Below are 144,179 nucleotides of genomic sequence, written 5' to 3' on the forward strand. Positions count from 1 at the left end.
AACAGGCCACTGAACTGGAGTGCACCAAACTTTAACCACTGGGCCATCAGGGCTGGCTCTCTTATAAGATAATTAATGCATTTCAATTCAATGCCAAATTAGAAATATTTTTATTTGCTTAGCTTTTAGTGTTTATTTTTTTCTAAGGAGGAAAAACATCATATAACCCCAAATGTAAAACAAATATCAATGAATCCATTCTGATACAAGCAAATGATTGAGTAAATAAAAGGGAGACAAGAGACAAGTTTCCCAGGCAGAATAATCTCAAATAATTTATATAGTTTTTTTAATATGCAAAGAGGTGGAGCATAATTCTTTACTCCTTAGGTGTGGGCTGAGCATTTTGACTTCCTTCCAAAAAGTACAATATGAAAAGGAGGTAAAAAGAATAACTATACAGTAAAGAAATCTATCAAACGCTATCATCCAGGTTATCAAGGTTAATATCAACAGTGATAAATCATGTTGATAGTACTTATCCTTGATATGATGGGATGAAAATGACACTTTACCTCTGTTATCTTCATTCCCAAAATACATTACCCCAATCTAATCATGGGGAAAACATCAGACAGTTCCCAATTGAGTAACATTCTGCAAAATACCTGACCAGTACCCCTCAGCACTGTCAAAGTCATCAAAAACAGGGCAAGAATGAGAAACTACCACAGCCAAAGGAACTTATGGAGACATGACCTACTAAATGTAATGGGGTATTCTCGGTGGAATCTTGGGACAGAAATAGGGCATCAAGTAAAAAGTAGGGAAATGTGAACAACTGTGAACTTTAGTTAATGACAATGTGTTAATTTTGGTTCATTAACGTAACAAATGTGCTGTAATAATGTAAGGTGTTAGTAATGGGTGGAACTGGTTGTGGGTATATGAGAATTCTCCCTACTATCTTTGCAATTCTTTCTGTAAACCTAAAGCTATTCTAAAATAAAATTTACTTTAAATATCAGTGTAAAAAGATTGGAAAATGCAAAATATATGAAGAGGAAAACTGAAATCACCTTTTCCACCATTCCTACATAAATACCTTTAATAGTTTTAGCATATTCTATTCTCTCTCTCTCCTCCTTTTCTCCTTCCCTTCTTTCCTCTCTCCTCCTTATCCTTGTATTTCTATCTCCATCTTTTTTAATGTTTATAGCATACTTTTCTTTCTCTCTCTCACATTCGCTGACTCTCTTTGGGTAAATATATGTGAGATTTGACCAGGATCTCAAAATAAAATAGATGTGAAATTTGAACTGACTCTTGAAAGTCTCAAGCTAAATCAAGAACATAGAAGGATTGGAGGGTAGGCAGAAAAATTAGTGAGGAGATGTCCTTGGAGAGAGCTGTTTCTACACAGGGAGTCGTCAGTCCACCCCACCCCAGACCTTGGATAACCTTTACTTGAAGCTGTGGAGTCACAGGCGGTACTCATAGGACCACTCAGGAGATTTAAAATGTGTTGCTGCATTCAAGAAGCCTTGAGGACCAGTAACTGATTTGTATCCAAGAATGCCAATGTAGTCTATGAGAACAAAGTAGTAGGGGCTACACTGAGATGGTCCTGAACTCTCAGACTTCAATAAAGTGAGGGGAATGAGATAGTTTTCCCATTAACTTGATGTAAACCATGCAAGACCAAGAGACAGTATTGGATTATCCTAGATCTTGGCCAACAAAGCTGTCTGGAATGGCAGAGGAGCCCCAGCTGCAAGAAGTTGGATATGGCCAATAGACTTCTGAGGGGCTAGGAAATAAACTATAAGCAACTATTTGGAATAAGGAAGCATCTACCTAGGTCAAGGGAATTGATGGAGAGAGGTGCTCGTTGATGGTGATTCATATGGATGCAGATCCAATAACGTCTGCCAACATCTCAGTTCACAAACCCATCCAGCCTACTCAGGATGCCTCTGTGTCTGTTATGGACTTGATATTTGTGTCCCCCAAAATTCATATATTTAAGCCCTAACCTCCAGTGTAACTGTATTTGCAAGTGGGCCTTTGGGAGGTAATTAGGTTTAGATTAGGTCGTGAGGGTGGAACACTCGTGATGGTCTTAGTGCCCTTATAAAAAGAGGAAGAGAGATCTCCCTCACATACCACCAAGGAAAGGCCATGTGAGCACACAGCAAAAAGGCAGCTGTCTGCAAGCCAGGAAGAGAGCCCTTACCAAGAATCTGCCAGCACCTTGATCTTGGACTTCTCAGTCTCCAGAAAACTGAAGCCCACTTTCTTTTTCCTTATGCAATGAGCAAGTTACCTGTAGTGGAGCTGTGTGGGATTAGGTGACACTCCTTCCTTTGCCAAGGGTTCTCTTTACGTAAGTTGTCTTACATGGGGCTTTTGCTTTGGCTGGAGGAACAAAGATTGTTTTTCCACTTTTTTTTTTTTTTAGAAAGAGATGCCAAGGCAGTGGAAGAGATGGAGAGAGTAGAAGCAATGGGGTGATGTTTGCTGCCCACTAACCCCCTTGGGTCATATGAGAGCGTCTGGGCAAGAGAGGAGTTAGGATGTTAGCGTGATGGAGCCCCTGTCATGTGGGACCTGGTGACAGTCTAGGAACTGGCACGGCCTCTTGGGGCTCAGTTGCCAGAGAGTTGAGGAGAGAATCATACCCCTCCCTTCCTAAAAATACCTCGCTCTGACCTCTGGGGACATCCTCAGCTTTGGCTTAACTGAATGCCTGTATTGTCACAGGCGTGCTGAGGTTCCTTCAAGCAGCTGTGAAATACTGGATTTGACAATGGAGAGCTGAGCAACAAGCAGCAGATGCTATATAGTAGTTTGCTGGCTGTGGCTAAGCTGGGAGAGCAAACTCTGAGCATGTTTTATGGGCGCTCTTTAAAGATCCCTGGAAATGGTATGGGGAGACACTTTGCTGGGCAAAGGAGTAGGGTACTTTGGAAGTACTGACTGGGGACAATATCAAGGTGGGAACCTACTTTCGTTTCTGCCTCATGTGTCCATGTAGAGTGACCTCTAAATCCAGAATGATCATATCCCAACACACTTAACTTAGTTGCTCTTACAAAGATCCTGTTTCCAAATAAGGTCACATTCACAGGGACCAGGGACTGGGACTTGGACATATGTTTTGAGGCGGACACTATCCAACCTGCTACCCTGTCCTACAGATGTGTCCCTTCAGTTGAGAATCACTAGCTTTTCTGCTCATCTCAACCAAGCAAGACAATTTTGTCCAGCTATATTTTCTATAGTTTGTATTATCAAAACTTTAGCGTTTTTTATTTTCTAGAAAAAATCATATTTACTTGAATTTCATTTTTCAAATATATTCTCTCTTTACCCACCTCTCATCCCTATGAGGTAGGAATCCCCAGAACGCCTGCCAGTTAGTGTGTTGCACTGATACTTACCAAGAAAGACAGCCTCAGGCCATTCACTACCCGGGCCACGACTGAACTATTTCCCTTTATTCCTGGGCACCAAGCAGACTACATTTTCCACTCTCCTTTGCACTTTGGTGTGGTCATGTAACTGAATTCTGCCCAAAGGAATGTGAGCAGAAATGTTGCTCATCACTTCAGCCAACCCATCAAACCCTCTCATGAGATCACACATTCACTGCTCCCCCGACGCTCCCTAACTCACCTCCGTCTGGATATCTCCATTCGGGGAAAGCTTGGAAGCCATGTGTTGATCATGGCCAATATTCCATCAGTCTGAGTCCTTGAATGATTAAGTAAATAGAGCTCCCCAACACTGATCAGGAATGGAGTAAGAAATACAATTCCCTTCCACTCAGTATTACGTCACTGAGATTTTGAGAATTCTGTATCAGAGGAGTAAACATCCTCTTAATTAATACAAGCAGCTAGGGTGATGAGTAATCTGTTCAATTATTAGGATTGAAATCCAGACACACAGAATGGCAGGGGGATATTACATGAAGAATGAAAGGGTAAAAATGCACATTTCAAAGTAACCCATTAGGCCCTAATGAAAGAGCCCCTATGTCTGCCTTCTGCTTCCTCTCCTGTCCTTCACACCTTACTCACTCTGTTCCCACACACTAGTCTCTTTCCTGGACTTGAACACAAAAACACACTGCAGGGCCTTTCTCTACCTGGTTTACTCTTCCTTTGATTCTTTGCAATTAGCTTCTTCTCATTATTCAGCCTTAGGTTAAACATCATCTTCCCGAAGAAGCCTTTCTAGAAGCCCCTATTTAAACTACACATAAGTAACCTCTCTCATGCCCCCAGCCCAATCATTCTCTATCACATTACTCTGTTGTTGTTCCTATAACCCTTTGAAATGATCATTTTAATCTTTTTGCCTGTTTATTTATCTCTCCTTCAGACACTGGAAGTTCCATTAGACTAGGGACCTTATTTGTCTTGGTCACTATTCTGTCCCCAGAGCCTAGAACAATGCCAGTCAACACTGAGTATGCTCAGTGATAGTTGTTGAATGAATGAATGAGAGAAAAGAGGGAAAGAAAGAGAGAAATGGTAGAACACCCGAGAAGATCATTGTTACTTACTGACAATAAACTTTCGCTAGTTAAGTCCTGAGTCTTTGTTCTGTAAAAGGACCTAATATGATCTATACCATACTGTACTGTACTATACTCTTAGAGAATAAGATACTTTCAAATTACTTCCTGTCTTTTTCAATGTACTTCGCATAGTAACTGGCACATTTTACAAAGAAGAGAATATGTAATTCAGATCAAAGATATCAGAAAATGTTTTAGAGAAAAAGATTTCAGTCTGAGGACAGATAATTAGATGTTTTTGGTTACAGCAACATAATGGGACTTAGTGAAAGACCATCAGGGCTCAGTGACACTTCACAGGAGGGCCAGGCTTAGGAAAGAGTCAGGAGTCAAAAGCAGGTTCAAAGGGTCCAGAACAGAAGGCAATAACCATCCTATGGCAGGAATGGTCTAGCCAGGACACCCTCCCATCCTAGATGTTGTTACTGCCGTCCTGACACGGCCGAGCACGTCATTGCTCAGATTAGCATTGTTCAGACCAGCATTGTTAGATTCTACCTCCCGCCATGGTGAATGAATTCGGATCTTCTTTTTTGTTTTGGTGCCATTTGCTCATGTTTCAAAGAACTAAATGGGAACATCTAATTGGCAAAGTCATGTGACCACTCCTTAGCTTCTACCCCATAAGCTCCTGTGTCAGGAGGGGAAGGAGTACCCCAAAAGAGAGATGCATTCCAGAAACCTGTACTTGCCGAGGCACCAAGGCACCAGCCTGCATGTTGAGGAGTTGGATGTTCTCAAACGAGGTCAAAGTGAGGAGGGATAGAGAGTTTTGAGGACACCAGGGAAGGCTGTGATCCAGTAAGAAAGAGCCTTGTGTGCCAGGCTCAGAAATTTGGGCTTTATCCAGGAGATAATGTGCGTATTATTTCTCTAACCAGGCCATAAGTTCCTTGGAGGTTTAGAGGATAAAATGTTTCTCTCTCCACCCCACTCCTACCCCATACTGCCAAGAGGATAACATGTTGACATGAATTTATAATAAAGGAATATAAATAAAAAGTCAAAGAGCAGGGCAACGTTAGACATTTAGAAAGAGGTTTATTTTTCTCCATCCTCTCCCTCTGACCCTTTCAGGACCCTGGAAACACCTCTTTCACTTCTTCTCCCCTTCCCTAGGAGGTACGCACGGTAATGGAGGAAACAGTACTTAAATTTGGAGTCAGTTAGATGTAGTTGCCAATGCTCCACTGCTCACCAGCTATGTGACCATGGGCAAGTCCTTAACCTGTGCGATGTTCAGTTTCCTTGTTCACAAACTGGCCTTATAGTAACATCTCACTATTGTGAACAGTTTAACCTAATAGGGCAGTTCCTCTCTTTCTCCTCTGCCTGCCTCATACTGAGGCACCAAATCCAGTCCCAAGCACCCAGCAGTTCTCCATTGCTCCAGGATTCATTTCTCACCTTCTCCCCTCCCCATGCCCAGCCTCACGTTCTTGCCCACCAGATGCATCTTAAAAGAGGTAACTTGTGATGCAACAAATGAAACTTGAATGGTGCAATTACAGGCAGTTAGAGAGTAATCTTTGTTAGGGCATCCCTAGGGGCATTTCCATAACATAAATTAGAGATCCCTTTTGCATACAACACATCTGCCAGGTATTAAGAGTTTTCAGCTGTAATGTATAAAATCAATAAACCATTAGGACTTAGAATAGTGCAGGAAGCCAGAACATAATCTCCAGAGCCTATTGACCTCCTTGGAAATACTGGCTTTACCACTTACCTGCTGTGTGACCTCAGGCAAGTTACTAAAACTGTCTGTGCCTCAGTTTCCTCACCAGAAAAAGAGGGCAAATAACGTCTATTGTATGAGGTTGTTAAAAAGATTCAATAAGTTCATATCCATAAAGCCCTGAGAGCAGTGCCGGGGTTGGAATTGAAATCAGTTGAATAAAATGGTTAAGAGGAAGATCCCTGTATATAAAGAAAATAATACACAGGCTTGTACTATTAATCTTCTTTTATTCAAAACAGCTAAACCTACAGTGTGAGCAGACTTGCAAATTCTGACTCAGAGATACATACCTCACGCTCCTACCAAAGGAAGGTTAGTCACACCAAGATTTCTGAAGTGTGACACATACTAGGCACTCATTCACGCCTTGAGAAGAAAATAGATGACCCAAGCCAGACACAGATGTCTTTAGCCTCTTTCGCTCTCTTTTACACACACACAGAAACACACACATCTTTCTTTCTGTCTTTCTCTTACACTAGCTCTATATCTTGTTGTCTCAAGGACTATTAATTTTCAAACAAGTTAAATGTAAACAATTATAAAAACTAACTAGAAATTAATTAAAAACTATAGTATGGCATAGTACAGTATAGTAGTTATGAGCATGAGCTCTGAGCCGTACTTCATTTCTTTAACTGTTTTACAGATGGGCAGATTGAGACGAGGAGCTGTAAAGATATCTGCGTGAGATGATTGGGGAGCGGAGCTACTTTCATTGCGTATCAAGAGACTTACATGCTTCCTTGCCTCACCACCGCGATCCTCCCAAAATGGCATTATGCCCATTTCACAAACGAGGAAGCTGGGATCCGACGAGAGTTGGAAGCTTGAGCAAGATTATAAAGCCAGTAAGTCACAGAGCTATGATTTAAATTCCAGTTTGCCCACCCAAAATGCCATGTTTCTTTCTTGGTTTCTCAACTTTCATCACTTGGCAGTAGTTAGATGGAACTATATGAAATTATAGGAATTTATAGGTCAAAAATGGTCACATTCAGGAATTTCATATAATTCCATGTGTACTTAGAGATGTGCTGTGTAGAAATCATCACAACCCTTTCCTACCACTCCTGCTTCCCTCTCTTTTCCTTTGCTTTCTCAGATTCACAGCCTCACATGAGATAGGTGTTGTCACTGACTTGAATGAAACACCACTGGGAAGAATTTTGGAGGAATATAAGATATATTCTCTGCTCTCAGGTGACTACAGTCTAGTTGGGGAGATAAGACAGTCGCCGAAGAAACCATCAGAAAGCAAAACAATGGAGGAGAGATTTGTCTGTCCATCAATCAATGTATATTTCATTATGTCAAGGCCTGAGCTTGCCTCTGGTGGCTGCAGTGATGAGAAAGAGACTTGGTTCCTGTCCTCATGCGGCAATGGAGGAGAGATCAGTGAGCAACCAAATAATCACAGATGTAAAATATGCTTGGAGTGCCCAGAGTTCTTTTCTCTTCTGGTTATACTCCCTTCCTGAACAAGTCCTGGTCCTTCTGACCCTGCTCATGGTCCCTCTGAGGGGACTTCTCTGACCTCAGTGGCGTGGATGTCAGTCAGTTAACTTGGCAAGCAGCCTGTTTTCATTTTACAGACTCTCATTTCTTAGCCTTTGAAGATGACTTTTCTGGCAGTTCAGGATTACAGCCATCCCTTAATGTAAAACAAATATGTAATTAAGCAGAGTAGGCTCATTTTCTCTGTGAGTGACGGCTTGAAACTACAAATAAGTGTCTAACTTGGGGGAACTAAATAAAGAATGTGATTAAAAACTTTCTCCTTAAAACACGAAATTACAAACCACAGCAGGCTCAGTTACAAGTATGCTCATGATTTGGGAAGAATGAAACGTATTCTTGATGCTTCTTATGCTACTGTGAGAAACTTAGAGCCACTGGGTGGAGTACACGAAAAAGGATTTAATTAGGTGGACAAAACCACATATGTAATTGAAGTAGTGAAACTCTTTAATTGCATTTTCTTTGTACTCTTGGTTGAAATTGTAACCAAATTAGACACTTTGAAAATAGGCTGTTTTCATAAACATATTTTATATAAGGCCTGACCAATTTTAGTATACGTAATCATATGTTTTCACTAACTTGAAGCTCCCGTATTTCAATCAAGTTTGGTTTTCTATTTAATCCAAGTTTTAAGGACTCCTTTTGAATTTAAGTAGCGTGCATAATGTATTTTAGGGATATGAAAATTAATAAAGAGAAACTTTACTAAAATGGAGTTGGGAGACTTGAATGGGGAGTTTTTACTCCCCATTGTACCATGTGATGTCAACTACAGGAAGAATTGTGTCCCAACAGAAGAAGTCAACAGGAATGAATCACCAATTACAGACCCTAAAAGGAAAAGATGCACATTACATCTCCTACAAGATATCAAATACCCCAGCAACTCAGCTAATGAGAAACTGTCACTCTTGCTTTCCACCAATGGACTTTTGTCCAAAACAACCCCTCTCAACTTCTTCCTTTTTCTCTGTAAAATAACGTTTCTCTTTTTTGCTTGCTGGACTTGCCTAGGGCTTTCGCTATAGCTTGTTTGTTCTGATTTGTAATTCCTTTGGTATTTCTGAATAAACCCTTCTTGCTGGTAAAATGACTGGCTGTTTTATTTTTAAGGTCGACAGGAAACATGAATTAGCCAAGAGTATATTTGAATCCAAGCATTAAATCATCTTTAATGGAAACCTACTATTTTTCAGAGGCTTTTATTTCATTGCCACAGCACTAAAGATCATTTTAATGCTATGTAATGGAGTACTTTAATCAATATGTGAGTCCATTGGGTCTTAAGTTCCTCCACTGCTTCTAGCCATAGTTGTATTGACATTTTTATGCACTATGCACTTGATTTCATAGTCCAGAAATTTCTGGGTTTTCCTCGTAGATTACCAGAAGTATTCGACTGAGAAAAATAAACCGTTTCCTGAAAATTAAAGGAATGAATATACTATTAACAATAAAAGGTCCAAGCTTCTCCAAAATCCTACCACTTAAAATCAACTCAACAGTAATAATAACAAACGCAATAAAATGAAAATGGCTTCCCGTGGTTTAATATCTGAACAAGTGAAAACGAGATATTAATATGTATTTCACCAAATAACCCTGTGAATTTTCTCCATTTTGTAAATAAGGAAACTGAAGCTCAGAGAGATTAAGAGTCTCACCAAATATCACACAGTTAAGAACTGAGAGAGCTAAGATTTGAAATCAGTTCCATCAAAACCCAAAACCAACACACTTATCCACAAACAATATTGCCTGATGGGAAGGAAGAAAATCAACTATGAGGCTTCATAGGAATCAGAGAGGCTGTACAGTGATAGCAGTAGGAAATTACCCATTGTGGCTTCCTTCCAGATGAAATCATTTTCAATAACTGATGAGCAAGACATTTCAAAAGAAGAAATAACAGTAATTTAGGTGTGTGTTATAAAAATATTGGACAAAATCGGAGCTGATTTTAGTTTCCACCTTGAAAAGCTATGTGGTAATTAAGACCATGAACTGTGGAGTCAGGCTGTTCTGGATCCAAGCTCTTGCGCTGTGTGTTAACAGCTGTGCAATTCTGAGCAGTTAACCTCTTTTAGCCTCAGTTTACTAAATGATTTTTTAGAATAGGAATACAGTAATTCTGTCTTAGCCTGAATTTCCACTAAAAGCAGAGCCTGACATAAGACTTATGTGCAGGAGAATTATTTTGGGAAATGATCCTAAGGAAGAGGAGTTGAGGGGTGGTGGGGGTGTTGGGAAGAAAAGCCAGTCCAAGGGCAGATGGGGGTCGGTCCCTCCAGTGAACCTTGAAGAGCTGTGTTTATTGAATGCACCTCAGAATTGCCCCTCCAAGGAATGGAGAAGAGGAATACTTATCTATCGTCCCCTATTGGTCAGAGTTGCCTCATGTTGTGCTAACTTCCTCCAACTCAAAGGTTTGCACATATGTTAGAGTGGCACAGGGGACACACATAAGAAACCCACTTCATGGTGGTGGAGAAACCCCAGGGCAGAAAGCATGGGATACTCAGAAGAGCTGAGGCAAGGTCCTGTCAAATCATCCTTGTGTGCATCTAGTTGCCACAGTAAAGACTGGAATAAAAAGGTGAACCAAAAAACTAGTGATAGAATATCAGTGATGGCCAGGGGCCAGTGGACAGGATGCGGGGATTGGCTACAAATGCATGGAGTGGTTTTGGGAAATATTCTGTATTGTGAATGTGGTATTGGTTACATAATTGTAGTCATGTCACAAAATTTATCTAACTGCACACTTAAAATTGGTGAATTTAATTATTAATGTAATTATAATTATTAACATAAATTATACCTCAATAAAATTGGTTTTAAAAGAAGGATGAGCCAGGAAGCTGTGCACACATACCAGAGGTGTCTGATCATAAGGACCCACCTCATATCATCATGAGGAGTCACTGTAGTAACACATGCAAAGCACATAATGCATATTTTAATAATAGCAGCTATACCAATAATTATAATCACTATAAGATATAGTTACAATATAAATACAATATTATAATAGTAGCAATTATTAATCACTAACTTGAGATAATACTGGTGACTTTGAAATAGATAGAAGAGTCGGGACAAGTGTGCCTGATCCAGAATGCTCTGATGTTAACATGCATGCTCTTTCTTCCACATCACACTTCCTGGAAAGTGCGAGAGTCAGAATTATGCATGGAGGCTCAGCATGGCACGGGTCCTGCCAATCATTGCGAAGATTTGGAAAGAGGCTCTGGATGTAATGACTGATACAGGGGCAGTGAAGGATAACCTTGAAGGGGAACAGCTTTTCTCGGTGACATGAGAAGGTTCCAAGAAAGCTTTGATGGTAAAGAAAATGTAGAGCCAGTGGGTATAGACTCTTTATTGGAAAACTTTATCTGTAAACGATGAAAGGGAAATATAGTAATATAGGTATATCCACTCAAGGCCCAAGATCCAGATTCTTATTTGATGCACCCAGTGTAGACCATATGGGTTCATTTTCTTTTAATCCCCTGTTTATGTGTATGCCAAAGAGAAACAACAATCCTAAGCATCTGCCATTTAAACAAGAGGATGTGATTGCTTTATACTGAAAGCCACTTATCCTTACAGGAATATGTAGCATAAAGCACAGAGAGGTCTGAGCTTGCCTCTTCTGTCATTTGCTGCCCCCACTTGCCAAAGGTCCAGCATCTGTCTTCAAAGAGAAGCCAAGAGATTGGTGCTCAGATGGAAAGACAAAGTCCTGATTTACTGTCTCTCTCTCTGCTGATTCCACTAGTTTCTTTAGATCATTTTTATAATTTCTTCAGAATTAGAAAATTATTTCTCAGAATGGCACTTGGCGCTCTCAGAGCCACAGGCCACTGTAAGTGTGTAATCCAATTATTCCTCCAGCTGCTAGAAAGCAAAGGGCCTTGGAGGAGTCGGCTCCCGACTTAGGGAAGAGGAAATTGGATGATAGACCTTGGTCATACCCTTCATTCAACACATATTTATTGAGAACCTTTCTGTGTCAGGCACCAACCTACATGCCACAGATACAAGTGAAGAGAACCAGCAAAACCTCAGCCTCTATGGAGCTTATACACAAATAATTATGCAGGAGCAAATAGATATTCAAAGTCAGAAAGAGATAACAGCTATGGAGAAAAATCATGCCAGCTAAGAGGAGAAGGATGTGAGATGGTTGTCTTAGAGTGCTCAGCAAAGCTCTTTCCAAGAAAGTGACATTTGCATAGAAAACTGAATAGTATAAGAGAAGGAACCATCAAGCATCTGTGTGAAGATCTTCGTGGGAACAGCAAGTGCAAAGTGCTTGGGAAAAGGTTGGGAAAGTGCTTATGGTGTTTGAGGAACAGCAACAAGACAGTGTGGCTGGAACGTGACAAGAGAGGTGGGAAATTATTAATAGAGATTTAGCCAGGCCCAGATCATGCACATATAGTGTTGCAGTCGTGCTGACAGGAAAGGGGTTTAGGGCTCCCCTAGAGGTAAAACGGCAAGCAGGACAGTGCCCTTTGTAACATCAGTTGCTGTTGTAAGCAGGCCTGGGAGAGAATAACACATCCTTGTTCTTTGTCTTTTGCTGAGACAGTGACATCTCTTTAGTCTGGGAATCAGTGCCATTTTTCTAGTTACAAGGCAGAATAGATGCACCATCCTAGGCAATATATATGCGTATATATATATATATACGCATATATATTATATATAATGGCAAATATCAAGCACACATGTGAGTGCTATGTATTAAACTGGCTGGCTGATGACCACGCTGGTTTCAGAGGCCAGCCTGTAAAGGGAGCTTTTTCTAGGAGAGGGAAGAATGCAAGAGGGTGGGCAGCAATGAAAGTGCTAGTAAACAGGACTAGGGCTTAAAAAAGTCAGGATTCAAAGAGAGAAATTTTGCAAATAAAGAGACTTCGCCCTGCCTCTGAAACCAGGGGGTACTGAATGAGGAATCTGTATGGAGTCAGAAAGAGCCTACAAATTCCAGAGAAACAGTTAAAGCAGCGTTTTGAGGAGAAAACAATCCCCACACCTAGTGATCCTACTTACTGGTAAATTGATAACCTTCCTTCTGCCAGTCAATAAAACTTTCTCATGTTTGTTACATTTCTATTGTTTCCAAAGCCCTTTCATGAGTGTGATTTGTTTGACTTTCTTATCAACTTTGGGAAGTGGGCGGAATGGCTAACAGCCTTAATAGTCACAGATGGAGGACCTGGAGCTCAAAGAAGCAAAGTCATCTGTTCCCGGTCACTGTGCTGTTTGGCTCATTAAGGGACAGAGACAGAGATAGAATGCAGGTCTTTTGACTCCTGATTCAAAGCTCCATACATTAGAGCACACTATTTTACCTGGATGGTAGTGATGTTGAAAATATATGGATAAATGAAATTTTTAGTGGCTTAAAAAAATAATGAATGCCTGGTCGCCCAAAAGGAGGAAGAAATACATTCTAGGAGTTAAAGTCTTGATATGTGGAGAGATTGAGAAAGTAGATTAATCCAGATCACAGAACCGAGGGGCCATATCCTAGCTTTAAACACCAGGGGGGAGAAGGATGCATTAGATGACCTCCTGGAGCCTTTTCTGGCCTCCAGAGTTGAGGTCATGAACTTCCCCTCTTCAGAGTTAAATCCATCTATTCAGTCAGGCTGCCAGAATAAGAAATATTCCCATGCAGGTGTCCCTCACATGTACACATTTACCTTTCATACAGCTCAGGCTTTCTCACATTGTATACAGACCCCCCTAAAGGGCTTTTCCCATAGCAAATTCACACTTTTACTTCTCTGTTGGCAAGCAAGTATCTTGAGCTTCCAGTTGACAGTTTACTTTCCTAAGTATCACCATTTATATCTTTACGGCTGTGTTTCTATTATCATTTGAATACTTTTGTATACCATCCTTAGTATAGGACACAAAGGGCATTTTTTTTTTAAAAAAGGCACTATTAGCTGATTGTAATAGCATTGAAACACAGGCTGAAATCATTTTGAGAGCTAGAAAAGACAACTTTTGGACCCCAATCCAATACTTAACTGTGTGGTCAATTACATTAAGGGAACAGGTATTCATGATTCAGAACATCCTTCTGGAAATGTTATGGTTTAAGATTGTGTCTAAAGAGGCAGGGCGTAGCGATGGAGGAAATGGACAGATCCTAAAATTATGAATGGATAAGCAACATAAAATTTGTTAGTGATAAGAATACAGAGAAAATTTCTCCAGATCTAAAGAGGTGTGGATAAGATAGAGACCTTCACCAAAAGAACACAAGGAGCTTTCAACTTTTTGTTAACAAAGTTTACTGGAAGTTGATAAAATATCAACTAATTCAGCATTCAAATATTCCATTTAATTTCGTGCAAAATGTGAACATTGAATGTCATCTTACAGTGCTACTTAGAACATGGTGCAGAATCAAGAAATGTAAAACGCATAATTTATAAAATTATAGAAAAATAATTTTATTGTGTTTATTTTTATTTATTCTATGTAAAGCAAAGACTGTTCTCGTCTGTTAAATTACAATATCCACAGCACCTAGCAGAGTACCTGGTATACAGGAAGAACATGAAACAAATCACGTTGTAAACATTTTATTAGAATCAAACAATGATTAATAATCAAGAGGTAAAAACAAATACTTGTAATGCAAGCAGCAATTTATTATAATTATGTGCAAGTCTATTGCTTGACTTACATGTTGATGCAAATAATCCATAGTCAATCTACAAATCAAAATTGAGATGAGTTTATTCTGAGCCACATTTGAGAACTATAGCTCGGGACCTTCTTTCCCCAAGGAAGGAAGGGCATCGAAGAAGTGAGGTGTACAGAGTGGTTATATAGCATCTTGGAACAAAGTGCATACATCAAACATGACAGGACTATCTCTTTTACTGCTGTCACCAGATGCTTAACTGGCACAGCAGGTCGGTGGTCAGCAGGTCAGTGGTCACAAGGTGAGCACAGCAGGTCAGTAATTAATCTTTAGTTTCCAGGAAGAGATGCTTATCCTTAAAGAAATGCCAATATGGGGGGAGCTACATCTCCATCTTTAAGGGCATCATTCTTGTCTTTGGGATATAGAAAATGTTTAAAGCAGACGTACAGTGCATGCTTAACAGGCCACGTCAGGCACTTTTGGAAAAACAAGGTCAGGCCGAATTAGTTTTAAACCAAATGGCTTCCTCATATATTCCAATATATCCTATTGCTTTTCATTTCTTTGTCACATGTATACTGGCATTTCAAACATAATTCCAAATGCATCAAGTAAGGAATTACCTAATTTCAAATCACTTGACCAGAACTGATGTATTCCCAGAGGTTTTAATAGGGAACAGATAGCAAGGTACAGAAATAAAACGTGATTTCTAGTTCCACAGTTAACCATGACCTTCCCCTAAACACTTCTCTCTAGGCCTGTTTCTTCACCTATAAAAGATAATTCTCAGTTCTAAAATGTCAACAGAAAGGGGAAAAAATAGAGTAGCTTAGAACTGAAGAAAGGTCAAGTGTTCCTTGGTCATCTCCTCCTTGTCATTCCCATCCCTGTCCCAAGCTCCCTCCCTCCTCAGCATCTCAAGGCCCTCAGCTCAGATCTGCACCTCACCCTTAGCTCATCATCGGTCATCCATATTTCTCCCCATTAGACAGTAATTCTTCTTATCTCTCAATTATCAGGGAGCTGGCAGTGGACAGGGTCTCAACAACACAGAACCAATTCAGAGGAGCCTGTGAAGAATGGGACCATTCACGCTGCTTGAGGTTGAAGCGCCGGAGTCGCTAAGGACATTGGAGGTGGACCAGGGCTCAGCGTACATGGGTTAGTTCTGAGAGCAGCTAAATTGTTAGCACATTATGCCAGGATGCTACACCTGCTCTTCGAAACACCCCTACGAGGTTGGAACTGCTATCGTTCTCATTTAAAGATGAGAAAACTGAAGCTTATAGAATCTTGCCCAACGCCATCCAACTTTTAAGGGGTAAGATTAAATTCAAATTCAGGCCAAAATATATGACTTTCCCCCAACTGTATTAAACAAAGATCCAGTTCGGCGTCCAGAAACCAGGAGAAAAATCAAAATCCACTCGCCCGACGCGGGAGGAAAGGAGGGGGCTGCTAGAATCTTGGAGGCGCGGGTCTTAAGGGGCGGGGCGGGGTGTTCCTTAAGGAAACGGGGCTTTTTCCCACCCGACAAAAAATAACTTCCCAAGTGGGAGGGGGTTCCCTGCGAGTGCCACCCTGCGAAGGCGCAAGGCTGGGCAGATGGAGGAGGATCAGGCCAACTGGCTGAGGGCGCAGCTGGCCCGGCGGCGGGGATCGGAGGAGGAGGGTTCGGAGACAGGGGAGGCGGCAGCCGCGGGGTACCAGGAGTCCGGGACGGGGGCCGACCCGGGGGAATGGGACCAGCGAGGCTTGTTGACAATGGAGCCGACCGGCCAAGAGAGCCGGGGGGCGGCGAGCCCCGAGTGGGGACGGGAGAAGACAGGCTCCGAGGAGGGAGGCGAGGGGACCGGCCCCCAGGAGGCGGCGGAGCCGGGGCCGAGCGGCTCGGGCGGGCCGGGGGGCGGGGAGATGGCTGCCCCCGAGGTCGAGAGGAGGAGGGAGGGGCGGGGAGAGGCGCGGGAGAGCGGGAGTGGAAAGGAGGCGGAGAGGCCGGGAGGCCGGCCGCCCCGCACGTTCCGGGAGAGGTACTGGGAGGGGTCCCGGGCGCGCTACCGGGAGAGGACGGAGAGGAAGTGGACGCCGGGCACCAAGTGGAAGTACCGGCTGGAGAGGAAGCCCCAGGGGCTGAGGAAGCCGAGTGCGGTGGACAACGGGGAGCGCGACGTCCTCCCGGAGGAGACAAAGGAGACCTTGGTGGGCTGGGTCCCGGACCAGGAACCCCGGCAGCCCACGATCCGATTCACTCTCTGCCCCCGATCTCGCCGCCAGTCGCAGTGGTCCTCTCCCTGCCGCCCCTCGGGCAGTGTCATCAACGAGCTGGCGAAGATGGGAGACCCAGACGTCCTGGAAATGGTGCAGGAGAAAGGTGGGAGCCGGCGGAAGGGCGCAGGGGCAGATCGGGCTCCGCGCGGACCCCGCCACCATGCGCGCAGCGACCCCGGGGGACGTTGGCGGCTCCGCGGCCTGGATCCCGGGGACGTTCGCGGAACGGCGCGCCTTGCGCGAGACGGGGACTGCGAGAGGAACGGCCCCTGCCCGGGGCGGGGGTGGCGCCCCGCGATTTCCCCTGCTTCTCCCGCAAGCTTGGGACCTGTGTCCCGTGACCCCCGGGGTGCCGAGACCACCCTCGTTGCTCCCCTGGCCGCGGGGCGGTGAGGTGATGCAGGCAGGCGAGGCGAGCGCGCCGAGCGTGGGAGCTGAGGGGCCCGGGCCTCTGACCCCGGGCGCCGGGAAGAAAGGATCCCCACCGAGAGCCGCAGCCGTGGGTGCATGACAGCGGCCCCGTGTGTGCGGAGCCGGCCCTCGCTTGAGTCCTTTTGCCTCTCTTTATTTGCTGATTACCGCTCACGCTTTGAGACCCTTCTTAATTACAGGAGGGGCAGAATCTAAGGTGGATCACCTTGGGATCCTTAGGCGCTTGGGAACGCTGCTGTTTTACCAACGTTCAGTGCATCTTTATTTCCAGTGAGAAATATTTGCTTATTATTTGCGAAGGCCTTTGTACGGATTTATATTCGCTGGCTCTGTTTCAGTGCACACATTTTCCTAAAAATGCACATATTTTTCTGAGTCTATCTCCGGGACCCTCAAATGACACCCAGTTACCTCATTGACACTGGTTTTTATGTCTTGTTTAGTATTAGATCTACACATGGAAACAGTTTTTCTAAGTGATGAAAGATCTAAGCAGTTTTACTATTCAGTCTTCAAACGCCCCAAGAAATACAATGCGTCATTGGATCCTCCTTCCCTTTCTTAACAGCTCTGTTGAGATATACTTTACATGCCGTAGATGTCACCCATTTCAAGTGTACAATTCAATGGTTTTTAGTATATTCACAGAGTTTTGCAATCCTCACCATAATCTAAATTTAGAATATTTTCATCATACCAAATAGAAACTTCTTAGCCATCACTTCCCATTGCCTACCCCCAGCTCCAGGCAGCCACTCATCTATTCACCGTCTCTCTAGATTTACCTGGTCTGTACACTTCATGTAAATAGACCAGCAGAATGTGATCTTTTGTAACTGGCTTCTTTGCTTTAGCATAATATTTTTAAAGTTCATCCGTATTGTAGCTTGTATTGGTTCGTCATTTCTTTTTATTGCCCAGTAACATTCCGTTGTATAGATATGCCACACTTGATCCATTCATCAGTTGGTGGGCATTTGAGTTGTTTCCACTTTTTCTGCTACTATGAATAATGCTGCCATGAACATTCATGTACGAGTTTTTGTATGAACGTATGTTTTCATTTTTCTTGGGTGTATACCTAGGAGTAGAGTGGCTGGATCATGTGAAGCTCTATATTGAACATTTTGAGGAACTGGCAAACTGTTTCTAAGTGTCTGCACCATTTTATATTCCTAGCAGCAATGCATAAGGGTTTCAATTTCTCCGCATCCTCACTAACACTTGTTATTGTCTGTCTTTTATTTATAGCCATCCTAGTGGTTGTGAAGTGGATCTCAATGTGGTTTTGGTTTGCATTTTCCCAATGACTAATGTGCCAAGTATCTTTTCCTATGCTTGTGGCCATTCACATATCTTCTTTGGAGAAATGTCTTTTTAAATCCTTTGCCCATTTGAAAAATTGAATCGTTTGTCTTTTTATTACTGCATTGTACAAGTTCTTTATGTATTCTGTATATGTGATTTGCAAATATTTTCTCCCATTCTGTCAGTTGTCTTTGCAGGTTCTTGATGGTGTCACTTGAAGGAACTCCCCTCTTGTTAAAATCAAAAAATATTTTAAAGATAGAGGGAAATATAACTAATGAAAACTTTAACTAATGGCTCTGCTAAACAATACAATAACTTTAGTTGTTAGGGAAAATGATTCGTATTGAGTGGTGCAAAAGAAGTTAAATGACTTTCAGGTGTATAAAGTTGGAATCCCCTTTCTATACTTATTTAATAGTTTCCTCCTTTGCTGAGAATTACTTTCTGTTGTAGTTTCAGTAATCCAAAGGTCGAAATAGATTTTTTTTTTCCTTTAAAGCATTCACTAATTCCTTATGATTAGGTCTTCTGAAGTAAAGTTATGAGAAGGTACAGAAATACATTCTTCACTGAGGGAAGAGTGGAGGAAAAAAATGTGGAGCATGTAACTTTCTATGTATAATGAAGGAAAAACTATCAGTATGGCGTTACAGAGATTGCCCATTACTTTCTTTCAGGTGTTAGAAAAGTATGATCTAAGTTCACATCAGCATGATTTTACTTCCTAGAATGTGTACTGCAATTAGTCTTACTTCAGCATGAGCTGATCCAGCAGCTTGGGGCCATCCCAGGAAGGTTTTAGAATTTTTCCCAAGATGATTTCAGTTTTCCTTTTTCTTGGCAAAGGCCTTTGTAATTTATTGATATTCCCCCTTGTTGTGATTGCAGATTTTGCCACTGATATTGGTGGAGATAGGAGAAAAAGATATTGATGTGGAATACCTTATATATCATGAGCGGGTCTAGTAACCGCATCCTGCCCGTATTCTTGCTTCCCGTTTTCTTCATAGGTCCAGAACCCAAGCAGCAGAGGAATGTGGCACTGGCGTGAGCAGAGCCTAAGCAGCAGGGTGATCCAGGCCATTCAGATGACTCGTATTTTTCTAAATGTTTCTGTTATTTTGCTAGGCTGGTTTTATTGCCTATTATTGAGAGCTGTGTTATTACTAGGGTTATATAAAAACGGCATTGAATGAAGATGTATTTTGTTTTTGTTTTTAAATTATTTATTTATTTATTTATTTTGAGGAAGATTAGCCCTGAGTTAACATCTGCCTCCAATCCTCCTCTTTTTGCTGAGGTAGACTGGCCCTGAGCTAACATCCGTGCCCATCTTCCTCTCCTTTATATGTGGGACGCCTGCCACAGCATGGCTTGATGAGCAGTGCATAGGTCCACGCCTAAGATCCGAACCAGCCAATGCCGGGCCACCAAGGCAGAACGTGGGCAATCAACCGCTGCGCCACTCGGCAGGTCCCTGAAAATATATTTTTTAACAGTGACAATCGAATGAATTTTTCAAAGCCCAGTTCTAAAAATATGTTTCTTCCTGGAGTTTAATGACACGGTTATGAAAACAAAAGTGCTGATTGAAGAAGCCTGAAAAAGGCTGGGTTCCACCACATGAATTTTTAGGAGCTACTTTCATTTCTGTGTTTTAAAATATAAATGGATTTCTTAAAGTAAATTTACTGATATCGGTAAGCCTACATGTTGTATATGATGTATTTCCGAAATTGCCTTTAAAGAGTAAATATGAGAAAGTTAAACAATTGATTTACATGTGATAAGATTTCTTCCCAGAGAGAGAATGTGAACATTTTGCCTTTTTGACATAGTAGTTAATGAGATATTTCTGGGTTTCGTTATGTTTTCTCTGAGGTTATTTTCTTCACAATTGAACATATTAAGCAATCAGTGATCTCCAATTAGCTATTTTCCCCACTATCTAATAATTTTTAAAATGAAATTCTCAGGGCAAAGTGTAAAAGAAAATTTAAATAGCTATGTAAACAAAGACTGTAGTAAAATGCCAGTGTCGCTGAAATCGAACTATTGACTGGTTGATGTTGTAGGGAAGTTATGATTTGAAATATTCACCTTTGGCTGATTAATGATTCATTCAGCTTCGGAAAAGACAGTTTTACAGTTGAATGTAAAGTTGCTTGCATCTTTCCATCTACATTAAGCATTGTATTTAACCAAACCACCTGTCCTTTAGTAAGGGGATATTTCATCGCATGTATTTATTTTATGCTGCTGGAGGGAGTGTAAAGTGAGATGACCATTTGGTAAATGCAAGGGCTATTTTTGGCTTCTGCATTTGCTGGGGTGTGTGTTCTTAGTAATGTGCTCTCAAAGCTCAGTCTTTGGCCTGGTTTTACTTTTATCTCATATTTTGTGTTTCTCCAAGTGATTGGCATTAACCCCGTCATATCTGGTTTCTAGCCCATAGGAAGACTATAGTCATGTCCGTTGATTTTAGAGGAAGTTGGAGGAATGACAAGCAGCTGACTTAGAGGTGTTGGCTTCAGCTCCTGCCTCTTCAGCCAGGTCTCTGTTTTGACAGAAGTTTGGTGATTAGGCATAATTGTCGCAGCTTTTTAGACTCACTGAGTGTGAAAGTGTGTCTTCGTCTATGGCATGTGTGAACATCTGTGTGTGTGCAAGCCAGAGGGAGCTAGTGAGCATTGTGTGTGAGAGGGAGCATAGTGTGAGAGGAAACACATCTATCCTCTTTAATCTTTCTGCTTTTCAGAAAAGGATAGAGTTTATACAAAGTGTGCTCCCCTATGGAGCGAGGTGTAATTGGCCGAGGTTCCCAGAGAGGGAGCAGGTAGGAGGCCAACCCGGGGAGCAGGTGAGGAGGTTTCAGGCCAGGCCTGAGAGGACGATGTCAAAACTGACAAAATGTGAAAAATCAGCAAGCGTTAACCAAAGAAGAGAACAGTTGTTACTTCTGGGGAAAGGAAGCAGCAGGTTGAATGAGGGTGTTAAGAGAGAACTAGTAGCCGTAGGAGATAATCTGGAGGAACCCTAGCGTCCCTTTAACACTTTCTCAAACGAACACATTGCATCAAGTCCTGGTCCCGGTTTGAAAATGCTTTTTCAACTAGTTGTTTTGTGTTAAAAGGAGCAAAAATAGTTATAGGAGGGAGGAGTTAGTACTTGCAGTTTTTCAACTTTCTCTTCTAAAAAATAGAATTATGAATACTCTTTGAACCCTAGCTTAGGGCTTGCACTTGTCTGCTCTGTGCTTGGGACTGTATTTAGTTCTTCTGCGTAATCGTGACTGTTTTTGTCCTCGAGAAAACAAAAGCCTCCATGAGTCAGTGCTCCAGGGGAATACTTGGTGAAGCAAGACATGTATTTCTTAGCAGCCCATTCTTTACTCAGTATATGAGTTTGTTAGCTTGGTCTCCTTTTCATTCAAAAATCCAATGAGACGTGGTCAAGACATTGCGGAGTTTGGCGCTGTGCATCTAGACAGTATTTATGGGTAGAACCCTATGAAGCTTTAGATTTTTCAAATAATTTTTACTTACATTTTTAATCTTTTAGATGAGAAAACCTGCACTCAGGAAAGTTAGTAATAGAGCTATAGTTAGTTAAAGTTTGTTAGTTTTCATACTTGATTTACAATAACTATTAACTTTTTAATGACAGATCCTGCATCAAGGAGATCTCGGTACAAAAAAGAATTTTGTCTTTATTCTGACACTCTAAAACTTATCCCAAAGAATTTAAGACAGTTTTGAAAATTAATGAAAGAATAAAACATATCCTAATAATAATATCAACAAGAATAACCAACGTTCATTGACTTCCTATGTGCCAATGACTTCGTGAAGCAATTTACATGCGTTATCTCATTTAATGCTTACACAAACCTCGTGAGATAGACCTCAGTACCATTTATATGATATTTGATAGCTTTGAATCTGTGTCTTATTCTTAAGTGGCAAGGAAGGCTAGGAAATGTGGCTTTTGTTTTTTGGGTGTTTTTTGTTAGAGCATATTGCTGCATCACATAATTCGGGTTTTGTTAGTAAAGAAGAAGGCAGACAAAGGATATTTGTGGGCGGCCCGCAGCTCCTGCTATATTAATTGCCCACCATTAATAATCTGCCCCATTTCATTAAATGGAATCTTCTTGAATTGCTCAATCCTAGGGTTGCTTCCGTCCTCTTTGCCCCTCAACTTGGACATCTGAAATTTGACAGCAGTTTGTTTCAAATTTTTACTCAATATCTGTAATCCGTTTACGTGTCTTCACATGCACCACCCCACTCCTGTGCAGACTGCTGGCATCTCCTGCGCTTCAGTGCGACAGCCTCATAATTTGTCTCCTTCCTCCGTGCTTGATTTCTTTTAACCCCTTCTCCACTCAGCAACTAGTGCTTTTTATAAACTGTAAATGTAAATACTATTTAAAAGCTTTTTTATAGCATATTGCTTCATTTGGAGAAAAATCCACGTGTACCGGGTCCTCCACAAACTGTCCCCGCACCATGCCTGTCCAGCATCTTCTCCTGCCCCTCTGCCATTTACCTATTTATCTCTAGCCTCACCTTCACTTCTTTGAACACCTCACATTGTTCCTGCCTTCCAGCCTGTATGTGTTCTCAAATGGCTTGCATCCTCTCGACCTTCAGATATCAGTATAAATATACTCCCTCAGATTTTCAGAGTTTCTCATATCTAAACTACAGCTCCTCCCCCCCACTCCCATTTCTCAACTCTGTCTGTTTTATAGCTTTTATCACAATTTTTGGTCTGTTTCCTCCACAGTACTGTAGATTTCTTGACAATAGAGAATCAACAAATGTTAGCCATGATCACCATCGTTATCATTATTATATTGATGGTCATTGTCAAGAACTGTGATAGGTTTGAGATTTTACTGAACTTGGAAGTTAGCAGGTAATCCGTCACAGTTTCGTGGATACTGGTAGAAGACATGAGATAGGTATGGATATTGGATCAGAGATAAAGGACAATTTATTACTCACAGTATTAACTGTAACCAGAGTAGCCGCATTTTGTGCCACTTTCCCAAGCCCAGGTTGCCACAGATTAACACAAAGAGGGCCAGATAATACCTGCATGTGTGATGGGTTGCAACACAGGAGAGCAGTTTAAGCTTAGGGAACTTTAGTCTTTTGTGTTGGTCAGTAATTATTCGCTCCCTTTGCTCTGGAGGGAGACACTGCTCCCATCTTCCAAGACTGTAAGCAAACCTACCTTTTGCTCCAGAAAGAGACACTGTCTCCATCTTCCAAGGCTTTTCACTCAACCAAGATCCTTGAAAAGATAATCCAGAACAAAGAGCGGTCAGTGTGTTACTTGCAAGATGCACAGAAACACGAGAGAGCCAAGGAGAATTGTCTCCCAACAATAAATGCCCTTAAGTATTCATCCATAAGTAGCATACTTTGGCTTTCCATAATTAACTTTATATAATTGAAATATTACAGTTTCTGCCTTTTTTTGCTAAACAGTTTTGGAGATTTATCCATGTTTTTGCACACTATTGGAAAATTCATTAGATTTTGTTGCTAAATATAATATGTGGTATGATTATACCACATTGTGAATATCCATTCTACTGTTTCTTGATATTTGAGATGATTTTGGTTTCCTAGTTATTCCCAATAGTACTTTGTGAACATTCTTATACATTCGCATGTGCACGTATTTCGATTCAGTTTATACTTAAAATAGCACTTTTCAAACTTTTAACTCTCAGGACCCCTTTATACTCTTAACAGTTACTAGGAACTTAAAAGAGCTTTTGTTTATGTGAGTTATATCTACTGTTATTTACCAAGGATAGCCACTTTTGCCACTTTAACATAATGCTGGAAGGTCTAGCCAGATGAGTTAAGCACATGAAAAGAAATAAAAAGAATCCAAATTGGAAAGGAAGAATTAAAATTATCTCTGTTCGAAGATGATATGATCTTATATGTAGAAAACCCTAAAAATTCCACCAAAAACCAGTTAGAACCTATAAATGCATTCAGCAAAGTAGCAGAATACGAAGTCACCACAAAAATCAGTTGCGTTTTTGTAGACTAACAATGAATAATCTGAAAAGGAAATTAAGAAGACTATTCAATTTACAGTAGCATCAAAAAGAATAAAATACTTAAGAATTAACTTAACCAAGGAGGTGAAAGACTTGTACAAATAAAACTAAAGACATTGTTGGAAGAAATTTAAAAAGGTATAAATAAATGCAAAAACATCCTAAGTTAGTAAATTGGAAGACTTTACATTGGTAAGCTATCAATACTCCCCAAAGTGATGTACAGATGCAGTGCCATTCTCATCAAAATTCCGATGATGTCTTTTGAGGAAATAGAAAAACCCATCCTAATCATACATATGGCTTTTCATGGGACCTCAAATAGCCAGTTAATCTTGAAAGAGAACAAAGCTGGAGGACTCACACTTCCTGATTTCAAAACTTGCCACAAAGCTCCAGTAATCAAAACAGTATTGCTGGCATAAAGACAGACTTAGAGATCAATGGAATAGAATAGAGAACCCAGAAATAAACTCTGACATACATAGTCAAATGATTTCTTTACAAGGGTGCCAAGACCATTCAGTGGGGAAAGAACAGTCTTTTCCACAAATAGTGCTGGGAAAATTGGATATTCACATGCAAAAGAATGCAGTTGGACCGTTACCTAACACTACATACAAAAATTAACTCAAAATGGATCACAGACCTAACCGTAACACCTGAAACGATAAACCTCTTAGAAGGAAACAGGGAAAGCTTTCACAGCGTTGGATCTGGCGCTGGTTTCTTGGCTATGACACCAAAGACACAGGCAAGAAAAAAGAAATAGACAAATGTACCTATGAATATTTAAAAAAATTTGCATCAAAAGATACTATAAACAGTATAAAGGCAGCCTACAGAATGGGAGAAAATAATTGCAAGTCATATATCTGATCCATAATATATGGAGAAGTCCTAAAACTCAACAATAAAACAAACAATCTGATTCAAAAATGGGCAAAGGGCTTCAATAGACATTTCTGCAAAGAAGGTGTAAAAATGGCCAATAAGAACATGAAAACATGCTGAACATCATAACCATTAGGGAAATGAAAACACTACAATGAGATGTCACTCAAATCCGTTAGGATGGCTACTATGAAAAAAACAAAAAGTAAGAGTTGGGGAGGATGTGGAATAACTGGAAACCTCGTGCACTGTTGGTGAATGTAAAATGGGACAGCTGCTGTGGAAAACAGTTTGCTGGTTCCTCAAAAAACTATAAATAGAATTCTCATATGATCCAGCAATTCCACTTCTGGATATATACCCAAACTAATTGAAAGGAGGATCTTAAAGAGATATTTGTACACCCATGTTGATAGCAGCATTATTCACAAGAGCTAAAATGTGGAAGCAACACAAATGTTCATGAACGGATGAATAGATAAGCAAAATGTGGTATACACATACAATTTAATATTATTCAGCCTTAAAAAGGAAGGAAATTCTAACCTATGTTACAACATGATGAACCTTGAGGACATTATTCTATGTGAAATAAGGCGCTCACACAATGGCAAACACCGTGTGATTCCACGTATGTGGGGAATTTAGAAGAGTCAAAATCATAGAAACAGGAAGTAGAATCGTGGTTGCCTTGGGCTGGAGTGAGAAGTTGTTAATGGGTATAGAGTTTCAATTTTACAAGATGAAAATAGTTCTGGAGGTGGATGGTGGTGATGTTGGTTCCACACTGTGAACGTGTGTAATGCCATTGAACTGTACACTTAAAAATGGTTAAAATGGTAGCTCTTATCACAATGAAAAAAACTGGGAAAGAACAAAAAAAGCTGTACAAATGGTAGGTTTGTATTTTCTGTATTTTCGGAATATATACTAACACTTCTTAAAATTACAGTTACTGTGTAGATGGGCCGTAAGCGGTAGCAATATTTTATTCCATTTCCATTGCGATTTTCTCCAAAATTTTTTATATGGAAAGTTTTTGACTTGAGAAATTTTTCTCAATGTTTTTCCAAGTTGGAATCACTAGAGAATAGGAATCTGAATTCCATACTGAACATTGTTTTGGTGTCAGAAACTTATTTGAAGATGTCTTCCAGTCCAAATGATTCAACACATAACATCCTGAAGATGTCTGTGCATCAGGAAGGTAATCCGGCTGATTTAGAAATGGTGGTGCTGTGTTAGGGCTTTACTTGCAACCGGTTTGGTTCAGTTCCTGGAAAACATGCAGATAGAATATTAAATGCCACAGAATGAGAACTGAGAGATGGCGACGGACGTCCCTACTGGATGTTTAACGCCCAGCAGTTTTGTAGCTGTGGGTTAACAGCTACATTTATCAGGGTTAAGTTGATTTCTTAATGGGTGAGGTTATATTCTACACATCAGTATTTGATGCTCTCCCCTCGATTCTAGACGGTTTTTGGTGCTGACTTCCTTTGAAGGCTGTTTCGAACAGCTTAGCTCCAGGAAGATCTTGGACAATTTCTTCCAGCATTTTTTTCTTTGAACTTTTTTGTTTGATTTTTGAGTTCTTGTTTTCTCTTTATACAGACTGTTAAAATATTCTGATTAGCTGGCCGTTTTGACACGTTCTTTTTTTCTTTCTTATTTAATTTAGGGAGAAGAACCAGTAGAGACCCAGACTATGCTTCCCATATAAATGATGAGGTAAGTTAAATTGTATGTATTAGCTTCCTGTGAGTCAGAACGAAAAATCAACACAAGGTTAGAAATGTCCTTCATACGAATACTTAGGTCTTTGTCCTTCAGTTACTTAGGACTCACACTACATTGTCTCTATTTTGTCTTCTAACCTGTTCACTTATCAGTAAGCAAAGCAAATTCCATGTTTCATGTAGATTTAATATTGGATCTCTCTAGATGTTAAAAAGGGAGCAAACAGAAGTTTGGATTTGTTTTAAGGCTTCCTGTGAAATAAACCCAGCTCTACCGAGACTTGGTAGGCAAGATAATAATATTTGGCTTAACACTTTGCTGGAGTATAATGCAGTGATGGCATTTATCATATAGTTATTAGTGTGTGATTAATGCTTATCGATGACTGTGCAGGAGTTCAAGAGAGTCAACCCAAACTAAGGAAACATATTAAATAAAAGAGTAAATCAAATTAAATATAAGTTGTAAATATACAAAATTGTCTTAATCAAAAATCTTATTTTACTTACATAAACTTGCAAAAAGATACCAACAATTCAGATTTCTTATATACGGCATCGAAGTATTCTAACAGTATTTCAGATAAAATAATCTTCCCTAGTTCTCTAGTTGACCCAGAGCAACACTCTTGGAGATAAATATATATCCTTGAACTGGGTTGTGGGTGTCTAGCCAGGTAGAAAAAGTTTCTTTAAAAATAGCTTGTTAAGAATGACTGAAATTCCCATCCTGGGGAAACACAACCTACTAGAAAAGGTTGGCTGTGTGCTAGTTAGCTGGATAAACTGGCTGGATAAGCTGGTTGGCTCAAGATTCCCAGAAGTTCTGGGATTCCTTTAAAAACTCAGTGACCAAAATGCCGAGTGCAACAGAGTATGAGCAGTGAAGGGACTATTAAAATCATTTAGTGCAGTGATTTTTACAGTGTAATTTGTAGACCACCTGAATAAGAATTATATGAAGAATTTCTTAAAAATGCAGACTCTTGAGCCCAACCTCAGACAATCAGTATTCTTGGAAATAAGGTAAGGAATCATGACTTTTAAAAAGCACCCTAGGTGATTCTTAGACATTTAAAGTTTGAAAACCAGTGTCATAAAACAGGGTGTCCACAAGGAAAGTGACGTAATTGTGGCACAGAGAAATGTGTATTGAGTAAGTGAGTCAAGACAGTTATCTAGAAGATAAAGAACATGCAAAGTCAAAGTCTTCATGTCTTTGGAGCAGATTGAGGAAAGATTTACCTTGTGAGATTGATCCAGTTTAAATGATAAGAAATATATTGTCATTTTCATTTTGGTCATATTAACATAATAATAATATACTCCTCAGAGATCTTTATAGGTATTGCTCAAGTTATTTTCAATTACAGTTCATATTGTTTGCTTTGTGTGTATCCTTCATATTTCTATATATTCCAGACTTAAACTTCTATAACAGAAAAACCACTTCATCCAGTCATATTTATGCAGTTCCCCATCCCTTTGCACATTTCAAGAGTAATGGATATTGCTTCCTTGCTTTCAACCTCAGATAGGTCTTCATTTGAAACAATTTTGCTCAGATTTCTTAAGCTTTACATTTGCCTTGCCAAACTGAGAAGTCTTATTTAATTAAATTTAAACCATAGTATTTTAGAAATATCATATGTCATAATTTTTAGTAGTTTTTTTTAGTGTTACTTTTATAGGAAGGCCACAAGTGAAAGGGGAATGGATTCAATCCTAGGAGAAGAGCACTGCCATGCCAAGCTCCCTTGTAGACTTGATCTGTAGTTTGTATAGCATACCTTTTTTTGGTGTGGAAGATTGGCCCTGAGGTTACGTCTGTGCCAATCTTCCTCTATTTTGTATGTAGGTCACCACCACAGCATGGCTTGATGAGCACTGTGTCGGTTTGTGCCTGGGATCCGAACCTGCAAACCCTGGGCCAGCAAAGCAGAGTGCACAAACTCAACAACTTCACCACTGGGCTGGCCCCAATATATATAGCTTACCTTTTCAATATAAAGTACTTTGGAGTAAAAACAGCACCTCCCTGAAACAAAAATGAAGAATGGCTGATAAAGTTTAGAGTGATTAAATGGATATATTATTGAATTAAACAGTTCAAAAGTGACTCTAGCTTTTGCTTCCAGAAAGATCAAGCAGGCAAAATTTTCCCTATTCCTTCTGCTAAGTACAACCAAACATCCTGAACATTATATATAAAACACACATAAGAAGACTATGAAAGTTAGAGGGAAGAAGGCAGAATGGCTAGCAACCTCGGGATTCAAAGAATAAGACTGAAGTTAGTTCCCTGGGTTTTCTCTTTCCTGCATATATTGCAGACCGGGTGCTGGAGAAGCCGGCAATGCAGGAATGCTAACTGATCCAGACAGATAAAGCATCAAGAAAAGCCTACTCTCTTTAGCCAATGGACCAGGAAAAGGGTGACCCAGGAATACAGGAAACTTTGGATCAATAACTGTTTTTTGTAGCCAAATACCACAGAAAAAAATTATGGTCCTACCACCATCCCTTCCAAAAGAGCTTAAGTGGGGAGAATAGACTTTCACCCTCACCTGATGGTAAGAGGGTGCCCAATCTCTCTGTACAGTTGGTGTCAGAGAAGGCTGAGTGGCAGCCAGGACGTTCATACCCACGGGGTGATCTTGTGCTCCTCTCACACACCCCTCTGCGTGGTGTCACTGGAAACCAGGTAGGCAGCTTGCACTTCCACTCTCATCAGCAGTAGCAAGGTGCTCAACTCTTTTCTATTGGGTTGGTGTCAGAGGTGGCCGGTAGAGAGCCAGGAGTTTCACCACTGTCTAGAGGTAGAGGAGCCACCCCCACACCACTCCCTGCCATGGTGACATCAGAGGCCATGAGGGGAGACTAAGGGGGCACCTTGCCCTTTCAAGCCAGGTTGGGATCTTTGAAGGACTAATGATAACCTTGGACTCCCACTCCCACCTATCAGTAACGAGAAACCCTTTCACCACCCCACCACCTCCTCATGGCCACAGAGGCTGAGTGAGGACTTCTGCCCCCATCAGACAGTGAGGCATCACCCACTTACCCCACCGGAGTGGTGTCAGGAGACGTGCTAAAACAGAAGACTTCAGTAAAATCTAGAGTTTCATAATGTAATCCTCCCAAAGTTCAGATTTCTTTAGAAAGTCATATCTAATACCAAGAACCAGAAGGATATCAATCTGAATGAGAAGAGACAATCGATAGATACCGATGCTGAGGTGACACAGATATTAGAATTATCTGATAAGAATTTTAAAGCAGCTATCATAAAAATGCTTCAGTGAACAATTGTGTACTTTCTTGAAACAAATAAAATATTAGAAAATCTCAGCAAAAAAAGAGAAGTTTCAAAGAAGAACATAATGGAAATTTTAGAACTGAAAAATAGAATAACTGAAATAAAAAACTAGATAGCAGAGTGGAAGGGATAGAAGAAAGAACCACTGAATGTAAATAGGATAGAAATTACCCAATCTGAACAGTAGAGCGAAAGAAACTGAAAAAACAAATGAAAAGAGACCCAGGGACCTGTGGGACTATTATAAAAGATCTGGCATTTGTGTTATTGTAGTCCTAGGAGAAGAGAGTGGGCCGAAAAGATATTTGAAGAAATAACAGCTGGAAATATCTCAATTTGTCAAAATACATAAACCTGCAGATTCGAGAACCACAAGATAAACCCAAAGAGATTCACACCAATCAAACTAAAACTAGTTCAGAAGACTAAAGACAAGAAAAAAAATCTCAAACATAGTGAGAGAGAAACAACACCTTAACTGTAGGGGAAAAGTAATTAAAATGACAGATTTCTCATCAGAAACCATGGAGGCTGAAAGAAGTGGCACAGATTTTTTCAAGTGCTCAAAAAAATGCCAGTCCAGGATTCTACAGCCAGTGAAAATATTCTTCAGGAATGACCAGAAAATCAAGACATTCTCAAATGAGGGAAGACTAAAATTTTTCACCAGCAAGTCTATCCTAAAAGATTGGCCAAAGGAAGTCCTTTACCAGAAAGAAAATGGCATAAGAAGGAATTTTGTAACATGGGGAGGAGGGAAAAATCAACAGAAAGAGTGAAAATATGATTAAATACAATAGACTTTCTCCTCTTGAGTTTTCAAAATTATATTTGACAGTTGAAGTAAAAATTTTAACAGTGTCTGATGTGGTTCTCAATGTATGTAGGGAAACATTTAAGACAATTACAAACAAAGAAGATTTGGGGATGTAAAAGGAGGTGAGGGTTCTATACTTCACTTGACAGATAAAACTTGTACACTGTGGCTGCGATAATATATATAATGTAATATCAAAAGCAGCCATTTGAAAAACTGTACAAAGAGATACACTCAAAAACTGTTTAGGTAAATTAACATGGAGTCATGAAAAATAATATTCCAATAACCCACAGAAAGTTGTGAAAAATAAAAGAGAAACATAAAGCAGAGGGAACAAATAGAAAGCAAAAAACAAATGGAAGAATTAATCCCTGATACGTCAATAATTACATGAAATGTAAGTGTTCTAAACACAGCTATTGAAAGACAAAGATTTGCAAAGTGGATTAAAAAGACACATGAAAGAGGATTAAAAAATATACATTATGGCTGAAAATATATGCAAACATTAAAAAGAAAGCAGGAGTGCTATATTAATATCATGTAAAGTACACTATTGAGCAAAGAAAATTACCATGGACTTAGTGGGACATTGTATAATGATAAAAAGAGTCTATCCAACAATAAGACATAGCAGAAATAAAGTTGCATGCACCAAATAATACCATCACAATATGTGAAGCAGAAACTGATAGAAATAAGTAATATACAAATCTATAATTATAACTGAAGACTTCACCTCTTAACAATAGATGGAACAACTAAATAGAAAACCAGCAAGGAGAGAGATGAAATCAACACATCAACCTACAGGATATAGTCGACATTTACAGACTGCTTCACCTAACAACAGAATAATGCACATCCATTTCAAGTGCTGACAGAACAAAAGCCAAGACAGACCACATATTGGGCCATAAAACAAGCCTCTACACATTTAAAATAATTTAAATCATATAGAGTATGTTCACTGACCACAATGAAATCAAACTAGAAATCAGTAACAGAAAGATAACAGGAACATCTCCAGCAATTGGAAACTAAACGACAAACTTCTAAATAATCCGAGGGTCAAAGAAAGTCTCAAGGAAAAACCAAAACCAAAACAAAAAGCGTTGAACTGAATAAAAGTGAAAATGTGACATATTAATTTTGGAGGGAGGTAGCCAAAGAAATGCTCAGGGAAATTTATAGCACTGAATATTAATGTTAGTTAGGAGGAAGAGTCTCAAATCAATAATAAACTTCCATCTCAAGATATAAGAGCAAAATAAACCTGGAGAAAACACAAGGAAGGAAATAGTAAACATAAGAGCAGAAATCAATGAATTGAAAACAGAAAAATATTAGAGAAAATCATTGAAACAAAAAGCTGGTTCTTTGAATAGGTAATGAAATTGACAAACCTCTAGCTAGATGGACAAAAAGAGGATATAGAGATGGAAAAAGAGAGAGAGGGAAAGAGAGAGACACACATATAACCAATATCAGAAATAAAATAAGGCATATCACTATAAATTCTGTAGATATAAAAAAGATAATAACAGAATACTAAGAATAACTTTACGTATACATTTGACAAATGAAATGGACAAATTCCTGAAAAAACGCAAACTGGCACAACTCATTCAATATGAAATCAATAATTTGAATAGTCCTATAATTACTAAGGAAATTGAATGTGTAATTTAAAAATTTCCCCAAAAGAAATCTCTCGGCCCAAATGGTTTCACTGGAGATTTCTACCAAGAGGTTAAAGAATAATTAACACCAATTTTATATAGTCTGTTTCAAGAAATAGGAGGGGATTGAACACTTCCCAATGCATTTTAGAAGCTTGCATTACTTTGATACTAAACTTAACAAAAACAATACAAAAAAAATAAAATTGCAGCCTAGTATCCTTCATGATCATGGACGTGAAAATGCTTAGTAAAATATAGCAAATAGTATATGAAAGTAATTGAGTCCCGTGGCGAAGTGGAGTTTGTTCCAATGCTGGAAGACACGTTTATTGTTCAAAACTCAGTTGATGCACCTGGTCATGTTAAAAGGCTAAAGAATCAAAATCACATGATTTTGTCTCTTTTTCTTTCAGAAAAAAATCTAAATTCAATGCCTATATGCATATACAAACTCTAAGAAAACTAGGACTAGAGAGGAACTTCTGACCTGATAAAGAATATCTACAGAATACCTACAATAGCATCATATTTAATAGTAACAGACTGACAGCTTTCCTCCTGTGATCAGGAGCATGGCACAGATGTCTTCACTCACCACTCCTTTAAATGTAGTACTGAAAATTCTTGCAATAAGGAAAGAAAATAAAGTAAAAGCCATGTAGATCAGAAAGGAATAAATAAAACTCTCCCTATCTGCAGATGACATGACAGTCTAAATAGAAAATCCCAAGAAATCTATTTAAAAAAAAAAACCCCTCCTAGAACTAAGTGAGTTTCATACAGAAATTAATTGGATTGCTATATACCAGTAATGAATACGTGGAAACCCAAATTGCTGTATAGGTTGGTGCAATTCCTATCAAAATCTCAGCAAGACTTTTTGTAGATAGAGATAAGGGAGTTCTAAAATTCATATGGAAATGCAAAGGAAGTAGAAGAGATAAAAGAATTTTGAAAAAAGTAGAATAAAGTGGGAGGAATCACTTTACCCAATTTGCAGACTTATTTTCTAGCTGCAGTCTAATCAAGACTTTGTGGTGTTTGCAGAGAGAGGCACATAGATTGATGAATCAGAATAGAGACTGCAGAAATAGTCCCATACAAATACAGCCAAATTTTTTTTGGACAAATGTGCAAAAGCAATTCCATGGAGGAAGGATAGTCTTTTCGACAAATGGTACTGGCACATTTGGATATCCAAATCCATAGGCAAAATTATGAACTTCGACCTAAACTTCACACCTTGTACAAAAGTTAATTCAACATTGATCATAGATTTAAATGTAAACCATAAAACTATAAAACTTTTTGAGCAAAAAATAGGAGAAAATCTTTGGAAACTAGATCTTGGTGGAAAATTCTTATACATGACACAAAAGGTATGATCCATAAAAGAAAAGATTGATAAATCAGCCTTTATCAAATTTAAGAACTTTTGTTCTGTGAAAGATTCTATTAAGAGGAACAGACAAGCTTCGGACTGGGAGGAAATATTTGCACATCACATATCTGACAAAGGACTAGTCTCTATGGTAGATAAAGAAATGGCAAAACCTAATATTAAAAAACAGCCAACCCAGGGGCCGGCCCCGTGGGCAAGTGGTTAAGTTTGCGGGCTCCGCTGCGGCAGCCCGGGGTTTTGCTGGTTCAGATCCTGGGTGCGGACGTGACACTGCTCCTCAGGCCACGTTGAGGCGGCGTCCACATAGCACAACCAGGAGGACCTACAACTAGAATATACAACTATGTACCGGGGGGATTTGGGGAGGTAAAGCAGAAAAAAAAAAAAAAAAAAAAGATTAGCAACAGTTGTTAGCTTAGGTGTCAGTCTTTAGAAAAATAAAAAAAATGAAAAACAGCCAACCCAAATAGGCAAAATACATACTGAGATATTTCCCTAATGATGATATATGGATGGCAAATAAATACAGTCATTTGCTGCATAATGATGTTTCAGTCAACAATGGACCGCATGTATGATGGTGGTCCCAGAAGATTAGTACCATGTAGCCTTGATATGTAACAGGCTATACCATCTAGGTTTGTGTGAGTAATGTAGGGAAGGAAAAAAGTTTCCTTTACCCTCCTAGGGTCTCCTGGCTGGTCTAAGAATTAAATTGACATGAGACAGATTAACAGGAGGAAAACACACAGAAGTTTAAAACATGTATACATGGGTGAAACCCAGGAAAACGTTTCACTGGAATGGCGAAAACTCTCACCGTAGATACCATCCTCAGCTACAGACAAAAGAAGATGTTGGAGCTAGGGAATGTCTGGGACTTCAAAGAGAAGGAAGGCAATTCATTGGTAGGCGAAAAGGAGCAAATGTTTGAAAACAAGTATTTGGCCAACCAGAAACAGAAGAACACAGAGGGGAGCCCAACAAACAGGCTTTTCCAGGTTCTTCCCTGCCTACCGCTAATTCATATCATGCTAAGGTGATAGCTCACTTCCTGAGTCAAGTTCTTTTAATCTGGATTGTTTTAGGCAGTTAATGGGAGGTAACAAGAAAAACTTTCAGAGTCTTTGATTTCTTAAAAATAATCAGCCTAAAATAATCCTCATGTTAAAGAGACACATTTTGGGGTGGCAAATTTTGTTCCCCTTCAGTACATTCTCTGATGTTCACTCAGTGACAAAATTGCCTAACAAAGCATTTCTCAGAATGTTTTCCCTTCGATAAGTGACACATGACTGTACATAAAAAGATGTTCAGTATCACTGGCCATTAGAAAATTGCAAATAAGACCACAGTAAGATATCACTATTCTCCTGTTAGAACCACTAACATGGAAAATAGTGACTATACCAAATACTGGTGAGGATGCAGAGAAACTGGGTCTCTCATACAGTGCTGGTGGGAATGTAAAATGGTACAGTTTCTTTAAAAACTAAACATATACATACCATGTGACTTAGTTATCACACTCTTGGGCATTTAGCCCACAGAAGTGAAAACTTATATTCACACAAAAACCTGTGCTTAGCAGCTTTATTTGTAGGAGCCAAGAATGGGAACAACCCAGATGTCATACAGTAGGTGACTGGATAAATAAACTGGCACAGCCTCACCGTGGAATACTACCCACCAATAAAAAGTAACAAACTACTGATATGCACAACTTGGATTGACCTCCAGGACATTGTACTGAGTGGAAAAACAAAATCTCAAAAGACCACATGCTGTATGATTCTATTTTCAGTGAAATGACAATATTACAGAGATGAAAAACAAATTAGTGGTTGCTAGGGGTTATGCGTGTTGAGGAGGAGGAAAGTAGACATAATGTTAAAGGGTCGCCTGAGGGAGATCTTTGCGGATGGAACAGCTCCCTAGCTTAATTGGGCTGGTTCTTCCTCGAATGTGCACGTGATACAATGGCATAGAATGACACACACGCATTGTACTCGTATCGGTTTCCTGGTTTTGACATGCTGCTATAGTTATGTAGGGTGTAACCATTCAGAGAAACTGGTTGGAGGGGTACATGGGATCTCTTTGTACTATCTTTGCAAATTCCTGTGAATTTATAATTATTTTAAAACGAAAAGTAAAAAAAAATAAATTGGATACAACTTATTTAACTTTCCTCAACGCCGTCTTGATTTTCTTTTACTGACGCTCAAATGCTGTAAAAACACAAACTCTACACTGCAGTCAATTTTTCAAAAAAGGCGTTGATAACAGAAAATTCATTCACGCTTTGGATTGAGGCAGAGATGACTAGAATAGTTTGATTTGGCCCATTAGCAAATTTATAGTTATGATGAATGTTTGGGCCTTTTACAAGATGGAAGAATGTGTAGAAATTCCAGGCTCATTACTTAAAAATTGGTTTATACTTTCAAAGTATCTTATGTGAATTACAAATTTATGATATAATAAATATATTAAACTTATGATCACTAGAAATTAAGCAAAAATTAATTTTAAAAAGCCGACATTTATTGAGAGCTTCTCATGCGTTTATCTTATTTAATGTCACTGTACAGGAATTGTGACATAGAGAAGTTAACTTGCTTGAGATTACATATATGGAGTAATTCGTTTTGCATAATCAAAGAAGAAGGTTATGAGGAGCCTATAAACTGAGAATATATAAATTGGTTTATTGTTATACCTATAATGTCTTGGTCCTGGGGTTCTGAACCCAGACACTCTTATTCTGGAGCATGCTCTCTTAAGCACTCTACAGTATTATTTCTTTAAGAATGCTGTTCTAAGAACCCTGCCTACGAGTATTTTCTTCTGAATTTCAGTCTCCAGATCATTGCTACTTATGTTTAGAATATTCAAGGTGGCTACTCAGTTTCTATGATGATTTATAGATCTTCTGAATATTGCCATGTTTTCTTGCTAGTGAGAGTTTATATCATTCGTTCATTTCATTCCGTTTTGTACCGCTTCATTCAATTCCTTAATGCTTGGGGTCAGGGAAAGAGGCACCTGAGATCTAAAAGCCAGGACCCCTGGAGAGGGGCGTGTAGAATTGGGAACAGCGCAGATGCTCCTTTTGCCTGAGATTAAGGTCAGTGAGAAATGAGATGTGGCAAGTACTCAACAGAAAGCATGAAGAAACCTGTGTTATTTCATTTTACATTTTGCAAACTGAAGATATAACCACAGTTTTTGACTAGAAAGTCACAGCAAACTCAGTTTTCCTAAAGCGAGAGATTGTAAAGTGACTAGCCTGGTTGCTTTTGGAACCTTTAATATATGGTATTCTTGCGTCCTTCTAGAAGTGCGACGACTGACTGTTCTCCAGCGTAGTGGAAAAAATTATGTAATGAAGAGTCAGTATAAAGTGAATCTATAATAAATTTGTATATTGTTTTAAACGCAGAAATACAGATCAGAAGCTTCTATTTCAGAATTGAGTGATCAAGATATTCATTAGCCTTCTTTGATATCTGATGTATTTAGAAGAGTTAATGGAATTCATTCAAGGTCCACAGGTAGATAGCATCACGTAACAGTGAAATAGGATTTTGAGCATATATTTAATCATAGACTCTCAGCTTCCCACAACTCTTCCTTCTGTTTCAGTATAACTTAAATACGTTAGATGACATTCATCTTTTTATGGAATTCATATTGAATACAGTGGTAAGAAGATTGATGTGTGTTCAATGCTCGCTTCCTCATCCTCCTTAGGAGCGTGGATGAGTTACTGCTTTTGCTGTGGCACATTCTGCTTCTTTTTGTAGCATTGAGTATATTTCCAAGGTGCCCTGTGAGCTCTTTTTAAATATATCCATAGCACATTTTATCTCCTGTTTTCAAAACTGGTCTGCCCAGCATCACCTGGGTATAATGAGAGGCTGTTTGTGACTTTCCAAGAACCAGGTAGGTGAACTCCCAGTCTGGACACGAGTTTGAGGTCATTTCTGCCAGCTACCGCCTCTCCCTGGCACCCACTGTCCCTGTCACTAGAGATTGCTGAGAAGTGATTGGCTATGGTCTCAGGAGCCTGTGCTGCAGTATGCGGTCTGTCGTGGGACGTGTGGATTTAAAGTCCCCTGTACACCAAGGGAAGCATCACTGTTGCTTTAATTACAAGTGGCTCATGTGTATTTATATCCACGTATGGCTTTCTTTCTTGGGTTGTAAGTATAAATCCTTAAGAATCCTGGTGGTGCATTTTTCCAAGATATTCACTTTAGTAATTTCAAAAAGTTATGGAAGGCCTAAAATAGCCAATTAATTCTGCCCTTTTGGTCCTGTTCAGGATTCAGCATCATTCAAAGAATGGAGCTCCCTGTTATTTCTCTGTAATGTAGTAGTGCTTAAGTATTTCTTTTGTGTGTGTTTTTTTTTTATGATTTGATAAAGCTGCCTCCAAAATTCTCATTCTCTCTCAAGCTTCTCTCTTCACACATACACACATGCATACACACACATATATACACCCACACATGCATGAACACATACACACACTTATAAACACATATACATGCAGTTTTGCTTTCAATTTCAAGTGTAACATGGCTCCCATGAGTTGCAGGTTTAGTATTTCTGCGTAGAGAACCTAGAGTTTTTGTTGTTGACAGTTGCATACTCCGCACTTGCGTCATTAACAGCACTCTGTCTTCCCCATGGTGCTGTCGGCAGAGCCTGAGCAGCAGAGAGACCAGCTTCCTCATCACTGAAGAATCCGAGGTAAGCAACATCAGTATTACACTCTTTGACATGGACACAAATGGGGTCTCTTTTTATAGTCTGTGATGGTGATGCTCTCCTCACCAGTTCAGAATTATGTTTTAGGTCCTCATACATGATGTTTGAGAATTTATTACCTTGGAAAAAATCACTTTCTTATGGGAAAAGAAAGTCACATCAGACATATTAATGAGAATGACACATAAAGCAAAGCACTTTGCTTGCATTTTAATTTGTCAGTTTTACAATTGAGAAAATACAAGGTCTGAGAGGTTTAATGACTTGGCAAAATTATCCGTATATCTAAGGGGCAGATCCTGGACTAGAGAGGCCTAGTCCAGTATTCTTTTTCCTCCATACATCACACTTCCTACCTGTAGTGCGTGCCTAAGATTGATTATGAAGAAGTGCAATCTATTTAAAAATCAAATTTGAATATCAATTAAGAGGTTAGTAAAGGGATTCACAATTTTTCATTAGTTGCTTAGTAGGTAAAAGGTGCTTTGGGGAAGATGGGGAAATAGAGTTACATTCTTATATTGACAATTTTAATTTTGATGTTTTGCTTTTCACTAGTGTTCCAGAATGAAGGTTGTGGGTTGATCAAATTATAATTGAAATTTTATTGGCTTGTTTTTCTTTTTTATTTATTTTTGGGTTTTGGCCATGTAAAGCATTTACATGATTCCAAAGTTGAAAACCATAGATCAAATAAAATTTAGTGGAGCCTGAAGCTTATGCTATTTTGGTATCACTCTTTAAGCACAATAGTGGAACAATAATTTTCTTTAAAAAATTTACAAGAGTGTTTGATCATGAGAACACATTGCTAGAAGCCTCCCTAAATCTTAGAGGGGCTGCTCAAAGTAAGAGGGCCCGGGGCTTGGACTTTATTACCTTGAAGCTCAGTCTATCTTGGGTTGAAACCATGAAACGCATTTTCAAAGAGCGCGTGTGTGTCCACATACATATGCACCTGCTTGATATTCCACCTCCTTCTTATACTCAGCAGCCTACTGTAGATACTGCTCTGTTCCTTGGTTTTCACTTAAAACCATATCCTGGAGTTCCCTCTGTGTTGTGTAGGGAATTCATTCTCATTCATCTGTAAGCTGCATAATATTCTGTTGTGGGGGTTCAGCAGGACATGTTCATTCAGTCCCTTTACTGATAGACATTTGAGTTTTTTTCAGTCTTTTGCTGTTGCAAATATTGCCACAATAAATCCCCTTGGGAATCAGTCTTATACTATTTTGGCCAGTGTATCTTTCTGAATAGGATTTCTGAATTGGAGAATAAAGTCAGTGTAATTTTGCCATATATGCCAAATTTCCCTCCATTCTGCATTTCGAACCAACGTGTGAGAGTGCCTGTTTCTCCATAGCCTTGTCAACAGTGTGTTGTCATGATTTTAGATTTTTGCCTATCTGACAGTGTGAGGTGGTTGCTGGGAGCTTTTTCAGTAGCTCTATATTTTAGTGTAGTTTGAATTTGTGTTTCTCTCAATATGAGTGAGATATTCATCTTTTTCTGTGTTAATGGTCATTTTAATTTACTGGACCATTCTATTCTTATATCTTGTCTGTTTTCCTGTCAAGCTGGTAGGTCTTTCTTTTTTCTCTTGATTTCTCTTGGAGCTGTTTACATATTTATTATTATCACCTGGTCTGTGGTAAAAGTTTCAAATAATTTCCCCAATTACATCATACACTAATAATTGAAATTTTAGATTCCAGATGATTTTAAAGTGATTTATAGTGTTTCATTTTTTATGATGGCCTTGTCTTTGGTTGAACAGTAACTTGCTAAAATTAAAGTCAGTTTCTTTTTCTAAAATACTTTTTATTTTAGTGTAGTTTTAGTAGGTTTATTATGAATACTCTATGTAAAGTTCCTTTGCACCTCACATTCATTTTCCCCTGTTATTAGCATCTTGCATTAGTACATTTGTCACGATTAATGGACCAACACTGGTCCGTTATTATTGACTAAAGGCCGTACTTTATTCATATTTCCTTAGTTTTCCCTGATGTCCTTTTTCTATCCCAGGGGCCCATCCAGGGTACGAGACTGCATTTAGTAGTCACGTCTCCTCAGCCTCCTTTTGGCTGTGGCACGTTCTCATACTTTTCTTGTTTTTGATGACCTTCACAGTTTTGAGTAGTACGTGTCAGGTATTTTGTAGAAGGTCGCTCAATTAGGACTTTTTGGGTGTTTTTCTCCTGATTAGACTGGGGTAATGTGTTTTTGGGAGGAAGACAGTAGAAGTAAAGTGCTGTTTTCATCACGTTACATCAAGGGTGCATCCTGTCAACATGACTTCTCGCTCTTCGCATGACCCTGATGCCTGGCTTGAAGAGCGTTGCTCAGGTTGCTTTGCTGTAAAGTTGTTCTTTTCATTTCCCTTTCCTTCCTGTGCTCTTTGGAAGAAGTTCAGGTCACTATGTGTAGCCCACACTCAAGGATCGGGAGGCTGTGCTCCACCTCTTTAAGGGTAAATGAATTATTTGGAATTCTTCTCTCTGGGAGATTTGTATCTTGTTATTTATTTATTCCTGTATTTATTTATGTATTATTTGTGTATTTATTTATATCTCTATCGACTCATGGATCTTTCTTTTATATTTTATGTTATAAACCCAATACTACTTTTTTTGTTGTCCAGATTCTTCTAGCTCTGGCTTTTGAGAGCTTTTTCAGTTGACCCTTTATCCCTTTGACATATCCCCATTAATTTTGTTTTGCTTTGTGTTTAGCATTTTTTTACTTTCTGGAGCTCCAAGATGCTCAAAGCTCATCTTGTACTTTTCCTGTGTCGGTCCTAGAGTCAACCATTTCTCTAGGGACGTTTCTCTTTTAATGTCGCAGAAATATCTCAAAAGAAAAATTCATTATCAGTCAGGGTCCTATTTAGCATACTCTAAGTAGGATAATTTGAGGAGGGCTTAAGAAAAAAAAGCTTTTACAAATATGGGGTGCAGGACCGTCGCAGGATGTATACATCTAGTAACCATCAATCTGTTATCACCCCAACTGAAGGGAGCAATTATTAGTACCCAGAGGAGAGAGTCATGTACTTAAGACATTCTTGAGAGGCTCAGTGGCCTTCACTGGAGGGATACAGCCATCCTGAATCCAGCCACAGGAAGGAAGACGTTCATTCCTTCTCTCCAATCATTTGTGGGAAGCCAGAGGTCAAGGGAACTCTTTGATAGCTATACCAATCACCTTCATGAGAAAAAAACAAGGTTGAGAGGGATAGAGAGGGGATCTTCTGGGACAAATCAGAGCTATCCAGCAGAATATGTATCATTGGACATATTTTCTATAGGGGAAAAAATGGAATCGTATGGTTCTTACCATTATTATTGTGATAGAACTTCATTATTTATGATTCTATAAATATAAAATTATCGTAATTTAACATTTTATTTGAAATAAAGTAGTCAACACTGGATTTGATTGAGATCCTAAATGGCTAGCTAAATTGCTAGTATTAAAGTCATTAAATGAAATACAGAAAAATGGAGAAAATTGTACCTAAGAGAACTTGTCTCAGAGTGAGTGCCCTTTGTGTTTGGGAGGAATAGTTTGAGAAGCACTTAGAATTTAAAGAAGGAGGAGTGGGAATTGGAAAGGCACTCTAGAGGCATGCTTAAACAACAATGAACATGCCATTCACGGTTTTTGAAGTGGTTTGGGTCTCCTTAACCTCAGGAGTGATAGTCCAATTATTTAACCACTTGTATAGCACAAGTTCATACCAACCGGAAGGTACTTATGAATAAATGGACCAGAAGCAATTAGTATGAATATAGCATAGTGTTTATAATTGATCTGTGTTTATATTTAGAGATGATTGCTCCAGAGTTCAGACATTTAATTCAGTCTCCTGGTGATCTCATTCAGTTTCATGGCTTTACATACCACTGGCATGGTGTCAACTCTCAAATTTCAGTTTCCAGTATAGACATCTCTCCTGAGCTTCAGACATAAATATCCAAGTAATTTCCAATCATATGCATTCGGTTGTCTAAAGACATCACAAGATTAATATGTCTAAAATGCAAATTTTTCTCTTTCTTTGCAAAAAATTGCTCTGTTAAAGTCTTTCATATCTCAGCTACAAACAATCCATCCTTCTGGTTGCTCAAGCCAAAATTTTTTTAAAGTTGTCATCCTTATTGTTAGACATTATGTTCAATGAAATGCACTCATTTTAAGTATACAGTTTGATGAGTATTAACAAACCACAGCAATCAAGATATAGATTCTCTTTACCTCAAAGAGCTTCCTTTTGCTGTTTCACCCCTGCCCTAGGCAACCACTGATTTATTCTTGATTTTTTCTAAAGTAGTATGTGAATGGACTCGAACTGTATGTACTGTTCTATGTCTGCCTTCTGGCTTCTTTCATTCATCATGATGTTGGTAACTCATCAAAACTTCAAATCATGCTGATCAATTGACTCTTGTTGAATATACCTGGAGTTCTTTTGTTTGTTTTATTGTTTACCCATTCTATGGATATGCCAAAATTTGTTTATCCATTCCCTTGTTGATAGATATTTGGATTGTTTTCAGTTTGGGGACCATTATAAATAAAGCTATTAGGAACATTCATGTAAGAAGTGTTTGTGTAGGCATATATTTTCATTTCTCTTGGTTAATTTCCTAGGAGTAAAATTTCTGGTTCATATGCAAAGTGTATGTGTAACTTTATATGAAACTATGGAACTGTTTTAAAAGTGTTTGTACCATTTTCATTCCTGCCAGTAGTGTATGAGAGTTCTAGTTGCTCTATTTCCTCACCAACACTTGATATTGTCAACTTTTTAATTTAGGTAATCTAATGGACGGTAGTGGTATTTCGTGATTTCAGTTCTAATTTCCTTGAGGAATATGATATTACACACCTTTTCATGGGCTTATTGGCCATTCATTTATCTTCTCTAAACTATCTGTTCAACTCTTTTGTTCATTTTTAAAAATTGCGTTGACTCTCTTCTTATTGACTTGTCAGAGCTGTTTATTCTGAATGCAAGTCCTTTGTCAGCTGTATTTATTGCTAATATTTTCTCCCAATCTGTGACTTTCCTTTTCATTTACTTCACAATACTTTTAGAAAAGCAAATTTGAAAAGTTTCAAAGTTCAGTTTCTTATCCTTTTTCTTTTAAGATCCTTGCTTTTTGTATCCTATAAGAAATATTTGTCTACATCAGAGCAGGGGTGATTTTCTCAGATTTTCTTCAGTTTTGTAGTTTTAACTTTTACTTTTGGTCTGTGATCCATTTTGAGTTAACTTTTATAGAGGATTTGTGATGAGGATCAAAGTTTATGTACTTATTTTTAATATGCATATTTAGCAGCATCTGTTGAAAGGGCTATCCTTTCCCCATATATTACATTGAGAGCCTTGTGGAAAATCAACTGACTATGTATGTGTGAGTTTTTCTAAACTCTCTATTCTGTCCCATCATATCTCTGTTCTTGTGCCAATATTACACTGTCTTGATTACTCTCACTTTATAGTAAGTATTAAAATAAGATAGATTAATTATTCCTACTTTCTTCTTTATCAAAATTGTTTGGCTATTCTAGATCCTTTGCATTTCCATGTAAATTTTAGAATCAGCTTGCCAATTTCTTTAAAAAATTTACTGATATTTGATTTGTATTGCATAGAATCTGTAGACCAATTTGAGGAGAATTTACATCGTAACAATATTGATTTTTCAGTACATGAACATGGAATATATCTCATTTTGATCTTCTTTAATCTAACTCAGCAACATTTTCATTTTCAGTAGACAAGTCTTACACATATACTGTTAAATCTCTCCATAAACATTTCATATTTTTTGATACTCTTGTAAATGTTTTTTTTTCAATTTCCAATTGGATATTGCTATATATATATAAATTATTACCTTGGTTTTAAAAGACATACAGATTTGAAATACATGGCAGAATAGTTCAAAATGTCGGACTTAAAGTGTTCAAAGGTATTTTCATTGTACAGGAAGTAGTAAAAATGCTAATTTATATTAGATCCTTATAAGTTAGAGGTGTATGTATTATCTTTTGGGCAAAATATAGTAAAGGAATGAATAGCCAACTATTAGAGGGTAAAATTGAATAATTTCAAAAGTAGGTGAGAAGGAAGAGTGAAAGGAATATAGCACAGTACAGTCTTTCTGCATTTGGAATTCTAAGTTTGAAATAAATTTTCCTTGGAACCTTTGAAAGTACAGCTCCATTATTTTAATGAATCCATCATTGCTCATAAGAAGTCTGGGGCCGATTTGATTTGCTTTTTACTATAGGTAATCTATTGTTTTCAGTTTGTTTGATTTAGGTTTTTATGTCTGAAATACTGTTAGGTTTGTGTCTTTAGCCTCAGAGCTTTGACGTGCCTCTGAATGTAATCTGCTTTCATTGATTTTTCATGGCACGTGGAGGGCAGTTTCAGTCCTAAGACTTATGCACTTGTTTTCAGCTAAGGAAAACTTCTTCTCTGGTATTTTGCTGATCATTTCTTTCCTTTATTTTCCATATGCTCTCTTTTGGAAAGTTTTATTGGCAAATACTGAACCATTGGGATTGTCTTGAATTTTCTCTCATTTTAAATTTTGTTGTCTTTTTGCTCTCTATTCTTGGAGTTCTCCTTGACTTTGTCTTCTAGATCTCTCTCTGTTGGTGCATACATGCAAAGATGACAGCAGTCAGCATATGAGACATCCTAAAGCAGCGTGCTAGTGCCACGTGAGCAGTGCAGGTGCAAGGGCAGGAGGATGTCAGATGACAGAGCCCTCACTGTATGGAGGGAAGTCATGAAGAAGTCAGAATGGGCTCTTGGAAAAAAGGGAGGTTGACTTGAATGAAATGAAAGCATATAGAAGGCTCTAGACCACATTTCTTTAACTTCTTGATGTTAAGCTTTGTTCTACATGTGAGCATTCCTTTATGTGGTCTCACATAACCTAAAAAGATGGTGGTAGTATTAGGAGATATTTGCTCTGAATTATTTTTTTCTGTGTTAGTTGTTATGGTATTTAATAAAATATATTCAGAAGCTTCACCAGAATATTCATTGTTTTAAAGTTCTGAGCCAGTCTATTCCTTGTTTGACACCCAGAATAGTTAATTTGTCTTAACACACCTCTTCTACACGGCAAAATATATTGCAGGCCTAATCATGAAATGAAATAAATAATAATGATGGCCAGAAAAGAAATCCATACAGTGAAAAATTTGTATTATTGAATTTACATACATATATATTTTTGCCAGTTAAAAAAGCAAAGACTAAAAGTAAATATATTATTACAAAAAAGATGAATCAATACTTTTAAATTATGTTAATTAATTTTTCTGAAGAAATGAGGGAAAACCTTGTTCCTACATATTAGTCTATCTCAGAAATGAATAATAGTGTTATAGTGCCTGTTTTGGGACCTTTTGCAAATGTGTCAGTGATGTACTTAAAGTTGAGCTTTGCATATTTATGTTCAACAGTGTATAGCCAGAGTTGTAAAGTATACTCATAGTTGATCAAAGAATATATTTCATTACTTTTAACTTCAAAAGTTTCTTTAACGTGAAGCAACAGCTATACCAATAGTTAGGGAAAGTTTTGAACATGAGGATGAGAGTATTAGAGATTCACAAAATCCCATTGCACAGTTAACTAAGGAAATCATAATACTGTGCATGTCTTTGTTGTTTTGAGATCTGTTGTATCTGCTTTCAAATATTTTTGCCGTGGAAAAAGAATTCCAGTAGAAGGATCTTCACCAGAAAGATCCATCCTAAATTCAATTATATTTGATAAAAACTTTCAGTTTTTCTTCTTCTGCAAAAATAACAAAAGCGAAAAACAGAGAAAATGGCTAAATGAGAGTGAATATTGATGTTATTGGTCCCATTACCACAGAAGGAATGTCTAGTTTTTGGTGAAACTGATTGATGAATTCAAACATTGAAATTCTGGTTTTTTCTGGACATGTAAGACAGGCGTCTTTTGTCATTTTCCCTGGCATTGTCCTTATAAATTGGATTCTCTTTTTATGTGCGGATATCCATTTCCTTAAATTTTTTGCTGCATCATTAATGGTTTCTTCACAATTTCTCTGTGCCAGTCTTCAAGGAACAGGCGTAAAGCTTGACGTTTCACCGTACATTCTTCAAGGTTCCTTGCAGGTGCTTGCAAATATTTTTGTCTGGTTAATTCATCTAGTACTTCGCACTAGAAAAATAGGAAGGAAAATTTCACACAGCTGTTATTGTTTATTTTGAAGTTATAGTTTAAACATAGGAATATGTAGACCACAGAGGCCGGGAACATGACATGCACTCAAAGCAATCTTCAAGACAATTACACATATACTCTCAAAGCGAGGTCTATTGCTGAATCCACGATCATTGGCATATCCGGATCTGGTCACATATAACTGGGGATTCTCCAAATTAACCTCCATTTACAAAATTGAAACTTACATATAGGTTATTAAAATTCAACAAAAGCTCAGCAACTGTTTAGGAGTTAGACAAAATTATATTTTTCAGGGTGGACTATTTTGTCAGTGATGTTGTTTAGAATTTGCTGGTAACTGACTTTTTGTCGGTTTCCTTGTTTTCGTTTTGCTTGCACCACTGCCCAGCCTTTGGTGTACCAAGCTGCTTATATGTCTTCATTGCCATTTGCTGAAAGTTAACAGGATCTACCCAATAACTCTATTAAACATACAGAATACACAGTGTCTGGCACGAAGAAATCAGGGTATGCTAGTTACTATTTAATTGCTGTGGTTTTGTTTAAATTTAGGACTTGTGAAGGGTCCACTCAGTAAGAGGTTTTATAGTTTGTAGATTGAATATCTATATCCTTAACATCAAGGGATGATATAGTTTTTAATATGAAATTCAAGTCTCAAGAGCAGTTGGACTTTTTTTTTTGCTTAGAAATTCAGAACATTGAATGGGTTGTTATATAATTCCATGAATTGATTTTCATTCTCTTAGAATATACAATCCGGAAATGTCTATAATACTGGACTTTTTTCTCCCTAAACTCTCACTAATGATCAGGGAGCTGAGACAGCAACTGGAGTCAGCTACCTGAGTGCTGCCTGCTACTCCCACACTAGGTAGCGCCTACACTGGTCAGTGGCTGGCCTCTTGAGGACATTCAAAAACAGCCAAGGAAGGCTGTGAGGAATGAGAAAGAAAGGAATAATAATCCAGAAGAGTGACAAAAATTGTATCTAATGAGAGAAAGATGCTATTGACAACTCCTACAATATAGCACAGCGATATAGGTTTTCAACTCTGCTCCTAGAGAAGGGAATCTAAAGTACCTTCTTACAAATAAATTAGATTGAATTTAATGAATCAAAATTATGTAGACAAAATTATGTTTATGAAAAGCTTATAATATATGAAAATTTATTTTAATATTACAGTAATATGAAAAAGGCAAGAAAATTGTGTACGTTAAATATGTACTTAGTGCTTAGACAAAACCAGAAATAAATACATCAAATAGATACTGAGGTAACAAGAAAATAGGAATGATTTTAAAAGTAACTTTTCATTAGTTTCAGTGTTATCCATTTTTTTAATACAAAGTGAACACATTCAGCAAAAGCTGGAAATATATAATAGATTATTATTTTATTCTATTATTTATTCTATTTATTTATTCTGAATTTTTATTGTGTAGAATGTTAATATTACCTTTTTTAATCAAGTCCTTTGGTGATCTTCATTCAATATATTTAAAATCAAGTTAAAAAAATATTAACTATTGAGTCAATACTTTTTCAGGACCAATTGCTGGTATTGAGCCCATTGGTTTTTATAATGTGAAGATATCATGTGTATTGGAGAAGCTGCAAACTAACTTGATATTAGATGTATTTATCACAGAAGGCTTTCTGCCAATCATCTAGATGATTTTTGTACACTGAGCTCCCAGCAGCTCTTGAACGTGGTGGTACCTCGGTAACCTGACTCCAGGGCCAACTGATCCTTTAGGCACAGTAGGCACAGTGCCGACAAGGGGCCCCAATACTTTTTTGGAGCCCATGGAAATGTCTTAATTTTAATTTCTTTTAAAATCAGAAGAAAAAATCACAAATATAATAGTATGTATCTTATCTGTATGTGTGTGTATATGTATATCTATTTTAATTTTTAATTTTTTTTTAATGGAGGAAGGGGCCCATAAAAGGCAAACAGGCCAGGGCCCATGGAAGTCATAATGTGGTCCTGCATGGCCCCTTAGGGTACGCCTGTTACATTTCCCTTAACAATTCTGTAACGAATTTAGGGAGAACATCTGAGAAAAACAGTAACTTGTAAATCTCATGAAAGATTCCAAGAAAATCAAAGTGCTGAGGTGAAAAATTTCAGCCCAACAGAAGAATATAGTTCAAAATCTGCTTTATTCAATGACCAGCATCCATCATGTATCTGTCATGTTTTTAAATAACAGCAGTGTTAACTCATCTGTCATAGTAGGCTTGGCAGTTTACAAAGCAGGAATTTTCTCTCCAATGTTAGGCTATTGTAGGAAACAACAGTTTAAGCAAAACTTTGTACGATAAGAACTGAAACCCTTTATTGATCATTTTATTAGATTAGCTATCATTTCATGGACTATAAAATACACAGACTACTTGCCTTTCTGTACCATAGGTTTGGTTTTCTTTCAAATATTATTGATTACTCCAGATGTTTTTAGGTAATTGCCTTGGTGTTTAAAAATAGTGGTCATAGTAACTGAAGATTGAAGATCACTCAGCGTTGGAATAATCCAATGACATTTCCTTTTTTCCCCCCAGTGTTTTGGGAGGCTATGAAATGTTTTACACTATTGGGTCAACTTTCCATACCATACAAATAATCCCAGAATAATTGTAGTAACTTTGCTTTCTTTGCCTGATAGGGGTACACTTAACAGAATACCTATTTTACTTTACATCTTCATTATTTACATTTCACTTCATTTTTATTTTTTCTCTCTCCTTTCTTCCTTAATTCAGTTCCACAAATATGTATGGTTTAAAGTTACTGTATAAAGAACTTAGGGAAAATTACTTGGAAGTCTTTGGTTTTTTCTTTTCTTTATTTGTTTTCTTCCTGTTTTTTGTTCTTTCCTTCTTGCTAACTTCCCCCCCACCCCAGCTTTAAATATCACACACACGAGTTCACACGGGTGATTGTACTGAGGGGTGGTTTGTGTGCGTGTCCGTATTGGGGGAAACTTTTCTTTAATCCTGGGCAGGGTTCTCTAACTCTCCATTGATTGCTCCACAGCCCGCAAAGCGATTCAATTTGTTCCTGCGGCGACGTGTCCTGGTAAAACCGGTGTGGAATGATGCTGCTTGTGCTCTGGGTGCTGCAGTGATAGCCGGAGTCATTTCTCTTCCAATGAACACTATTGATTTTGGGGGACTTTGTCACTGGTTTTTAGTCCCCAGGCAATTGAGGTTTTAGAATAGTGATTCTTAATCTTTTTTGGATCTGATTAAAGCTATGGACCCTCTTCCAAAAATCTGTGTGTGTGTGTGTATATTACATACACATATGTATATGCACACATACGTACACAGTTTACATGCAGTCTCAGAGGTTTATGAACCTCCATCAGGAATTGAGGTCTATGAACCTCAAAATAACTACCTCATTCAGAGAAAAGCAGCCCAGATGTTTGCCTCATTATAAATAGGCATTTCTAAGAACAAATCAAATGTAAACACAAACACATACACACACCGAAAAATATGGTCTTAATGTCATGTCTTGAGCAAAACAAAAGAAGGATGTGTTTTAATAGTATTCAGTTATACATAACAAAATGGTGAGGTTTTTCTGCCCCGGTTGGCTTTACCCAGTTTTTGTTAACAGTCCTAAGACATGTACCTCCTGGTGACTTACAAGGCTACCAGTGATCTCTCTGTATTTTAAAAAATGTCACAGTTTATAGTTGGGGCACGACATAATGCTAGAAATTGGGTTTTCCTCGGTAGCCTTTGGCTTTCAGAAGGGAAGTCTGTATATACCCATTTTGACTGAACACTCAGAAAAATCGTTGGAGTCACTGTTCTTCTAGCTGCTTTGTTCATTCCCTTTCTGAGACATGTCAGCTATGCGTTCATATAGATAAAATACAGTTACTCTGTTCACACACCGCAGATCCAACAGGAGGTTTTTGTCTTATTTTTACATGACTGATCTATATCCAATCCTTTTTATGGGAGGTCTGCCTGGCCTGACTTGGGTGAAAAAAAAGCATAAAGTACCATAAAAGAAACTCATAAGCTAATATAAATACCAGTCATGAAAATTAAAAACATCCGGTTCCCCAGTCACAGGTTAGTTAAAGCGCCTGGAAAGTTGCCTGTATTACAACTTTGCATCACAGGGTTAGAGAGATCACGTATGTCCATACCTCATCTCTTTGTATCATTCTAAGTGTTATACGCAGGCTATTCCAGTACTAAATATCAAAAATTACATATAAACTATGAAGGAGATCAAATCAGTCAAACATAAAATCTCTTCTTTCTGAAGCTCTCTAGTGTTTTCTCACTTTTGAAAGGGAAGGAATTAGAACTATAAAACATGTGAAAAGCAAATTTTTAAGTCTAACTATTATACTGAGAGAATTGATAACACAAATTCGAACAAAGGATTGATTTTGGTTCATTTAGGAAATTGATTTTGAAAGGAGATTTGCATGAGAGTTTACTTATAGAGAAGCCGGCTGGCAAGCTACCTGCTTTCTCGTTTTTAACTGCACCTTGATTTTATTTTAACCCTCCAAAGTTGAATTATAAATTGGCAATTTTATGAAAATGTAGTATAAACATTAATCGTAAGTTTATTTTCTTACTGTGAGATTCATTAATTGGTCTGTAATTAATCACACCCCTAAAGCAGTGTGCAACCATGAATTATTTGTTGGACTAGTGGGCATGTTGTTTAATGAAGATAACAAGTCTCTCTCTAAATATGCGTTTTGGGGTGAGTGTATGCATATATTCATTTCCTACTTTGGTGTAATTGCAGCATTTTTGTTGTGTGTGCATGTAGTTAACATGCTTAGCCCCTGTTGTTTCGTATATGTCTCCTTTATGGGTTGTCACTTTCTAAAACGAGCGTCATCTTCTGTTGATGGGAACTCTGGTTATCTGCCTTCACCACCATTTGGGGACTGAAAAAAATTAGATGGTGACCAAATTTTAGCTAATCCCTTTCATGTTTTTGCCATTTGAAAATGAAATTGATTTAAAGTTGTGTCATTCATGTCTCCTGCAGTTTAAAAGAGATGAACAAAGCAAAGATTCTATCTTCTTCCGAGATGGGATCAGGCAAATTGATTTCGTGCTTTCCTATGTTGATGACATAAAGAAAGAAGCCGAGTTAAAGGCGGTAAGTGCTTACATGAGAGAAACGAGAGTAATAGAAAGAGGCCCCTGCAAGAGTTTCACAGGGATGTTCCCGCTGAATTATGTAGTGAAAGTCAGAGGCCTCTGAAGTGGTTACTGAAAGCCGAAACTCTGTGAGAAGACTACGACACGGGCAGCCTAAGAATGGATGTGTAAATTCGACTTTATTTTTTTGGACATTTCAGACACTTAACTTCCTTTTCTTCTGCCTCCAACTAACTGATTTTTTTTTAAACAGCTCACCTTAGATATGAAACGTGACATTCAAAATCTGAGTTTGTCTGAATGTAATATTTATCTTTTATATGCAGTTTTCAGTTTGAAGACATTTGGCTAATCCATTTTATCGGAAACAGCTTTCACACTATGCCCTATTTCTTATCCTTTTGTCTTTTCATTTTCACATCTCTTTCTGAACTTATATTACTTATTCTTTTTTTGTTTGCTGTATCCGACACCATAATTAAGTTCATAAGACCAAGGATTTTGTCTCGTTCATTGCTGTATACCCAAATGCCTAGAACAGTGGTTGGAGCATAATGGATGCTCAGTAAATATTAGATATTTGAAATATTGAATTAATATATTAATCCATATGTATAAGCATATATATATGCACACACATTTACTAATATACTTACATAGGAAATAAATGTCATATAAAGTAAAAATAAACAGCTATAGATATTATCTCCATAAGACCCAATATGTATCCATTTCTGTCCCTTTCTTCCACCTTTTCCCTGGAAACTCTTCCAGCAGCCCTCTGAAATTCATTCATTATCAGCATTTTCACCTCTTCTCTGAATGGCTCCCTCCAACCCGGCTCTTCATGGAGATTCGTTGCCTTCTCCACCCGTCCTCCCAAGTGGTGGTGGTGTTTTCCTTGTGGAGCCTTTTTCCGCAGATGAGTGAATGCCTGCCCTCCTTGTGTCTTATTGAGGATTGCATTCATTCTCCTTCCCTTGTCCCTGAGTTCCTGAGCTTTAAATCTCAGCAGAGTCATCACTCCCCTGTATCGTTGTTATTAATCTGTCCCTGGGTCTTCCCTGTTATTTCTCAACAGTTTTAGCTCCAAGTTCACTACCAGGCTCTCCTTTTTTAATTATTGATAATCTCAATGTGTACATAGATGATTATTTCAGCATCCCAGCGTCTCTGTTTCCTGAAATTATCTTTGTCTCTAACTCAGCCATCCATTCCCCTAGAACTTGTCATTAGCATTAACTGCAACTCTTTATAATCTCATTCCAGGCATCCAGCTATCTGAACAAGCCCTCAGACCTTTCTGACTAGTAGGGTTCCTCCTTCAGCTGTGCCAGGACCAGAAAAGATACACTGATCTTAGCCCCTTCTCACTGCTGCTCTTATTCAGCTCTTTGTATGCTTATCCAGCTTAAATCTCATGCTCAACAAATGGAATCACTCTATTACATGCCATCAAATTCCTTGCCCCTCTCTCAATTGTACTTAATTGGCAAAACAACAACTTTAGTTAACCTCAGCTCTCCACCTACCATGTGCCAGAGCCATGCAGAAAGACATAAGATTCACTTACTGGTTTTCCCACATATTTGTACCCATGAACCTCTGCTGCGTCCCTAATGCTGTCTGGCAATCAGACTTGGCTTCCTTATTCTATTCAGCCTCCCACTCTCCTGGATGACTGCTTTGTAACTTTTCCTCTTTTCTCATACCTCCAATACCTCCTCCCCATTTTCAAGCTAAGTTGACCACATTTTTCTAATTCACTGAGAAAAATGAAGCAAGCAGAAGAGAAATTCTAAATTTCCATCACCACGTCTGTCCATCCACCAGCATCTTCACTTGTATAATCTACCTTTCTTCCCGTTAGCACGGTCAAACTATCCTTCTCCCTAAAGCAAACACCTCCGCTTGTGCCCTGGATCTCATTTCGTCTTGCCTATAATTCAGGAGTCACCAAGACTACCCCTAGGTTAGGTGATTTATTAGAAGGATTCACAGGACACAGCATGTAGTCATACTCAATGGCTATGTTTTATTGCAATGAAATAATGCAAAGTAAAGTCAACAAAGGGAAAAGATGCACGGGGCAAAGTCCAGGGGAAACCAGGAGCAAGCTTCCAAGAATTCTCTCCCAGTAGGGGCACACAGGATGTGCTTAATTCCTCTAGTAACAGTGACATCTCATGGAAAGTGTTGTCTACTAGGGAAGCTCATTAAAGACTCAGAGCCCTAGGATTTTATTGGGGGCTGGTCACCTTGTCACCTTCTGCCTAGCACATACCAACGTTTCATAGTCCCAGAAGGAAAACAGATGTTCAGCATAAACTATAGTGTTTGTACAAACAGTTTAGGTAAAGTGAACCACTCTGATCAGTTCTGGGAGTGATGGGAACCTTCCTGAATACCAAGTTCCCAGATGCCAGAGCCAACTGTGCAGGCAGATCCCTTTCTAAGGAGAGCAGTTTCAAGCCCGTTCTATTGACTCTTCTCTATGCCTGCTTCAGGATATTGCTCTTACAATTCTTGCCTCTCTTTCCTAAATTATATTTTTTGTTGTCCTTTATTGGATCCTTTTTTTTTGTTTCACTGAGGAAGATTGTCGCTGACCTAATATCTGTGCCAATCTTCCTCTGTTTTATGTGGGATGCCACCACAGCATGGCCCAGCCTGCGGTGGTAAGTCCATGCCCGTGATCCGAACCTGCAAACCCTAGGCCACTGAAGCAGAGTGCGCGAACTCAACCACCACACCATCGGACCAGCCCCTGTGGGATCATTTCTTTCAACAAAGAAATGTGCTGTTAATTCTTCCATGTTAAAAAAAAAAGAAAAAAGCAAGAACAAAAATCTTCTCTTGATCTTAATTTCCCTGCCAGCTGTTGTCCATTTCTGAAATTCCTTTCTTCTCAATTTTCTCTTAAACGCATTCTTATCAGGCCTTCACCATCTTTCTATAAATGAATGCAGTGGTCAAGTCTCAACTCTCATCTTACTTGACCTGTTTGCAGCATTTGCCACAGTTTATCATTCTTTTTTCTACTACGTATGCTCTTCGCTTGGCTTCCAGGACTCCACATTCTCTTAGTTTTCTCTTATTACACTATTTGTTCTTTCTCAATCTTTTCTTCTCCCTGGTCCCTTATTATTATAGCACCTCAGCCGCCATTCCTTAATCCTCTTCTTTTCTCAACCTGCATCAATTTCATTGAAGATACATCCTGTCTCCCAGTTTTAAAACCAATTCTGTGTTAATTCCAAAGTTTACCTTTCCAGCCCATACTTCTCTCCCATATGACTATTCTGCATCTCTCCTTGGAAGTCTGAGAGACATCTCAGACTCAACAGGTCTGAAATGAACTCCTGAACCTCCCTCGAAAGCCGCATCCATTTACTGGCCTTCTCCATCTACAGTTATTCATCATACATTTCAGTAGTTGCAAAAGATGTAATTTACAAAATATTGTAAATGGTCCAGTTAAATCATTTTTTGGCATATATCCAAATAAAGTAAATACCATGGAAATTTGACACCCACCGTCATTCATTTAAAAAAAGAAATTATATGAAGAAACCCTTTTATAACACTTAAAATCTGACATCATTTATTTTTCTCCTTCACCTAAAATTTCCATTCCACTTTCCATGCATAAATTTTTCCCAATGTAAATGTTTTATCTTTGGGAATCTTTTTTTGTTTGTTCAGTCATAAGTTTGCTAAAACAAATATATGTATATACATTGAAATATTTTTGTTTCCTTTAGCCATAACAGTCTAAGCCTTGAACTTTTCCTTTTGAGTTTTTTTTAACAATTATACAAATGCATAATTGATAAAACATCATGAATATATTATAAAATTTGACAAGTAATTATCTAATATAAAAAGCATACTCATCATGGGCCTGGCCCAGTGGCATAGCAGTTAAGTTTGCACGTTCCACTTTGGCGGCCTGGGGTTCGCTTGTTTGGATCCTTGGTGTGGACATGGCACCACTTGGCAAGCCACGCTGTGGTAGGCGCCCCACATATAAAGTAGAGGAAGATGGGCATGGATGGTAGCTCAGGGCCAGTCTTCCTCAGCAAAAAGAGGAGGATTGGCAGCAGATGTTAGCTCAGGGCTAATCTTCCTCAAAAAAATTAATTAATTAATTAAAATAAAATAAAATAAAGAGATTAAAAAGCAAACTTATCATAAATGCATCAATTAACGAGATGGACAGAGGGGCTTTAAAAAATATTTTCTTTATTCATAAATGAATGAAAATTACTCCTCGAATGAGATGGTTTTGTTTCAACTATATTCCTCTTTTGTTTTTATATATACTAGTATCAATTAAGCTTGTTCAGCTAAATAAGTAAATTGTAATAGAAAGAGTATTATTTTAGCAGTTTTAATCTTTTTTTAACTCCTGAATTATATCCCCAAATTACGAAGTGATTTGTCGTAAGTGTACTATTTAATGGTCTCCTAGCTAACAATCCTATTAGCTCTGTCTTCAATTTGTTGAACTTAGAGAATTGGTGACCATATGACTTGCACAAGCATTTGTTACTACAATGAGAAGAGTTACTCACTTTTTCAATACTGAAAATATTCTGAATGGCCTTCCTGCCCCTCCCCCTTGTTTGTTTCCCAGAAGCGGGCAGTTTGCTTTGCTTTGGCAGCATAGAGGAAGGGCGATTACAGGAGGGGAGCTGAGAAGGACAGTGGAGAAAAAGAACACAAGAAAATGATCTTTCGTTCCTTGTGTAGTTTGAAGATATCTCAAGGTGCACATGTCCATTCAAAAATGAATGTCCTGTAATATCCTAGGAAGCCTTTTAAAATTTCCGTGACTGTGAAATTTTTTACAGTTAAATCATAATTAAGGCCAAAAGATTTTTCAACAATCAATGCAATGCTTTACGTTCTACAAGTAATGATTATTTGTATTTAATTTAATTTTACTTTTTCTAATTGAAGCCATTCTGTTGTTCAGGATTAAAATGTCACGATGATATTTTGGCTTAAAGTGCATTAAATATATAGTTTATTTGAAGAGTACGGTTAGGTTTGTAATACTGAATCTTCTCAGCTAGGAGCAGGATATGTCTCTCTGATTACCCAGTTTTTTTCATGTTATTCAGTAAAGTTTTGTGCATTTTTTTCAGGTAGAGATCCTGCACATTTCCTGGAGATTATTCCTAGATGTACTGAATTTTTATAGTTATATTGTGAATTATAGTACTGGGGAAAACCAGTACATGGCACGAAAAGGGGGTAATACATAACGTACATTTATTTACACCCATGGGAAGAGCAGAGGACCAGCTGAAGGGATGGTCATTGTACAACAAATCTGTTTACCACCGGGCAAATAGAAATGTTCTACATAATTGTATTGATTTGTTTTTCCATAGGAAAGAAGAAAAATATTTGAGCAAAATCTCAGAAAAACAGGCCTTGAGTTGGAAACTGAAGACAAAAGGGTAAATTTATACTAGAATCTTGGTGTTTTAAGTGTTGTTTCCTCCTCCTCTGGCCTTTGACTGGATAGACTGAGTTTGGGAGCCATACAGTAGCCTTTTTGGCCGCAGATATGTACACTGGGAATGGTAGGGCCGATGGGCTTGCAGGCGGGTAAGTAGGTCAGTGCTCTGAATATGAGATAACGAGTGGAACACTTAAAAACAGACATACGTCAGTCTATTCAGGATACAAAGGCAGTGAAGACATGGCTTTTGTTTCATAGGTGTCTCATTTTGAAGGCTGCCTATAACGGTTTTTGTTTCTAATCTGTCTCGTTTTGAAGATGCCCTAACTAGTTAACTGACTAGCTTGCAGCACAAACTGCAAGGTAGGGCAAAAGATGCTTTTTCTGCTCATGAATATGCCAAGTTCATTTTTTTTTTTTTATCTCCTGCCATTTACTGGTTTTCTAGAATTTCCTTCAAAATTGTTTTTAAAGACCTGTTTGAGATCCCACTCTGTCCATGAAACTCTAATAGTCTCTAGTTCTAAATTAATACTTTCTAGTTCTTACTTATTCCTGTTTTTACTAAACTAATAAATATCTATTATACCACACAATCTATAATTTAATTATTCTCCTGTGTAATGAACCCTTTTTTACCTAAAGTTCTTCCTCTGGGTTTGGGCTGTACACAGGGTCTGAGTAAGAAGACTGAGTAGGTCTTACACTTTGTGTGTGTCCCTCATATGCCCTAAGCATGAAAACGTAAGACAGTGCCGGGAACTACATGTGTATCTGTGGATTTCGGTCCAGTGTACATTGACCCTGAAATATGTTTAAAAAGATAGTCTTTGTCTCTGTTTCACCCACACACATGTATATAATATATATATATTATACTTACATATACATGTAAAAGTTCTGCTGAAAAATTTCAATAAATTGAAAATGCTGTGATATCTTTAATTTGTTTGAGATGTTATCAAATTTTGTTTCGTTTCTTTAATCAGCTCAGTAACAAACAGATCAGTAAGCTTTCTATTATTTTGCCTCCTTTTTATACAGAACTCTGAAGATGGAAGAACTTATTTTGTCAAGATCCATGCCCCATGGGAGGTATTAGTTACTTATGCGGAAGTGCTGGGAGTCAAAATGCCCATTAAGGAGACTGAGATTCCCCGAGATGAGAAAATGTCCCTGAGCTATCTGGCTGGCCCTGTGAAGCTCCCAAGGAATGTGAAGCATCCTCGTCCTGAATATTTCACTGCCCAGTTCAGCAGAAATCGGCAGGAACTCTTCCTCATTGAAGACGAGTCAAGCTTCTTTCCATCCTCAATGAGAAACAGAATTGTAGGTAGATAAGTGCTGGGAGCACATCCCTTCCAGTGAGGGACGTGTGATGTGTACGTGCATATGAGTGATACTATATTTGCAGGGTGTGTCTGCGTACATTTTGATAAGCATTTGGTGGTATCGGGCAGGTTTGGAAGTCCACTTGGACCAATCAAATCTGTTAACCTCCCTACTTCTCAAACTGTTGTTTAAAGGTGAATGCTTGACAGTGTGGACACAGGAAGGAAAGAGGCATCCTGTGATCCGGGGAAGCACTTGGTTGAGAGCCAGAGGACTTTGAGTGTATAAGATCTTTGTAAAATGGTTTCGTAATCTTAGAGTTTGGTTTTATAAATTCAGTGCATTGTAGGAGGAATATTGGTCATTCCAAATGGAAATGGAAGGTTTTAATTTCTTTATATATAGATAGCATTTGAGAAACCTCAGAACTTTTTACTTTCATTTAAAACCATTTTCAGTCTTTTGAATAATAATGTTTCCTCTCTATTTGTAGTCCTAGGCTCTTTAAGTTTCCCACTAAAACCCTCTCTCCTCAAGAATAGCAGTTTCTGTGCCAGTTTCTTTGTGTAAAGATAGGAATAACATCCCCCTCATAGGTTACCCTGAGAATTGAATGATTTGCTTTGAGAAGTTTCTGGAACATGCTAAGTGCTCCATGAGTGTTAGATGTTGTTATCGTTGATCTGACTTTAGAAGGAAAAAGCTCAGGGTCTTTGTTGCTCTTACCCTTCTGTCTGTTGCCTATTAATGTGGTCACAGGGTTCCAGCAATCACGAGACCCTCCCCTGGGGCTGCCTGCCCTCTGCCCTGAGGAGCTAGAGGTCTTTAGGTTCAGCACATTTAAGTGTGTAAGAAGGATCTTGAAATAATCATTTTTTCTAGTTCCTAAATTTACTGACAGGAATATTAAACAAAATGTAATGCCTAGAATTTACATATAAAAATGTGAATCCACAAACTGAAAAGTTTCTCCCTTTTCTTACCAGGATTAAAAAACAACAACAATCCTAAGAGGCAGCTTTTAAGGGAATAAGGAGCACATGACACACAATTAGAAGACCTGGTTTCAAGTCTTAACTCTGCTACCTTCTCAATAAGATAACCTCTCTTAAAACAGAGATAACAATGGATACTGGCATGGTTGGGAGTATCAAATGAGTGTATGTGAAGCACTCTGCAAATTGTGAAGCACTTCTGATATGCTTATTGCCTTAGAAAGTTGTTAACAAAAGGCCGGTGACCCTGTAGGAACAGATGAGGAACTGGATCAGGTGTAGACATGCCAGTATTCATTTATCTTGACTTGTTCTTTGTAAAGAGTGCCGCTACCTTAGGTTAATTCAGCATTAAAACACAACAGTTTCCCCCCCTTCTGGGGGGAGCAGTACTCTTCTCGCTTTGTTGAGGAAGTTATTTGGGAAACTAATGTAGAAAAATCCCTTCCTTTCTACCCTCATCCAGAACACTATTGTTTATGTATGTGCAAGTTGAATATTATCACAAGAGCATCTTACATCAGTATAGAATTTTATGCTTTTCAAAGCATCTTCACAATCATCATGACATCTGAGTCTCATGCTATATATTTTATAATATCTAATACATAGATACAACGTAGTTTTATTAAACATTTCCACTTCTGACAGCTATTGAGTTTGTCTCCAACTTTTCTGATATTACAAACAATTCTGCCGTTTACAACCTGGTATTTACATATTTTAGCATATATTTAAGTTTTTCTGCAAAATGGATATCACATGTAAAATTTATGGATTTAAGGGCATGCATATGTAAAATTTTAGATATATTACACTATCACCCTTTGCAAAAAGATATGCTATTGTAGATTCCTGGTAACAAGATATGAGCGTGCTAAGTTTTCCACATATCTCTCCTAATACTGGAAATTGCCAATCTTTCTTTTTAAATTGTAGAATAACATAAATAGAGATAGGCTTACAAATCATAAGTGTACAATTCACTGAATTATTACAAAATTAGCACAGCCGCGTAACCATCACCCAGATCAAAACAGAAAGCGTCCGTCTCCCCCGGAAGCCCCAGTGCTGCCCGCCAGCCACTGTTTCTGTCCTCAGCAGAGGGCCACTGCCACTTCTAAGAGCAGAGACTAGTTCAGCCTGTTTTTAAACTTTATGAAATGGAATCATATAGTATGTATTCTCTTAAGTCTGGCTTCTTTGGCTCAAAGTTCATTTGGGGGATTAATTTACCTCTTATGTAAGTTTTTGTTTATTCATTTTCATTACTTTGTATGGAAATTTATTTGTGTCTGTGTCATGGTTTTAATTTGCATTTGTCTGACATAAATAAGATCCATCACCTTGTGTATGTTTATTTGGCATTTAGATACGTGCTTCTGTGAGATCCCTGCTAACGTCTCTTGTCTGTTTTTCAGTTAGGTCTTCCCATTACTCATTGTTTTGTAGGAACTGTTTATATATTCTTTAAACGAGCCCTTTGATCATTGTATATTTTACTGATTTTTTTCCTACTTTGTGCTTCCCTTTCTTTCTTTTAATGGTTTCTTTTGATAAACAATGTTTTTGATTTTAATGTAGTCTACTTTCTCAAGCCTTTACTTTATGAATAATGCTCTTAATCTTTAACTACCACCAAGAGCATGAAGTTAATTTCCTATTTTATCTTCTAGAAGTTATATTATATTACTTTTCACATTGAGAACTACGATCCATCTGGAATTAATTTTTGTGCAGGGTGTGAGATAGAAGCCAATTTTTCCCCCATATATCGTTGTATAATTTTCCCCCTATTTATTGTTGTAAGATGTATAGTCATTCAACTTATACCAATTACTGAAAATATTCAGCTTTTCATACTGTTTTACAGTTCCACCTTTGTCATAACTCAAGAATCTATGTATTCATAGGTTTACTTCTGGGCTCAATTCTACTGCTTTGATCTTTTTATCTATTTTTGTGTTAATACTGACAAGGTTGAACTTTACCTGAGTTCTGTAGTTGTCTTTATCCAAGGAAAATTTAAAACTTCTCATATCCTATGTCGAGCAGGTAGTTACAACTTAGCGCCAGGTGCCCAGGCTCTACTCCCATAGAGAAAAGGGGATACGGATGCTCTTTTTCTTGACGTTTACATTTAAGAGAGATGGCACCCAGAAAACTTCAGAAAAACACTCCTGAGTTGTAAAACTGGCAAGAGGTTTGTCTAGCTTTTACAAAGATTTATGTACATCTCAAAAGGATAAAGAACTTATAAGTTCTCTAAAGGAAATGCTCTAAGAAAAAAGGAGGCGGAGAAAGTCTCTTTCTCTTTAGACACCAGAGAAATATCAGTTCTTTTAGATCTATTCTTACTCTTGCAGTCTCTTCCTTTTGTTACTACCTTATAGTAATAGAAGTCAGACACAGGCACTCCCCGTTCCTGTGTTTTGTTTCATAGATGCTCAGCTGAACTATTTATCGCCATTGATCCATCAAAACAAAGTACTTCTTAGCTGGATTGACCAAACTTTCATTAAACTTCTCTCTTTCCCACAGGACCCTAAGCTATGAGGCACCCTCAACCTGAGCCAGCATTGGCCTGTGGAATAGCCATTCCTTAACACAAAGGAAGACACTCCGGAACCTGAACTTACTTCTCCCTATAAAAGAAAAGCCCTTTTCTGTCTGACTTTCAGACGTTCACAGATCTTCCTATTGCAATAGTCTGCCTCACCCACTCACAATGATCTTTTCTAGTAATGTCTTCCCTAAGTCCAGATTTGTTTTTATTTGACAATACCATGCTGTGTTTCTTTTACCATAGCTTTATACTAAGTCTTACTATCTGGTAGAGTAAAATTTTCCACTTTATTAACACCCCAAGACAGAGCTCTTATTTCGGTGAATCATTCCTAAGGAAACAATCGGAAGTATGTAGAATAGTTAATATTTATCATATTTTTCATAAAAATTAAAACCGCCTTACATAAATTATGATTTATTTACCAAGATGGAATATTAAGCTGCCCTCAAAATGAATAACCAGATTAGATAATGATGATTCAAGGACAACAGCCATTCCAATCTCTAATTTCTTAAATGGTGAAATGTAAAAAAACAGAGGGAGAAGGCAAATATATCTAAAACAGTGCTAAAAAGACCAAATTCGGAAATCAGAAAAGCAGAAATTCTGAAAAGTTGCTGGAAGCCAAAAAGCAGAGAAAATTGAATTGATAGAAATCCAAGAGCAGAGGACACCAAAGCCCAAATTACATGGAGGGGAAAATGGGTATAAAGATATAAGTGATTGCGAAGTAATTATAGAGATAATGTTGATTTAATATGTTCACATATCAGGAAAAGGCCCTGTAGAAATCATCAGAGTAATTAGAGGAAGAAGTGTTCAAGGCAGCTTGGCCAAGTATCACTTCTACCTTATGTTCCCCTGACTGAACTGCTGGGAGCAGTGATATTAGACTCCAACTTGAAGCCCTGATTATCGTAGGAATTCTGGCAAAGGGACTCCCAGAGGAGCTTGGGACAGGAGGAGCAAGATCACTTATGATCCATAGCCCCTTCTCCCCAAGGGAATAGTGTGCTCCCATACCCAGGAGCTAAAATACCTTCAAACTCTACACAACCTCACCCTCTACGTCTTCCCCCAAACATCAAAGGGAAGCTTCCTTCTGTAAGCATAGCCTGTATCTATACTCAGACCAAGTAGCACATTGTTAAATTGTGAGTGAAAAAAAATGTGGAAAGTATAAAGTTCTGAAATGTGTGTCTCTTTGTTGCTTACCTTGTAGGTTTATTATATTCTTTCACGGTGTCCTTTTGGCGTAGAAGACGGGAAGAAAAGATTTGGGATTGAAAGACTGCTCACTTCTCACACTTACTCCTCTGCCTATCCACTCCATGATGTAAGTATATTTGTGGTCTTGAATTATGAGCCCATTCATTTTCCCTCTTCCACATTCACAGGCTGCCTTGTTGGGAGAGACATTTTCAGTTTGCTTCCTCTTTCATGACGGGTTGGTTAATTCTCTCTCATGTTGGGGAAATCCCTACAGTCTCCCTCGATCTAAGCTGAGAACTTGACCAGCTATGTTGAAACACATAGTTAGTACCTCTTCACGTCGGGATTTCATTGGAAATTCATTAAAAAAAACTGTTACCTTTTCACATGAATTTTCTTTAGAACCCATATTGAAAATAGCAGTTATATTGAAGGAACCTTTTAGAACATCATATTTGGAAATTTCTATCTGAATCCATCAGATCTTTTCTCATTTATACAGTTTTGAAGCCGTAAAGGATTTGAATTACATACATTCATGTATTCATTCATCAAATACAGTTTTGGTTTTAATTATATATAAAGCCTCCTGTTAAGTATTATTGGAACACGACCGTGAATCCAAGCTCACAGACCAGAGATTTCTGGGAAATAAAGTACGTGTACAACTGCAAAACGAGTTACAGACTTCCGCCTGTAAGAAAGCTTGAGACAACTGAATTTGGGAAGAATAATTCTTAGGGCCCAGCACATCATCGTACAAAAATATTGAGCTTTGTAAGTTCAACAAAGAAGTGACATTTTATATGATACACCTATTCGACCAAATCTGAAAACTTGGCTTGACAACCAAGACAGCCTAGTTTCCGGGGGTTTCTGAGGGAAACCTTTCCTTCTGGATATTGCTGTTTAAATTTCACCACCTGTTGGCAGTAGACATTATGTGACTGAACCTATGTACACTCCTTAGAGCTCACACCCCTTGGAACTTCCATTTCTTTTGTTCCGTTGCTCTCTTTCATACTTAAAAGACTTTTTGATGATGTCCTCACTTTTCGAGAAACACATTCCCCAGGAATATAGAAGAACGGAGCATCTTCATTTAAACAAGCAGCATCAAATCATTGGCCAGGTTTTGAAGGGAATTTTGCTGTAATTGTTTCCAAAAGCACAGAGCCAAACTATCTCTTTTCCAGGACTTAAACTATTGTGCCAGCTTTCCTTATCAGTATTTATTCAATAGTATGAGAATTGACTCTAGGTCTGTTCAACACTGATTAATTATTTATCTTTGATATGTTTCCTATAAGGATACAGCAATATTTTCCAAAATGATACAGGAGTATCAATTCAGGTGAATTTAACTTAAATGTCAGAGAAACCATCCTCCTCACCACCACAATTTTTCCCTGGAGCAAAAGAATTTCTAGAGGATTATGGGTTCTAAATAAGGCCACTGGCATTTGGTGATGTAGAGAGATCTACGATGGGTTAATAAACACTTTGCAATGCATTCTTTGTCAATCTTTCTTCACAAAAGGGTTCATCCCCTTTTTGAAGATTTTGAGAATTTGTTTGTTTGTTCATTTGTTTTTAGGCCATTCATTCTCTTCTTACTATTACCAGGTCATAGAGCTAAACTAGTATCCTCAGTCACCAGCAATTTTAACCCATGCGTCTAGTATTCCTGTAGAGTCCTTTGTGCTCACTAGGAAATCGGGGTTACTGAGCTCTTATTAGAGATAGCAGTAATTTACCGTTAATTTTACTTTTTTTTCTTTCTTTCCTGAATGCAACTTTAGGTACTGGTTTTCCCTTACATACTTTAAAGAATTATTTTTCAATATTCCCAAATAGGCTGCTTTTTTCTTTTTTTTTATACCATTTTTCAGGATTCAGTGGGATTAGCTACAGAAGAAGAAAAAAGTTAGGATTTGGATGATATAAAATCTTATACCTTGTCACATAGAGATTTTCACATGTGCTTAATTTTAAATTGGATATTTATTGAATGCCTTCAGCTGTACACTTGTGTAGGCTAACGCTTAAAAAGAATGCTTTGAATGGCTGTGTAGTCAGTGCTCTGCTGGGCCCTAAAGGGATGTGAATAAGGCCCTGCAGGATCTACCATGGGGAAAACTTAGGCGTGAAACAATACTGAGGCTCTTAAGTGCTGAAGTTTGTTGTATATATTTTAAGTTTTTCGGGAAATGGTTATCAGTGATGGCCAGTGAGGACAAGACAGGTTCCATAGAGGAGATTCCTGTCATAGCTGTGTGACTGTGGGTCACTCACCTACCTTTGCTTGGGGTTTAATTTTTCCATCTGTAAAATGAAAGTGTTAGCCTGTTTCTAAAGTCCCAGCTAGCTGTGTAGTTATATGAACCCCTGAGCCGTGGCTGTTCTATTAGAATTTGAGTAGAGAAGAACGGGCATTCTGGGTGAAAGGAAGAGCTTGAGTAAAGGCAAAGTCTCAAAGTTTAACTTGTATTTTTGAATAACTGGGTTCAAGAATTCAGTAAATGAAGCGTTACTATAGTGCATGGTAGATTTTAGCAAATTATTCCACATCAACGGAATATGAAAATCCAAGTCTAGAAGTAAGAAAGCATTTGCTTCATTTACGAACCTTCTTTTAAAAGCACTGTTTGTCTACTTCCTCTGGTCTTTTGCTTTGTCATTCAAGTACTTTCTTCTTCACTATCTCTAGGGTCAATATTGGAAGCCGTCAGAACCTCCTAACCCTGTCAATGAAAGGTATATACTTCGCCAGAACTGGGCTCGATTTTCCTATTTTTACAAGGAGCAGCCTTTAGATTTGATTAGGTAAGTTTCGTACACAGGATCAAACTGATTAAAACTTGATGATGTGGTTTTTGTTCGCACTGGCATCATATTCTTTCTTTCTACGACTATTTTCACCCACTGCATTTTACACCTTCTCAGTTTTATATCGACACTATCATTTGCTCATTCATTTGTGAGCAGATTGCTGTTGCCAGAGCGCTCTAAAGCACCATGCAGATAGAATTTGGTGGTTAAGATATTGGCCTTCATATTTAGGTAGGTAGGTTCAAATCCACGTTCTTCCTCTTAGAAGCTGGTGTAAACTTGGTTGAGTTACTTAACCTCTGTGAGGCTCATCTGTAAAATGGGAATAACAGTAGTACTTTCCCTATGGGGTTATTTGATAATCAAATGAGATGTATATTTTTTAGCATAGGGCCTAGTACTTAGTGCTTAATATTGTAGGGGAGGAAGACATCTCCTCTACCCACTCTGGGTCCTTCTGGCCGGAAAATGAATTAAATTCCCATGAGACAGATTAACAGGAGAAAATTAAGCGCAGCTTTATAGCATGTATACATGGGAGAGGCTCAGGCTAACTGAGGAACTTGCCAAAAGGGCTGAAGCCACCACCTTAAATGCCACCCTCAGGTAAAGGACAAAAGGAGGATGTTGGGGGTGGAGGAGTTAGTTATGGGAGAGCACCAGAAAAGCACAGTGAACAAGGGTAAGATTATTATGCAGATGTAAGTCCTTGCCTTCCACATTGATTAAGAGTTTCTAGAGATAAGGTCATCCCCCCTTCTTCCTGGTACAGAGTGGGAGACACCTTTACAGATGGAGATTTCCTTTACAAATGTAAATGTCTCTTAACAAAGGGTAAGTAAATTCTACTTTTCAGAGTTTCTTTCCTGTCTGCAGTTTTTAAAAGTAACCAGCCCAAGATAATCCTCATGCCAAAGAGACATATCTTGGGGTGGCCAATTCCAGTCCCCCACAATATATACAAGTTTTGTTTTGTTTTTGTCTGAGACCAGGAATTTAGAAGATGGCAGAAAGGTTGTATATGGATATGTATGTGTGTGTGCCAATCTCAGAGAGCAGTGATGACAATTGTTATATAACCTCAATTCTTTTTTTTTTCTTTTTTTAAATCTTTTGGCACAGGTAATCAACAGGCTTAGTGTCTGACCCTGTCTGAGTTCCAGGCTCTCAGCTTATTTCTTTTTTTTTTAAAGATTGGCACCTGTGCTAACATATGTTGCCAATCTTCTTTTTTTTTTTCTTCTCCCCAAAGCACCCCCCTATCCCCGCCCCATACATAGTTGTATATTCTAGTTGTCAGTGCCTCTGGCTGTGCTATGTGGTACACTGCCCCAGCATGGCCCAACAAGTGGTGCTATGTCCACGCCCAGGACCCGAACCAGCGAAACCCTTGGCTGCTGAAGCGCAGCACAGGAACCGAACCACTAGGCCATGGGGCCAGCCCCTCTCAGCCTATTTCTTTAGACAGTTTTATTAGCTAAGCAAGAAGACTGTGGTTGCAGCTTCCTGCTTTGAACCATAATAAAACTACATAGATACAGGATATTAGGAGAGTCCAGATATGATTTCGGTAAGGATCCATCAGATCACAGACCTCTGGCTGCTCTTTGTTGTTATGCACCATCAAGTCGGGTCTGACTCCTGGGGACCCTCTGAGTGAGTGATGTCCACCATGTCCTATCCTCACCAGTCCTACCCAGCTCCTGTAGACTCATGCATATGGCTTCCTTTATGGTGTCAACCCATCTCATGGTTGGTCTTCCTCTTTTCCTGCTGCCTTCTACTTTTCCCAGCATCATTGTCTTTTCCAGAGAACCTGGCCTTCTCATGATGTGCCCAGAGTAGGACAGCCTCAGTTGTATCAGTTTTCCTCCAGCGATAGTTCAGGCTTAATTTGCTCCAGGACCCACTTGTTCACCTTTCTGGCAGCCCAGGGTGTCCGCAGAGCTCTCCTCCAGCACCATATCTCAAATGAGTCCATTTGTTTCCTTTCAGCCTTCTTCACTGTGCAGCTTTCTCACCCGTCCACAGTAGTTGGGAATACGCAGGCATGGATAACTTTGGCCTTGGTCTCCAGTGACATTTTGTTGCATTTGATGATCTTTCCTTATTCTCTCATTGCTGCCTTCTGAGTCTCAGTCTTCTCTTGATTTCTTGGCTGCAGTCTCCATTTACATGATGACTGAACAAAGGTAAACAAAAATCTCTAACAGTTTCAGTGTCCTCATTGTCTACATTAAGGTTGTGTAGTTCTGCAGTCATGATTTTTGTCTTCTTGATGTTCAAATTCAGTCCTGCTTTGGCATTTTCTTCTTTCACTTTTGTCAGAAGTCATTTCAAGTCGTCATTGCTCTCTGCCAGTAAGATGGTATTGTCTGCATATCTTAGATTGTTAATATTTCTTCCACCAATTTTCACTCCTCCTTCCTCTGAGTCTAGCCCAGCTTTCGTATGATATGTTCTGTGTGCAGATGAAACGGATAAAATACACCCTTGTCTGATAGATACAAACAATATGAAGACAAAATGTACCTTTGCCTGTATGAAACCATCCTGTCTCTCCATATTCTGTCTTGACAGTGGCTTCTTGTCCACAATACAGGTTACAAATCATGACAATCAAGTGTGGAGGCACACCCATTTCTTTCAGAGCAGCCCGTAGCTTTTCATGAGCCATGCAGTCAAAGGCTTTACTGTGGCCTATGAAACATAGACGAACTTTCTTCTGGAATTCTTTGGAGCACTCCAGTAGCCAGTGAATAATCATAATTAAATCTCATGTGCCTGTCCCTTTTCAAAATCCATCTTAGACATCAGGCATTTCTTGCTCCATATAAAAGCCTTTGTTGCAGGGCTGGCCCCATGGTGTAGTGGGTAAGTTTGCACACTCCACTTTGGTGGCCCAGGGTTTGCTGGTTCGGATCCTGGGCGTGGACCTACACACTGCTCATCAAGTCATGCTGTGGAGGCATCCCACATAGAAGAACTAGAAGGACTTAGAACCAGGATATACAACCATATACTGGGGCTTTCGGGAGGAAAAAAAAAGAAAAAAAGAGGAAGGTTGGCAAGAGGTGTTAGCTCAGGGCCACTCTTCCTCACCAAAAAGCATACCCAAAAAAAGAAAAAAGCCTTTGTTGCAGCACCTTGAGCATCACTTTACTTACGCCAGAAATTAGAGCAATGGTCCTGTAGTCACTGCTCTCCTTGGCATCTCCTGTCTTGAGGATTGGGACATATATTGAGTGTTTCTAGTCCACAGGTCATTGTTTTGTTTTCCATACTTGTTGACATATTCTTGCTAGGATTTTGACAGGTTCAGTCTCTGTGGCTTGAAATAAATCTATCGATTTCCCATCTACCCCTGGCAACTTATTTCTTCCCAGTGCTTTCAGGACAGCTTTCACTTCATTTTCTAGAATTATGGGTTCTTCCTCCTAGGCAGTGTTTTTACTTGACGATTTATGTTTGTGCTGCTATGTTTGCGCAGCAGAATGGCATCCTTTTAAGGAGACTGATTTCAATGCACACATCCAAATCAACTGAAATGTTATCTCGACAGCTTCATTTAAGGCAAATAAGTGGGAAATTTTTGAGAATAAATAAAAGACAGCATGTATAAACTGGTGCTTTCTGTAGATCATTGTATGAACTCTTTGTTAGATGGATGTTTTAATTGTTTTGAATAATGCTCATTTAATTTTTTAAATTGTAAAAGTAGCACATTTATCAAAAAGAGTTTCAACTAGTAAAGAGATGTTCAAACTTTTAAGTGAAATTTCACCTCCATTGAACTCTGCAGAAGTAACTACTCTTGAAGATTTGGTCATATCCACTCAGTCTTGCTGCATGCATGATGAAACATGTACACAAACACGTTTTTTCTCTTAGAGCAGTGGCATCTTTATTTATTTTTTGCTGAGATTATCTTTTTTCACTGAATAATATATTATTGGTACCCTTCCCTGTACACACAGATCTATCTCATGCTTTCTAACCAAACACGGAGTGCCATATTATAAATTTTGCGTAGTTCATTTATCTGTTTTTCTATTGAAAAACATTATGCTGTCCCCAAGTTTTCACTATTACAATCAGTACTGCTAAGAGCATCTGCAGACACTGTGCCCTTGGAGAATATTTTCAAAGCAGCAAAGTTGTGAGAAGGAAGGTTTACATGTTTTACATTATTCAGAATATATTGAGAGTATTTATTCATCTAACAGTTTTTAACTGTCTAAAGATGTTTCTGCTATAAGTATTCCCCAAAGATTCATATGTATAACCCTAATTATATGCAAACACATTATGTCGCAGGTCAGTGTGGGTGTGCATTGCTAGCGCTTGGCTGATTTCCTGTTACAACAAAGGGGAAGAAGCTCAGCTGATCCATCAGATGACAGTGTCTAGCATGAATTTAGGAACTTTTTAAAGTTTTTCATTCTGTTATAACTTTCCATTTATAGAAAGTTATACTCTTTTTTCATTTCTATAGTGAAATAATTTTTTTAATAAATTTAAATTTTTAACAAAATTTAATGCCAAGAGTGATACTAGGTGTAAAGTTTTAAACGAGGTAACTGAAAAGGCAAAAAAGAAAACAATACATTATCACAGAGGTAGCAATTGCAGAAAACAGCAGGTATTCCTAGGGTCTCTTTTCAGTGGTTGTGTGAGATAACATCCTTATTCTTAGGACTAGATAATGAAGTATTTAGGGGCAAAGTACTGTAATGTGTTTAATCCACTTAATTTCAAATGGTTCAGAAAAAGATATTTATATATACATATATAGTTATAAAAGGAAACATATATAGGGAGAGAGTGCAAATGGAACAGTATCTTCACAATAAAAGAATTAAAAGGCATATGGATGTTATTTGAATTATTCTTGCAAATTTTCTATATATTTGAAATTATTTCCAAATTAAAACTTTAATAAAAAGGGAGTCCAGAAATAGGTCTGTACATATACGTTCAGTTGATTTTCGGCAAGGTGCCTGGTCACTCATTGGGATAGTTCTTTCAACAAACGGTGCTAGAACAAATGAATATCCGTATGAAAAACATGAATCTTGACCCTTTCCTGTATGAAAATTTACACTAATTTGAAATGGATCAGAGAGCTAAGTGTAAGGGCTAAAACTACAAGACTTCTGGAAGAATATGTAGGAGAAAAATCTATGTGACCCAGGGTTAGGCATGGACTTTTCAGATGAGGCACAAAAAGCACAATTTAAAAAATGGATAAATTTGACTTTGTTAAAATTAATAATGTCTGTACTTTAAAAGACACTGTTACAAAGATAAAAAGGCAAACCACAGACTGGAGAAAATACTTGCAACCCATTATCAACAAAAGACTCTTATCCAGAATATTTAAGGAACTCTTACAACTCAATAATAATACAAAATAATTAAAAATGTATGTAAAGATTATAACAGATTCTTCACCAAAGAAATCTATTTATGGATAACCAATTAGTACATAAAAAGATGCACAGCACCTTTATCCACTAGAGGAACAAAAATTAAAATGTCATTGAGATACCACTATACATCCACTAGAATAGCTAGCATCTAAAAGATCGACAACCATAAGTGCTGACAGGAATGCAGCACAACCTGAAATCTCAAACATTGCTGGTGGGAATGCAACGCAGTACAGCAACTTTGCAAGAGAGTTTCTTATAAAATTAAATATGTACTTTCTATATGACCTAGCAATTCCACTTCTAAGTCTTTCTTTTTTATTGAGGAAGATTAGCCCTGAGCTAGCATCCGTGTCCATCTTCCTCTACTTTATATGTGGGACGTCTGCCACAGCATGGCTTGTTAAGTGGTGTGTAGGTCTACGTCTGGGATCAGAACCGGTGAACCCTGGGCCGCCGAAGCAGAGCACATGAACTTAACCACTGCGCCACTTGGCCAGCCTCCCACTTCTAAGTCTTTGCTCAGAAAAAATGAAGTGTGTGTCCATAGAAACACCATTATTTAAATGTTCGTAACAATGTAACTTACAATAATAAAAAACTGGAAACCACCCTAATTTCCATCAACTGGAGAATGGATAAACAAATTATGATGTATCCATACAATAGATTTTTTTCCTCAGAAATCAAAAGAAAGAAATTACTAGTACATGCAACGTGAAGAATGAATCTTAAAAGCATTATACTAAAGAAAAGACACAGGCCACAAAAGGCTACATACTCTTATGTTTTCATTTATAAAACATTGCTCTGGAAAAGGCATAACTTTAGGGACCCAAACCAAAGTAGTGGTTACCCACATCAGGATGTTGGGGAAAGGGTTAACTACAAGGAGCTTGGGAGATGATGGAGACACTCTGTATGTTGATTCTGATGGTGGTTACATGAGTGCATATGCGTTTCAACTTATTGAACAATACGCTTAAGCCAGGTTTATTTTATCGTATGTAAGTTATACCTCAGTCAATTTGACTGAAAAGAAAAACCACTCCTCTAAGAGGATTTACCTTCTGGGATGGCAGATGTGATAGGGTTTGGCGAAGAATCTCAGAGTAGGGAGGGAGAACTTCTCCTTGGAGAACTGAGCAGCATTGGCTTGGACGAGCTGAGATCCTTACACGTGGCCTGGAGACAGTATTGAAAGCTGTCTGAGAAAGACATTCCTGGTATAGGTGAGACACATCTTGGGATTCCCCAAGACACCACGAAGGAGATGAAGCAAGGGATGGGGGCTGAGTTGTGCAGGTAGGAAGTGGCAATTGAATGGTTAAATACTGGCTGCATACTTAGTGGGATCTCATTTGTGCCTTGAGCCAGTTATTAAACTCCAGTCCACCTTTCTATAGTCTGCTTTGTGAAATTGAGGCTGGACCTCTGAAAACCACATACATGCTTTACCAGCTGGCTCACTGTTAGGCTCTGCCAGAAAGGGGCACTGAAGAGACTGAAAGGCTGGAGGAGGAGGAAAGGATTTGTTTTCATTGTTTTTAACGGGTTTCCTGTTTGCTTCCTGGGAGCATTTCCCCCAACAGTGCTGTGGCAGTGCCTGCCTGTTGCTGCCGCAGAGTTGCTCCCAGCGCTTGAAGAACCAGCCCCATCAGGCCTGCTGTGAGACACCAGCACCAGCTGGCCCTCTTCTCCAGTTATCTCTTAGAACTAACCTACTTCAGTGTTTGCTGGTTTATCTTGCCTGTGTTTATTTTTATAAAAAGAAGGAGATATATGTATTAGCTAAAATTTCTCCTTCATTGTTAAAAGTGGCATTCTATATAGACTCTTTCGAACTTTGCCATTTTCACTTAACAGTGTATCCTGAAAATCAATCCACGTGAATTCATAGAGGCATTCCTCATCCGTTTTATGGCTTTATGGTACAGCATTATATGTATTTGGACATTGAGCTAGTTTCCAGTGTTTCATACTTATTAAAAGATGCTTCAATGAATAACCACGTGCATGTGTATTTTTGTATTGTTGGGAGTGTATCTTCAGACTAGATCCCTGTACCTTACATCGTTGGGTCACAGGGTAAATGCATGTGTAGTTGTGTTAAATGTTGCCACATTCCCCCTCACTGGGATTGGACCATTTGGAATTCCCACCAGCACTGTATGAAAGTACAGAGTGCACTGTCAAGTTTTCTAATTGTTGCCGAGCTGATGGTTGAGATATGGTATTTTAGTATATTTTAATATCCATTTCCCGTTTTACGAATGAAGTTGAACTTCTTTTTGTATGTTAAGGGACATTTTTGTGTCTTTTTTTATGAATTGTTTATTCATATCTTTTGTCCATTTTTCTCTAGGATTTTTGTCTTCTCAGTGTTTATAAGCTCTGTATATACTGAAGATTTATAACTCTTTATCTGTGATATATATTCCTAATATTTTCTTCAAGTTTATTTGCATTGCGACTTTCATTACGGGGTTTTTTTGTTTGTTTCATTGGTTGGTTGGTTTTTGCTACATAGAAGTACTCTTTTTTTACATGAAGTCGAATTTATCAATTTTTTTTATCGCTTTTGGATTTTTAGTGACAGAATGCCTTTTTATATGCATGAGTTAAAGAGGAATTCACCCACATTTTCTTCTGTTTGCATAGTTTCATTTTTTATGTTTAGATTCCTGATCCATTTGGAATTTATTCTTGCATATCCTGTGAGGAATAGATCTAATTTGATCCATTTGTCTCAACACCATTTATTCAAAAGTTCATTCTTGCCCCAGTGATTCAAGGTACTACCTTCATCACATACTAGATTTTGCTATGCAGTCGAGTTCATTTCTGGATGTTCTGTTCTAATCTGTTGGTCTAGCTACCTATTCATCCATCAGTACCAGGCCATTTTACTCTGAGCAACTTTGCTGTAATGTCTCAACATCTGCTTGGGCTAATACCTCATCATAGCTCTTACAGTGTTTCCTTGTACGTTCTGTATGTTTATTCTTCCATATAAATTTCAGTATCAACTTGCTCAGCTCCTTACCAACAAAAATTGTTGGTATTTTTATGGGGGTTGCATTAAGTTTATAAAATAACTTAGGTAGGCCTGATATTTTAGTGATATTAAGACATTCTAATCAAGGAAACGAGACGTCTTTTTCAAGCCTACTTTTGGCTTTTTCAAGAGTGTTGTAGAGTTTTCTTTGTATAGGTTATGAAACTTTCTTAAGTTTTATCCTAAGTATTTTATATTTCTTGTTCCTATTACAAATTATGCATTCTCTTACATTATATCTTCTAACTGGTTATTATTTATATATTGAATGCTATTGATTTTTGTGTGTTAATTTTATATTCTGATGCCAAGATGAATTCTTTATTGAATTAGTTTTATCATTGATTCTTTAAGGCTCTCTAGGTATATTATCGTCATCTTTAAATAGAAATATTTTTTTCTTTACTATTTCCTAGATCTCTAAGTATTTTCCTTTGTGCAGTTGCATTGGCTAATAATTTCAGAGCAATGTTAGATAATAGTGGATATAATGAGTCTCCTTTTCTTGTTCCTGATCTTTGTGAAAATGCCTCGTGTAGGAAATGCTTTTGCCCTTGTATGTTACCTTACCATTTTGCTAGAGGTCTTTGAGAGTTTGCTTGTTTGTTTGTTTTAAAGTTTGATTGTTTTAACAGATTATGCCTTGGAATTGATTGTTCTAAGTCAGTTTTCTCTGGTCCTCATGGATCCTTTCAGTATGTAGCTTCTATTTTTGTTCTTGTTTTTTTCTGGAAAGTGTTCTTGGGTTATAATTTTAAAGTATTAGTTTTTCCCAGTGTTTTAGTTATTTTCTTTGGACCAAACATATGCATGTTTGGTCTTCTATTGTCTATCTTCCTATCACACAACTTCTCTGAGACTCTTTTTACTTCTTTATGTGATTTTCATTCTTTTCATAGGTTTCCTATTTTTCTTATTGTCTTTTATTAGATTTTCACTTAATTCTCCCATTCTTCTCTCTTGAATACCTCATAATTTCAGCATCAGTTCTGATATGATTTTATATGATTTTTCTTTTTCCTCTTTTTCTGGGAGTTCACTTCTTTTTTAATTTATCCCTGTTTTTTCCTACTTCTCTTCTTATTTTTATCTTTATTCTGTTTTCCTGTATTTACAATTATTTATTTGAGAGCATTTAATTCAATTTGTAGTGCTTTATTACAGTATTTCTCATGTTCTTTTGAGAGAATTTTCATTAGCTGAAATCCTTTATTTCACCCTTTCAGTTTCATTTATTTATTTTATGAGGAAAACTGGCCCTGAGCTAACATCTGTTGCCAATCTTCCTCCTTTTGCTTGAGGAAGATTGTCCCTGAGCTAACATCTGTGCCAGTACTTCTCTATTTTGTACATGGGATGCCACCACATCATGGCTTGATGAGCGATGTGTGAGTCTGTGCTTGGGATCCACACCCTTGAACCCTGGGCCGCCAAAGCAGAGTGCACAAACTTAACTACTATGCCACCGGGCTGGCTTCACATTTTCGGTTTTTTAAGTGTAGTTTTGTGTGGACATGGTCTGCTTTTTCCTATTGTGTTATTTCACAGAGTTTTTAGCATCAGAGTTCCCTCTTTGGTTTGTTCTTTCCTATTCCATGCAGTTTCTTTTGCAGATGATGGTGTGTGGTTGTCATGTGCCATTTCTTCATTTCTACAGGATCCTAATTATCCCTCTTATTTCCTTCTTTCTCTTTACTTCCACACCTTTAAGGAGGACCACGCTTTGTATCTGATTCTTCCCCAGGAACATTGCTTTTCTGAGGCTGCCACTTCCAGTCTTGCTCATTTTCAGACCCCTTCCTTTTAGCTGTTGCTGTGAATGACCAGGTCCCAACATGTGGTCAGTATTATGAATTTAGTTAGACTTTAGTTCCGGGAGTCATCTTGATCTTGTCTGTTTGTCTAATGTCTCCACCCTGCTTTCCCTTTTGTGCCTAGAATCCCATAAGCATCTTCCTCGCTGCTCTCTGTACCTCAGGTTTGTGGCAACAGGTGGCAGGTGGTGTGTTGGAATTGGCTTTATTTCTTCACTTATGGGTCATTTGAAGATCCTGGTGTTCCCTGTCATGATCCTGAAGGCCTGTATCAGGTGTGGTTTTCTTTCCTCTCCTTGTTGCTTTTATGGTTTTGAGGAAGGTTTTGTGGGAAAATTTGATAAAAATATCCTTAAAAGAGAAGGAAACTATCCATAGATATATAATTACAATGCACACATTCCTTTAATGAGCATTTATTAAGCATCACTAGATATCAGGCAGGAGGGTAGGACTGAGAAGATAATCAGAACGTGGTTTCCTGACATGAATGCATTTGCAGGAAGACACACAAATGCATAATGATTAAAGCAGAGTGATACTCATCAGAGAACAGCACACAGAGGAAAGGCACCTGCCTGTATGACAACCTCAGAGAAAGGTTCACACGCTTCTTCTTGAGCTGTGTCTTGAGAGATAAGTAGCTAGGTAAACAAGTTAGGTAAGAATATCCCAGGCAGAGAGAATAAGTACAGAGCCCTGGGCTGAGGAAGAGCATTGTCCACGGGGTTCTTTATGTAGAAGTAATAGTAGTGAGATTGATGAATGTTTATCAGGAACAAAATCATGAAGAACACTGCTAAGATGAAAGGATGAAACCTGTGAAGGAGGGAAAGGCCATTGTTCAATTTTTGCTTTGGAAACATCACCCTATTGGAAAGAAGGAAGGTAGTTTAGAAGGATACAAGACTGAAGTCAGCGAAGTAGGAGGCTGTTAAAACTTTCCAGTAATAGATGTTGAAAGTCATATCCAAGCCACTCGTGACAGGAAAGAGAGGGCACTGTGGATTAGAAAAAGGTTTTTATGACAAAATTTCTTGGACCTAGTAGAAGATTGGATATGGAGGATTAAAAACAGAAAAGAAGGCAGGATGTCTTGGGGTGCCTAGAAAGAGATTTAGAATATAAGAATTCAAATTCCTAGATTTCACATATTTTCTGTTATCTCTACACCAAACTTAAGTTCCGTGTCCAAATCTTTGTAAATAGTTTTACTGCCTTTTTTGGGGCACTGATCATTTTGTCATAATAGATTATATTTTTTCAGGAAAAATGGAAATGCCAAGGTTGCAATCATTGGTTTATCCGTCTTCAATTTTATATGCCCTCTGATCCCAATTTTTCTTTCCAATTCAAGAGCTTCATATAATTTTTCTTTTGATAGCACCTATTTTGAGTGGCCTGATACTTAGAAATAAAATTGATGTTCTGCTATATAGCAAATAGCTTAAATAAATGTATTTACAGTGATGATAATGGTGCTATTAAAATGCCAAGACATTGTAATAGCTAAGCTAAGTTTCTCAGATGTCTGTGGATTCACTATAAAAATGAATCTCTTTAGACCGAATGTTTGCCTTTTTTAATTCATTCCTCAAGCCTGTATTCAGTTCAGTTCTATCATCATTCCTTTGATTATGTGCTGTGCCTCAGACTAAGTCCTAGGTCCTAGGAATACAAAATTAGATGAGTGCCTTCTCACAAGATGTCTCAACCAGAATTAGCGAATGTCTTCTGCCTACCGAATGCCATGCTAGACGGTCTGGGGCCACTGTTGAGTTGAAAGTCTGGTCAGTTAAATGGACAAGTTGAGAAATACCACAGGTATAAATATAAGGCACACTTTTCTAAAATATTAATACTTAAAACAAAGGGTTCTCCTTATATTTCAGTCTTTATAGAGTGTCTCATGTTATTAGATTTCTCTCATTTTCTTTGTTTTGAATAATAAGATAATTTAACACCTTAAATGTTATTTTAATAACGTATACATTTCTACCATAATACAGATCTAGGACCTGTCTCTTACTTTTTGCCCTCTTAAGAGATGGTTTAGTTCTTAATGTGTTGTTAAGATCCCTAAACCCAACGATTAGTAAAATAATTTCTATAAACCCTTATAAAATAAATGCTTACCTCAGTATTTCTCTTTTTGAGAATCTTTTTTTTTTTGTGGTGAGAGAGATTCGCTCTGAGCTGACATCTGTGCCCATATTCCTCCGTTTTGTATGTGGGATGCCACCACAGCATGGCTTGATGAGTGGTGTGTAGGTCTGCACCCAGGATCCAAACCTGTGAACTCCAGGCCGCCAAAGTGGAGCATGTGAACTTAACCACTGTGCAACCAGGCTGGCCCCTTGAGAATCTTTTGAATATTAATTAAAAGTCTGCAGTTCTTGAGGACTGTTCTTTTCTAATTCTTATGAAATAAGATTCTTGAAATTTTAAAGGGAGAAAATGTAGTTCTTTAAAAGTAAGGTTATTAAAATATCCAATTCTGTATGAATTTCTGAAGAATTTTTAGGTTAAATCTATGGCAGTGGTATTGATGTTTTACAAAAATTATCGATTCTGTAACTTTTAAAGCATCAAATGGAAATACATATGGTGAATAGTAAATTCTACAAAATCAAATAATTTTCTTTTATTTTAGATTTTGATGTTATGCCATATTGCAGTGTTCACTTTTTTTTACAGTAATTGCTATAGTTCTCAGCAAAAAAAAAAAAAAAAAGGAAAAAAGCAAGTTCACTCATCCTATGTGTGAGAAAACCAAAGGAAGTTGTGAATGACAAATTAGCAAGGGGATATGATGGACTCATAATTTAGTTTCAAGGTTTATAGTAGTTTGAAGAGCAGAACAAGGGAAAACAACAATGTAAAAATGTTTATTATGACTGGAAAGAATGAAAGACGGTACCAGCAGAAAGATGCCTGTTTAACTAGAAAAGATTAGAAGAATGAGAGGTTGAATAAAGGAGATTCAATAAAATTAATATTGGATATGAGAAAAATATTTTAAAATTTTATCATTGGGAGGAGCCGGTCTGGTAGTGTAGTGGTTAATTTTGTGCACCCCGCTTTGGTGGCCTGGGGTTCACTGGTTCAGATCCCGGGCATGGACCTACACACCGCTCATTAAGCCATGCTATGGCACATTCCATATGCTAATAGATTTATATATAGCATGCTACGTGAACCCAAGAGAGATCTCATCTATCAGCCTAGGAAACTGTGGAAAGCCTTCACAGATTTGGTGAGCTGAGCTCTTTATGAATGAGGAACATGATTCTTTTTTTAAAAAAAAAAAACTAGTTTTTTGAGGTAGAGAAAATGACATTCTCTGGTTCTCTGAGGGATTCCGTAAGGGGGACTCGGTTTAAAAAAAAGAACAAAATAATTTGCTTGTGAGATTCGAACATTTATGCCAAGTAATGCTGTCACTTTTCAACTCTTTGTAATGCAAGAGCTGAACTGTATATTCTATGGAACTTTTATCAAGCTGTCGCTTTTCATTCCTTGGTTTGCTACCCATCTCAATTCTGTAAGCATCCATCAGAGAGCCACACTTGAAGGAAGATAGAAGTTTATACATACACTCGCTTTCGCCTGCTGTGATCAGAGTACATTCTTCAGTTTTAGAAAGAGAGAGAAAGCAAAGGTCGGTGCAGATTGTGAATGTCATTTTGATTTAAGTTAACTGCTAGAAGTCACACTGGAGAATCTTCTGCAGTTTATTTCAAAACGTTTAAACTCTTTAGAACTTTTCAAATTACCTTATTATTTCAAAATTAAAACTTAACTTCCGCTCAGTTGGCTTCCTACTTATATGCGTTATCTCTTTTAATCCTTCCACCAATGCTGTGGAGAAGCGTCATCCTGCATTTTATGATGTAGAAAGTGAAGTTTAGAGAGTTTAGCAGCTTGACCAAAATTACAGGGCTAGAAAGCGGTGGAGCCAAAATTAGAACACAGGCCTGTCTGAATGCAAGACCAAGCCTCCCTGGGCTGCATCCTTCTTCCAACCTCTGATTCTATTTTCACCCTCTTTCACAGGAATTATTTTGGAGAAAAATTTGGCATCTATTTTGTTTTTCTCGGATTTTACACAGAAATGCTGACCTTTGCCGCTGTAGTCGGCTTAGCTTGTTTTATTTACGGCTTGTTATCAATGAGCGATACATCAAGCAGGTAAGTGAGCTGAGTCTCCCGTGTAGAGAAAGTGTCGTGATCTTATGCTAATGGAACTGTTATTTCCCAGCATTTGTTTCAGAATGTTTCCTCATTGTAGCATATAATTCGTTTTTCCGCAAAAGACCCAAACATAGCAGCTACCCCTCATCTGGTGCTTTATGGAAAATCTGTTCTTAATGATCAGCTCTAAAGATTTTGTTCTTCAGAGCATGGCTTGACCTACTACAGAAATGGCTGTTTCGTTGCCCCCTCTGCCATATGTGAGAAGCTGTGTAAACGGTTGTTCTGATAAGAACTCTCAAACACGCATCATTTTTAAAATGACTTTGCTGTTCCGTCTGCAGCACTGAAATCTGTGACCCTCTGATTGGAGGCCAGATTATCATGTGCCCACTCTGTGACTTCGTGTGTGATTATTGGAGACTAAATACTACGTGTTTGGCTTCACAGGTAAGGATGTATTGTGATATGTTGAAAAGACTTGCAATTTCCCTCCTTTGTATTGCATCTGATACTAAGTACTCTTTGTGATGTTGTTTTTAAAGGTTTCCCATTTATTTGATAACGAGTCAACAGTGTTCTTTGCAATATTCATGGGAATTTGGGGTGAGTAAATAGTCATGGAAAAAACTTTCTCCACGTTATATGACCCATCCGTATAACATGTACCAATGGCATACCTTATGTACCAAAGGTAATTTTAGATCTTTGTGTCTTTGCTGGCATCAATACACTGATGGAGTCCACATCAGTGGTCTTTAGTCCTTGGTCCAAAAATGGTCTCTATTGATCATCTGTTCATTTCTCTGAGAGACAATATAATTTTTTTTTGAGGAAGATTAGCCCTGACCTAACATCTGTTCCCATCTTCATCTACTTTATATGTGGGACACCTGCCACAGCATGGCTGGAGGAGCGGTGCATAGGTCCGCACCTGGGATCTGAACACACGGACCCTGGGCCACCAGAGCGGAGCATGCAAACTTAACTGCTGTGCCACTGGGCTGGCCCCAAGAGAAATATAATTTTTGAAACTTTACGTATATTCAGCTCACACTATCTCCCAGCACTGTGGTAAAAACTCAATAAGTACTTAATTTAGGAGAGAATAAAGATAAATATTTGGTAGCTGCAAGATGTTGAGTCCCGGATACAAACTGAAACAAGAATCAAAAACTGCTGAGGGATAAAAATCAATGTTTGAGTCTGAATTCTCAGTGTCTAATTCTGGTTTCAGCTTCCAGTTCCATTTGTTGAAAATCTTCCATATAAAGTGGAATTCCCCTTAATTTTGGAAATGTCCCCGTAGTTTGTCTTTCTCCTTTCACACAGGAAATAGAAGTGTCATGAAGTTGTTCCTACCATCAGTGAAGAAAATATTTTCTGTAAGAATAACTCAGCAAGAGGAAGTCTGAAGACTTCTAAAATATGTCCCAAAATCTAGGGGACTCTGGGAAAAAATAGACTCTTTTTCTTTCCAATTAAAAAAAAAAGTCTTTAACAAACACAAATATATGCATTTAAAAACTGGGCAAGGGAGCAAGGGCATCTTGATCAAGGCAAAAAGGCACCAAAAGTTGTGAGTGTGTGTGAAGCAGAGGGCTTTATGAGTTTCTCTCACTTCTGCTTGGCTGTGGCCTGAAGAGAGCAGCCCAGATTCAAAGGGAGAACAGAGGACAGAGAAAGCTTACTAACACTTCTCCAGCAACCCCGAGTTTGGTACGTTAGTGTAGGGCCATCTCTTCATCACGTGCTGCCAAATCCTGCCTGTACCATTACTTGGAATCAGAAGTGAGTGATAGGCACACAAATTACGACAAATGTAATAGTTTTCAGCTGTTTTCACTGGGAGAGACTGTGCACCAACCCTAACTTACCTTCCAGCAAGATGGAGGAGCAGCCGTATGTGGAACACCTAGCATGACTGTAAGGATTCTGAAGGGCGCTGCCATCACTCTTTCAGAAAAGTTGATCATAGCAGCGAATTGATTTAGCTTTGGTTTTTGAGGGTCTTGGCCAAATTCTATGGAAAGAACTTCAAGGATATTTGTTTTAGTACAACAACTAATAACCAATTAAGCTGAATCAAAGGGTGAGTTGGCGGACTAGGTGTGAAAGAAAAGTATTCCACCTTAAAGAAACAACACTAATCCAAGGGGTCGAGACCTAAAAATGATGCGTAGCACGCTTTGTAGTGGATGGTAGGAGATACTTTTTTTTTTTTTAACTTTTTGGTTTATTTGTAATAAAAATACATACCCATGCTAGGAACTTCAAGCAGTGTGTAGACGCAGGGAGAAAATAATGTTAAAATTACTAGAAATAGAATCATTATTTTGGCAATGATTTTTCAGAATCTTTTACTCTATATGTGTGGGCACATGTGTTCATATAATTTTACATAAATGGTATAAAAATATGCATAGTTTTAAGCCTACTTTTTCTTCAACAAACAATGAGTGATGAGACTCCTTCCATAACAATAATATGTGGATGGGTGTGTGTGTGTATTTTAATGGAATATGATTGCCTTTTATGAATTTATCACACTTATCCACCCAGTTCTCTATTGGACATTTAAGTCACTTCCACTTTTATCCCCTCAGTTTTACTGAGATATATTTGACATATAACACTGAATTAGTTTAAGGTGTACAACATAATGTTTTGATATGTGTATATATTGCAAAATGATCAACACAATAAGTTTAGTTAACATCCATTACCTCACAGAGTTACAAATTTCTTTTCTTGTGGTAAGAACATTTTAAATCCACTCTTTTAGGAACTTTCAAATATGCAACACAGCATTTTTAACTGTAGTCACCATGCTGTGCATACATCCCCATAACTTAGTCTCATAACTAGAAGTTTGTACCTTTTGACCACTTTCACCCATTTCCCCCACCCACCACCCCTTTCCTCTGGCAACTACCAATCTGTACTCTGTTTCAATGATTTTCTTTAGATTCCACATATGAATGAGATCATACAGTATTTGTCTTTCTTTCTTTGACGTATTTCACTTAATGTAATACCCTCAAGGTCCATCCATGTTGTCGCAAATGGCAAGATTTCCTTGTCTTTTTTGTTGCCTGAATAATATTCCATTGTATATATATACTACATTTTCTATACTCATTCATCCGTCGATGGACACTTAAGTTGTTTCCATGGTTTGGCTATTGTAAATAACACTGCAAGGAAGCAGAGCAGATATCGCTTCAGGGTAGTGATTTTGTTTTCTTTGGATAAATACCTAGAAGTGAAATTGCTGGATCATATGGTATTTCTGCTTTTAATTTTTGGGGGCACCTCCATACTATTTTCCATAATGGCTGTGCCAGTTTACATTCCCACCAACAGTGGACAAGGGTTCCCTTTTCGCTACATCCTCGCCAACACTTGTCCTCTGGATGATAGCCATTCTACAGGTGTGTTTTTGATTTTCATTTTCCTGATGCTTAGTGATGTTGAGCTCCTTTTTGTGTACCTGTTGGCCATTTGTATGTCTTCTTTGGAAAAATGTCTAATAGATCCTGTGCCCATATTTTAATCCTATTGTTTTTTTTGCTATTGAGTTGTATGAGTTCTTTATATATTTTGGATATTAACCCCTTATCAAAAATATGATTTGCAAATATTTTCCCTCATTCTGTAGGTTGCCTTTTCATTTTGTTTATGGTTTTCTTTGCTGTGCAGAAGATTTTTAGTTTGATGTAGCCCACTTGTTTACATTTCTGTTGTTGCCTTAGCTTTTATGTCAAATCCAACTAATGATTGCCGAGTCTGATGTCAAAGAGCTTACCCACTCTGTTTTCTTTTAGGAGATTTATGGTTTCAGGTCTTACACTCAAGTCTTTAACCCATGAACCCAAGAATAGACAGAGAAGATTGTCATTTAGTGATACAATAGAAAACTATACACCAATGAAAAGAAATGAACTTTTGCTTTACACAGCAGCATGGATTCAGTTTACAAACAAACTTGAACCAAAACAAAACTTGACATAAAACCTACCATTTATGTAAAGTTCAAAAACAGGCAAAACTATCCTATGATATTAGAAGCTAGGAAACTAGTTAAATTTCTGGCTCAGAAGAGACATAAGGGAGGGTTTCTGGGGGTGCTGGTGGTGTTCTATTTTTTGATGCTGGTTTTTATTACATGAACGTGTTTATCTTGTGAAAATTCTTTCAATTGTGCAATTATGTTTGATATACTTTTCTGGAAATATATTACTCTTCAAATGAAAGTTTATTAAAATTGTATGTAATATATAATATATATTTGTGTGTACATATAAACATATATATATAGAGAGAGAGAGAGAGATTGTGCTGTGGAATGGCTCTTATGTTTTCTTTAAATTTCCCTAAGCCTAAGAAAGTGGTACAGTTGTGAATGATTTCAATAAACAGCGTACAAACAAATTCTAGATGTTAGTAAAAAGTTAAGTTTAAATGTTACTTCACATTATCTGAATGAAGAGAGACAGTAATGTGCCTGAAAAATTTTTTCTTTGCATGGACTACTGTCTAAGAAATTAACTTGAATTTTTCTTTTTTGCGGTGAGGAAACATCTGTTAGCTTCCTCTTTTTGGTGAGGAAGATTGGCCCTGAGCTAACATCTGGTTCCATCTTCCTCTGTTTTGTATGTGAAACACCACCACAACATCACTTGATGAGTGGTACGTAGGTCCACGCCTGAGATCCGAACCTGCAAACTCTGGGCTGCCAAAGAGGAGGGCGTGAACTTAACCACTATGCCACAGAGCCGACCTCATAACTTGAATTTCTATATATGAGTTATTTCAACATTATTACATGTATTATGCCAACATTAATCATTTTATAATTTTATCGTCCAACTTAATAGTGACAGAACAATCATGCAGCCAAATGATTTTTAAAAGTAGAGGAAAACCCAGTTATTTTCTTAGTCACTTTATTTCTCTGTCTCTTGATTATAGTTGTTTTTATACATTTCTTTGCTTGTAGTCACATTGTTTTTGGAGTTTTGGAAACAGCGACAAGCTCGACTGGAGTATGAGTGGGACCTGGTGGACTTCGAAGAGGAGCAGCAGCAGCTCCAGCTGAGACCGGAATTTGAAGCGATGTGCACACACAGGAAAATGAATCCAGTGACTAAGGTAGATTAGGAAACAGAAATGGGCAGCATGTCTCAGTGGACACGCTGTTGTAGGTTGCCCCTCAAATAATGTGTATTTTAATTTGCCTTTAATATATTCTCCAACTATAAATCATATAAACTTCTTTAGTTGTTTCTAATAGATATTTCAGATGCATACAGAAGTAGATAGAAAAGTAAAATGAACCCCAGGATGGACCCCTCAGCCAGCTTAAATTAATACCAATTCTTGGACAGTCTTGTTACATTTATACACCTATTCCTCTCTGCCACTTGACTATTTTGAAGCAAATCCAAGACATCATATTATGAAATACATAGTTTTAATACTAAATGAAATAAAAAGAAAATGGAAAATAGTATCTGTACTGTGGGTTTTGTTTATAAATATGTATATGGAAATGATACTAAGTTAATATGCAAAAATTTAAATAACATTGTATTAAGATAGTGGGCTTATGAGTGATTGTTTTATTAGATCAAATTTTATTCACCTAATCCTTTTCAATTGATTATAAAGGGAAGATCATTGCACTGGTGTATGGGGTGGGGGGTAGTTCAGATTTTGAGATCCTTAACTGACAAACCAGCTGTGTATTGTTGACTGAGCAATTTGACTTCTTGGACTTCAATTTTTTATGTGAAAATAGAAGGTACTTTGCCTTCAAAGACCAGACTCTTGGCCACGTATTCTTGGAGCCCCTCCCTCTCCGTAACCTTACATCACTGTGTTACCAATGCTACTAAAGGGAGGGTAGAATATGTTTCTAACAGGTTCTGCAGTAGAATTCCCGACTCTGTTCAGGACACATTCTTGAGGTGTGATACTCAAAATTCTGTTCACACTTTAGACATTACTAAACCTTTACTAAATTGCATGGAAACATTACAAAAAATTCAGGAAATGAATAAAGGAAAGAAACACCTCAGAAAATACATTAACAACTTGGGTGGCATTTTGAAATTAAGAAAATATATTAAAAGAGATATTGTCATAATAATGACATGTGTATCTGTTCATATTTTATGGGATAAAAAAGTAAATTAAAAGAAGGCCTATTGGCTTTACCAAAAATTATTGACATAAAAACAAGATGTAATGAATGTTTACATTTGAAACCAGATGAAAAATAATATGTATTGATTCCCAGTGACTTATGAACTTCACTTATCTTTAATGGTTTTGAAGTCAAGTTTTTTTGACTTACTTGCAGTGTTTCCTCAGTGGTGAGTACAACCAGAACTTTCACATTTGAGTTTGTGTAGGGAACACACATATGCCTGCATGGACGCACACACGGACACACACATATATAATCACATATGTGCACACATATCCTGGGGTTTAAGAGAGCTCATGGACAGCCTATGCTGCCTGTTGAGTTCTGTTTGCATTCAGTTCCCTCTTAAATCCTTAAGGTATAAAATCTTATGTTTTAGATAGAATTGCATGATTTAGCTTTCTACTGACAACTATTTTTTTACCATATGGCAGTATTCTTTTGGGTAAGCTGTAACTGCCCCTTGATATAGCTAAGAATGTCAGTTGATATCATTAATATCTTCCATTAATGACTTAAAAAAGCATCAAGGGAGAACATCCTTGGCCCCTGGACTATGTGGAAGAACACAACCCTATAAATATGAAGAAGGCCCCCTATTTAATATCATGCCAAGCAATTAGAGAGCAACGCAATTCATCGCAATTCAACTTAATTCACTTAGAATAAAATTGTAACATCGTTAAAGCATGTCCACTCAAGCAGCAGCCCTCAGGGGTTGACTTGTTTCCTGGCTCCCAGGCCCTGAATACCACTCTGAGCCAACACTCAGGAACTAGTGTGTGTCCATCACGTCTCATCTGAGATCCTGGAAGGTTTCTCCTTAAAGGGAAGGAACCACTGTTAGAATGTAGTCTTCCGTGAGCTGTAGTGGAAGCTTTGGGGAAGTTTCTGCTTTCGGCATTGTGATTTTGACTGCTACTTGGAGTCCCAACTTTGAAGTAGACGTTGAATTTTGCTGTGATTTCTTCAAAATTATAGGAGATGGAACCCTACATGCCTCTATGTAGTCGTCTTCCATGGTACTTTTTGTCAGGAGCCACGGTGACATTATGGGTAAGCGTTCTTTAAAAACTGATATCATCTCTGACACGCAGTCGTATTAGGATTATCTCCACAGTTTCATCTGCAGGAGCTCTTGAGTCCCTCCCTCCCCCGTCCTTTTATCTTGAATAGAGCTCTTTACAAAATGAACCGTAGTCCACCTGAGTGTGCCACAATTGAACCTTGGAAGAAGAGCTGGAGGGAGAGCGAGGAGCTTTGTCTTAGAGCCTGACTCTCTCCCCTCCCAGCTCTTCGTTGATTAGGGGAGAATTTGAAACCAGAACAGTATGACAATTTGCAGACTCTGGTTAGTTTTTAAAAAATCATTCATTTATCTTTATCTCTACTTAAAATATCTGCAAAAAATGAAAGAAAAAAACTCCCATATACTATTGAAGTTCACTCTCTTGCTGAGATAAACAGAAGAAAATCTTCCTTCTTCTCCTTGAAAAATTCAGTTGGCTTATCCCATGTGAGGGAGTCGGGTTTTCTCCATGCCTTTTAGCCATTAGATTCCCCCATCACCATAATCTATTTCCTGCCTTCCCTTTTCCAAATTCGTGCCCTCCTACAGGCAGCCTTTAATTTGAGGAAAAGAGGTCATGTTACCCTCTGACAGTTTAGCAGGTTGAAATATCATTAGCAATTGTAGATTATAGTTTAACCTCACCATCCATATTGTCTCATGATTTTTTATCTTTGGCATTTAGCATTTGGTGAAGGTATTAATTTTCCTATTTTAAATGCATTTTCTTAGATGATATAACAATCATGGAGGAGAGATGGCAGAATAAAAGGGGGACAGTAATCCATTTGGAATGCTCCTTGTGAATTACTCTGGAGTCTGGTCCCAGAAAGATTTTTCTTCCTTTTGTTTTCAGTACTCATTCAATCTGAGTCTCTTCCTCAACTTTCAGAATAAAACTCTCCAATCATCTCTATAAAGCCATCCCTAGATTTTTGTGTTTTTGTGGTTTGGAAAGTGTATAAAATTTATGCAGACTCTACACAAATATCTACACTACCAGGCGTATCAGACCACTAATGGCAACATTCCAAGAGGAAATGAAATAGAATCTTTAAATGTATTTTTCTCTGGGAAATAAGTGATCTTCACACCACATGTTTAACTCCAGCCTAGAGCAGAGGTTGGCAGACATTTTCTGTAAGGGTGCCAGATATATTTTAAGCTTTGTAGGCCACAAATAGTCTCTGGCGCACAATTGTCTTTATTTTTCCTCATGACCTTTAAAAATGCAAAAAACATCCTTAACTCCAGGGCCATCTAAGAGTAGGTAAGGCCATGGGCAGAATTGGGCCTTCTGACTAGTTTTCCAGCTCTTGCTAGAGGATGGGCAGCCAGTAGATTTCTCTTTTAGACTTCCCCAGCTGCTGCCATATGCCTCATCTCTAACCCTTTTACTTTACTGGTGTTCATTTCCCGCCGTCTGTGGGGCGAGAGGCTGACTTGGTTTGCTTTCCATGTCAGAGCTGCTGAACTTAATGTATGAGACAAAGAGAACAGTGTGTTGCAGATATGTGTGCATCACAGAGACACAGAGACCTGGGTGACCAATTCGTTGTTTCTCTCCCCTAGATGTCTCTCGTCATCGCGTGTATGGTAGCTGTGATTGTATACCGCCTGTCAGTCTTTGCCACGTTTGCCAGCTTCATGGAAAGTGAAGCATCCTTAAAGCAGGTCAAAAGTTTCCTCACTCCCCAGATAACCACCTCACTCACTGGATCGTGCTTGAACTTCATTGTCATCTTGATCTTGAATTTCTTTTATGAAAAGATATCTGCCTGGATTACAAAAATGGGTAAGTTGCCCAGAGCGTTAGTGTGACTCTGAACAAGGGTCCCTACCAGTGCTCTACATCCATTTTGGATCTTCCCGCAGGGAGTTCATTTTTTAAAGGCACACTTTAAGGCAGTTCTACTCTATAGGTGGACCCGTAGCCCGGTGCGGCAGAATCACCTAACAGCGACATTCAGGCCCATCACAGTGGAAGCAGGAAGAAGAACTAAAAGGAAGAATTAGGATGCTGTAGATCTTTTTGAGTATTCTTGTCTTAATTCTCCCTTGTTAGGGCTAGCTGAATCCTAAGAAAAATCCTCACTTTTCTCAAGACATAATTTTTATTTCATGTGTGTGGTATTTAGAAGGTATTTGATCTTGCAAACGATCATGAGAAAAACAGAACCATTAGCTCCTCCTGAAGAAATCTAAAATTTCGCACTTCTCTTTTCAGTTGCCATGTCTTCGAACCTGGATTATTTTCTTTTAGAAAATGTTAAAATTTCTCCTCAGGCCGTGAGGGGAGGAGGCGGGGTGACAGGTGAAGTGGGAGTCAGTGAGGGAGGGGAGTGCGGAGCACAGGTGCTTCTGGCCCTGCCCCCGCCACTCGGAAATAAGGTCAGAGACTCTCCTGGAGGCCTCAGCCTCTCTGAGCACGCTCTCCAGGAGCCGTGCCCGCCTCCAGACCTGTGCAGAGAGGTCGTGCCCAGTGGTACAAAACGAGCACGTCATTCCCTCAGCACTGGAGTGAGCACTGGAGAGCAACTTTCGTTAGACACTCTCCTCAGGTTTGGAGTTCCCGTCTCTCAATTTTACTTTTCTTGTGCTATCCGCAGCAAAACCATTCATCGCAGGCAGCACCTGAAAAATCACAGCTTTTTTCAATGACAAAAATCACTTATATTCACATCAGAGATTTTGTGGGAATGCAGCTAAATTTCACTGAAAGGGAGAAGTTGCCTGTGTGTTTAGAGTAATCTGTATCACTCTCTCCGCATTGCTGAAAATGGGATGGATGTGGCTGGATCAGCTCATGCGCTTGGGAAATCATCAGCTCAGAAAAACACGCTCCCTTCCTCTTATCTGCCTCATGATACCCTGCTGTGGGGTCAAGAGAATCTCATATTTTCTTGTCTTTGGAATTCATTAAATGGTAGATCATGCATTTTAAATAGAGAGGGAAATGTGTGCTATAACTGCCTCCATTTGCGTGGCATTGTTTTCAAAATTGATAGAGCCAGTTAATTCATGAGAGGAAACGCAGTTCGGTTTGGAAATCATCCCCTGCCCTTGATAGGAGTTTGCTTTGTTTAAACCTGATTGAAAACACACGAGAGAGAGGGAGCTGATGTGTTTACAGGACATCATGTCCTGTAAGGGGTTGAGTATGAGGCTCTGTAGTCTGATATGGGTTTGAATTCCATATTCTGACTGGGTGACCCTGGGCAAGTATTTCACCCCTCGAAATGTAATAATGACGGCTTCCCAGGCTTCTCCAGTGATAGAGTAATACAAAGTCTCTAATAGAAAGTCTGGCACAAAGTCAACAGTTACTTACTGTTGGTCTATTATGGGTGGAGTGGGGATCATTGCAGCAGGCTCTCAGAATAAGATGAGTAGATAGCCGCTTGTCCCAGGAAGTATGAAATGTAAGGAGAAACAGGAAGGTACATCATTAAACTTTGGTGTTTTTTTACTTAACAGAAATTCCTCGAACTTACCAGGAGTATGAGAGCAGTCTTACCTTGAAAATGTTCCTGTTTCAGTTTGTAAATTTTTACTCGTCCTGCTTCTACGTAGCTTTCTTTAAAGGGAAGTTCGTGGGCTATCCCGGAAAGTACACATATTTATTCAATGTGTGGAGAAGTGAAGAGGTAAGAATTCCCTTGAGAGCGGAGATTTGTGGCTTCAGTAACTCAGTGTTAACCAAATGCCTTCTGTGTGGCCACCGCTAACTCCAATATTGTCAAGTTGCAAGAGAAGTGTGAGATGCTGATCCTGTCCACAGAGGGTACTAGTCTTAGAATCCGGCCATCAGATAGACTTTCCAGTTTCTTCTGGGCAAGAAGTTATATTATGCCTATTGTTTGGCAGTAAAACGAGCTGTGAAATGGGATAAGTACATTCTGTATAGCCGACGGCTCCCCGCAAAGGATGAATGACAACTTCTGGAGCTGTGGCAGAAAGGGCTCCACCAGGAGTTACAGAGTTAGACCAGATCAGTGCTTTCCAAACCTGCCTGTGCATCCAAATAAAGATTCAGAATTTTCTAACAATGAGACTCAGAGATCCCCAGCTGAATCTAATACAGCTATCCTGGTGCTGGTCTGTGGTCACACTTGGACCTATTGAGCTAAATATCCCTTTGCTATCCATGCCAAACAAAATCTTCAGGTTCTGATCTTCTGGTTTGGGATTTCTTTTGTTGCAAAAGTCCATCTTTCATCATTCACTTCTTTTTTCTCTTCTTGCTTCTGACTAGTGTGATCCTGGAGGCTGTCTGATAGAATTAACAACCCAGTTGACCATCATAATGACTGGGAAACAGATCTTCGGAAACATTAAAGAAGCCATTTATCCGTATGTACGACTTAGAAGCTTTTGCTTAATTTAAGTAACCATGAGAGATTTCCTCTGGAAGAAAATGGAATTCTTTGATTATCATGATGCTTTTGTTAGCAAATATTTTAGTCAATAAAAAAACTTCATTTTTAATCAACAGTCAAGAAGGAATTAAGGTAACAGAGGCTTTTAAATATGCATCTCTACTGAGTATCCACCTCTCCTGTGAAGGTTCCAGTGGAAATCTAGACATTATCTCTGCTGCAGATTATTCTATGTGATGCACATTATTCTCAGGATTACTAAGCATTGAACTCTGTAAACAGATCTATATGTCATGGACACACCTAGGCACAAAAATTGGTTGTGAATGAAATGCTGGTATGTGAAGAGGTTGCTCTCTGTTCCGAAAGCACAGCAATAATGAATACATTATAAAAAGAGACAACCAAAATGACAGTTGATCTTCAATATAAGATGAACATCCCCATGGATAAAAAGAGAAGGCTCATACACCTGTGGTCCTGCAGGGCTCCTTGTTAGGAAATGACAGTGTCGGGTTCTCACACCTGCAGCGTGAAGTGGATTAAAATGCCCTGCTTAAGTCGGGGGATGGGGCAGCTTCACTACATGTACTTGAAGCCAGGGACTGGGTTCATTCTCACTTATTCATGAAAGAAGCTTGAAAAGATCCTTTCCCTCTGCTGCCCTGGCACAGTTCCATGTGCTCCCGGGCTTCTATTTCATGTGCTGACGAAGGACATAGACATCCTTTCAAGCAGTATTTGATCCACGACATTCCTAGTATTGCCACAGAGAAATAACTCCAAGCCGTTGTTTTAAGTGCTGGCTCCAGATTGAGAACACAGAGGACAGAATGGAGGTAACCCCTAAACCAAACACAAGGGAGGCGATAAATATGCACAGACAAGATAAGAGACAGGCAGACAGGCGAGTAAAAGAAACAAGTAAAATTAAGCCTACAAACCAAAATTCCAAAACTTATAATGAGATTTAATGCTACAAAGGCTGCTAACAAAATCAAGTTTTAGAAAGTGAACTTACTTTATCTAGAAGATTCTGGCAAAGTCTAAAAATATATGAGGAGGTGATATGTCATGAAAAAGGATTAGGAAGTCATTTAAGTAAAAACATATAAATTAAGCAAGAACAAATGAGTATAAAAAAAGAATCAATTGCACGTAAATGAAAACTGGTACTTTAAATAGAGTAGAACAGATGGGATCAGTTACACACTGGAATGGAATTTGTATGCTGAAAGGTTATTTTGAAATCTATATGAATGGAGAGAAACATTGTATTCATGGATTGGAAGACTCAACCAATTATCTCCAAAATTGATATATAGATTTAATGTTATTCCAAGCAAAGTATCAAGAGGATTTTTGTAGATATAGACAAGTGGATTCTAAAATTTATATAGAGGGCAAAGGAACTAGAATAGCCAAAACTATTTTGATAAAGAATAAAGTTGGAGGAATTACACTACTTGATTTTAAGACAACTGTAAAACTATATTAGTTTTACAAGACTGGGATTGGCAAAGGGATAGATTCATAGATCAGTGGAACAGAGTAGAGACTGCAGAAATAGAGCTACATACATATGGCCATTTTATTTTTGAGAGAAGTGCAAAAACAGTTCATTGAAGAAAGAACAGTCTTTTCAACAACTGGTGCTGGAACAAGTGGACATCCATATGCAAACTAACGAAACTCGGTGTGAACTTTACACCTCATTCAAAAAATGAACTCAAAATGGATTATAGATGATAAAACTATTTTTTTTTTTTTAAGATTTTAGTTTTTCCTTTTTCTCCCCAAACCCCCCCGGTACATAGTTGTGTATTCTTCGTTGTGGGTTCTTCTAGTTGTGGCATGTGGGACGCTGCCTCAGCGTGGTCTGATGAGCAGTGCCATGTCCGCGCCCAGGATTCGAACTAACGAAACACTGGGCTGCCTGCAGCGGAGCGCGCGAACTTAACCACTCGGCCACGGGGCCAGCCCCGATGATAAAACTATTTTTAAGAAAGTAAGGAAGTGATGAGGATAAAATTCAAGATAGTGGTTACTCTGTGGGGATCGAGGAGTTTGTAGTTGGAATGGAGCACGTGGGATTCCTGGCAAAGTTCTCTTCTTGAACTGGGTGGTCTCTTTTCCATTTTGACTCCAGTTACACACGTGTCCATCTGTCTGACATTGTCTCAGAAATCTCAGGGGTTCTGTTCCCTTTTCATTATCTTTTTTTCTCTGTGTTTTTCAGTTTAGACATAAGCAGTATATGTGTTCCTTTTAATCTGCATTTGCTAGAGTACTTCGTATTGTCTCATTGCTTAATTTTTGCCCATTTGGAGGCAAAATGATATCTCAGTCTGGGTTCACTTTGCATTTCCCTGAGTAATGACATGAATGAGCATTTTTTGGTCATATGTATTTCATCTTCAATGAAATGCTTGCTCATGTTGCTTAACCATTTTTCTACTTGTCTGTCTTTTTTTAAGTTGATTTGTAGGAATACTTTATAACTTCTGGTTGCTGTGTTTTTGTTAGTTTGTTTTAGGTTATATGTGTTACAAATATTTTATCGCAACATAAGTTTTGTCCTTCCATTTTTTTAATCGTATCCTTAGATCGCAGTTTCTCAACCTCAGCACTATTGACGTTTTGGGCCAGATAACTCTGTTGTGGGGGCTGCCCTCTGCCACGTAGGAGGTTTGGCAGCATCCTTGGACTCTGTCCACTAGGTGCCAGCAGCCCACCCTCTCGCCAGTTGTGACAACCAGACATCTCTCCAGACATTGCACATGTTCCCTTGTGGGCTAACTCACTCCTAGTTGGGACCCACTGCTGTAGATGCACAAAAGTACATCCTTCTGATATAGTAAAATTTATCCATCTTTTCTTTTATAGGTTGGCATTTTTTAAGTCTTGTTTAATAAATCCTTCCCTACCCCACGATCAAAAAGATATTCTCATACATTTAGCATTGTAACATTATTGTCTTTCTCGTTTAAATTCTTAATATATATAGAAAAGATTTTTGTGTTTGATGTGAAATTCAAATTTAATTTTTTACACTCATGCCCACATATATGTATAATTGTCATGTTACCGTTGATGGAGAAGCTCCTGTTCCCTGGTCTCTGTGATCTGCAATACCATTTATGCCAGACAGCAAGTGCAAGGCTATTTCTGGGTACCGATGCTGTCCCAGGGGTCTGTCCCTGCACCAGTACTACACTCTCTTATTAATGCAGCTCTTTAAGTCTTGACATCTGGTGGGGAAAGTGTTACCAATGGATTGTTCATCTATAGAAGTATCTTGGCTATCCTTGATCTTCAGTCTTTCTGTATAAATTTTAGAAACATCTTGTCAGATTTCACATGGAAAAATATTTTGATTTTTTGTTTGAAATTAGATTTCAGTTGTTTCAATAAAAACACCTGACATTTTTATAATGTCTTTTTATTCATGAACATTTATTTGGACTTAAATGACTTTTTTTTTTTTTGCTGAGGAAGATTCTTCCTGAGCTAACATCTGTGCCAGTCTTCCTCTATTTTGTATGTGGGTCACCACCACAGCATGGCTAGTGAGTGGTGTAGGTCCGCGCCCAGGAACCAAACACAGGCTGCTGAAGCAGAGTATGCCAAACTTAACCACTAGGCCATGGGGCTGTCCCCTGCACTTAAATGACTTTAAAGATAAATTTAAACTTCTACATACACGTCTTATAAATCTTTTGTCAAATCCATTTATAGGTACTTTTAATTTTAGTTGCTATTGCAATGGTATCTTTTAAAACTTATGTTCTACCTGTGTTTTGTGGATGTATAGAAACGAAATATAGTGATAAACTCTATTATTATTTCTAATAATTTCTGTCTGACTTCATTTGGATTTTCTGTGCAGACAATCCATCACATCATTGTTAGTCATCATAGATTCTCCTTCACGTCCCCTTCTTTGCCTGTTTGTTTTTCGTCTGGTTGTGTTGGCTCAGCCCTCCAGCAGAGCCTTGAGTGTGACCATGCACACTCTTATTTTGTTCTTGATTCTAACAAGAATGCTTCTAACTTTTCCCTGTTAAGAATGATGTCTGCCCCAGGATTTTGGTAGATGCTTTTGATCAGATTAAGGTAATTTCCTTCTTTTCCTACTTTTCTGTCATAAATAGATTTTAATAGGTGCTGGAAATATATCAAATGAATTTTTCTCCATCAATTGACATGATTTTATGTTTTTCTCCTTAAATCTGTTAATGTGGTCTATGACAGTGATTTTCTAATAAAAAACCTTTTTTTTTCCTTAAAGTAGTCCAACATTATCATGATACCTTATTTTTTATATAGTATGGATTTAGTTAGGTAATATTTTGTTTGGGATTATTGCATTTATTTTCATGTGTTACTTGATCCTCTGTATTTCCTTTGTCATACATTTTCTATTGTAACCAATTTCTCATTTCTTTGAGTGTCCTTCTGAGTAGCCTGACAACATGAAGGTTAGTGAATTACACAGAAAAAATGATCCTATGATGACCCCCTCCTCCACATGCTCTTTAACAGAACTCTCTCGGAATAAATGTATTTCCATGGGGAGAGTCAGGGATGTCTTATTTTCTTAATCTCCCCAATAAAGAACTTTGGACCTCAGCATGTGTTGTGAAAAGAACAATTAGATTCTGATTTGGACTTTAGAAGTAGTCATAGCTCTGCTTGCTCCGTGATCTTAAGTTACTTAATTTCCCCTTCTACCAAATTCTGAATCTAACTCTCTGATTCTCTGACCCCTGTTTTTTTAACTCTATTTCATGTGTTTACTCTTGTCACTTCCTACAGCTTGATTCTGAATTGGTGGAGACGCCGAAAAGCTCGGACCAACTCTGAAAAGCTTTACAGTCGATGGGAGCAGGATCACGACCTTGAGACTTTTGGGTCTCTTGGGCTATTCTATGAGTACTTAGAAACAGGTAATTTTCTACCACTGTCTTGAAACACAGAGTCAGGCTGAGCAAAGTAAGTGCTTTTCCAGCTCTTAATATTTCTTCCTGCCTCGCACATAGTAGATGTTCAATAAGTTATTGGATGGTGGCTGAAAAGATAGATGGAGAATATAAAAAAGATTGGCTCAGTATTTATATTCCTCACCGATAGAATGAAGAATGATGTTTAGTTTCAAAACACCAATCTTAGAGATATTTTTCCTATCAGTTGGATGTTAATATTGTTGAACCAAGTAAAGTAAGGATCACTTTTTAACACCTGTCTCAAATTAGCTTAAATAGCTCTTCCTCCTTTTGTTTGCCTCAGTGACAGCTCAGAGAGAGAATAAGTTGAAAAGCATTTCTGGAGCCTGACACACGTTTAGTGTCAGGCTGAGAAGAAGAAGGGTAACAGCACTCGTGCAGCGGAAAGCCCGGCTGACCATGAGAAATGCATAAGGCATTCTAGGGACGGAACAAAGAAGAGATCTCGAGGTGGCATTTTAGGAGAAATAATGATGGGGCTGCTTGTGTAGTCTACTCAGAGTGCTTCATCTCAAGGGACCTTCTCTGCTTCTCTGGTGGAATTAGGAGGACAATTTTCTTAACTTACTTTCTAGGCCCATAAAATCATGGTGGCATGAACGAAATGATCTGAAATTATTTCTGATTCTCCACCGTAATACATACATATGATATCTGGATTGAAATAGGTAAATTTAGGACAAATAGAAAGAAGACTATTTTATAAGCTGCTTGTAAAATTAGGTAGTCCTTGCTTTATGGAGTGATAAGGCTGTAATTTTTAATTAATTATGTAAGTTTCAAATGAATTGTGCATAAATGCATTAAAGATAGCTGAAATTAAAAGATGAAATCAAGGTTTCATGACAAGATTACCATTTATTGAGACACATCTAAGAGTCAATTTATTCTGGATGTGTTACACATCCGTTATCTCTAATCTTGAAACATTCTAGAGAGTAGTCACTGTTTGCTGCATTTTACTTTAGAGGATACTGAAACTGTGATGGGTTAATTAATTTGCCATGGGCTGCAGGATTTTAGATACGGATCTGGGATTTGAACCTAGAAAATTCAAGCTGTTTCTACATGACGCTTCCTCTTAACCTATCGCTTGGTTCAGTAGAGAAGGCAAGAAAAGAGGTGGTTTGTTCACTTAGTTTAGTGACGACAAGACTGAGTTTTATAAGGCAGTCTCATGAGATAAGCTGAAATCTAGACACAACCAAGACCCATCTGAAATAGAGGACTAGCAGGAGATTCCTTCTTTCTTCTTTCCTTCAATGGAAAGCCATTCCTGTATCTCAGACTGTTTTTTCCTTACTTGTGTGAAACCCAGGCTGCCAGTTGCGTGGAGTCTTTTACCACAAGCATTGTTGGAAACAAAAGAACAAAAATTGGAAGAGAAGCCAGCTTCTACACAAGCGTTGAGTCTTAAAGAGGAAAGAGTAAAACCTATTTAGAAAGATGTCAAGATAGTACATTGGATGAGGACCTCGACAAATACCTCATTCCAGAAAATGTGTATTTCCTTTGCCCACATATAATTTATGTTTCTGATGCTTTAGATCATTTTCTGATTTATTCTCAAATATCTTGTTTTGCACTGCCTTTTCATCTGTTAGCTTCTTTAAATCTTAAATAATGCATTTGTTGATAAGGCTTGTAGTTGAGTGCTTTTATATACCCAGCACGTGCTGGCCATTGGAAGCATCCAAATGAATCAGTCATTATCCTTGAGCACAAAAAAGTACATAGATTACCAAGGGAGTAAACCTTGATTGCCTCGCTGATGTGCCAATACCAGGATATAAAGGCTAGACCTGCATAGACCTAAACATAGCCCACTATAAAAGGCTGTGTTTTAAGAGGATTAAGTATATCCTATCTAATAAGAATGGACGCTTTCTTCAGACAAGCAGATCTCAAAACAAAACAGTAAGGTCGGAGCTGAGCTATGCGTACGCAGTTTCTCTTTCCTATTCTAGCAAGCAGATAAGTCCCTATGCCTCCCACAGGGAGGAGGGAGTTGGCAGATGGAAGAGACCTGGACTGTTGTGCTGGTGTAGATCCCTCCAAAATGAGGGAAGTGGCCAGAGTTGGGTGGAGTGTCCCCTCTTTTCCCCTCCACGATAATGAGTGTGAATTTTTCTTTTTTCTCTGCAGTTATCCAGTTTGGATTTGTGACATTATTTGTGGCCTCTTTTCCTTTGGCTCCTCTTCTTGCTCTCTTGAATAATATCATAGAGATCCGAGTGGATGCCTGGAAACTTACTACTCAGTACAGGAGACCTGTAGCTGCTAAAGCTCATAGCATAGGTGTTTGGCAAGACATTCTTTATGGAATGGCTGTCCTTTCTGTGGCAACTAATGTAAGTGTACCTATTTCGGGGGTGACTTTGTATTTTATTTTGTTTTCCTGGGGATGGGGAGATGTGAATGATGCTTAACTCACTCTTTATTTACATTGATCTCTTCATGGTGACAATCCATAAAATAAAACATCCCTAAACTTCGGTGCACTAAACAACACAGAGAGATCTATGACAGACAAATTCTTAGAAATGCAAGGAAAATTATAAAATCACTCTTGTTAAAATACTATGATAACAGTTTCATAGGGTGTGACAAAGTAGACAGAAAATCAGTAATGGTATAAAGGGTTTGAGTAATGCAGTTAAAGCTTGATTATACATAAAGTTGTTTACTACAAACAGAGAATACACAACAGTTACCTATTACATTTATGGAGCACTTATTAACAATAATAATAAAACCAAATTCCCCAAAGCAGAAATTTTGCAGTCCATGTTCACCTACAGTAATGGTTTAAAAATTGAAGTTGATAATAAACTAGTTAAAAAGGAAAATCTAACTGCTCGACATCCACGCTTCTAAGTAAGCTTTATCGTATAAAAAGGAAACGAAATTGAAATTATAGAAAGCTTAATTAAAATGAAAACCTATGAGAATCAACTAAAACCACAGTTACAGAAAAATTCAGAGCAATAAATGCTTTCCCTATTAAAAAAGACTGAAAACCATGAGCTGAGTATATACCTTAAACTAAGGCAAAATGTAAAACTAATCAATAAAAAGTAGTAAGAATTAATAAAGATATAATCAGAAATAATCAAATTAGGAAACAAACAAAAAGCAATATAATTGCTAAATAAATAAAGAGTTAGTTCATTGAAAAGACAAATAAAACAAGCAAAACTCTGAAAAACTCTAACAAGAAAAAAGTGTTGTAAGGTGCAAGTGAGAAAATTATGGGAGATTGCTATGTAATCATTTATTCCAATACATTTTTAAAGTCTATTTGAAACTGACACTTTTTTAGAAAATAAAAACTGCCAAAATTTATTCAGTAAGTTATAGAAAACCTGAGTGCACCAATAGCTACAGAAGTAATATTAGACATTTTAAAAAATCTACCACTAAAAATGTAGATGGCAGAGCCAGATGGTTTTAAATTGACTTATCTAACCTAAAGGAAACATGCTATTGATACTATTCCAGAGCTTAGGAAAGGAGGAGAAAACACCATTCCGGGGGAATCAAATAGTTACTTGATTAATTGCACTGAACTGTGGGAAATTTACCAGCACAGGGTCTTCTGTCTCTCCATTCCCTCCCTGCCGGCCTCCTGCATGCGCGCACGCACACACACAATCACTGCCCTAACCTGTGGAGTTGGTCTAGGCAAGGGAATTTGGTTAAGGAGAGTGTGAACTGTACTGTGAAACAAGGAGAAATGTAAGAAACAGCAAGGCATGGTGGAAACAGCATGGTGTTTGGGGATACATTTAGGCTCAGTTTTCAACTTAGCCACTTTCTAGCTATGAAATTTTGGAATACGAATCATACACTGTAAATGAACTATTTTATCTTTTAAGCCGAAGACTTATAGATTAACATGATTTGTAATAACATTTTAATCATTTGGCATCCACATGGCACATGGAACTGAGAGATGCACAAATCGGATATTTTTAAAACTGGATTGTTAGCTCATGATCTCTCTCTTGCTTTGTCCTTCAGGCTTTTATTGTAGCGTTTACGTCAGACATCATTCCTCGTTTAGTTTACTACTATGCCTACTCAACAGATGCCACTGAGCCCATGAAAGGATATATCAATAACAGCCTGTCGACATTCCTGATCGCTGATTTTCCAAACCACACTGTACCTTCAGAAAAACGAGACTTCACCACTTGCAGGTTTCCTCTTGTTTTCTTAGGTTTCAATTTTGCCCTTTAAATATATGTCTTAAGTTCTCTGTTTCCTTCATTTCTTATGATGTACAAGATTTACTTGGAGCAGTAAAAATCCTGGATGAAAAAAGTGCATCAGTTCTAGAATTCACACGTTGTGTGATTCTGATTTGGAAAAGTAGAATGTCCAAAAGTAAGAGAAAATTAGGGGTAGAGATAATATCAGTTTTCAATTGTTTCTTATTTTCTAAATTTATTAGAAAGACTTCTCACCAAGAAATGCCCCTTGGTCCCAAGTTGTAATATCTATAGATCATACAGCATGATCATTGTATATATGCATTTAATCTACTTGAATTTAACTATATATCCTTGAAAAGAGAGAGTGAGAAAGAGAAATAACAATATGACGAGTTCACCGGCCACCCCACCTGAGGGTTTCTTCCTCACGGAGAACAGGAAACTAGATTTGTGAACCTACTGTTTCCACACTCAGTGTATCATGTACTAGGAGGATCTTTTACTCTGGGATGGAAAGATTATATTTCCGTATAATCTTTATATAATATATATAATTATATTTTACTATATATATATATATATATATATATATATATATATATATATATAAAACATCAAAGCCCCTTAACTTAACTCTTAAACCAACAGCTTCATCTGGGATTCCAAGACAGAAACAGCAAAATGTTGCAACACAGGTAGACAAAATCATTGTTATAGTCTATATTTGCATATAGAGGAATTATAGGATAGTGTTTAAGAGCATGGACACTTGTGTCCGATTTCTTGATGTCATCACTTCCTAGCTGGACTAAGTCTTTGAAGAACATCAACATCTCGCAACTTTGTAGAAAACAATGAGATTACCAAGTTGAGCACTAAGAAAACTCCAGAAGGATGGTAAGGAAAACAAAAGCAATGCAACGTCAGATAAGCCAAGAGAAAATAGAGTTTCAAGAAAGTAGATGGCCCACAATGTCAAGTCCTATCCTTGAAAGATCAAATAAGATGATGATTAAAACGTTCCTTCAATTTAATGACAGGAAACAGTTGGTTTCCGTGGAGCGATGGGTAGAGCTAAGTATGTTAAGGAGTAGGAAGAAAGGGAATGGAGACCACAAATTTTGCTGACTGGAGAAATTTGTCTCTGAAGGGCAGGAGAGAAGTTTCGCTGAGTCTCCCCGTCTCACTTGAGCTGCATCAGTACTCTACATAAGTAACGTATGGCCATGATTTTTATCCATACAAGAAAAATAAATGTTTCATGAGAGCAGTTATCCTCCTATGACTTGACTTTTGTGATCAACTACAAGGGTCTTAAGGGAAATAACAAGAATTTCTGCTGGGCCTCGCTGTTTGAAGTGATAGCTCACTTTTGCATTTACTTGTATTTTTCAGGTACAGAGATTACAGGTTTCCTCCTGATCATGATCAGAAATATTTTCATAATATGCAGTACTGGCATGTCCTTGCTGCCAAGATGACCTTCATCATAGTTATGGAAGTAAGCCTGTCTTAACTTTCGTTCTAGCTAGTCTGTTTTCTCCTTTTAGGCATGTATTTCTAAAAGTATCTGCTCAGCAGAAAAATTAGCATTATCTCAGTAAATTGTTTTGAAATAAGTATTTGTTGTCACAAAAAGCAACTTAGAGATATTTTCAGTACAATGGATTGCCTGTTATTCACTTACTATTGCTGACGATATTAAGGTGACAGGAAAGAAAAGAAAAAATATGGCCTCTTCCCTGGAGTTCAGGAAAAGGGCAGAGGACCCACTGGTTTTACTGAATACCTATTGTACACTGGTGCCAGAGGCTATGATAGCAACCTTGTAAGTTAGATTTTATTATTCACCCTTGAAAAATGAATCTGAAACTCAGCAAAATTAGGGAATTGGTTTAAAGATAATCAGCTAATATTAGCCCTGAGTTTCAACGCCAGAGGTCTCACTCCCAAGCCTCTGCTCCGCCCACCATGTTTCCTCCCTTGTGGACTGTCTCGTCTAGTTATGGATGTAACGCATGCAATAAGAGAGAACGGACACAGAGAGGGTGGTTGAATAAGCTACAGACCATCAGCCATGTGGCCAGTGAGGGAGAGAGTAGATGGAAGGCATTTTTTCACTTTCCAGCAAAGCTCAGTAGTAGACAAGTTAAATGCAAGCACACACAAATTCCAGTCAGTTTTTGTTCAGTTTATTTTACTTTTATCAAAGTTATACATGTAAATAGTTTAAAGTCAAATAATTCCACATGATGAAAAAAAGAGCAGTCTTATGTAATATTCCTGCCTGTGGTTTTCCTCTTTCTCTCTCAGTTCTTTATGAATTTATCACTCTTTCATTCCACATCTTCCATCAGAAGTTTGGATTACCTTTCACTCTGATAAATTGCCCCAAAATTCTTTTGATTTTTTGTTTTTCTTTCTTTATTTTTCCTTTTAATCTTTTGAATCATCCCAGGCTCTGTCTGACCCACCATCACCCTAAAACTTCTCTTCACCTTCTTTTGTATTGAATCCTGCATTTTCTGCAATCTGTGTTTCTCCCATTCTTGGGTTGCTTGCTTATTTCGATGAAGCGCATCTTTCAGTAATTTTCTGAGGAAAGTTATAGGCCATCAATTTTGAATATTGAAAATTTCTTTTCTTTCTTCATAGATGATTAATTGGTATAGAATTCAAGATGAAAACTCATTCTCCCTGAAAAAATTTTAACCGACTCTATTTAGGTATTCCTGAAGTTTTTTAAGACATTGCTCTATTTTCTGTCAGCTTCCAGTGTTGTGATAAAATCCACTGTCATTCTGATTCCTCAGTCTTTATGATCCTTTCACAAATCAATAAGCTTTGAGCATTCTTTCACTAGCCCTTCTTTTATGAAGCTTCACAAGACAGTGCCTTGATATTGGACAACATTTCGTTGCTCTGAACACTCACTGAACCCTGTGGATCTGAAAATTGTGCTTACACTTCAAGTTGGGAAACTTGCCTGTGTTATTTCTTTGATAATTTCCTTCTTTTCTCTGTTCCGTCTTTCTGGGACTCCTATTATTCGGATGTTATACTTCCTGTTTTGAAATTCTAATTATCATTTATTTTCTCTCCTATAAATGGAGGGATTCATGGGGCCGGCCCCGTGGCCAAGTGGTTAAGTTCGCGCGCTCTGCTACGGCAGCCCAGGGTTTCCCTGGTTCGGATCCTGGGCGCAGACATGGCACCACTCATCAGGCCACATTGAGGTGGCGTCCCAGGTAACACAACTAGAAGGACCCACAACTAAAATATACAGCTATATACTGGGGGGATTTGGGGAGGGAAAAAAAAAAAAAGAAGATTGACAACAGTTGTTAGCTCAGGTGCCAATCTTTGAAAAAAAAAAAAAGTGGAGGGATTCATACTTTTGTCTTTTTATTCTACTATTCTTTTGCTTCCTTCATTACCTCTGTTTCCCCTTAGTTCCTATTTCTGTGTTTCGATCTTTTTCTTTCATGTTAGACTTTCTTACATATTTGGTGGTTCTTGGCAATCTGCTTATGTATAAGAGTCAAGCAGTGAATGCTGACTATAAGCTTTGTGTGCATACAGGGGGAAGGTCTCTTGCATTTCACTGTAGGATGATAAGGTAGTGAAGGGACTTTTTCATTTGAGACCTACAAAATTTTGATATCTGTAGTTCTAATTTCACAGACTATGTCCCCAGAGAAAAATCCTCTAACCGCCTGTCTGTTGAGCCATCTCATGGCTGCCTGTGTTCTGAGAGCTGAGCAAGGCAGGAGGGACTAGGGATCCTGGGATTCAGTGTGCCAAATTCCACTTAGCTGCCCTGTTTTCAATATGGCACCGCACCTCCATCCTCCACTAGCTTTGGTGTCCCTGAGTCCACAGCTTTCTCTTTTAATTTCTACAGAAAATAAATTACTCAGTTACTGCCACGGTGGGGTCAGAAAGTAGTTCCTGGATACGGATGGGAGAGGTTCTGAAAATTCAACTCCTCCTTGTACAGATTTTTAACTAATCCCCTTATTTTCAACTCCACCCACACTTATGCCTGCAGAGTCCTTAGGACCTTCTTTCCTGAACTTTTCTGATGATCTGAAACAAAATTGGCTTTTGTCTGGTTGGTTTCTACCGTCACCAAGTCACCAAATGCAAGCTTAGGTGCCAGCTTTCTTCACTCTCTTGACTCTGTTGTCACTGTTCCCTCTCTCTTCTTTTTGTCTTTGTGAGTTATACCATTTTTTTAAAATTCCCTTACAAATATGTTAGTAGGTTTTCAGGAGGGAGCGTAGATAAACAGTATATTCAATAACTGTATTCAACTGGAATTTCTGTAATTACATATTTTAGTATATATTTGTTTAATGTTAATCTTTGTAGGAAAGTTCCAGGACAAGGACTTCATCTTCTTGCTTTTCCTTGTACCTTTTGTGTCGAGTATAGTTTATTGAATGAATGAAATGATTTGTAAGAACTTCCTGCTGGACATTTGACAAGTCTAACAATGTCTCTGATGTGCTTTTCTGTTTCCTCCAGCACATTGTGTTTTTAGTTAAATTTTTGTTGGCCTGGATGATCCCTGATGTTCCAAAAGATGTTCTGGAGAAAATCAAGCGAGAAAAGTTAATAACTATCAAGATTCTCCATGACTTTGAGCTTAACAAATTAAAAGAGAACTTGAGAACTAGTTCTGCTGAATTTTCCAAGCGAGTCATGATCCAAGAAAACCAAGTATAGCTGGGCAAGTCAACACTCTCATCACCATATTGAGGAGCAGTTGGTGGCCTGTCTGGCTGGACAACTCTCCCCTGGTTTTAGGGCCAGAGGCCAGAAGCCATGTGTCAGTTTTACCCCTTCTTCTTCTTCTTTTTTAACTCCAAAAGTTTTTGTATACTTTTATAGAGGCCATCTTTATGAGGTCGGAAGAATACCACTTGTCTGCTGCATTGGCAGGGCCCTCCCCAGATACTGTTTTCTGGGCTTCTATAAATGATTGTTAAAAGTGCACATGGAATCAGAATACTGGAAAATCATGGGATGTTGCAGCTTAGAATTAAACACTGGACGTGGGCTGTCCCATCGCCTCCAGAGCCTCTGCACATTTTCATGGTCTTCTGTTGGGTTGTTTTATACCTCTTTCCCATCAAGAAAATGTTGGGACAAAAAGAAAAGAAGTCAAGAGGCCTACTGATCCATATATATCCTGCCATTTTAGACTATGCAAATGAAAAACCAAAATCACCTGACGTAAGGAAACTCACATATTAAAAATATTGGTTAGATATCATGGCAGGGGTTTGTTCCTGAAATCATCCTGAATAAGTTAAACTTCCATCAAAATCCCAGATGGTCCTTCCCGAGTTGATTTTTCAAGAGACAGAATGTTTGGCTTCCAACTCAAGACTAACAACTCAGTTCTTAAAAGATAACATCTTGGTAACAGTAGTTTCAAAACTGGATTGTCTTATCTGGAAAACAGCATTAAGAAGTGGTTATATTGCTTCAGGTCTTCAAGTAAATGAAAGACATTATAGAGAAGTAAATGTGTCTTCTTAGTGGTTAACAAATGCAAGACAATGTCTATTGATTAATTTACTGACCTTCATCTAAAAAAATCGTTGAATTATTTTTAAAAATCCTTTTTATTCTGCAATACCTATTTTGCATCATGAAGCCTGTTTGAGCATTAGTTATTTGTATAAGTTAGGTACAAGTTGTTTATAAAATTTGATCTCTTTGTTTAAAGAAATCTCAAATCTTTTAATGAATTGACAATCTTTTCTATTGAGGCATCGCTTCATACAACGCTCAGTGCCTTGTTCCTATGCCTTTGACACACAAGAAGTGTTATTATTGGCTGTTAATATGACATGGTGTAACATCTCAAATGTGAGCTTGTTTTAGAGAAATTATCAGTTTAACATCAATCCCAGAGTATAACACCAAAAAGGGATCAACCAAGTGAGAATGAGGTGATGGATTTGATAGCTAAGTGAAATAAAATATTTGTTGAATTCTTTCTTTCATACTTAGGCCTATGGTACATGAACACCAGTTCTTGTTCCTCTTTCCCAAAATACTTCATTTGGATTTTTAACACTTTAGAGTCAGAGATACTGTGCAGTTACATAGTATTTGAATCTGTAGTTTCAAATTACACTCCACTTTCAAAAGAATAGTGTTTTCTTAATTGCATACAAAAGAAGAAACTTTATCACAAGATGTTTTCTTTTAAAGTAGTGGTTCATTATTTAATGCTAATACATTTTTGTGAAAGTACCAGTATTAAGAATATGGCAGATAGTATTAACTAATGATCAATATTAAGCATTTAGAACTGAGGATTATAAATTTTATAAGACCATGAGACAGTTACCCCAATATTGGTAGTAATGATTTGTCATCCTCTGTGTAGATTTTATGAACATTTTTGCGTAATTTGAAATTCATTATTGAAGAGTAGTTTCACATGTTGAGGAGATATATTTCTTGCTTGAGAAAATGAGTCAGTGTTGCTATGAAATAAGCCACGGATGCAGTATCTTTGGCTTGTGAAATTAAACTCTGTGTTACTACGATGTTGTACGTGGCACACAGCTCATATTGCTTCTTTCCTGGGTGCTAATAAAAATAAGGAAGAGCCTGGAATTGGTTTCTTGGATATAAGCTTTAATTTTTATGGCTGAACATTACATATAGAGCTAGATCGTACGATAAATAAAGACAAATTTAACTCACAAAATTATCTTAAAACAAAGCAACTCAAGTGTCGAGTTTCGAGGATGTATGGAGAACTAACCAGGGAGAAAATAGTTTTCAAGAAAAGTAAATAGTTCCTATGATTGGGATATATTTTCCTTTTAAGATGTTATTCACAAGTACTTTATATCATGTTTTAATTTTCTACCAAAAAGTTTCTTCTTGTTTCACAAATTTTAAAATGAAATACAAGTATCCCTCATTTTCCTAAAAGCTTGCTAACCAGAATCCGAAGCCAAATCGATTCAAAGCAGTTTGTCTTATCTAATTAAACCCACTGGTCATTATGGGAGGGCTGAATCAAGAGTGCCTCACTACCAAATGTAAGTTGATATGTATCACCATGGCACACATGTGCATCTAATCAAACCCATAATTACTTTTTTCAGAATTGTTCCAAGAAACATTTGAGATCTTATTTGAAATAGTTTTAAGTACAAAAGCCAAAAAATTCACAACTCTTTTCAGATGTCATCACCAATTGTTGCCTCCATCAGTTCTCTTTGCACACAAGATGCAGAATCCACTTCAAAACATTTATTTTAGAAGAATCCGTCAAGAAGGGAGTGTCTTAATTAAATGCAATGCTGTCTCATTTTTGCTGCATCTCGTGACTCCTTTTGGCTGTAATGCTCTTCTTTTAGTGAAGCCATTAAGCAAGTTATCATGGAGAAGAAGGAGAGAAGATGAAGATAAAGAAGAGGAGGGACAGAGGAAAAGAGATCAAAAAGGTCTCTCCTTATAAACCCACCCCACGCATGCTTCCGTGGGGAGAGAGGTGTCATGAGGCGGCGTGTTGCAGCTGTGGGTGGTAAGATGGACATCTCTGTCCTAAGCCATCTAAAGAGGGTGAGAGAAACAGCAAAGAAATTTCAAATTGAAAACTATTATGTGTCAAAAGTGAAACTGATTCCGAAGCGATTTTGCAGCATCGAGTGCTGTGTAGCCCCGGATCTCTGTTGACTGACTCCAGCTGAGGGTGAGGAAGTTGTCCTGCTCATTCAAAACAAGAACTTACTGTTTTGAAAGGAACTCTCTAATAGTTGTTTTTAATTAGTAATAGTTGTGTTATCAAAGAATCTTATTAGGGAAAGTAGCATTTCAAATAGTACCATTGGCCAGGCTTAGAAGCCTGCTCCCATGATTCACTATAACTATCGTATCATTCTTTTTCTAGACAGTTTTACGCTTCTACATCATAGGTAATAACTAAAGTATGTCGGTTCGTCCAGCATTATGTAAAAATTCATGAGAATATCAAGGATCGCATGGTTCAGTGTGTGTGAGGTACCTGCTTCCATCACCCCCAGATATTCAATTAGGTATGTCTTTCCTGTGAGTGATTATGTACCATGGTGTTCACCAAAACAATAAGTGCTCCTTTTCCTTTTCTTTCTTTCTTCTAATTTTTTCTTTTTTTTTGCAAGGAGCTTAGGGTATGCAGGTATGCAGGGAAATTTGTTCTTAAGTAACATGTACATAAATCTCAAGAGATTCAAATTCACTCAGTGAATAAAGTAATGCTTAATTTTAAACTACATTTTGATATGAACTCAATTTATTCTTAAAGTAAAATGTTGATATGATTTTTCCGAATTTGAGTGCTCTAAGACGTTTTAAGTCTTTTTTTGTTTAGAAACATTAATATGCTTTGCATGTAACATGTTTCATGAAGTTACATTTGTCACCTTTAAAGATGGAAATTCCTTGAAGTAAGAGGCTTGATGGTCCAGAAAAATTGGAAAAGGTGGTAGGTTTATTTTGTTGTTTTTTCACTTTCTTTTTTCTATTTTGGGAGGGGATAAAGGTGTAGAGGAAGACCAAAAGGGGAAAATAGTATGTTGAGATGTTGTCTGATTTTTTTTTCTGGTCTCATCTTCCCCAAAAGGAAATTGGCAACCACTTTCATTAGAGTCATCTGGGCTCCTTGTGAGAAATGCCTAGCCCTTGATCCTGCCCCAGATCGCTAGGAGAAGAGACTCTATGAGAGGGGCTTTAGAAAATCTCCAGGGTTACCTTTTGGGGATATAACATTGATGAGAATTTCATAAAATGCCAAATTCTCTATCCTAAAGCATTTTTTTCTAATAACTCTCAAATATTCATTTATCATTCCAACCCATCAGGAAAATACGTCAAGTCATGTAGACTCAGGATTTCCAAATCTGTAGAATTGCTCTAATCCTGCAGTATGAAGAAGTAGTTGAAATCTTATACACTAAGAACCCTAGACCTGTAGTTGCTACTTTATTAAAAAAAAATAGCTTAAGAAAGGTAAAGATATCATGTATTTGATTTTACCAATATACTCAAGGAAATAAAGTGCATACTGAGCAGAAATTAAGGTGACTACATCACATTCTAAGTATTTGAAAGAAAGAAATAGATTCTCAGGATTTAATCTGGATAGCAAAGCTACTATGACTATTGTAGAATAAAGGATTTGTTATAGAAGATAGACCTTTTGAAATTGTGGGAGGAACTGGGAAGTAATGGTCTGGAAGGGAGATTTGAAGGGTCAGAGAAAAGGCGCCACTCAGCTTTCCTGAAACACTCCTGTAGTAGTGGATATCTAAGTGGATATCCAAGTGCTGAAATGAGACTGGGAAGGACAGCTAGAGAAGTCTGTGGCAGCTGTTGCTTCTGTAGAGCTATGACTGCTGTGAATTTTCAGCCAAGTTTCATTCATGGGCTTGGGGCCACTGCTGCTCAGGAAGATCTGGACATGGAGTGGAAAAGAGTGAGGACAAGCTGGAGCCAGCTGTATGTCCTTCACCATGTCAGGCCTCGAAGACCTTGAGAGAGAAATAACTACTGCTTCACTTCTGTCTGCCTGCTTTGCAAATCTGACCTGACACCAAACAGGGAAAAGGCTTCTGGAAATTGCAGCTCCAGCTTAACCAAGATGACATAGTACAAACTGCCGTATAGACCAAAAAATATTAATAAAATTATTGATCATTTGAACATTGTGATTAAAAAATAGACTTAATTTGCCTTCATAAAATGTTGTATGCAATGACTGAAGAACAGGAATTTCTTCTTAAGCACATTCTAAACATTTAAAAAATCTGACCAAAGGGGCTGGCCCCGTGGCCGAGTGGTTAAGTTCGCGCGCTCCGCTGCAGGCGGCCCAGTGTTTCGTTGGTTCGAATCCTGGGCACGGACATGGCACTGCTCATCAGACCACGCTGAGGCGGCATCCCACATGCCACAACTAGAAGGACCCACAACGAAATATACAACTATACCGGGGGGCTTTGGGGAGAAAAAGGAGAAAAATAAAATCTTTAAAAAAAAAAAAAATCTGACCAAATATCAGGCTGTTAAAAAAAAAAACACTGCAAATTTCAAAGGACTAAAATTAGTCTGATAATTTTCTCTGTCCACAATAAAATGAAACTAGAAGACAATAATAAAAAGATAACTAGGAAAATTATTTAACAAATTTTGAAATAATTTGATCAAAATGTAATCAAAATGGAATTTAGAAGACAATTTTAATTACATGGTAACAAAAGTGCTGTACAGCTCAAATTTTGTGCATGCACTAAATACTTCCTATGGGTGGTTTTTAGGGGAAATATATAGCCTTTAATTAGGCTATTCAGAAAGAACGTGGACAGAAAAAAACAGGCTAAGCATTGAAAGAAGTTAGAGAACAGTAATGCAAATAGAAAATAGGAGAAACGAAAAATCAATTTAGAGGAGAAATTAATGAAAAGCATACAGAAAACATTATTCTTCAGGAAAACATGTTAGAGTCTGCTCCTTTATAATCAGCAATGGGAAATTACACTTCTAGTAATTATATCCTGGATTTTGCTCAGACCATTGAAACCCTTAGAACAACTAGAAAAATTGGGCAAAATGCTTAAAAAATTGAAAATATCAAGCAAATTACAAGGCAAAGGGGGACTTGTGGCATTATAGAATCAATATCTAGGAAAGGAGAGAAAAACAGTCAGAGAGTTAAGCCTGTGTTTGTGGTCATTTTTCCCTCAAGTAAATTGGAGATTCCAAAAGCTAAAGTAAAGCTGAAAGGAAGAGACGTTCAGCTGAGTATTCAGCAGTCTCAGGGCTTAGGAAAAATATTTAAGTTTAGTGTCCACCAAGGATACATAGCCCTGATAAAATTCCAGAGCTTTCTGTTGCAACATCACCTATAAGGACACAGAAAGGTTAAAAGTCACATAGCAGAAAAAAGATACTCCATGGAAACACTGACTAAAATAAGTGAAATAAAATAGATCTATATGTGTATCAGACAAAGTAGATTGTGAGGCAAGAGACAATACTAGAGATTGAGATATTTTATAATGAAAAAATGGTATTTTTTAAAAGAATACATAACTCTTCTAAATATGGACACATCTAGTAAAATGTATAAAAATATAGAAAAGAAATGTCGATAGAACTAAAAGGGATAATAAATACACAACTTATTTGAAGATGTTAACATGCTCTTAATACCTAGAAGACTAAACAAGAAAAAATATGCAATAAAGATATGGAAAATTTAAATAATGCAATCAATCAACATGGCAACTGAAATATAGATAAAATTACATCCGACAATGGCAAAATAAACATTCTTTTCAAATTCACATGAAACTTTTACCAAAATAGATTATATCCTGGACCATAAGTCATACCCAATTAATTTCAAAAAACAGAAATCATTCAGAGTATATTCTCTGACCATAGGGGATTAAATGAACCCAACAACAAAAAGATAATTAGAAAATCTCCCAAAATGTTTCTAAATTAAAGAACATAGTTCTCAATGCCATATGGATCAGAGAAGAAATCTCAATGGATATTAGATAACATTTTTTAAATTAAAATGAATATTGACATCTCAAAATTTGTGCAAAGCAGCTAAATCACTTTTAAGAAAAATATCTAGAAATCTTAATGCATACCTTAGAAAAAAATTATGGAAATCAATTATTTAAGCTTCTATCTCAAATATATAGGGAGAGAAGTTGGCAATATAAGCCCAAAGAATGGAGAAAAGGGTAAATAATAAAAGTCAATGAAGTAGAAAGCAAGCATACAATAGAGAAAATTAACAGACAAAAGTCTATTCTTTGAAAAAATTAGCAAAAGTGATAAATAGCAAGAAATGATCAAGAAAAAGAGATATCCCACATTACCAAAATCAGGAGAACATTTTCAGCACTTGGGAATAGGCAAAACAATAAGCATTAAAGAAATGATAGATAAATTTAACTTCTTTAAAATTAGGAAATTCTATTCAATAAAAGACAACATTAAGATTGTGAAAATAGGAGAGTGATGTCACCATCATGGCACAGTGAGCTCTCCTGGTAAACTCTCCCCTCTAAGATACAATGAAAAGGACATTCATATTCCAATAGAGGACATGCACACAACACAAAAGACATCTGAGAGACCCACACAGCCATAACCTCTGAAGGTGGAAGTGCTGGAGAGCCCCTCCACTGAGGAAGTGGAACAAGGTAAGAGAAACCTCTTCCTCCCAAAGGACAGCAACTCAGGGACTGCATGTGGCACCAAGAGGAAAGGGGAGGGGCGCTGGCCCTCCAAGGGAATGCCATTACTCTCTAGGTTCCCTCACAGCCCGAGGGAAAGCCTCACACAGAGGTTACTAGCTATCACAGGGATGTCTTCATAAGCTAACACCCCAGGAGAGCAGATAGTGAGAGCAGAGCAAGAAGCCCTTGAGACTGTGCAGAAGAAAGAAAGCACCCCTCCCCCCATGCAGTGCCCCAGTTCAGCAGCTGGGAGCTGAAATGCCGATCATAGTGGGCTCAGAATACACAGCTCTTGTCCACTCCTCATGGCAGCAAGTAAAAGCAGCAATCAAATACGACCACAATGCAGAACCACAAATCTATGCCATATAGCAGTATGAAGAAATATATTACATATCCAGACCAGAAGGAAAATGGCAATTGCCCAGAAATCAACCCTGAAGTCACAGAAATCTATACTCTAAATGACAGAAAATTCAAAATAGCTGTCATACAAAAACTCAACAAGTTACAAGAAATTGCAGACAGTTCAATGAATTCAAGAGCTACTTCACAAAAGAGATTGAAACTATAAAGATGAAGCAATCAGAAGTATTGGAGATGAAAAACAATGGATGAGATAAAGAAGAATATGGATTCCCTGAACAATAGAGCTGGTATTATGGAGGAACAAGTCAGCAATATTGAGGACAGAAATAAAGAAATGCTTCAGATGGAGGAGGAGAGAGAATTGAGACTAAAAAGAAATGATGAAATTCTCCGAGAAATATCCCACTGAATTAGGAAATGCAACATAAGGATTATAGGGATTCTAGAAGAAGAGAAGGAGAATGGAGCAGAAAGCTTGTTCAAAGAAATAGTAGTAGAGAAGTTCCCAAATCTGGATAAGGAGCTGGAAATGCAAGTGAAACACCAGTAGCTCTCCCAACTATATCAGTGTAAAAAGACATACCACAAGGCATATAGTAGTGAAGCTGGCAAAAGTCAATAACAAAGAAAAGATACTAAAGGCAGCAAGGCAGAAGAATATAACTTACAAAGAAACTCCTATTAGGCTCTCAGCAGTTTTCTCAGCAGAAACTCTACAGGCTAGAAGAGAGTGAAATGATACATTCAAATCTCCAAAGACAAAAACATTCAGCCAAGAATATTCTATCCAGCGAAAATACCCTTCAGATATTATGGAGAAATAAAAAACTTTCCCAGATAAACAAAAGCTAAGGGAGTTCATCACCACAAGAGCCCCCACCACGAGAAATCCTCAGGAAGGCACTCATACCTGAAAAAAGAAGAAGAAAGGGGCCACAAAACCCTCAGTAAGGACACAAATAAGTAAAAAAAAAAAAGCAGAAAATCGTAGCTGTCCTTCAGAACAGGTTAGCAAACACTCAAGTAAAACATTAAATAGAAAGAGAAAGAAGACACCAAAAATAAATATAATCTTGTCATTTTAACCACAAAGTCACAAGATGAAATAAGACATAACAAAAAGAACTTAGGAGGGGAAAAGGAAAGGGATGGAATCAGCTTAGTCTAAGGAAATAAGAGCTTATCAGAAAGTAGATTATCTCATCTACAAGATTTTTCATACAAACTTCATGGTAACCACTAAGCAAATAAGTAGGACAGAGACACAAATAATAAAAAAACAGAAAACTAAGAAAACTACCTAACCAAATTGGTAGTCCTAAATCCAGGGGATGAAAAACAAAGGAAATGCAGGAAAACCAGAAAATGAGCGATAAAATGGCAGCATTAATCCCTCATATGTCAATAATCACTCTAAATGTAACTAGATTTGATTCTCCAATCAAAAGACACAGAGTTGCAGGATGGATTAAAAAACAAAACCCAACAGGGGTGGCCTGGTGGCTCAGTGGTTCAGTTGGCAGGTTCCACTTTGGCAGCCTGGGGTTCACCAGTTAGGATCCTGGGTGCAGACCTACACACCACTTATCAAGCTATGCTGTGGCAGTCATCCCACATATAAAATAGAGGAAAATGGGCAGAGATGTTAGCTCAGGGCTAATCTTCCTCAAAAAAAAAAACACAGAAAACATTATCCAACAGTATGCTGCCTCTAGGAAACACATCTCAGCTCAATTGTAAAACAGGCTCAGAGTGAAGGGATGGAACATGATACTCCAAGATAATGGTAAGCAAAATAAAGCAGGTGTTGCTGTACTTCTATCAGGCAAAGCAGAAGTCAAGTTAAAACAGGTATAGAGAGACAAAGAGCAGTAGTATATAATGATAAAAGGGACACTCCACCAAGAAGACATAACACTTATAAATATCTATGCACACAACACAGGAGCACCAAAGAACTGTTAACTATTAACTATTAAACCTAAAAGGAGGTATTAACAACAACTCAATAATAGTAGGGGGCATCAACACTCCGCTCACATTAATGGATAGATCATCCAGACAGAAAGGCAACAAGGAAACAGGAATTAAATGAAAAACTCGACCAGATGGACTTCATAGATATACACAGAACACTTGATCCAAAAACAGCAGGATATACATTCTTCTCAAGTGTGCATGGAGTATTCTTGAGGATAGACCATATTTTGGGAAACAAGGCAAGCCTCAATAAATTTAAGAAGACTGGAATAATTACAAGCATCTTTTCTGACTATAGTGCAATGAAACTAGAAATTAACTATAAGAAAAATGCTGAGAAAGGGACATAGATATGGAGACTAAACAACATGCTACTGAACAATTAATGGATCATTGAAATTTATGGAGAAATCAAAAAATATCTGCAGACAAATGAAACTGAAAACATACCAAACCAACTCATATGGGATGCAGCAAAAGTAGTCCTAAGAGGATTTAATATCCAAACTTCTCAAACTATTACAAAAACTTTTGGTAGACGGACCACTTCCTAACACATTTTATGAAGCCAGCGTCACCCTGATACCAAAGCCTGACAAGGACAACACAAAAAAGCTAAACTACAGGCCAATATTGCTGATAAACATAGATGCACATATTCTCAACAAAATATTGGCAACCTGAATACAGCAATACACGAAAAAGATCATACACCATGATAAAGTTGGATTTATCCTAGGGACACAGGCATGGTTCAATATCCACAAATCAATTAATGTGATACCGCACATTAACAAAATGAGCAATAAAAACCACATGATCATCTCAATAGATGCTGAGAAAGCATTTGACAAGCTCAAACAACCATTTATGACAAAACTCTTCACAAAATGGGGACATAAGGAAAGTATCTCAACATAATAAAAGCCGTGTATGACAAATCCACAGCCAACATCACAATCAATGGGGAAAAACTGAACACCATCCCTCTGAGAACAGGAATAAGATAAGGGTGCCCACTCTCACCACTCTTATTCAACATAGTACTGGAGGTTTTGGCCAGAGCAATTAGCAAGGAAAAGGAATAAAAGGAATCCAAATAGGAAATGAAACTCTCAAACAGGAAGTGAAACTCTCACTGTTTGCAGATGATGTGATTTTATATATAGAAAACCCTATAGAATCCATCATAAAACTATTAGAAATAATAACTACAGTAAAGTTGCAGGGTACAAAATCAGCTTACAAAAGTCAGTTCCATTTCTGTACTCTAACAGCAAACTAACAGAAAGAGAACTCAAGAATACAATCCTATTTACAATTGCGACAAAAAGAATAAGATATCTAGGAATAAATTTAACCAAGGAGGTGAAAGACCTTGGTTTCAAAGACGATGACAACTATAAGATTTTATGGAAAGAAATTGATGTTGACACAAAGAAAATAGTCCATGCACATGGATCAGAAGAATAAACATAGTTAAAACGTCCATACTACCCAAAGCAATCTACGGATTCAATACAATCCCAATCAGCATCCCAATGACATTCTTCACAGAAATAGAACAAAGAATCCTAAAATTCATATGGGGCAACAAAAGACCCCGAATAGCTGAAGAAATGATGAGAAAAAAGAACAAAGCTAGAGGCATCACAATCCCTGACTTCAAAACATACTACAATACTATAGTAATCAAAACAGCATGGGCTGGTATAAAAACAGGCACACAGATCAATGGAGGAGAATTGAAAGCCCAGAAATAAAACTACACATCTGCAGACAGCTAATCATTGACAAAGGTGCTAAGAACATACAATGAAGAAAGGAAAGTCTCTTCAATAAATGGTATTGGGAAAACTGGGCAGCCACATACAAAAGAATGAACGTAGACCATTATCTTTCACTGTACATGAAAATAAACTCAAAATGTATCAAAGACTTGAAGGTAAGACATGAAACCATAAAACTTCCAGAAGGAAATATAAGTAGTACGCTCTCTGACATCAGTTTTAAAAGGATCTTTTTCAATACCATGTCTTCTCAGACAAGGGAAACAAAAGAAAAATTAAGAAGCAGGACTTCGTCAGACTAAAGAGCCTCTGCAAGGCAAAGGCAACCAGGATCACAACAAAAAGACAACCTAACAACTGGAGAAAATATTTGCAAATCATATATCTGACAAGGTGTTAAACTCTGTAATATATAAAAAACTCACACAACTGAACAACAACAAAACAAACAACCTGATCTAAAAATAGGAAGATGATATGAACAGACACTGCTCCAAGGAAGATTTACAGATGTCCAACAGGCACATGAAAAGATGTTAAACATCACTAATCATCAGGGAAATGCAAATCAAAACTACACTAAGATATCACTTTACACCTGTTAAAATGGCTATAATCACCAAGACAAAAAATAAATGCTGGAAAGGTTGTGGAGAAAAGGGAAGCCTCATACACTGCTGATGGGAATGCAAAGTGGTGCAGCCACTGTGGAAAACAGTATGGAGATTTCTCAAAAAATTAAGAATAGAAATACCAACTATCCCACTACTGCATATTTATCCAAAGAACTTGAAATCAACAATTCAAAGAGCCTTATGCACCCCTATGTTCATTGCAGCATTATTCACAATAGCCAAGATGTGGAAGTAACCCAGGTGCCCATCGACTGATGAATGGATAAAGAAGATGTGGTATATATACATACAATAGAATACTCCTCAGCCATAAAAAAAGACAAAATCGTCCCATTTGCAACAACATGGATGGACGTTGAGGGTATTATGTTAAGCGAAATAAGCCAGACAGAGAAAGACAAACACCATACGATTTCACTCAGATGTGGAAGATAAACAAACACAGGGACAAAGAGAACAGTTCAATGGTTACCACAGGGAAGGCAGCTGGAGGGTGGGCACAAAGGGTGAAGGGGAGCACTTATATGACGGTGGACAAATAATAATGTACAACTGAAATTTCACGATATTGTAAGCTATTATGACCCAATAAAAAAAAGAGTGTGAAAATACATGCCTCAAAGAGAAGATATTTTCAAAGTAAAGACTCATACCCAGAATATAGGAAGAAGTTTTAGGTGAAATTAAAAAGACTAACAGTCCAATTTTAAAAGTGGAAAAAGACTTTAACCAGACATTTCACAGAAGAAGTTATCCAAATTGCCAATAAAATATGGAAAGGTAGCAGCATCATTAGTCATAAGAGAAATGCAAATTAGATGGGCACACTCCTACTAGAATGGCAAATATGAAAGAACGGATAATACCAAGTGTTGGAAAAAAGGAGCAACTGGAATTCTCAAACATTGCTAATGGGACTGATGATTGTTACCTTCACTTTGACAATTGTTTGGGATGAGCTACTAAATCTAAACATTGCTTTACCCTTTGACAGAGTAATTCTTAAATACGTATATCCACCAAAAGACATGAAGAATGTCCATAGCAGCTTTATTCATAAACTAGATACAATCTAAAAATCCAACTACAATATAATGGAGAGTTATATTATATTAATTAAATACAATATTAACAGCAATGAAAAAACGAAGTACTTATGGATAAATTTCACAGAAAACAAGAGAAGCTTAACACAAAGGAGTACATTTGCACGTGTAATGCACATGATTTTGATGTATGTAAAGTTAAAAAAACAGGCAAAAACTAGCCTATGATGGTAAAGGTCAGAATCATGGTTACTTTGAGGAGTAACTATCATTTGTGAGACTGCATGAAGGAGTTTCCTGTGGTGCTGGTAATGTTTTATATTTTCATTTGAGTTGTGGTTACATAGGTGTACGCGTATGTGTGAAATCATCAAGCTGCACACTTATTTGTTCACTGTACTCTATGTAAGTTAAACTCAATATAAAGAAAAAACCATTGAAATTATAACCATAGAATGGAAGATATTACAACATGTATTTCTTTTTTTTTTTTTTTTTGAGGAAGAGTAGCCCTGAGCTAATATCTGCCGCCAATTCTCCTCTTTTTTGCTGAGGAAGATTAGCCCTGAGCTAACATCTGTGCCCATTTTCCTCTATTTTATATGTGGGACGCCCACCACATCATGACTTGATGAGCAGTTCAAAGGTCCACACCTGGGATTCGAATCAGCGAACCCCGGGCCACCAAAGCAGAATGGGCGAACTTAACCGCTGCACCACCAGGCTGGCTCTCCCACAATATTTTTGGAAACTGCTACAAATTTATAAGAGAATGGCAGACAACCTGTTACAGAAATGATCAAGAGGCTTGAACACATGCTTCAAAAAAGATTTCCAAATAACCAATAAACACATGAAAAAGTGCTCAACATCATTAGTATGGCAGGCAATACCTCTCATGAATATAGACATAAAAATACTCAAAATATTAGCAAATCAAATCCGACAATGTCTAAAAAGAATTATACACCACAACCAGGTGACATTTATCCAACTTAAGCAAGACTGCTTCAGTCTTCATCAATCAATTAATTAATCCATCATATCAGCAGACTAAAGAAGAAAAATCACATGACTATATCAATAGATGCAGAACAAGCATTTGAGAAAATCAAACACAGATTCATGAGAAAAACTTTCAGTAAACTAGAATAGAGGGTAACCTTCCCAACTTGATAAAGAACATCTAAAAATCCTGCAGCTAACGTCATACTTAATGGTGAGAAACTTGAAGCTTTTACAATAAGATTGGGAACAAGACAAGGACATCCCCTCTCAACACTGCTTTTCAACATCATACTGGAAGTATTAGCTACAGCAGTAAAACGTAAAACAAACAAAAAAGGAAATAGGAGATATACATTTGGAAGAAAAATAAAACTGTCTGTTCACAGATGGCATGATCATCTATGTAGAAAATCTAAAAGAATGGGGAGAAAAACCTTCTGGAACTAATAAGTGATTATAGCAAGGTTGCAGGATACAAGGTTAATATACAAAAGTCAATCACTTTCCTACACACCAGAAATGAACAAACGGAATTGAAATTGAAAACACAATACTATTTACATTAGCACCCCCAAAATGGAATACTTAGGTATAAATCTAGCAAAATATATACAAGATCTACATGAGAAAAATTACAAAACTGATGAAATCAAAGAAGAACTGAATAAATGGAGAGATATTTCATATTCATGGATAGGAAGATTCAGTATTCTCAAGATGTCAGTACTTTCCAATTTGATCTATAGATTTAAAGCAATTCCAATCAAAATCCCACCAAGTTTATTATATCTCAATAAAAACAATTTTTTAATCCCACATTATTTTGTGGATATTGAAAAACTGATTCTAAAGTTTATGTGGATGGGGCTGGCCCCGTGGCCGAGTGGTTAGGTTCGTGCACTCCGCTGCAGGCGGCCCAGTGTTTCCTTGGTTCGAATCCTGGGCGCGGACATGGCACTGCTCATCAAACCACGCTGAGGCAGCGTCCCACATGCCACAACTAGAAGGACCCACAACGAAGAATATACAACTATGTACCAGGGGGCTTCGGGAAGAAAAAGGAAAAAAAAAATAAAATAAAATCTTAAAGTTTATATGGAGAGGCAAAAACCGCAGAACAGCCAACACAATACTGAAGAATCAAAAAGTTGGAGGATTGACATTATCTTATTTCAAGACTTACTGTAAAGCTACAGCAATCAAGAGAGTGTGGTATTGTCAAAAGAATAAACAATAGATCAAAGAAACAGAATGGAGAGTCCAGAAATAGACCGCATAAATACAGTCGATTGATCTTTGACCAAGGAACAAAGGCGATACAATGGAGCAAAGACAGGCTTTTCAACAAATTGTGCCAGGACCACCAGACACCCACATGCAAAGAACAGGAAAGAAAGAACAGACATTAAGACTTCACAGAGACCTTCACACTTCACAACAATTAACTCAAAATGAGTCACAGACCTAAATGTAAAACACAAAACTATAAAACTCCTGGAAGATAACAGGAGAAAATCTAGATGACCTTGGGTTTGGCAATGACTTTTTAGATACAACACCAAGAATACAATCCATGAAAGAAAGAATTGATAAGCTGGATTTCATTCAAATTAGAAATTTCTGCTTTGCAAAAGACACTGTCAAGAATGAAAAAGACAAGCCACAGACTGGGAAAAAAGATTTGCAAAAGACATTTAATAAAGGGCTGCTATGCTGTATCGAGAGGAGGGGAGGAGGAAAAGCAGCAGTAGCAGCACAGAATTCTGAAGGAAAGAGAAATTTGAGCACTATTTTCATCTCAAAATGAAGATGGAATAATTTCTAATTTCTAGGTATGGTAATGGTATTATTGCTATAATTTTGAGAGTACATATCTTTTAGAAATACATCCTAAATATTTGCAGGTGAAATGACATGATGATTATATCCTTTGAAATAATCCTGGGTGGAGGGGGGCAGGTTAAATGGAAGGAGATATAAACCAAACAAGACTGCCAGGTGTTCACATTTGTTGTCGTTCAGTAATGGGGACATAGGGGTTTTAAGAGCTATGCTTTCTACTTTTGTATATGTCCGAAATTTTTCACAATAAACAGTTAACAACAAACTACATCCTGTCTGACCAGCAATTTCACTCTAGAAATCTATGTTACAGAAATACAAATTTGTGAATTGCAGATAGGAAATTGATAGTAAAAAGTTGATAGTTCATGTATATTCTTTTCATTGCAGTATTGTTTATAACAGGCAAATATTGGAAATAACAGAAGTAATTAGTAAAGAAATGATTAAATAAGTTAATATTAAGGGCTCCATATTAAAATTAATATGCAGACTCTGCAAAAACAGTAATTTCATTTGCGTACAGTTGAGTTCACAATTTAAGTCACACTAGAAACTAAGAAAGGCAACAAAAATACTTTGTTTCTGTCTGTGATTACGCTCATCTCGATCGCCACCTGCTGGCAGGCTCGGAGAAATATAATTTTTAACCGTTACCAGATTTCCGATTTAGCTGGATCCGAGGTTTACTGTACAAAGGTGTACTTTAAGTGGGTCTCAGTAATTCCTGGATGAAAATGCCCAGTCTCTCAGATAGCCTGCCTCCCCTCTTATTTCCACTGCGAAGATGGTGTTCCAGTTTATTAGGAAGGAAATGTGACATGGGAGAAGAGTCTCTGGTGTCGCTGTGATTTTGAAGAGTGTGCGCCGCTCTCCACTGTTCTTTGGCAAAATAACCTTCGTAGGTGTGGTCACTGGGAGATCTGCTAGTATCCTACAGCAAGTGAGTCTGTGGGATTGGCTTGAATAATAGTCCTTGCCAGGAGCAACTATCTTCCACTAGCCAGCTCTGCTCTCCTTCAGCTTTTGTTAGCTAAAAGCCCCTAGGCTTATGTCATGTACCTGTCTAGCACCACACCCCCCACCCCCTTCCCCTGACCCAGTGGCCTGCTATCAGTCTCGGCTAGATAGTGCCCTCAGTCTTCCAGGTGCACTAAATGGCAATTTCACGGGTTCTCAGCTTAGGATCCATATGCACAAAAATTGAGGGAGGCTTTAGGAGGAGAGCTAGATGTTCTGTCTGATCACACCCGTCCTCCTTGTTGTTATGCTGGGCTGATCCATGTTCATGTGGCGTCCTCTGTATAACCTCCTAGTGTCCTCTTAGAGACCCAACTGGAAATCAGGCAAATACCTTCCTGCTTTCAGTGCTCCCCTGCTTGCGGCAGAGACCGCAATCGGGATTTAGTGAAGCACTGTATTTAGGATGTGATGCCAGGGAGTGAGAAAGTGAGACAGGGAATAAGGCACGTGTTTATTAATGGGTTACCATTACAGGAAACTAGGGTTCAGCATCACTGAGAGTCCTCCCGGGGACTGTTTAAAACAAAGCTCAGAATTATCACACTGAGAGATGAACAAGGTGGGGTCTTTATCCACCAACTCCCGTCGCTCACTGATTAAGGGTTGATTCTAGGAATGATGACTCTTAAGCAGTTCTACCTGCCCCACCAGGGCTCACATTTCTGCAGCCAGTAAAAAATCATTCAGGTAAAGAGATGCAAGTACTTGGGGTAGAATGGCAACAGTCATGGAAATTGTCCACTGAGGCTGCAGGTGAACTCTAAATGAGTGGAGGGCAATGGGTGGGGTACCAATGGCATCTTCTTACATCCCCTCACCTTATTAGGACAGGTATTCCTCTCTCGACTGAGGCCTACGAGACGAAATTGAGATTCATGTCTGATTACTGTGCTTTCCTCCCGTTGACTTCGTCTTTCTTATCACATCCTCCAAAGCCATGAGCAGTAGGATTTCTTCCTCATCATATCTGGCTTCTTCCCTCTTCTAAATCGAGTCTTGAGTAAGTTTTTTTGTTGACAAAAACTGAGACTGTTTTCTCTATGCGCTAGAAGAACTCTGTGAGCGACACCTCTAAGTTTAGCTCTCGATTGTCAAATGGAAGCCACATAAATTTATTTTTCAAAAAACAGCTTTATTGAGGTATAAATACATAACATACAATTCAATAATTTAAAGCACAATTCAGTGACTTGTAGCATATTCACAGATATATGTGATCACAACCACAGTCAATTTTAAGATATTGTCATCACCTCACAGAATAACCCTGTACCATTTGCTGTCACCCTCCCCTCCACCCAAAACCCCTTTCTAGCCTCAGACAACCGCTAATCCATTTTCGGTGTCTGTAGATTCCCATATTTTGGACATTTCATGTGAACAGCATCACATAATATGTGGCCTTTTATGACTAGTTTATTTCAGTTGGCAAAATAATTTTGAGATTCATCCCTTTTGTAGCATGTGCCAGTACTTTATTCCTTTTTATAGACAAATAACATTCTACTGTATGGACATACTAAGTTTTGTTTATCTGTTTATCAGTTGATGAACATTTTGGTGGTTTCCACCTTTTGACTATTATGAATAATACTGATATAACATTTGCATACAAGTTTTTGTGTAGACCTGGATTTCATTTTTCTTGGGTGTATAACGAAGAGTGGAATTGTTGGGTCATATGATAAACCAATGCTTAATCATTTGAGAAAACAAATGAATTTAGTAAATACTTTCCCTATATATAATGCCTGTATTTCAGTATTATTAAATTGCTGCAAGATTCTCCCTTGCGTCTTAGAAGCTGAATATCACCTTATACTTGCTCTTTATATTCTTTTTTTTTTCCCTAAAGGTTGGCACCAGAGCTAACATCTGTTGCCAATCTTTTTTTTTTTCTTCTTTTTCTCCTCAAAGCCCCCAGTACCTAGTTGTATACTGTAGTTGTGAGTGCCTCTGGTTGTGCTGTGTGGGACGCCGCCTCAGCATGGCTTGATGAGCGGTGCCATGTCCATGCCCAGGATCTCAACCAGCAAAACCCTGCGCCGCCGAAGCGGAGCATGAGCTTAACCACTTGGCCACAGGGCCGGCCCCTCCTTTTTAGATTTTTTTTTTTTTTTTGAGGAAGATTATCCCTGAGCTAATATCTGCCACCAATCCTCCTCTTTTTTGCTGAGGAAGATTGGCCATGAGCTTACATCCATGCCTATCTTCCTCTACTTTATATGTGGGATGGTTGCCACAGCATGGCTTGATAAGTGGTGCGTAGGTCCATGCCCGGGATCCGAACCGGCAAACCCCGGGCTGCCGAAGTGGAACATGCAAACTTAACTGCTGCACCACTCGGCTGGCCCCTCTTTGTATTCTTTTTTGAATAAATCTTAATTACTCCAGCTGGACCAACATCTTGTTCTGACTAAGGTGAATTGCATATGTACTTGGAAATACAGGTAAATACATGAATAATTTTCAAAATGTTATTCTCCTTACACATGTAAAAAATTATGTGAGTTTTTGATGAACCTAAAAGCTTTGTAAGGATATAAACCAAATTGTCAATGGTGGCTCCTAAGGAGTAAGTTGAGGGAAATAGGGAAGCCATACTTCCTTTTTTCACTTTCTGAAATTGGTTATTGTCTGAATTTTATTGCAATGAGTATATAACAAGTAGATTTACTTTTAAAGACTGGATGACCCACATGCATGATGAAAATTAGTCAAAATATTATGGTATATTTCTCTTGGAGGGACTCATGTATTTAGATCTCATTGGCTGAACCCCTTGTAGTGTTACCTTAACTGACTTGCAGTTTTGATTTTGGGTTTTTTCCAGCTTTATTGAGATATTGACATATAACATATGTAAGTTTAAGGTGTACAATGCGATGATTTGAGACATATGTATTTCAAAATGATTACCACCATAAGGTTAGTTCTCACCTTCACCCTCTCATAATTGCCATTTTTTTGTGATATTAACATTCAAGGGGCCGACCCCCTGGCAGAGTGGTTAAGTTTGCGTGCTCTGCTTCAGCGGCCCAGGGTTCACCGGTTCAAGTCCTGGGCGCACACCTACACACTACCTATCAGGCAGTGCTGTGGCACATCCAACACAGAAGAACTAGAATGACTTACAAGTAGGATACACAGCTATATACTGGAAGAGAAGGGAAAAAACCCTTTAAGATCTAATTTATTAACAACTTTCAAATATATAATACAGTATTGTTAATTATAGTCACCATGCTGTACATTTAGATCCTCTGAACTTATCCATCTTATAGCTAGAAGTTTCTACCTTTCACCATCTCCCCATTTCCCACACCCCAACCCCTGAGCAACCACCATTCTACTCTCTATTTCTATGAGTTCAGCTTTTTCAGATTCCACATGTAAGTGAGAACATATAGTATTTCTTTCTCTGTCTGACTTGTTTAACGCAGCATAATGTCCTCAAGGTGAATTGTGTATATACTTGGAAATACAGGTTAAGTACATGAATCCACATTAGGTTAATCCATGTTTTCACAAAGGCAGGATTTCCTTCTTTTTAATGGCTGGATAATATTCTATTATATATATATATATCTATCTCACATTTTCTTTACCTATTCATTGGACATTTATGTTGTTTCCATATCTTGGCTATCATGAATAATGCCTAAGTGAACATAGGGGTGCAAATATCTCTTCAAGAGAGTGATTTCATTTCCTTTAGATATGTATCGAGAAGTGGAATTGCCCTATCGTATAGTAGTTTTATTTTTGTTTATTTGAGGAACTTCCATACTGTTTCCATAAAGGCTTGTACCAATTTACATTTCCACAAACAGTGCTCAAATGTTCCCTTTTCTCCACGTCCTTGTCAACACTTGTTATCTTTCATCTTTTTGATAATAGCCATTCTAACAAACGTGAAGTGATATCTCGTTGTAGTTTTGGTTTACATTTCTTGATGTTTAGTGATGTTGAGCATCTTTTCATGTACCTATTGGCCATTTTATGTCTTCTTTGGAAAAATTTCTGTTTAAGTACTCTGTCTACTTTTTAATCAGATCATTTGGGTTTTTTTTGCTACTGAGTTGTATGAGTTGTTTATATATTTTGGATATTAACCCCTTATCAGACAGATGGTTTGAAAATATTTTCTCCTATTCTGCAGGTTGTCTTTTCATTTTGTTGATTGTTTCTTTTACTGTGCAGATGCTTTTTAGTTTGATGTAGTCCCACTTGTTTATTTTTGCTTTTTTTGCTTATGCTTTTGGTGTCAGATCTAGAAAACTTTTTACCAAGACCAATGTCAAGGATATTTTTCCCTATGTTTTCCTTTAGCAGTTTTACAGTGTCAAATCTTATATTCAAGTATTTAACACATCTTGAGTTGATTTTTGTGAGTAATGTAAGGGTCTAATTTCATTCTTTTGCATATGAATATCCAGTTTTCCTGACACCATTTATTGAAGAAACTATCCTTTCCCATTGAGTATTCTTGGCCCCCTTGTCAAATATCAGTTGACTGTATATGCATAGGTGTCTTTTTTATGCTCATAACGTACTATTTTGATTACTATTGTTTTGAAATATAGTTTAAAATCAGGTGATGTGATGCCTCTAGACTTGTTCTTTCTTAGGATTGCTTTGGCTATTTAGAATCTTTTGTGGTTCCATACAAATTTTAGGAGCCTTTTTTCTATTTCTGTGAAAAATGCCATTGGAATCTTTATAGAGATTGCATTGAATCTATAGACCTCTTTGAGTAGTATGGATGTTTTAACAATACTAATTCTTACAATCCATGAACATGGGATATCTTTCCATTTATTTCTGTCCTCTTCAATTTCTTTCATCAATGTCATGTAATTTTCAGTGTGCAGATCTTTCACCTCATTGGTTAGGTTTATTTCTAGGTAATTTATTCTTTTTTGATGCTATCGTCAATGTGATTTTTTAAAATTTCTTTTTCAGATAGTTCATTGTTAGTATATAGAAACACAACTGATTTTTGCATGTTGATTGTGTATCCTGCAACTTTACTGAATTTGTTTATTACTTGTAAGAGCTTTTGGTGGAATCTTCAGGATTTTCCATAAATCATGTCATGTCATCCGAAAACAGAAAAAATTTTACTTCTTCCTTTAAGATTTGAGTGCTTTTTATTTCTTTTTCTTGCCTAATTGCTCTGGCTAGCACTTCCAGTACTATGTTGAATAGGAGTGGTGAGAGTGGGCACCCTTGTCTTGTTCCTGATCTTAGAGGAAAAACTTTCAGAGTTTCACTGTTGAATATGATGTTAGCTGTGGATTTGTCATATATGGCCTTTATTATGTTTACATAATTAGTGTTATGTAAATGATATTATGATTACAGCCTCAGGAGATTGTCTCCTCCCAGAGAGACTTTTTCCTGGAGGTATAAGGAGTTGCTTCTTGAAGTGGGAGAAAAGGGGAGTTTCCGTTGGGGATACTATGTTACCTGAGGCTTTATCTGGTAGTATTCATGCCTTCCTCCAGTGGCATTACCTCACAGAGGTGGTGATTCATCTAGAGAAGTTTACCGACCACTATAATGATATAAATGAGGAGTACCAGTGTCCCCACAAAACACAATAAATTAGAGAACACGTACCTTCTGAAGTAGAAGTGTTGGAAGCTGTGGATAATGAATTTAAAATAAACATGATTAAGTTGTTTAAGAAGATAAAAGACTATTTAAGAAATATAAAAATAACACATCCTTAAAAAATGAGCAATGTAGAAATATTACTCATTATGATTAGTAATTATAATTATGATTAAGGGATATTGAAATTTTTTTCTTTAATACTCTAAAGAAGAATAGCTAACTTATGTGTCCTAAGAATCCAGACTGGCAGCTTAAGAGTATGAAAGATTATAAGGTTTAGGAAATCATAGAAGTGGGACCACAGCAAAGGGGAGAGCTCATACCCCAGCTAAGGGATGCAGCTGCTCTTCAGTTCTACACAATCGCTGCCAGATATGAGTTAAGGCTCATAGTGGCCAGGTCTTCCAGTTATTGGAGAAAAGCCAGAAATCCAGAATTTTGTATGAAATGTCACCTTTAAATCATAGCTTCACTGAGATATAACTTATATACCACCATATTTACCCATTTACAGTGTGCAATGAAATGTTTTTAATGTAGTCACCAAATGTGCATTGCCATAATATAATTTTAGAACATATTGTTCTTTCCCAAAACAAACCTTGTACCCATTAGCAGACACTCCCTCCCCTCCTCCCCTAGCCCTCCATAAAGCGCTAATCTACTTTATGTCTCTGGAGAACTCTCCCATTTTTAAAATATATGCTCTGGATTTTTGTTTCTAAAAAATTGTCAGGGACAAACAAAACCTGTCTGTGGGCAATGTTCAGCCTAAGGACCTCGAGTTTGACACCTCTGACAGTCATAAAATGTCAAAGAGGAGCTTTTTCTTGAGATTGGGGACTGGAATAGATAAGACTAAATAATTTACTAAACATTGATTTATTGCAACTATGAACTGAAAAATGGGCAAGTGAGGGAGAACAACAGCTATCAGCGCCACCATTTATGACACCACGCGAGAGGACTCACGTATGAACTCCAACTTAATATTCACCTGTTGTCAAGCCTCCATGAAGTGCACTTCTGCTTCTGGATATCAGACTAACCAGTCCTGGACTTGCCCTCAAACTATAAACTACTAGACTTCACTAGCTTGGTCTCCTTGAAAGAAGGGAAACAAATGAAGAGAACTCTACTAGCACCCTGCTGAACAACTCTCAAAGCTCATGTTTGCATGGGAAACATTACAGTTCTGACTACGTACAATAGTCCTCCCTTACCTCTGGATGTGTCCCAAGACCCCCAGTGGATGCCCGAAACCACAGATAGTACCAAATCCTATATATAGTATGTTTTTTTCCTATACATATATACCAATGATAAAGTTTAATTGACAAATTAGGCACAACAAGAAATTAATAACAATAATTAATAATAAAAAGGAAGAGTTATGAAAATATACTATAATGAAAGTTCTGTGAATGAGGTCCATCTGTCTCTCAAAATATCTGATTGTATGGTACTTTCGCTACTTCTTACGATGATGCGATATGATACAATGCATACGTGATGAGATGAAGTGAGGTCAATGACGTAGACACTGTGAGATAGTGTTAGGCTCCTACTGACCTTCTGACGACACATCAGAAGGAGGATCATCTGCTTCCGGACGAGACTGATCGTGGGTCACTGAAACTGCAGGAAGTGAAGCCATGGATAAGGGGGGACTGCTGTATGGTGGCGAGAACTTGTGAACACCCGTGACAATCAGGAGAGAGCCTAGGAAGGTCACACCTTAGTAGGAGATCTAAATTAGCCCTAGGCTACTCTTACACCAATTTAACAAGGTTTAAAAATAAGCCATGACAGAATCAGATGGATTCATAATAATTGAACTGCATTTCAAAAACACTCTTTAAAGCAAGAAAGAAAAATCCAGACATTCAACAGTAACATTTACAAAATTCAGCATATAATAAAAAATTATTAGACATGTAATGAGGTGGGAAATTATGATTCATAACGAAGTCAAATTAATCAATAGAAACAGATGCAGAAGTGACAGATTAAATTATTGGTCACTGATTTTAAATTTCCTAATATCTATATATCTGTCTGTCTGTCCGCCTGTCTATCTATCTACCCAACAACTTAAAGGAGGGACGAGTTTCAACTCACTTTCTGAAGCCAGCATTACCCTGATACCAAAATCAAAAGGAAATATTACAAGGGAGTAAAAGCACAGGCTTAGTCCTTGTGAAGACAGACACAAAAATCTTAAAATCAATGTCAGCAAATCAAATCACACTGTATAAATATTATAATACATCATGACCAAATGGAGTTTATTCCCAAAGTGCAAAGTTGGTTTCATATTCAACATTTAATCAAAATAATTAGCCACATTTAAAGAATAAGAGAGAAAAACCATGTAATGATGGAATTAAAATTTTGGAGAGAAAAATGACAAATTGAACACCCATTCATGGAAAAAGACACTCAGCAAACTAGTAACAAAAGAGAATTTCCACGACCTGATAAAGAGCATCATCAAAAAACAATAGCACACATCAAACTTAGGGGAAATTTCAGAAGAAGGCCAGGATTTTTGCCTTAAACCACTTCTACTCAATATTGTGCTAAACGTCCTAATTAGTGTAATAAGTCAATAAAAAAGAAGTCAAAAGAGTAGAGATTGGAAAGGAAAAAATAAAACTGAATTTTTAGTGGATAGCGTGATTGAGTATATAGACTATCTTAATGAATATGCAAAAAAGCTGTTACAATTTATAAGTGAATTTAGCAAGGTTATAGGGAATAAGGTCAATACACAAAAATAAATCATAACAAATAGCTGAAAAATGAAATACATTCAAAAAACCATACCATTTATTATAGTAATAAAAGATGAAATAGTTCATGATAAATTTAACAAACATATTCAAGATCTGTAATAGAAAAAACTACCAAATATTGCTGAGCAAAATTAAGAAAGATGTGCATAAATGATAAGATATACTACATCTATAGGTTGGAAGAGCCAATAATGTTATAACATTAATTCTCCCCCAATCAATCTACAGATTCAGTGCCTCCCCGATGCAAAACCTTGAAGGCTGTTTTTGTGTTTTCTTTTGCTTTGTTTTGTTTTACAAATTAACAGGTTGGTTCATAAATTTATATTCAGGGGCCTAGAATAACTAAAATAATTGTGAATGAGAAGAATAAATTTGTAGGCCTTAGATAACATAATTTCAAGATTTAAAATAAAACTACAGTAGTAATGACAGTAAGGGGTTGGTATAAGTATGGACATATAGATGAATGGGAGAGATGGAGAGTCCAGAAATAGACCCGTACATAGATCTGGTATTGATTTTTACAAAAGTGTCAAAGCAATCCAATGGGCAATGATACATTATTAAACAAATAGCGCCGGAACAACTAGCTGTTCCTATGGGAAAACATGAGCCTCAACCCTTACCTTATACATTACATCAAATATAACTTGAAATGGATCACATATCTAAACTTTAAAACTAAAGCTATAAAACTTCTGAAAAAAAATAAAAGCAAATCTTTGCAATTCAAAGCTAGGCAAAAATGTCCTAGAGAGATCACAGAAAGCACAAATCATTAAAGAAAAAAACCCCAATAAATTGGACTTTAGCAAACTTAGGGATGTCTGCTCTTCCAAAGACACTGTTAAGGAAGTGAACAGGCAAGCTACAGACCGAGGGAAAATGTTAGCAATGTGCATATCTGACAAAGGACTTGTAAGAATGTACAAATGTTTATAACTCAATGATAAAACAATCCAATTAAAAAATGGGCAACTAATTTGAACAGATACCTCATAACAGAAGATGTCTGAATAGCCAATAAACACTTGAAACTGTGCTCATAATCATTAATAATTAGAGAAATACAAATTACAAACACAATGAGATACCATTACCCAATCTCTAGAACGACTAAACTTAAAACAAAAACAAAAAGCAAAGACTGGCACTACCAAAGGTTGGCAAGGATGGAGTACTGAAACTCTGATATTAGAATATAAAATAGTACAATTACCATTGTTTGGAAAACAGATCGGCAGTTTGTTATAAAGTTAAACAGATACTTGCCATATGACCTAGAAATCCCAAGAAAATAAAAGCATTCATACGCTTCAAAAACTTATGCTCAAATATTTATAACAGCCTTATTGATAATGCCCAAAACCTGTAAACGGCTCCAAGGTCCATGAACGATTGACAGATAAACAAACTGTGGCATATGCGTGCGATGGAGTAAAATAAAGAGGAGTGAATGCCTGATATTTGTAACAACATGGATAAATATCAGAAATATTATCCTGAGTGGAAGAAGTCATATACCAGAGTACATATTATATGATTTCAATGACATGAAATTCTAGAACATGCAAAACTTATCCACAGTCACAGAAAATGGGTCAGCAGTTGCCTAGGGCTAGATGTAGAGAGGGGACTGACAAGAAAACTGCATGAGGAAAGATTTAGGAGTTAAGGAAATGTTCTATTCTTGATCATGGTTGTGGTTACGTGCGTATTCATTTGTCAAAGCTCATCCAATTCAACTTAAAATGGGTGACATATATAAATTATGTGTCAATGGCACTAACTAAATTTTTAAAAAAATGAAGTAGATATCACTATACCATCCATTCATGGAGCATTAAATATCTAGCCATAGGTTTTCTTACAAGTATTTGGCAGAGCCGGGGTTCAAATCTGTATTTCTGATTCTTTTTTTTTTTTTTTGTGAGCAAGATTAGCCCTGAGATAACATCCACCACCAATCCTCCTCTTTTTGCTGAGGAAGACTGGCTCTGAGCTAACATCCGTGCCCATCTTCCTCTACTTTATACGTGGGACGCCTTCCACAGCATGGCTTGACAAGCGGTGCATAGGTCCACACCCAGGACCTTTCTACTATGTGCCCGCTTCCTGGCATTTTTATTGGAGGAATTTCTGCAGAATAAAAATAAGTGATAAAGTTCCATTATTACCTTCTGCTAGAGCAGGTTATTGTAAGGGATGCCACCTCCTATCCCAGGAAACTTCCTTTGTCCCCAAGCTCAGATCCTTTGAGTATTTTATTGCCATGCTATTTGCCACAAAATTTTCTAAGAATGCATCTTCTAGACCCACTCCTCTGCTCTGTCAAAATACAGTCTTAGAAACTCCAATGCTAGCACAGGTAGGGACCAGGAGGGGGAAATCAGCATTCCCTTATGTGCTGGGCCCTGTGTTAAGCGCTTTACACATTCTCTCTCTTTTATTTGTCAATGCAGTTTTGGAAAATAGGATTGCTATCTTCATATCAAAGCGGGAGCAAAGATACCAACAAGGGGCTACGTAAGGGTGGCTTAGGTTCCTGATACAGGAGACACAGCTCCAGTACATCAGCAGCACGTCCATTTGGTGAGTCTCTGATGGATCACAGACCTTGAGAGAGTAGGGCTTGATCCGTGGGAACATGATGCCTGCATCGCCTGTGTCATGGCAGCAGGAAGATTCCAGGGTGAAGGACACATGGGCTGGAAGCACTGTGCTTGCTGGTAATTTCTTGTCTCGGCAAAATGCTCTTTCTGGGAAGACAGAGGTCACCTTGCTTCTTATGAAATCACTAACACATCGAAGAGAAAAAAAAATTACAAGGATTAACTGAAAGAGTTTTTAAATGAGATGACACATGAGGGTGTAGCTTATAAGCAAGTCAGGTAATGTGTATTCATAATCACTTGCTTTTCATACCGGAACTCCAATTTGGATTACTCTTTTCTTTCTCACATCCTTTATCATTTTTGTTTCTTTGTTCTTTTTCTCACTCTTTCCTTCTTTCCTTCCTTGCTCCCTCTCTCCTTCCCTCTTTTCCTTTCTTCCTTCTTTCCTCCCCTCCTTTCCTGCCTTCCTTCTTTCTTTCCTTCCTTCCTTCCTTCCCTATCCTTTCCTTTCTTTCTCCTCTCCTCTCTTAATCATCTGACCAGAGCAAACCAGTAAAATTTCTCACAACTGAAAACTGTCTCATTCCTTGTTTGGAAGAGGCATAAGATGTTCCAAGGTATCTCTTCTAGGATGTAAAGTTTTGAGGGAGCAAAAAAGATGTAAAGTAATTCTTTAGTTCTGTAGAAATCTGTGCTGCAACAGAAATTATCCATCAGCTTTTACATAGCAATTTTTTTTACCATTTTTAAAAGTATTTTATGTCTAGTGTTTATCAATACATTCAAATATAACAACATTTTTACTCTCATATTTTATTAAAATTTTATCAACCAACTCATATAAGACAGGGACCCAAAAATTATTAGAAAACAGTTCAAAACACAGATGAATGAGGCTTTGTGGGGAAAGGGGATGGGGCATCCAAGAAAAGTTAGGGTTCCCATCATCATAGATGCTGTCAACCTACATGATTGGCAGAGACAAATGAAGTCACACAGTGCTGAGTTAGGAAAAGAACAGGTTACATAACAGCATGCTTATCATGAGCCCATATCAGTTAAGACAGCTACTTAACTGGAGTACAATGACTTCAAACCAGACATTTGTAATCTCAGGTACAAGGAATCTTATAGATAGGGAGTTCCAGGACTTGTTTATTGTTTAATCATACCAGCAAGAACGTAAGCTCATTCTTTCTTTCTACATCGTCATCCTCAACTGTCGTTTTTTGTCCTTGTTTTCATTTCATATTACAAAATGGCTACTCTATCTCTAGGAGTCGTGGTAGTATTTGAAGCAGGAAGAAGGAGTATTGGTAGGGGACCTTGGTTGAAAACAATAAGTTCATTCTTGCTAGTTTAAGCTTAAAAATAATTTACAATGTATTCAGCAGCTTGTGAAACCATTGGAAGTGTGGGGGAAAAGACCCTTGGTTGAGATTCTGGAAGAAAATCCGATAAACTGACTGCAAAACACACCAGAAACTTCAGCCACTGCCGTTGCTTAGCACTAAATTTCAGGATCTTGGTTGCACTGAAACTTGAGTTTACTACTAAACCTGCATCAAGCATGTCATCCTAGCCTTAAGGTAACCAACTACCCAGATTTGCCTGGGACTGAGCAGTTTCCTGGGGACACAAGACTTTCAGTGGCAAACTGTGAAAGCCCTGGGCAAACTAGGATGGGCAGGACACCCTACCTCACCACCACTAGGAAACGGCCACTATTGCCACTGATGATGCCAAAATCCATCTACCTCAACCGTCAACCATCCGTGATAGCAAGTGGAAACTCCATCAGACCTGTTTTCCAAGAGCGCTCACTTTCACATCCTTCTCATGAGGATGTCTGAAGATGGAGCTTAGATTGTATGCCTGCCCACTTACAAGATCCTAACTTCTATATCAGGCGATTCAAAAGATAATGAGTACTCATAACTGTGATAAATGTCTGCCTCCAAGGCTGATGGCGCAGTGGGGATCAGTTTCCCCCTTGTACCCTTCTGTTCTCTGAGGAAACAGATTAGATTTCCCAGAAGCTCTAGTTGCCCAGAACTGGATCATATGGCCAATAGTAACTGCAGGAGAGCCTGGCCCCTATAAAGAAAGCCCTATAGGTGAAGGCCACAGGGAGAAATACGTTGGAAATGGCACTGGAGGAGCCAACCAGCCATGCCAGTCACAAGAACAAGCGTGAATTCGCGTACCTTTTCTGTATTGGTACTGAGTGTTCTCTGCAGCAGTGGTTTTCTAGCTGCTGTTTGTGTTTTGCTTCCAGATATGGTCTGCAGATCGTCAGCATCAGAATCGCCTCCGATTTCAAAAACGTCTCCTGATATTTTAAATTTAGAATCCTCAACCCACCCTGGATACACTAAGTCACAATTCCCTGGGTGTTGAGCCTGGGAGATCTTGCATTCTTGCCAACTTCCTGGGTGATTGTGGTGCACATAACTCTGAGAATTGCCAATATGGAGACACATTTCCTAAAATGTAAAGAATAGTTATGTCTGGGTGGGAGAACTTTAGAGGAATTAAAAATTTTTTGTTCTTATTTTACTGTTTTAAATTTTAGAATGAGCAAGAGCAACTTTTTAATGCTGTCTTTAAATTGAAAAAGGAAGAATCAAACAAAAACACTCATAATTTGCTCAAAGTAAAATGAAGGAAAGAATGAAGCAATGAATGAATATATGAATAACATGACAAGTGGAAGCAGAATCAGAAGATTCTATGGGAACCATGCCAAACTCCACATGCTGATGACACCCCACGGAAGAGTGGTGGGGTGGGCCCCACGCAGGTCGAGCACAGAGGGCTGTAACCAAGCTGTGTGAAGACAGACTATGGCCGTCAGATGGCTTGGCCTACGAAAGAGAAGGTTAGAAAGTGAGGAAATGGTTTGGTCAGAGTTCTTAATGTTAATAACCATGCTGCTTCACATCTTCATCAGACACTATCTTTCATAAAGTCATCCCTCACTTCTTATCCTATTTGAGCTCACAAGCTACTCCACTCCAGGAATGGGGCAGGTATCATGAACTCTGTTCCATATCTGAAAAAAGGGGCTATCAGAAATTTCAGCCATTTTTCACACACTGTGAATTAGAAACAAAGTCGGCTCTAGAACCTTGGTGAGTGTCTCCCTCCCATCCTGCTTCTACCACTGAGTCACGCAGCCGCCTTGCTCGATGCAATGGCACCAAGAAAAGAAAGGGAATTCTACACGGTGATGGATGCAGCTCGGTGCCATTTCCTCCTGAGACTTATGTCACTGTCTAGATCGAAGAGACCTTTCTCTCTTAGTTCGCTGCTCCTTCTACAGTCCCCTAGCAAAGTTCTCATAGCACGTCATTGCAGGAGTTATTTTTATGTCTGTCTCCTCTGCCAGCTGGATGTTTCTTAATGGTAAAGACAGTCTTATTTATCTTTGTTTTTTCAGTATTTAGAATAGCACCCAAGACACTGATTGCTTAATAATATTGGAAAATGAAGGATGAAGAAACATAAATGCGTATATGTGTACCTTGCTTCAGATGAATCTGAGTTTAGGTCCTACCTCAGACACTGAAGAACTGTGGGACCTTGGGTTTTTGTACGTTTCTCATCTGCAACATATTGCATTACTATACCATGAAATATTATATTATCTCATATCATGTTATGTAATGTTACACACCTACTTCATAGAGTTGCAATGCAGATTAAATGAAACATCATTTATAAAGCATTTCAGTGTCTTGATCTTGATAAATGGTTGATGATTTGTAATGCTTTCAGAAATTGGGATCGCATATTGCTGTGTTTTATCTTTCCAACCAGAATAAAACTCCATTACGATGGAAAATTATCTGTCTCGTTCACCCCTTTATCCCTAGTATCTGGAATAGAGTCTGGCACATAGCAGATGCTTCCTAGATGTTTTTTGAATAAATGAGCAAATTGAATTTTGATGGAAATACATTGAGGAATCCATAAATGCCTAAATTCTGCCCTATGAATCATGTTTCTCCTCCTCTGTATGTTCACTAAGGAGACTTTGTACCTAAGAATTCCGAAGATGAACCAAAGGACTCCTTTATTATAATTTTTATTACAAGTGTTTATAAGTTTTATTATAGGTGCACCCCAGTTCAGAGCTCTGAGATGGAACATGAGCTTGTGACCTAAATGACAAATGATGCCTTCCTCTCCATTTAGTTTTCGGAATTGTACCAAGCTCCGTATAGTCACATGAAGGGAGAAAGTCAAAACAGAGGAGACAAGAGGGTCAAATCCTCTTTGTGGAGCAAAGGAAGGCTTCCTCAAAAAATATATATATAATAAATTTTATATATATTGTTTGTTTGTTTAGAAATAAAACCATTTTTATTTATACTCACACAGCCTTCCCAGTTATTAAACACAGTCTGTTACTAACAGAGCAAGAGTCTAGCTTCTTTCCTGGGTCACAATACAAACCGAATCCAGGGAGGGACTCTCACCTGTGGGGGTCATAGAACTGTGCCCTTGGAACTCAGTGAGCAGGTGAAATCAATCCTCACAGCCCTCATGGTCCAGGAGTTGCATGATGCTGCGTCTGAACCTTCGATGGAACAGCTTCCCCTGGTAGGTGAGCCAAGGGGGCCAGGAGGATAGGTCTCTGAAAACTGTGAGATGACCTAGTTTTGAATCCTGAATCCAAAATACCAAATTGCGTTGTGACCCTGGGCAAGTCACCTAACCTCTCTCCTCCTCACTTCATTTGTGAACTAAGGGCTTTAGACTAAAAGTTCTAAAATTATGTATCTCAGCAAACATTGTGTTTCAGCTCCCTCTATTTAAGGAAATATAAATGACTTCAGCCATCAAACCATCAACCCTGCAAAGTGTATTGAAACCTGTGTGATTCATGACTCACTTTAAAAAAGAAAGTGACACTGCCACCAGAGTTTTCAACTGGGTCAGTCTGATGGCACAGCCGTGCCCCTAAGTTGTCTCTCCTGCTGTACGGGCAAGGCGGAAACAAATACGGCATGCTCTTCAATTGGTGTATTTCTTCCAGAACACCAATTCCTTCTCAGGTAGTGAATAATTTTCTTTTAAATTTTGAAGCTGTCTTTATGTTCAGGCGACATTGTTCTGTCCCTGGACTGCAGAGAAGCACAGGAAAGGCCACACTGTCCTGATGACTTTCTCTCCCTCCTCCGCTGTGGCGTTGGTGCCTACAGCCACGCTTCACCTGCTGAGGAATCAGACTTGCCCTGGCCTGAGCTTTCCACCGCCCTCCCGGAAGCCTTGCTCTGTCTCCGGAAGACCACCCTGCGGCTAGAAACAAATTGGATTCTCTGAACCTTTTTTTTTTAATTTTGGTTCTAAATGGGATTGTGAAGTCTCTAATAGAGGAAATTATTTGGGGGCAGCGGTGGCAAGCAGCTCTTACCTTGGGCTTTCTAGCTCCTCTGGTTAGAGAAAATCCCTAATGGGGACAAGGTCACTAGAACCTATTGAATTGCCACACTATTCCATGGCACAGGTTGTATTCCTAGATTTGGCCAATAACCTGGCTCATTCATTTGGTATTAATTCACTCACTTAACCAGACAGATGCCAGGAGCTGAAAGAAAAATCAATACTAATTAGCAGTTTCTAAGCTCTTAGGATGTGCCAGGCGCTGTGGGCTCTGTGTGGTACATACAGGATCTCATTTAATCCTCACAACAATTGCTGGAGGTAAGTAATGTTATTATAGCCATTTCATACGAGGAAACTGGGACCTGAGCAGATTCAGGAACTCAGCCAAGGAGGCAGAGTGAAGGGGCCAGGATTGAATCCCAGGCAATCTGAATCCATGTGAAACTGAACAGAGCCCTTTTTCCTCTGGAGTGGATACCTCCACGGGGAGCCGGCTATTAAATGTTAGTTACCTAAAGTGCATTAAATTATTATTTGATTGTAATAATTAACCAATCATTATATAATTTTAACAGGGACTGAGAAAAGGGACTGAGGTCTGTTAGATTCTATTGAGATGTCGGAGAATGCCTCCCTGAGGAAGTGACACCTCAGCTGAGACACAAATGTCTAGAGGGAGTGAGTCAGGTAAAAAGTGGGAGGGGTGGTGAGCTTTCCAGGCAGACAGACCTGCCCTATTAAAAATAAAAAATAGATAAAATAAGGGGCCAACATTTATTAACTGATTAATAACAACCAGGCTACGCTAAGCCCTTTATAAGGTTTCTCTCTTTTCATCCACACAGAAACTCTTTAAGGTGGATATTATTATTATTATCTTCATTTCGCCTGTGCAGAGGCTGAAACAGGGTATAGCCAAGCAATGTAACCAAAGCTACACATTGTGTAAGAGTGGGACAGGCCTGGACCTCTGCAGCCCAGCTAGAATCCGTATTCTTCATCATAATATAAGTGGGAAGGAGCCTTGTACATACTTGCAATGGGTTGAATAGTCTCCACAAAGTTCACGTCTACCCAAACCTCAGAATGTGACCCTGTTTGAGCCTTGAGATTAAATGGCTCTGGATTTCGGGTGGGCCCCAACCCAATGACCAATATCCCTGTGAGGAGAGAGGACACAGACACTGAGAAGAAAGCAATGTGAAGACAGAGGCAGAGATTTGATTGATGCATCTACAGACTAAGGAACTACAAGAATTGCCGCTGACCACTAGAAGCTAGGAGAGAGACACGGGACAATCCCCCTCACAGAAGGAACCAGTCCTGCTGACACCTTGAAGTTGGATTTCTAGCCTCCCAAACTTTAAATCTCTGTTTCTTCTCCAATATGTGGCAATTTGTTATGGCTGCCCCAGGAAACTAACGCAATACGCTTTGCCACAAGGGGAGCCTAGTAATAAAGTTTAGGAACATTATTTATTTATTCAACTTTATTCACTGTTTATATTGTTTGTCAGATATTTTGGCAAGAGGAATGAAAAATGCACATGGTGCAAATATGGACTCTATTTTCAAAGACTGCGATGGAGAAAGTGACAAGGATCATATAAGAAGTATAGGTTACAAGGCTGGCCCAGTGGCATAGCAGTTAAGTTCGTGTGCTCTGCTTTGGTGACCTGGGGTTTGCCAGTTAAGATCCTGAATGTGGACCTACACACCACTCATCAAGCCATGCTGTGGCAGGCATCCCACACATAAAATAGAGAAAGATGGGCACAGATGTTAGCTGAGGGCCAATCTTCCTCAGCAAAAAGAGGAGGATTGGAGGCCGATGTTATCTCAGGGCTATCTTCCTCAAAAAAAAAAAAAAGAAGTACAGGTTAATAACAATATTAACCATCATCATAATCACAATTGCTCTCATATATTAAGTACTTACTTTCCAGGCACTGTGAGAGGTGGCTTACATGCATTATTTAATTTGATCTGCAAAAGGTAGATATGACTCATTCAATTTAATAGATAAACTGAGGTATGATGAAATTTACTTACCTTCTTCAAGAGTGTGCATTTCTGCCAATGACTAGGCAGGATCTCAACTTCCAGTGAGGATAAAAGAAGGGACTTCATTAGAGAGCATGCCTTTGATCTGGGTCTTGAATGATGAGTGACGTTGGGCTCTGGTGAACAGAGGGCAGGGGAGAGGGCATTATGAGTGAGAATGACAGTAAGTGTGAAGGCAGAGGAGCAGAGATTGAGGATTTGTGACTAACAGAGTGCTCCACTTTGTTGGAGTGTCTAGAACACTGACAAAGAAAGTGGGAAATCAATTTGGAATGACAGATTCAGTTGTTGACCAAGGAGCAAATGTCAGGAGGAACTGGGAAATTATTCTTTAAAGAGATTGAAGTTCAGAAAAGTTTTGCTAAAGCAAGTGGAATGATCCACATGTTGCTTCAGGGAGCTGAATCCCACAGGGGTGTGAAAATGGACTGCTAACTGGGAGACACTGGCCACCAAAGATCCATTTAGGAGCCAAATGTCATAAGAGAGAGGGGCCAAATCCACTCACATTCCTCAGAAAATAACTCTAAGTCCAAACTCCAATTACTCACTTATTCAAAAATGTCCATTGAGCCTGTCTATGCTACCCAACAGGGTTCCAACGGCAACGTCCTGGGTTTCCATCATAAAGGGAAACTTTCACAACGTTTGGAGCCCTTGATATCCCGAAAATGAAGAAAGAGGATGTCCTCAAATTTCTTGCAGCAGGAATCCACCTAGGTGGCGACAAAATTTGACTTCCAAACAACCATACATAAAAGGAGATGAATGATGGCTTCTATGTCATAAATCTAAAGGGGACTAGGAAAAGCTACTGCTGATGGCTTGTGCCATCGTTCCAATTGAAAATCATTGTCATATCCTCCAGGAATCCTGGGCAGGGGGCTGGGCTGAAGTCTGCTTCTGCTACTAGAGTCACTCTTATTTCTGGCTGCTTCACTTCTGGAACCTTCACTAACCTCATCCAGGAGTCATGTCTTCTGGTGTTACTGATTCCAGGGCTGACCACTAGCCTCTCACAGAGCTGTCTTATGTTAGCCTGTCTACATCACTCTAGTAACATAGATTCTCCTCTGCACCATGTGGACATGGCATCCTGTGCAACAGCAGGGGGTCTGACGTGGTGGATGCTGGCCCAGGAAGAGGTCATGCCTCTCTACAGAGATCCTGAAGAAATGGAAAAGGAAGAGCAAGCCTCTGCTGAAAAGGCTGTGGCCAAGGAGGAGTTTCACAGTGAATGGACTGCTCCCGCTCCCAAATTTTCTGCTCTTCAA

General features: G+C 38.1%; 1 protein-coding gene across 2 annotated transcripts; it reads left to right on the plus strand.

Moving 5' to 3' along the window:
- Nucleotides 1-16,004: 16,004 nt before the first annotated feature.
- Nucleotides 16,005-112,161, plus strand: ANO5 (anoctamin 5). 2 transcript variants are annotated; one of them, XM_005612220.4, is made up of 22 exons: nucleotides 16,005-16,849; nucleotides 27,156-27,205; nucleotides 39,153-39,200; nucleotides 50,523-50,564; nucleotides 52,527-52,640; nucleotides 58,045-58,113; nucleotides 59,163-59,447; nucleotides 64,237-64,350; nucleotides 66,937-67,052; nucleotides 81,419-81,553; nucleotides 81,901-82,006; nucleotides 82,102-82,162; nucleotides 86,559-86,710; nucleotides 88,752-88,826; nucleotides 90,412-90,634; nucleotides 92,317-92,486; nucleotides 93,095-93,192; nucleotides 98,037-98,167; nucleotides 100,370-100,575; nucleotides 102,248-102,426; nucleotides 103,837-103,942; nucleotides 106,972-112,161. In XM_005612220.4, exons 1-22 carry the CDS (start codon nucleotides 16,084-16,086, stop codon nucleotides 107,170-107,172), a joined length of 3,447 nt encoding a protein of 1,148 aa, XP_005612277.3. In that variant the 5' UTR covers nucleotides 16,005-16,083; the 3' UTR covers nucleotides 107,173-112,161. The 2 variants fall into 2 exon arrangements, with proteins under 2 accessions (XP_005612277.3, XP_070129539.1); XM_070273438.1 differs by lacking the exon at nucleotides 50,523-50,564.
- The last annotated feature ends 32,018 nt before the right edge of the window (nucleotides 112,162-144,179 follow it).

The sequence above is a fragment of the Equus caballus genome, chromosome 7, assembly GCF_041296265.1.
Source record: "Equus caballus isolate H_3958 breed thoroughbred chromosome 7, TB-T2T, whole genome shotgun sequence".
NCBI lineage: Eukaryota > Metazoa > Chordata > Mammalia > Perissodactyla > Equidae > Equus > Equus caballus.

Bases quoted from the DNA above. Each gene is read 5' to 3' on its own strand.
- ANO5 (XM_005612220.4), top strand. From the start codon at position 16,084: ATGGAGGAGGATCAGGCCAACTGGCTGAGGGCGCAGCTGGCCCGGCGG. The intron at 16,850-27,155 runs GTGGGAGCCGGC...TATTTAATTTAG, and splicing joins GGAAATGGTGCAGGAGAAAG to GGAGAAGAACCAGTAGAGAC. The intron at 103,943-106,971 runs GTAAGCCTGTCT...TGTTTCCTCCAG, and splicing joins CCTTCATCATAGTTATGGAA to CACATTGTGTTTTTAGTTAA.